Raw genomic sequence first — 144,179 nt, forward strand, 5'->3', positions numbered from 1 at the left:
CCCTACAAAAATAATCCAAAAAACCTTAATCGAAAAAATCATGTTCCTAAATCCTAGCCCTTTAATGTTTATCGTAAATATATCCTCCAGCATGTTTGCACTGTTCTGCTGGGAGTTCCTTCCAAATGCCCACCTATTGGTGCACATCCCTGGAAAGGTAATTTAATACTAAATCCGATGCATGTAAAATTTACGTAGCACGTATTGCGGATTATAATTCTATTCGAAGATGTTTGAAGTGGTGTCTATTATGCAAAAATCGTGTTATTTTGATGTTTATCGTAAATACTTCCTCCAGCCTTTTTGGAGCGTTTTGCTGGGAGTTCCTTCCAAATTCCCACCTATTGATGCATATCCCTGGAAAGGTAATTTAATACTGAATCCGATGCATGTAAAATTTACGTGGTACGTGTTGCGGATTATAGTTCTATTCGAAGATGTTTGAAGTGGTGTCTATTATGCAAAAATCGTATTTATTTAATGTTTATCGTAAATATATCCTCCATGTTTGAAGCGTTCTGCTGGGAGTTCCTTCCAAATGCCCACCTATTGGTGCACATCCCTGGAAATGTAATTTAATACTGAATCCGATGCATGTAAAATTGAAGTAGCACGTGTTGCGGATTATAGTTCTATTCGAAGATGTTTGAAGTGGTGTCTATTATGCAAAAGTCGTGTTATTTTAATGTTTATCGTAAATATTTCCTCCAGCCTCTTTGGAGCGTTCTGCTGGGAGTTCCTTCCAAATGCCCACCTATTGATGCACATCCCTGGAAAGGTAATTTAATACTGAATCCGATGCATGTAAAATTTACGTGGCACGTGTTGCGGATTATAGTTCTATTCGAAGATGTTTGAAGTGGTGTCTATTATGCAAAAATCGTATTGTTTTAATGTTTATCGTAAGTATATCCTCCATCTTTGAAGCGTTCTGCTGGGAGTTCCATCCAAATGCCCACCTATTGGTGCACATCCCTGGAAAGGTAATTTAATACTGAATCCGATGCATGTAAAATTTACGTAGCACGTGTTGCGGATTAAACTGTTATTCCAAGATGTTTGAAGTGGTGTCAATTATGCAAAAATCATATTATTTTAATGTTTATCGTAAATATATCCTCCAGCCTCTTTCGAGCGTTCTGCTGGGAGTTCCTTCCAAATGCCCACCTATTGGTGCACATCCCTGGAAAGGTAATTTAATACTGAATCCGATGCATGTAAAATTTACGTGGCAAGTATTGCGGATTATAGTTCTATTCGAAGATGTTTGAAGTGGTGTCTATTATGCAAAATCGTGTTAGTTGTTTATCTTAAATATATCCTCCATCTTTGAAGCGTTCTGCTGGGAGTTCCATCCAAATGCCCACCTATTGGTGCACATCCCTGGAAAGGTAATTTAATACTGAATCCAATGCATGTAAAATTTACGTAGCACGTGTTGCGGATTAAACTTTTATTCGAAGATGTTTGAAGTGGTGTCAATTATCCAAAAATCATATTATTTTAATGTTTATCGTAAATATATCCTCCAACATGTTTGCACTGTTCTACTGGGAGTTCCTTCCAAATGCCCACCTATTGGTGCACATCCCTGGAAAGGTGATTTAATACTGAATCCGATGCATGTAAAATTTACGTGGCACGTGTTGCGGATTATAGTTCTATTCGAAGATGTTTGAAGTGGTGTCTATTATGCAAAAGTCGTATTATTTTAATGTTTATCGTAAATATATCCTCCATGTTTGAAGCGTTCTGCTGGGAGTTCCTTCCAAATGCCCACCTATTGGTGCACATCTCGGGAAAGGTAATTTAATACTAAATCCGATGCATGTAAAATTTACATAGCACGTGTTGCGGGTTATTGTTTTATTTAAGATTTTTCGAAGGTACTTCAGGTCGCATTTTATGCCTCGCACTTATTCACGGATGACATTTTTAGGCGGAAAGCGGAAAAACTATTCTGCCAGAATGACGGTGGTTGTGAATCAGTGATTGTGACTGACGACTATCACTAACAGTAGGGTTGCCAGAGCTTAATATAAAAAGAGCCCAAGCTTATGCAAAAAATAGCCCAAAAGTAGCCCAATTTTTTTGTGAGTTCTAAAATGGAGCCCAAGCAAAAAGATAGGCTATTATACAAAATTCTACCAGAGCGCTTGATCATCAGTCCCAAAATATGTGTTTTTCCAGTTCTTCACATCTTTCAGACTGATTGGAAACCATGCATTCACTCAACTGTTTGTTGAAATAACTACAAACAAGTACCGGTACCTAAACACAAAAAAATGGTTTAATTGCTTTTAGTGATGAACTAACGCGTCGTGAGTGTTCCCTTCAAGACCATCAACAGCTTTGATAACCCACCAAGGTCGATCAATGTAGAAACTATCTTTATGTCTTGTTTTTTTACTCATATAAATTGTTTAAAAACAATTCACTAGCCTTATTTTTCTCATCTTTCTACATTAGTAAAACGTTTATTAAGGTGTTGCGACCATGCCATGGCATAACTGATTGTCCTGCTTAGGCATCATGCACGTTATAGGCCTAGCGTCCCTGTTTTGTCGCTTCTACTTTTTTCTAGACCCCTGCTATGTTTGACATATATTGTTTTTCGTTGTGATGATCAGAAATAAAAACAAACTAATGTTCACTACATTGTCATGAAAACCTGGATCACTTAAGTTGCCAGAATTGCCATATATTAAAGCCTAAACATGCACATTCTTGAAAATTGGCATCTATTCTTTAAACCAAATTGGTAACCGTGCCTGACCGAGGCCTACAAAAACGCTGCTCCTCAATGAATTAACTACGAATTAGGTAAAAATCTTAAACATGATACAATTTTTACATAAAAAGTTATACTACATTTAAAAAAAAAAGTAGCCCAATTGGGCGCCAGCCAAAAAAGCGCGCCCTAAGCGAATTTTTGGCGCCTGGAGAAATCAAAAGTAGCCCAATTGGGCGTAAAAGCGCCCAATCTGGCAACTCTACTAACGGAGTGAGCACAGCGTTGCCAGGTTCTCAAATGGGCTTGTCACCAGAAATGACATCTAATTTCATCAGATTCAACAAAATTACATCAGATTTTCACAATGTCGTTTCATTAATGATATTTTACGCATATCGTACTTCGTTCAAACGTGCTTGAAACCGTCATTGCTCGCGTCCGGAACAAATGACGGTTCACAAAACGTGTTCGCGTTTCGTCATTGACGCGTCCGGAACAAAACAAGAGATACTATTATTTTTATTATTATTTATTTGCGTCAGACAAAGTTGTCCATATCCACAACAAAAACAACAAAATAATACACAAATTGCAAATGCACAAAGGTCACAGAGAGCCACTTTGGATGCCGTCGGTTTAAAAGCTCACTAAATGGGCTATCTCCGTTACAAATTTACATACAATGAGCGTTGGAAGAATTGAAAGTATTCAGAACGATAAAAACAATCAGATGACATCAGGTTTGATATAAAGCGATTTGATGAGTGAATGCAACGGTTGATAAACGAAAACATGTTTTTCCTCAATAGCCTACCAATCACAATAGTCGAAATGCCAGCACGTCAATGAACGTGGAAAGGCGGTAAAACCTTGAAAAGTTTAAAATTGAGTAGTAGGCTAGTTGTGTATCTGTAGCTAGCCACAAAACCTTGATACTCCTAAATACAAGCTGCGCTGGTTCGACTCTCGGGGTGTGCGCTTGAGCAACGCACGTTAAGGACTGCTCTCCATTCAGAGGCACCTAATGGATATCATAGAATAACTCCCCGGCAACAAGATTTTAACAATCGGAAACTCCACTCCGTCAATCTCGGTGACCGGGCCTGCGTCAGTGATTCAAAGCCTCTACAAGTATGCGAAACTGCCAGGATTAAGCTCTTCCAGAAGCTTTCCCAGTCCGAGGATAAAGATTCAATCAATCAACTGCTCTAAATACCCATTGTCAGGTGTAGCGGACGTTGAATTGTCTGAACAGTGAACATCCGCCCATAGGCTACCTAGCTGAGGAATGATACCTTGATATTATGCAAAGTATGAGTTTATTACAAGGAAAAGAACGAGCTTCCAGATCAAAAACGTTGCACCCAAATAATACCTTTGTAACAGAAGTGGCTAAACTAATATTCTGTATACATAGACAAAGCACTACTGTTGCTTCTCAAAAGGGTTTCTTTATTGATTACCCAGCATACAAGTTGATGTCATCAGATAGCCGAGACAAGAACAGGTCACGCCATGTTGTGTCAATTTGAAAAGAACGAATATTGCCATGCTAGCGTGTTTTATCACCAAATATATTCATACGCGGGTTGCCAGGCGCAAAGCTAATTAAATAATAATTGAAACTTGAAAGGGCTAAACAGTAGAATTATGATAACTGCACTGCAGATATGGCTGATGACGAATACGAGACAGCAGTCGGTACATACGTTGGCCCCAGTCAAAACGACGTTGAAACGTAGATGAAACGTCGTGAATGACGAAAACAAATTAAGTTATGATTGAGGGTTAGAAACTGAACTTGAATACTGGGGCACAACTGTAAAATCAGCCATGAGAGAAAAATATTTACAAGCGTTTATAGAGAAAAAAATTAAGCATGTATGCAAACAGGTAAGCGTCCATGTCTGTCCATGTCCCGCCTCCGAAGAGATAGAACCGGACACCCATGGAAGCAAACCAGAATAGTAAAAAAATTGTATGTAGCCTAACGGTGTACGCGCGTGGTTGTGCGAGACAGAATGTTCTAAAGTCATACTATTAGTTCGAGTATTTTGATGAGGGAGGACGAGACAGCAGTTGATGTGTAGGTTCGATGATATATGACGAGCACGACAGCAGTTGATGAGCAGTTCAGTTAGTAGTCCATTGATGGATGACGAGCACGACAGCTGTTGAGTTGTAAGTCCGTTGATATAGGACGAATATGACAGGAAAGAGGCCAGCTTGTATGGTTGCGAGCTGTGTGACATGCAGCCATTGCATGTCGAAAGTGGCGCAAAATAGCGGCACTGGTTGGGTTGATGTCGCGGTGTGCTTCTGACGCAGAGAAGGCTTGAATGATGAACGATGCAGCAATTGCACGTCCAGGGTGTGTCGCAGGGAGTAGCGACAAATATGGGGTTGACCATATTGGTTGCGTCGGTGGCTGTGGATAGCAGGCCCGGATTTAGGGGGGGCAGAGGGGGCAGTTGCCCCGGGCCCCCCGACTTTTGAAGGGCCCCCCTATGTGGAAAAAAATGTGATTTTGTGTTATTTTATTCCTTTTGACCTTTAAAGTTTCTGCAAAATACTGTGCAGTACTGGACTGATGCTACTGGAGACGTAGAGATGGTTTTTACGCGCCGTAGGCGCGAAAAATTTTTTTGCACGGGGGCCCCCCGATCTAAAAGTGCCCCGGGCCCCCCATCAGCTAAATCCGGCCCTGGTGGATAGCCGTATTGAAATCATCTCCGTGGAGGCATCTCATGGTGAGGAATGTGATGAGGGACTGTTCAACTCAGTGCAAGTCGTGAAGAACATGGGGTGCTGTGGTGCCATGTTGAAGTGGTCTCATCAGTGAGCTTGCCGTGTCATCATCGTAGTGCTGTATTGAAGTTCCTTGAAGTCTCGCATCAACCTCTCGCAGCAACCGTGTTGATGGGCAGGTCTGAAACAAAATTGATACAAAGTAGCGACCGCTAGAAAGTTACACATAAGCAGTTCAGACACATTAAAAAAAGCGATGCATGCGGGGATACAAGTAGTTGCAATATGTTGCATGGCAGTGCCATGGCGGCAGACGCCGGCTGATGAGGGACACATAATGAAAAAAGAATAGCGATACATGCAGGCATACAAGTTATTAAATTGGCAAGGCAATGCAGGCTGATGATAGGTAGGAAACGAGACAAGAAACTATGAGAGTCGCAGTAAGGTAGCCTACTGAGTAGGCTCAGCACTCATCAAAAAAACAAACACGAGCATAAAAAGTTGTTGTAACGTCACATGACTGTAGAATGGAGAAATGGATGCAGTTTTGACGTCTTGTCCAGGACGTAAGCTACAGAATGGATGCAGTTTTGACGTCTTGCTCAGGACGGTAAATTGCTGTAGATTGGATGCAGTTTTGACGTCTTGCTCAGGACGGTAAATTGGTTGAGTGGAGGTTAGTCTGTAAACCTGGAAGGTTGTACGATGATGCGTCCACTACGAGTCGCTTTGGGCTGAAAGTGAATGAATGAAGGTTCGCGCACGATGGATACTGATTGGGGGAAAGGTAATTGACACAAGGTAGAACAGTTGTCTTTAATATTAGATACGGACGGTGGACGAGGTGTGTTTGTAGGTGAAAGGGTGACGTCAGGTGGTACAAGCAGGTAGAATGGTTTAAGTCTATCTATGGAAACGTTGGAAATGCGCGAACCGAGGTCTAAAGTGAAAAATTTGTCAGAACGTGATTGAACACGAAAAGGCCCTTGATACGGACGCTGAAGTGGAGATCTAACTGCGTCGTCGCGAATGAAGACATGGGAGCATGAGAATAAGGCATCGTCAATGTGAGTTTGGCGGTTGCGCGTTACGCGGGTAGGAGCATAACGCAACGCGGCCATAAACTTGATGAAGTCATTGACGAGTGGAGTGTGAGATGAAGGTGTGTCATCGGAAGGAGTAAAAAAATGGCCCGGCAGACGGAGTTGTGTGCCAAGGGTCAATTCTGCGGCAGAACAGTCGATTTGTTCCTTCAAAGCAGAGCGCAAACCTAATAAAACCCATGGAAGGTTGGAGACCCAGTCTGCAGAGGTAGTTTGTGCTTTTAAAGCCCATTTAATCACGCGGTTATATTCTTCAACAGCGCCCTGGCATTGAGGATGATAGCTAGTGGAATGTGAGAGCTTAGATCCAAGAAATTGGGCAATATCTTTCCATAGAGTGGAAGTGAATTGAGCGCCCCGGTCAGTGGTAATTCGGGCAGGCACGCCGAATCGGCTGACCCAGTGCATGAGAAAAGCGTCTGCGCATGATTTTGCAGTTATATCACGTAAAGGAATGGCCTCGACCCAACGAGTGAACCGATCCACAATGGTGAGAATGTAGGAGAAGCCCTGGGAAGATGGCAGTGGGCCAATGAGGTCCAGGTGAATGTGAGCAAAACGACCAGCTGGCGGTTGAAACTGCTGTAAGGGTGAGATATTGTGACGAAAGATTTTAGTTTGCTGACAGTGTAAGCAGGTGCGGCACCAGTCGCGAACATCTATTTTAAGCTTAGGCCAAAAAAAACGGTCAGATAGTAAACGCTGTGTTTGTTTGATGCCTGGATGAGCCAGAGAGTGGATAATGTCGAATACCTGTCTGCGCATGAGCGGAGGAACATAAGGGCGAAAACGGCCGGTAGATGTCTCGCCTAACAAGGAGAGGCCATTTGGGGCGGGTCGAGTGGTCAGTTTTAGCGATGAGTTGTCATGGAGAGGCGGAAGCGTAGTGTCTTGATTCTGCAGGATAGCCATACGATTATAATCCAGGGACGGAACGTCCTCAAAAATAGCGGCTATGGGAGGTCGGGAGAGACAATCAGCGGTTACGTTGTCTTCACCGGCGAGATGCTGAAGATTCTTAGTGAATTGAGCTATGTACGACATGTGGCGAATCTGTCGCGGCGAATGTGATGCGGTAGGACGGTGGAGAGCGCTAATTAGCGGCTTGTGGTCTGTGAGGACGGTGAAGGTACGACCTTCTAAAAAATAACGAAAATGTTGTATACCGAGGTAAACGGCTAAAAGTTCACGGTCGAACGTTGAGTAATTGCGTTGTGCAGTAGTTAGACATTTTGAGAAGAACGCTATGGGCCGGGATTGGCCGTGTGCGGTTTGTTGCAGTGCGCAACCTATGTGAATGGCGGATGCATCTACCGCAAGAAAGGTGGGAGCTTCGTGCGCTGGAAATGCGAGAAGACACTCCTTGGATAAGGACGATTTAGCTTGAACAAACGCTGCTTCCGCTTCAGGCGTCCACGTGAGACGTTTACGACTGGCTTTGTCATGTGTGAGCAAAGCATGTAGCGGTCGCAAAGTGTCAGCACAGTTGGGAATGAATTTGGAATAAAAAGCGATCATACCTACAAAACTGCGTAGTTGTTTCATCGTAATTGGTTGAGGAAACGATTGAATTGCGTCTACCTTTTCAGGATTGGGTTGAATACCTTGCGATGAGAGAAAGTGACCTAAAAAGGTGATTTGGGGTACTGCGAATGTGCATTTGTTCTTGTTAAGGGTTAGGCCAAAGTTGGCAAGTCGTGAAAAGACTTCTTGCAGGTGAAATAAATGCTCTTCCTGGGATTTTGAAAAAATGAGTATATCGTCAATGTAGCAAAAAATGAAGGGTAAGTCGCGTAAAACTTCATCCATGAGGCGCTGAAAGGTTTGATTAGAGTTCGATAGGCCCATGGGCATGAAACGGAATTGAATGGAGCCAAGCGGCGAGATGGCAGCAGTTTTGGGAATGTCTTCAGGTGCTACAGGAATTTGATGAAAGCTCTTGAGTAAGTCTAAACTAGAAAACACGTTGCAGCCATTAATGCGGTTAGCAAAATCGTGAAGGAAGGGAAGTGAGTAGCGGTCCGGTTGAGTTTGGAGGTTAAGTTTGCGATAATCAACCGTGATGCGATGGGACATTCCGTCCTTTTTTTTAACCATGTGTATGGGTGAAGCGTAAGGCGAATTAGAATACTCAATTACACCCAGATCAAAAAGAGTATTCAGTTCCTTGGACAATGTGTCGAGCATTTCTGGGGACATGCGCCGTTTGGGTGAGCGGACTGGTGGCCCTGAGGTGATAATGTGATGTTGTACGTGGTGAGAAATAGATTTAGTGAAGGACGATTGATCAAAAACGTCAGCGAATGAGTCGAGGAGAGAATCAATGGAAGATGGCGCAGGAAGTGTACTAGAGATGTTATGAGAGGCAGGTTTATGTAGTGACGCCGTAGAACTGTGATTAGTATCGCGACTTGCATGAATGGGCTTTGCTGAAGGCAATTTACTGGGACACATATTAACATTGGTGGAAGAGCGAGCGTCGTTTGAACATGTAGGATGCTTATCAGGTGGTAGAATTAATTTACGCTTGGGGATGTCAAGTGAAATTTTGAAATGTTCAAGAAAATCCATTCCTAGAATGGGATGAAGAACATCCGCGATGAGGAAACGCCATGAAAATGATTTGTCGAACCCTAGAGAGAGATGCAGTTTAGTGTAGCCAAAGGTGGGGACTTTGGTATTGTTGATAGCATATAGATGGGATGTACTACGTTGAGAAGGTGCATGTTGCACGGGAAAAATGGAATAAGGACTACCTGTGTCGATAAGCCATTTAAGCTGAGTAATAGAATCGTAAATGTAAAAAGGTTGAGGCGATGAAGGATATAACTGTGTGGATAGCCCCGCTGTAAGTCCTATTGACGAGGCAGCGGGGCGGCGCCGTTTTTTGGTGGACCGGAGAATGCGCAAGGAGGGGAGCAGTTGCGTGCCTGGTGTCCAAACTTGTGATGGTAGTAACAGATAGGTGGGGGGGTGAAGTGTGTGCTGTTATCGGTGCGACGATGAGGGTTGAAGGGCGGCATGGCCTGAGGATAAGAACGTGGGCGCGAGGGTGATTGTGGACCATGACTTCGCGTTGGAAGAGGTGCAGATTGCTGATTGGGCAGCGACATGAAGGTTTCGAGAGAGTGCGTAAGTGAAGTAATTTTTTGTTCTAAAAGCTGATTGATTATAGATTGAGAGGAATGATCGTTGGATGTGAGAAGGTCATGTTGGGAAGTGGAGGCGTCTAAAATGTTGTTAGCCTGAAGGGCCAGGGCGTCAAGATCTAGATGCGTGGAGGCAGCCAAGATGGGTCGTATTTGTGACGGCATGCGCTCCAGAAATAAATTTTTTAGAATGGCATTAGCCGTGGGATTGTGAGCATTGTCATGTCCCAGCAGCTTACGCATCTCATTTAGGAGGACAGTAGGTCTTTTATCCCCTAGAGTGCATTTGTGGAAAAGGGTGGATAGACGTGCGGAAAAGCTCTGCTGATTGGCTGAGATGAGAGCCTGTTTGAGTGTAGAATAAGGCTGATGGGTGTGTTGACCGGTGAGGATGGCGTGGTCAACATCACGCAATTGAGCATAGGATAAAGTATTTAGAACAAGATCGAACTGGATCTGTTCATTGTTGAGGTTGTGCGACCTAAATAGAGATTCGCACATGCTGAACCAGAGGGGCACATTCTCCGTCCAGAATTCAGGAAGTTTAATATTGACAGGGGAGTAGTAGGTAGGCGTAGAAGTGGAGCCTATTGTGGTGATATCGTGTGGCGCAGTTGCAGAGGAGCGCATGGGTGTGGTGAAGGTTGCGTCTGCGTGGGACGTCATAATGGGGGTGGTGAAGGCTGTACTATCTAAAGTGTAAAAGGAATTGTTGGAATGCATTGGTATTTGAGAGTTTGAAAAAAGATTGGTGGAATGTGTGGCCGCAGCGCAAGCGGGAGTGGAATGTTGAGTTACCGGTATGTCAGTAAGAACTGAAACGAATCGAGGCATAGTGGGGAGATTAGTAAAAAGTATGGCGGGCAACTGCCTGTAGGGTACAGTGGGTAATGGTTGATTACAAAAAGTGTTGAAAAAAAAAAAAATTGTTTATGTAGTGGTTTCTATAGCAACAGTAAAGATAAGGTACCGTACCGTAGAAAAAAATGGAAGTTATAAACGATGCATAAAGACTACCGTAGATAATTACATAAAGTTAAAAATTTTAGCATGCAGTGGTTTGTATGGCAACCACAAGGTTAAGGTACCGTAGAAATAGAAGTTAGAAGCTATGCATGTAGACTACAGGAGATAATTTCAGAAAATTAAAAAAATTTTTGCATGCAGTGGTTTTTATGGCAACCACAAGATTAAGGTACCGTAGAAATAGAAGTTAGAAACTACCCAGCTAGAAAGCTACGTATATTACACGTTGATTTTTGGTTGATTTTAGGTAGTATGGTATCTTAGGTAGAATTCAGGTGTTATTAAGGAGTTTGTGTACACCAACAAAAATTCACTTGTTTAAAAAACATTTTTTTAGAGACATATTTTAGCTATCATTTAGTATGACTAGTGTGTAAATATGATTCTAGAAGTTTTATCAGGGATTATTTTGTGAATGTAACTCTTGCAAAAATAACACGTGTTTTCCACGTATATTACACGTGTTCAAAATCCTATGATTATTTGACTAATTTTTAAGGTATATAAGGTAAAATCACACCAAGAAGAGGGCATACAAAAGAGAAAAAATGTTTACCCGAGCAGAAGGATGTTTTACCGGAATTTTTTGGTATGTTGATTATATGTTGTTTCCACGTGTATTGCACGTTTCCATCTGTTGAAAAGTAACACGTGTTTTCCACGTATATTAAACGTGTTGAAGCTCTTTCGTTCATTTGGGAAATTTTTAATCTATGTTAGGTAAAACTACCTCCCAAGGACGGTATAAACAAAAAGAATTCTCCACTCAAGTAGATTGGTATCAACCTTGCTCCTCCGCATTGTTTAGGATATAAGTTAGATTATGTGTTTTTGTAGGTGTCTTTACACGTTTTTATTACGTTATGTGAAAAAAGAAACTTCATGACATTTTATAGTCGCAAATTAATGTGATGTTTTAACGATAGTTCTTACTGTAAATTTAAGTGGTCTCGCTTACTGATATTAAACAATTACGATCAAACAGTAAAAATAGCATAAAATAAAGTTCCTGACAATATACAGTAACTTGTTGAGGATTACTTGTATTTGTAGAAGTTATAAATTAAGCCATAAAAATGCAAAAATCTAATCTGGGTCTGTGCAACTCATTGGGATATGGTACAACAGCACAGCATAGAAATCTTGAGAATTGTAACATGCCCCCTGACTCCCCTCCAAAATAATGTCTTTCACTACAGCCAGTTTACCAGATATAAGGTTTGAATAAAAATAAAGTTGAAAGGTTGCCATGTTGAAAATTTATCGCCAAAATCCAAAAATCTTGCGATTTTTGAAGACGTTTGGCTTCAAATTTATGGTTCGGCAATTTGGCTCTTTTTTGGCAAATTTTGAAAACTGATTGGGCTTTAAGTTCTTTTGGCGATTAGTCAATATGTTAAAATGTGCTTAAATGTCCGGGGAAAATTCACAGTAGAACTGCCTAGCCACCAGGCTAGATTAAAAGTATGACGTTGACTCATCTGCTGACCCTTTTTTTAGTCACCCTTGTCACCCAGTGATTGACTAGACCTGATTTTTCCGCAGAATTTCTGTAGTTTTGTATCAAAGTCGCGAATTTTTTTTTCATCTGATGACGGACTGAGTTAAACATTTAACCAAAAGACTTGAAATCCTTGTAATGTCTAAAGTTGGCGAGTTTTCACTGCGTTCGGCGATTTTGCGACAACAGTTTTGCTACAGAATTATTGTGGGTCTGGCAACCCAATTTGTTGATTTAACTAATCAACTTGCTTCAGTAATCAGTTCTCAGTTGCTTACTTGCTTGTACAGATTGCGTTGCTGCTCTGCGGGTTGCAGCACTGGTAGGCGGTACGGTACCGTGTTGAAAGGTAAGAATGTTTGGTATAAATCTTGATTGAAATAAGGATTATTATCGTAGATTCAAAAATCTTTCTGGTTTACAGCGCGTGGTTAGTAGCCTAATGTAATTCACCTTATCAGTATGGTACGTACTGTAAAGCTTCATCTTAACTAAAATGGCGAATCTACATCGCCAGTGATTTGGAGTTGTACTTTAGCCTACCGTAGATATTTCCGAGTAATAATATGTTTTATGTAAATTGACAGTTCAAAGTGGTGCTTGGCTAGTGTCTGCTCCGGTTGTACAGGTACTAAAATGTGTAGGCAGGGCATGACAGGACATACCGTAGGACATGTCATGGTAGGGCATAACAAGGAATGGTGTGCACTGCCTGCACATTTTAGTACAATTGGTCTGCTCATGATGTCGATAGAGTCGATAGTGAAAAAGTAAAGAATATTCCGATATTCAATAGTGCCAAAAAAAGTAAAGAATTAACCAGTCTTCGAAATTAGCCTCAGCAATCGGCAATTGCCGAGGTGATTGCCGAGGCAGATGCATGAATGGCACATTAGCCTCGGCAGTAAAAATGCCGAGGCCACACGAGCGCGTGTAAGGACCACAAGATTACAAAAATAACCCTAATTTTCTCAGACCAAACCAGACTAGGAGATTGATTCAATCTTACTATTGCTTAATGTTTTTATTTGGGTTACTTTCTACTTCGCCGGCGCTTATAGAAATATCACCCTATTTGCATTGATTCAACACCAGTAGACGTCAAATTATTGTAGCCTAAGCATTTACTCCTTATTGCGCTTCGCCTTCCGTTATCTCGTCCAGCTGTATCAGAAATGATCGCGCCGCTTTCACAACGAACCACACAACATCAACAGACGTAGAATACATGTAAGTAATAGGTTAACGCGTTAACCTTTAGAGTGAGCTTGGTTACTAATTGCGGTTTGTGATAGATGTCTGGTTGCGTAACATTTTTAACAACAACAGGTGCAATTTTATACGCTGACAATGCTCATGTGAACCATAAAAAAAGTTTGCAACCTTATAAATACTGGCTTAATTATTACCGGTACGCAATAAGTTATTCTTTCATCGAATGCTTGTTCTTGTCCAGTGTCATTGCCAATATAAATCATGATAAAGGAAGAGTAGATACAGTTAAAATATGGAATTTACCTGCTATAGGTTATGAAACAGGGATGCAACCTAGTTCGTACCCTGAACAGTTCGGACCCTCAGTTCGTACCCTAAAAAGATCGAAAGAAAAAATTAAAAAAAGCGGAAGTCGCTGATCGCAGTTTCCGCAAACATTTTAAAATTTTCCCCCTGAAAAGATCGAGAGAAAGATAGCACAAAGCCGAAGTCGCTGATCGCAGTTTCCGCTAACCTTAACCATAGGCTAATCTATGCTCTAACCCAAACCCTCGCTGATCGCAGTTTCCGCAAACATTTTCCGTAGATTCCGCTAACCGCAGTTTCCGCTAACCTTTACCCTAACTCTAACCATAGATTAATTTATGCTCTAACCCTAACCCTCGCTGATCGCAGTTTCCGAAAACATTTTTCCGCAGTTTCCGCTAACCTTTACCCTAACCCTAACTATAGAGCAATCTATGCTCTAACCCTAACCCTCGCTGATTGCAGTTTCCGCAAACATTTTTCCGCAGTTTCCGCTAACCTTTACCCTAACTATAGAGCAATCTATGCTCTAACCCAGGGACGGGCAACATACAGACGGTTTCCCGTCTTTACATAATGTGGCCCGCGGCCACACTCTGCCGCAATCCACCAGTACTTGCTTACTACGTCAAATAATATTGACTGTTGGTTATTTTTTAGTTTTTTGATTCTTTGTTTTCGGTTTTTAGTCAAGTGACAAACATGTTATGTTCTGTCATAAACGGGCCTTGCATCCTTTTTCTTTGTCTCTTGTAAGAATCTCCTTCAGCCTCAAGCCGGAAAAATAGATTAAAGTGAAATTTGGCTGATTAGTGTAGCCTAATAATTAAACCGGGAACGTATACAAATAATACTGATTGTTGGTTAAACTTTAGTTCTTTGTGTTTTTAGTTTCTTTGTTTTCAGTTAGAATTAGATTTTGAATTTACACTAAATATTTTCCTATGGATTTTGCCAAGTAACGTAAAGTTAAAAAGGAGTGTCGCGATTTTAACAAATATGCTCAAGCGCATTTTCACACAAGTCGGCAAGAAAGCAGTAGGCTACCGTATGCTTGCTTTGCAATGAAAGTGACAACTTTGATCGACCACAGATGTCTCATTGACTTCAGCAGCTATTGAAGTACATTACGTTAATAAATTCATTAAAGACTGTTTTTGGTCTTTATGCTTTAAACTTAAAGTTTACATTACATTAAATAGGATTCATTCTTTGTACAGGTAGATAAATACGCGCTTAATGTAGTGATTCATGAATCCAGCCCTCCAAGTACTTCATTTTCCCATATCAGGCCCGCCGACTGGAGAAGTTGCCCGCCTCTGCTCTAACCCTAACCCTCGCTGATCGCAGTTTCCGCAAACATTTTTCAGCAGTTTTGCTAACCGCAGTTTCGGCTAACCTTAACTCTAATCATCGAGTAATCTATGCTCTGCTCTAACCCTCGCTGATCGCAGTTTCCACAAATATTTTTCCGCAGTTCCGCGGTTTCCGCTAACCCTAGCCCTCGAGTTTGTTTGCGGAAACTCCGATCAGCGACTTCGGCTTTGTGCTATTAAACTGCGATCAGCGACTTTGGCTTTTTTAAATTTTTTCTCTCGATCTTTTCAGGGTACGAACTGAGGGTCCGAACTGTTCAGGGTACGAACTAGGTTGCACCCATGAAACAGAGGGGACAGAAGGAAAAGTTAGTGTAGTATTTTGCAAAATTTGTAAAGAATTTTATGACGGAAACAAATCGGAATTAGAAAAGCTACGGGGCCCAGATAAAAAAGTAGTATGGAATTGGATAAATGGTACTTCGGCAGTAAAGAAAAGTAATGCTTCCGATCATATGACATCGCGCGTTCATGAACGGGCAGTTTTGCGTCTTCAAGCTTAAGCTTCAAGCGTCTTAAGAAATGACGTCGTCGTCGTCATTTCTTATTGGGCGTTGTTGTTACGCAATACAACCGGTCGGGAAAATTAAATCGATTTGTGCTGACTCGAACGTTGAATCAACCCAAAATTAACATACTTCCCCCCCATGAGTTATTTAACATGAATTATCGTAACAGCGTGGGTATCGCGTTGCTCGTTTTATCGCTACTTTTGGTATTATTACATCACAACAAATCAAACAATGCGGTCTTGATAGACTACTCTATTAAATTTTTCGCTTCTCGTTTTACATGTTGTGGTAGCCTACAATTTTTTCGTGATAAACGTTCACAGCAATTGCCGAGGCAATTTCAACTTTTGCCGTTTGGCCTCGGCAACATTTTTGCCGAAGTAAAAATATGCTAATTTCGAAGACTGATTAACCGATTTCAATACTAGAAAAAAAGTAAAGAGTAAAGAATGTAGTAATCAATATTAAAAAAAAAATTATTCCACCACTCTTTCTGAATGCTCAAGGCAAATTGTAATAAATTGACAAAAATTCAAAGAAGTGAATCGGCATGCTTTAACAATTACGACCCTTTCTAACAAACTGCATGAGCGCCTGGACCTAGCCTAAAAAAAAGAATGCAGGGTTCGAGTTGAATGCGATCAACCAGGGTTTCCCCGCAAATCGCTCCTCTCAATAGAATTTCAAAGTCTGCCTAACAAAATTGTGGAATTCGGTTAATATTTTACATTGTTTATTTGTAAACTTTACAGAAAAGTACCGAATATCGGATTCAACGCACAAAAAAGTAAGGCAGTGGCTAGTCGACCGGCGCCGGTCTTTGAATCTGAAACACTATTTGACCGTCATTACGTCATTATACAGTCACTTTTTTCTTTTTCTCTTTCAAAGCAAAAGACGAGAATCGCGTAGCCTATATAAGTTCTAATCCAACCATTTTATCCAACTCGATTTGTGGCGCGTGGGATACGTCGTCGGCTCCTATTCTAGAGGAACTGAGTTCGATACTACCCGGAAGCGTTCTTTTTTTAACTAAATTTTGACTCGAAGTGCATTTTTGTAGTCAATTTTTAATTTGAGTTGCATTACATTTACATACCATTACCATTTTTTTAAAAGAAGCATTGTATATAACTAACTTGTTGTTAACTAACTTTGTTGAGAGCAAAAATGTAATGAATCGTTTGGCAAACACGGTCACAGCAATCATTTTTTTTTTCGTCATTAACGCGTCCGGAACGAAAAAGATACTAACTACAAAAATCGATATAGACCTACCAGCACGTTAATGAACGGGAAAAGGTGGCAAAACCTTGAAAGGTAACGTGCCTGAATGAAAAATTATGTAGTAGGCTAATAAAGTCTGCAGATTGTATCAGCTTGGCAAGTAGCGCAATGCTTTTCACATTAAATGTTATATTGAACAGAAAAATATGTTGTTTTGTTAATGTGTGTGCATTTATTTGTTGTTAGTCCAGGTTTGTGTCGGCGAATACTGTATCAATAAATTATTCAAGTTTCCGAACATGACTGAGTTCACTTTTAGCTAAGTCCTACACTACACATCAGTAAAAAATATATCGTAGCCTATATTCAAGCGGGTGGTAGGCTTGAGTGAAGAGTAATTTGGTTTTCCATCACAACCTCGAAAAAATAAAAAATAAAAAAATGCATCAAAAAAAAAATGTAAAAAAATGAAAAAATAAAAAAAATAAAAAAATGTAAAAAAATGAAGAAGTAAAAAATGTATCGTAGCCTATATTCAAGCGGGTGGTAGGCTTGAGTGAAGAGTAATTTGGTTTTCCATCACAACCTCGACTAGGTTTTGCCAAAGTTGAGCTGATACAATCTGCAGACTTTATTAGGAATAGCACCTAAATGAACAGGCGCCACAGTGCTCTGCACCTAAATATCTTGACGCAACAGTGTGCGTGCCTTAATTTGACCGGTGCCTAACTGCCTGCACCTAAAAGACGTGGACCCCAGTGTGAAGTATGACTCAAATTATCAGCTTAGTACTGTCTGTGTCATGCGTTTGCCTTGTATTATAAATATTATAAAAGAATTGACCAAAGTGCTTGCATAAAAATATGTTACTATGCTTCGTATATTTTTCGTATATATATAAGTTTAAGGCGGTTTTTTTTTGTAACGTAAAAACTCAAAATAGTGACTTTGAATTTGGGAAAAAGTAACCAAAATGTAACTTTACTCAACATAAACAAGAAAGCGAAAGAAATGGCAGCAATTCAACTTAAAAAAGCATGTAAATTTATTTCAATTTGTACTAAAATCATAATTATATATAATACAAATTCAAATTATACATATTATATGTAATGTTTTACTTTCTCTGGCAGAAAGTTTCTGTCAATCAAGTTAACACAATTTGTTTCACCCCAAAAAATTATTTCACATTTACGAGTTTTTGGGAATACAGTACTAGCAATACGAACATGCATGGGCTCGTGCAAACCTAAACTCCGTATCATAGTAGAAGATATATTAAAAGTCTTGGCATTACATAGAATGTATTATAAATTCATCTCTCCAGTAGCAATGCAAGATAAATAAAAAGGGGAATTAGGCAAAAAAGTATGCAAAATAAAGTGACTAAACAAATAAAAAGTAACCTACAAACACAAAAGTTAACTTTTGGTAACTTTATAACTTACCCCACAACCATGAAATTTTGGTTCTACATTTCTTTTGTTAATTGGTTCAACTAAAAAAAGTACCTTTAGTGACAAAAAATCGCCCTAAATGACACAAATGTCGTACCATGCCTGTAAAACTTGAGAGAAGGGTAAGCTCTTGCCTTCCTAATAATTGTCAATCTGTTTTGAATTTTCATTTCAGGAAAGTAATCACTTAGTGTCAAGAAATGGCAAAATATACAATTGTTGAGTTTACAGGGGAAAATGCTGTTCAGGTTGTACCAAGTCCATGGACAGTTATAAATGAGGTGAGCACCATTATTAAGTTGATGGACGACATTGGCTTAGTGGTTAATTTGGCTGCAAAGCAAACATTGGTAAATTGTTTGAAAATTTATTTTATCCAGTTTTGTGTCTTTGTTCAACAACATAGTAAAACCAATTCCACTTTTTGACAGGTGTTGATCTTGTGTATTTTTAAGCTAGTACAGTATACCAAATTCACTTAACTGGTTTATAAATGGCGTACTGACTGTTGGTATTAATTGCTATTTACTTTGCAGACTACCAATTTAGGTCATTGTTATTGGCCACCATTTAGAGCAAGCTACCACGTTAAAAAATGCTCAATTGTGGATAAGGAAAAATGGACATTGTATGCAATAAGAGTCCTGGGTGTAATGGTAAGAAATAATATATTTTTATATTGCTACAAATTTTGTGTTTATGGCAAGAAGAACGTTTTGTAGTCAATTTCTTTATGACAAGTATTGATAACTTTTGCATGAAGTAAATTATTGATAACCTGATAACTATATTTAGTTTAGTCTAGCTGTTTATTTTTCAGATGACTATAAAATTGCTTTGGCGATGTCAGAGCAAGCAGAATACACTTCGAACTTGGAAGAAGAAGATCTGACCATCAGAAAGCGTAGGAAGAGAAGAGTAGAAGTCCTAAGTTTTCCTGACTCTGAAGGTTGATGATAAACAATTGATAAAATAGTTAAGAAAAATTTATTGAATGTAGTTCTATATTTAATTTTAAATTTAATGTAGATATCAACACTCAACAGTCTGTTCCCCCTACGAGAGTTCGTCAGTAAGTACCTCCCGACGAACCCTCATAGAGGGAAACAGACTCTTGCGATCTTACTTTAGTGATTGTACATGTATAAATATGGCGCAAAGCTGTTTTGTGTTATTACCCGAAAACTTTAAGCTACACAGTTCCATATATACAGAGAGAGGTCAACGTACTTAGCACAGTAAGTTGATACTGGCTGAGGGAGAGACGCTGAAAACAATTCCGTGACAGTACATGTACAATCTTACAGTACACCCTTTGTTTGACCATATACCTGTGCAGTGCTTAAACAAGTAGATATTATTAATGAAAGAGGGTAATTGGTTTTAGCGACCCTCCCTCAGTCAGTCTTAACTGCGCTACCTAGTACCTACGTTGATTACTGAAATATCATAGACTGGCACAGTGGCACTGCTGTCTTATCTATATAGAACACTGCGTTGCAGTCAGTGTTGGATCTGTTTCTGCCCAGATTGCTTTTTTTCGCTGAGACTTATTTTATTAACCTCTGTTGTTAATCATGAAACGTCGTTTGACAACTGTTTTTTTTTGTTTCTGGCTGAGACTTTTTGGTAAATAACCTCTATTATAAACTAATTCCTTTCAATATACATATGCCGCTGTGGGATTTTAGAAATCTTCAAAAATGGCTGTCGATTTCACCGAGTCGAATTCTCCGAAATAGATTGTCCCAATAGTGGCAGACGGATTTTTTAATGCTAGGTACTACACAGAAAACATGTTCGTTGTAATTTGAAGTTTACGGTAAACTTCATTTTTTGTTTAGATAGCGATGATGATGAAGGACATCAGACAAAGAGGCTTACATTGAACTCTTCATTTTCTTTACCGATACCGCCACAATATGAAGACTGTACTCCATCAAGTACAGTAATTTTTCATAATTTCCTACCAATCTCTGCAAAGTTGAAACATGTCAATTAAATAAGTTTTTTTCTTATTTACACCAGGCAAGCCAGGATCGAGTACTGGAAAGAAACGTCACGCTCCATCTGAATTGCCATGTATGTATTTGCATGTATGTGTATTGTGGTTGAGATGACAATATTTTCTACATGGTTATAGCCAAGCCTATTCTAATCTGTATAGCAGTATGGTATTAACATGAGCTGACAACTTTGGTGTAGTGTTAACGTGCTGGCTTTGGAATCGAGAGGTGTCGAGTTCAAAACCTTCCAACACCAGATTGTTTCCTTGGGCAACGAACTTTACAACGATAACCTCTACCCAGTAATCCATCAGGAGTGATGGGTAGCATTAAATTCCAGTCACATTAGTTATAAATCCATTTGGAAACAGTTATACAGTCGACTCCGTGGTGGGTGCAGACTGCAGAAGTTGTTCTACGCAGTGTCCTCTATTATTAGTGTGCAAGACGCTTTCCCACTTAGAAGGATAAAATGCAATCAATCATATCTGGGAATGTTGCAAGAGATTTGTAACATAATTTTTATTCAAAATATTGAAGAATTAATTAGCAACTGTAGCCGGTTACACCACTGTATTCTACTAATAACTTTTTTAGTGCGAAGTCTTGTGTCGTCACATAATAGACGGAATTTGATCACCGACGAACCATCTCTTGCACTAACTGGTGAGTGGTATGCTATTCTTGAGCGTGATTAGAATACAGTGCTACTTGATACCTTTTTCTTGTACAATGTACCCAGCACAGTTGTAGGCTACTCAATACAAGTACTTGATTGTAATTGATTTCAAACTGTTAAAGTTTTGACCGCATAGCTCATCACAAAAATTTTACAGCATTTGAAGCCACAACGACGAGAAGGCTTGACAAAATTGAAATGGACCTAAAATTTTTAAGTGCAAAGCTGATCAACATATTGGAGAACCAGCAAACGCAGATGGTATATTTGCACAAGCTGAGTACTTCGGCTGTTGCAGACCCTGAACCTGTAGATGTAAACCTGGCGCCATTTCGTGATGTCCTAAACTTTGAAGAGTTTTGTGGCAAGTTGGACAATAGTCAAGATTTCAAAAAGAACTTGGTATGCAGACATTATATTTTGAAGTACTTTACTTCGGCTATGTTTTTTCTTCGACATCATCTGCTTTAATTATCACTAATTTTTATTTAAACCATGGAGAAATAAAACAGAGTAGCCTTAGCGGGTTTAACGTAATGTATTACACACAAAAATATAACATAATTAAAATAAACTCTAACGTTTTCGACACGTACGTGTGTCCTCACCAGACAGTAGACCATGTCGTCCATGACTGCCCAATCCATCAACCACCACATGGAACGCTTGGACTGAAGACCCTGGATGACGAGACTGTCGAATGGCTGATGACATCATGCCCAAACATATAGTCCGGAAGAGGACAGCTCATACGACGAAGAAGATCAGAACATTGCAGATTTTAGTAATTCCTGATGAGGACACACGTACGTGTCGAAAACGTTTGAGTTTATTTTAATTATGTTATATTTTTGTGTGTAATACATTATGTTAAACCCGCTAAGATTACTCTGTTTTATTTCTCTGGTTTAACAAAGCAAACTCTGTACCAAAGCTTTATAACTTTTATTTGTAGACTACTTTTCTCTGTGCGCTCGGAGGAAGAAATCCAGCAAGTTGTCTACGCTTGATGTTGAGGAAGATTGGGACAAGCGAACTTTGGTCCCAATATAGTTTGAAGGGGAAGAAAGGGAAAAAAGCCCTACAACCCCTTTCTATTTACTCCGTTATCACAAGTAAGCCATCACGTTAGCAACTTCGTTACCTTTTCCTGTTATGGGAGTGTTCACAATTGACATCAACCACATTATTTTCCCAACAATTTCAATTCTGTAGAGCAGGGTTACTCAACTAATGTTAACAATGTTCCAGGTTGACAAGTTGAACATTTTTAGCAGTCCGGTAAATAAGTTCTTTTCCACGCAACCACGAAAGTTAAATTATCTGTACCAAACCACTTTTTGAGGTAAAATGTAACTCGCATTGGATTTCTGAGAAAGTGTTGGGGAGTCTGGATGTCGCAGCCCCTCAGCAACTAGGATAATCTCAGTAAAAATTGCTTCCTCCCAGTAGAAATCTGTTTAAAAAAGCCCTGAAACTTGGCAATGAGGTTATTCTTCCAAAAGCTTAAGGTTCACCATCAACACCCAGAAGGTCCGAATTCGGACCGCGATCCGCCAGTAGAGTAGCCCTGCTGTAAAGTGTCAACCATTAGCTGTTGACAATAATTGTGAGCGCTCCTTAATTATTTTATATTATATTGTTTGATTGAAATACAACTTCTAAATAGCTAAAGAGATATACTGTGATATACTAAAGTATGTCAAATTCATTCATTTTTTTATTTTTACGGCGCGGTACGTCATAAACATACTTTACCTAATGGTTTTAAAGATGTTGGCTTACACTAAACAAAGATGGAAAACTACACCAACTTGATGGTGCAATCACGGATTTTTTAAAAAATGCTCCAAAGGGTCTACAGGTAAATATAAGAACGTTTATCAGCGATTAAGGAATTTTCATTTAAGCCTAAGTTTTTATTTATTTGCCTAACGCATTTTTATCCTCCCGAGTACGCTGCTAGTGTTTACACTGTTCTTGTTTTTCAGAAACACAAGGAAAATGAAAACAAGATCATGTTGGAACAGGACCAACTCTGCGAGCCGGACGGGGAAGCGAGCCAATTTGAATGCTGACCTGACATTCCAACCTCGTGTAGGCTGGCTCGTCTACACCAAACATTACCATCACGGCCTCACGTACAAACACTAATACAACCGTTGAGTTTTTCGCATTTTAAATACATGTTCTTTGATGTGTAGTTTTTGAAGTTGAATACATAGATAGCTGCAGTTAACAAGGACGATTTATACTGCAATTGATAAAAGTAATGGCACACAATACGCATAAGTTTTGTAGATTACAAATACAAATGTATTAAATTGTTGATTTCAGATACGCGGAAATTAAGTAGAATGTGGGTGTAAAACCACATAAAATCCACCACCAAATCTACGTGTAATACACGTGAAATAGTGTCGACACTTATACGTGTATTATACGTGAAAATTAACCTAAAATACACGATCCAAGGAACGTAGAATCTACGTGTCAGATACGAGGAAATTAGGTGTAATGCGAGTGTAAAACACGTAAGATCCACCACCAAATATACGTGGAAAACACGTGTATTAGTGTTGTCAGATACGCGGAAATTAAGTAGAATGCGGGTGTAAAACACGTAAAATCCACCACCAAATATACGTGGAAAACACGTGTATTAGTGTTGTCAGATACGAGGAAATTAGGTGGAATGCGGGTGTAAAACACGTGAAATCCACCACCAAATATACGAGTAATACACGTGAAATAGTGTCGACACATATGCGTGTATTATACGTGAAAATTAACGTATAATACACGACCCAAGGTACGTAGAATCTACGTGTAATACACGTGAAATTTCTAGCTGGGTATGCATGTAGACTACAGTTAGAGATAATTTCAGAAAGTTAAAAAAATTTTATGCGGTGGTTTGTATGGCAACCACAAGGATAAGGTATCTAGGAATAGAAGTTAGAAACTATGCATGTAGACTACAGGAGATAATTTCAGAAAGTTAAAAAAATTTTATGCGGTGGTTTGTATGGCAACCACAAGGTTAAGGTACCGTAGAAACAGAAGTTAGAAACTATGCATGTAGCCTACAGTTAGAGATAATTTCAGAAAGTTAAAAAAATTTTATGCGGTGGTTTGTATGGCAACCACAAGGATAAGGTATCTAGGAATAGAAGTTAGAAACTATGCATGTAGACTACAGTTAGAGAAAATTTCAGAAAGTTAAAAAAATATTTGAAAAAAAACGTGGTACATTACCAGGTGGCGTGGATGTTGTTGTTGCAGGTCGTGAGTTCTGAAGATGTACTCGGGGTCACCATTGTAACAGAAGTGGCTAAACTAATATTCTGTATACATAGACAAAGCACTACTGTTGCTTCTCAAAAGGGTTTCTTTATTGATTACCCAGCATACAAGTTGATGTCATCAGATAGCCGAGACAAGAACAGGTCACGCCAAGTTGTGTCAATTTGAAAAGAACGAATATTGCCATGCTAGCGTGTTTTATCACCAAATATATTCATACGCGGGTTGCCAGGCGCAAAGCTAATTAAATAATAATTGAAACTTGAAAGAGCTAAACAGTAGAATTATGATAACTGCACTGCAGATATGGCTGATGACGAATACGAGACAGCAGTCGGTACACCTTGATCACGAATAACACGAATTGAACTGATTCAGAACATGAAAACTAAACTATAACCACTAGTAGCGTACGCAGGGGGGGGGGGCATTGGGCAATGCCTCCCCCCTAAAAATGTTTTAGTAGTTAACGACGTAGATTAAGGCATTTAATATGCTTTGGATTGCACTGTCAAAGCAATTAACAATGCTGTTTTATAGATGATGTTGTTGACAATGTTGTTCTATAGATGATGTTACTCTGTAGCCTACCCTCCGTACCCTCCTCTCATAGGCCTTGGCTTGAGGGTGGTTTAGGGTAGGCCTTCTTTTTCGTTTTATAGTTCAGGGTGCGGTAATTTTTGATTAAAGTTAAAATTGCATTCGATATTTAAACTTTCACAGAGTAGTTCGATTTATGCTTTAATTAAGGTAATGACGTAGCCTATCATGATCGAAGTATTATGGTTTTTACTTCTTCGTTTAGGCCTACTATCATGCTTTTCATATTCAGAATCGGTATTTGTACAATGACATATGCAAAGACCGTAAGAGTCTATATTTCACCAACAGATAAGCTACCTTAAACCTTAGTCAGACTATGTAGCATAAGGCATAGGTGTACAAGCCGGGGGTGCAGGGGGTGCAATCGCACCCCCAATCTGTCGAGAATTTGGGCAATTTTTCATATTTGGGCAAGATTTTACACCTATCTTAAAAGGAGAATAGATAGATGTGAAATCTTGCCCAAATATGAAAAATTGCACAACTTGCCCAAATATTGGGCAAGTTGTGCAACTGTTCCTGTAAACCGCCTTTGTTAATTTACAAATGTTCTAGCCTATTAGCCATTTTTACATAGTTTCAAAGTCTTCCACGTGAATGAATGTAAAAAATGACTAGTGAATGAATGTAAAAATAGCTGATTTGTTAAATTGTCTGTACTTTTGCTGGCCGTAATATGTTGCTCAACTTGCCCCTAGTTAAAACGAACGATTGTTGTTGCTCAACTTACCCCATGTGCTGCACAGCTTACCCCATGGTGCTGCACAATTTGCCCCGGAAAAATAATCCGGGGCAAGTTGTGCAATCGTTATTTAAACTTGAATACAGTGCAAAATAATAAATAAAACCAACCAGTTTTTGTCTAAAATCTTGGCTTATTAGCATGTTTTTGAAATGCAATAGCCTACTGTACTTGAGTCTTCGAAAAAGTAAGTGAAATAAAAAATAAAAAAAGATTTAAAAAAAACCTGCTCAACTTGCCCCACCTTCCCCTACTTATCATACCAGTGGCTTTGTAGAAGGCTTGTCAGTTGATGCCTCATGCTGTTTTTTTTAAGGCTATATTATTGCTTTTTCTTACATGTGTAGTACTTTTGTTTAGGCCAGTTGCTTATATTTGGGCAAGAATTCTTTTGCACCCCCAAAAAATATGTTTCCCGTACACTTATGGCATAAGGCAACTCTTTATAAAAAAAAGTCCAATTATATCGAATGCCCCCCTCTCCACGGAACAAAATCCTGCGTACGCCATTGAACGTACCCTCAATACGCTTAGTTCTTGGGTTTAGTAAGCCAACTACGTCGTCTAAGTAAGGCATTAAATGCGACGTTAAGAATGTGATGTCGTATCATTTGTTTTCAATACAAGGCGGTGCGGTAATCGGTAAGGCGGTAGGCGGTAATCCAAATGAGTAACCTAGCCGTTGCAATTTAAAACATTATCATCAATGCAAGCTGAGCCTACCTATGCCAGTAACCTATCGGCCAGTGGCGTAGCCAAAGGGGGGGGGGGTTATAACTTCCCCTTTGGTACGCGTGTGACATCACGATATTAAGAATGATGCTTTCAGTCTCTATGTCTTTAAAACAAAGTTTGCCTAATTTAAAACGAAACTGCATTAAAAGAGCGAGTTTTGCCAATACCAAACATTCAAATAAAACTCAGCCAGGAATTAGCAACAAAAAAACAGAGACTTAGCTTTATTACCGAAAAATGCCCAAGAAAACATGATCTTATTCTTTTGCTATGCCACCGGACAGCATCATTTTACAGGAATATTTATACCCACATTTTTGTTGAAAATGCTCTCAGAATGCATCAAATTCAAAGTAATTTTTCAAAAATTTCTGAGGGAGGTTCCCCAGAACCCCCGCCGCTGGGTGTCGCCTATGGCAAAGAGGCCATCGGGCTTTGCCCGCCGGCCGTCAGAACCCCCCCCCCCCCCTTTCAAAATTCCTGGCTACGCTACTGCTATAGGCTATTATTAGCAAATGGATGATTTTTTGATTTTTTTCGTTTTAATTCAAAAGCATTTTCAATGGCATGCGCATGCGGCAGATGCACAACGCTACAACGACGCAAAGCTATTAGGCTATGTGTGTATCAAATTCTACTACAGTAAGTGGTACAAATTCTATGGCAACGCCCAACTTCTAGCATTTCAAATTCCTAACAAATAGGCTACAGATTTTACAATGGCACTGAGACGCAAGACGCAAGGAAATGTAGCGCTCTGCGTTTCTCTTTTCAGCATTTGTTACCGTCGTGAAATTGTTGTTCTTTTGCATATATGTAACGGCAAACCCAGGAATTCAAGTAATTGTGCAGTTAACAGTTGTGTGGTTGTGCTTCAGGATTCTGAGGCGTGATTAGGGATTTGCGTGCCTCTCAAAAATTTGCATGCTAATAAGCTAAACGCATTCCTGCAACCGGCAATTTCAATCACATAGGCTACAGGCTACGTAGTTTCTCGTCTCTTCAACGTTAGGCTTATAGCCTACAGATGCTGGATGCCTCAGCGACTATGTATATCGCGTTCTGGCCTTCAATTCAACACAGAGAGTATTATTTTTGGTGTATAGAGTATGTCAGAGTACGGTATGATTTTGGTGCCATCAGCACAAATGATTTTTGCCGCTATCAGAGCACAGTCTGATGGTCTGATCATGGTCTGATTTTGACGCATCAAGGATGGCTTAATTTTGGTGCAGGTCACTATATAATATGATTTTGGTACTGTAGTGATATTATTTCTGGCTCCGTCAGTCAACGTTCAGTGTGCAGTTTCCTGGGTTGAACTTATGATTTGAATTATGTTCTGTTGTGGAAAGACGATTGCACTCTTTTAAGTTATGTGGTGACAATAAAATCATAGGCTATACGGTATGTATAATAAAGAAGCCTAGACCTTGTTCTCGGACATTTCTGCCGCATTGTTGCGCTCGAAATGTCGCTGTAGATTTAGTATTACAGCTAGGTATGGGCGAATAAGGTATCTGCTATCCGCTATAGAAACATCGGAAAAGCCACAGGCGCTACACAGGTAGCAGGCATTGTCCCATATTGATGCAAGCCGCGCCGCGCCAGTTACGCGGTCGCTTTTGACTTTTTCGCCGCGTGCCGTGCCGCGTGGAAGGTTGAAATGACGAAGCCACGCCGCTTGCCGCGTAAACTTTCAAGAAATTAAACTTTCGTAAACGTAAACTTTCCACGCCGCTTGCCGCGTAAACTTTCAAGAAATTAAACTTTCGTAAACGTAAACTTTCAACTTTACGTTTACAAATAAAATACCTTGGCGTTTACATAGATAACAAATTAACATGGAAATATCACATAGATAAAATTTGCGGAAAAGTAGCAAAAGGTTCATGGGCGTTGCTTAAACTCAGAAATTATGTCAACACAGACACTTTAAAAGATGTGTATCACGCTTTGATTTACTGTCATTTGCAATATTGTATTTCAAGCTGGGGAAAGGCCTGTGACCAGTGGCGCCGCCAGACCTTCAACAATGGGGGGGGGCAAAAAATGGACAGTGCAAGACAGTAGCGTAGTCAAAAATTTTGAAAAGGGGGGTGTTGACAGCCGGCGGGTGAAGCCCGATGGCGTGCTCGGACACATAGCGGCGGGGGGTCTGGGGGGCCTCCCCCAGAAAATTTTGAAAAATTACTTTCAGTTTGGTGCATTCTGAGAGCATTTTCAACAAAATTGTGGGTATAAATATTTCTGTAAAATGGTGCTGTCCGGTGGCATAGCAAAAAGATAAGATCACGTTTTCTTCAGCACTTTTCGGAAATAAAGCTAAGTCTCCATGTTTTCTTGTTGCTAATTCCAGACTGAGATATTTGAATGTTTGGTATTGGCAAAACTCGCTCTTTTAATGCAGTTTCGTTTAAAACTAGGCAAACTTTGTTTTAGAGACATAGGTTGATTGCTTTTTTTTTGCGAGATTATTACAGTTTTATTATTTATCAATTTTCTCCTTGGTTGATTCAAAAAACGATCTTATTCCGGTAAGTCACTAACTTTTATGCTCTGAAGTCAACCCAAAGTTTAGAAAATGTAACGTCATAAAGGTCATACATCTTGATGAGTGTCAAACAAAAAGCTTTGAGACAATGAAGTTACTTTAGGCTATTTCTGATATATTCAAGTTTTGTATAACGAATAGCTGTTTAGATGTTAATCTAGATCGAACAAGCGATCTCAGCAGTTGCAGATGGCTTGCATCCTTGCACAGTTTGACGAGAAATTACATCATAGGCTAAAGCTTTTCTTGTAACAATGTGTTAACATCTGTAAATTCAATTTGAAAGGTTGAAACCCCCGATCCCCCTTTACTTGGCTACGCCACTGGTGCAAGACATGCAAGACAGTGGTATATTATTTAATTTCTCTTGTTTTCTACCAGGGCTGGAAAAAATGTTTACCTTCCCGGGAATCTGTTTTTTAGAGAAAAAATTTCCCGCGGCTTACAATCACGATAATAAGAACCTTATATTTTACTGATCTCCGGAGCTGACGTAAACGTTAAAAGTCATGTCGACATATTCTTGATGCTCCCCTTATCGAAAATTGTTCTTTGTAATACCGCTTTGAAGGAGGATTACGACTATGAACAAACGAATAAATTTTAAACTTCATTTTGAATTGAAAAGAAATGACGTAATGTCTTCCAACCTTAGTTATATATTTTTTCATTACGTAACGTCTTGTAGGAATAAATTGAAAATCAGTATGATCACTCAAAATGAAAGCAATGGGACTACGAATCCTCACTAAACCAATCAATCAATGGTCTTGTTGCACCGAAGATGACAACCTTATATTTTACTGATCTCCGGAGCTGACGTAAACTTTAAGGCATAGATCTGTTGACTCAATGCAAACCCTTTGAAGGTTGGGGGGGGGGGCCTGTCAATTCAACTTTTCTGTAACAACAGTTGTATCTCTAAAACCACTGAGGCTGCGCCTACGAGATTTCTTGACTTTTCCTAATTTTTATTCACCTCTATTGAGCTGAAATTTTGAGCGAATAAAGGTTATAAATTGAAAGATAAGGCATGTAAGAGCTTTTACCCCCCCCCCCCCCCCCCCTTGCAACTTGAGTTGAATTACTTGAGGTTGAGATCCAAATATTAAAAAAAAAAAATTAATATGTTTTAATAAAAAAAAAGAATTAAAAAGATGATGCCCAAAACATTGGGGGGGCAGCTGCCCCGCCTGCCTCCCCCCTGCCGGCGCCACTGCCTGTGACAGTGCTCTGGATCCATTAATAAAATTACAAAAAAAGGTTATAAGAATAATTACGAAACAAAATTACTACGCTCACACTAATTTTTTATTTTTCAAAATGAACATCTTGAAACTAAAAGACATACATAACATTGAAATAAAAAAACATATGTACAAAGTTCATATGAATGAGTATCCGTCTACGTATTGTGATTTATTTACAAATGCTTCATCTATTCATCAGCATAACACAAGATATCAAACAGGCAACAATTATTTTATAAACAGATCAAACACAGAATTTGGCAAGAAGTCCATGCAGGTATTGGGACCAATGCTCTGGTCAGAGGTTCCAAGTAGGCTAAAAAAAACTTATCATTTCATTGTTTCAAAAAAGAGATCAAAACGTTAATTTTACAAAGCTACAGTGCATCGTAATTCGTAAGTGATATGTTATGGAAACCAACTTGTCAGTTGCTTCGGAAACTTTATTATTCTCTGCTTGCTTCATGGAATTTTGTGTTTTGGCCTACGTTATCATCAATATGTTTTTTTTTATGCGTATGCTGTTGTTGAAGCGCGGGAACGTTTCAATTATTATTTTTCTCTTGTAAGCTTATTTTAAATGGCAAAATCGTAATTTCCGTAGGGTTGCAATTGACTAGTAGACCGTATGGTCGTTTCGTTGTCTCCCTGTCGGTATGGGAACTTGTGTAACTTTTGTACTGTGTATATTGCATATTTCAAACATGTACCTATGTTCCTGTTACTGACAAATAAAACATTGATTGATTGATTGATTGAACTTTTCAAAAAAATCAGTTATGAAACTTCAAATTTAAATTGGAAACACGGTTCAGTTTTTTTTCCTTCGGAAACCCTAAGCTGGAAAGCTATTCAAATTGCAAATGGCCAATGGCTTCAGGCTTGCAGTTGACAGGGTTTTGAGGCTGGCTTGGGAGGGAAGCCGTACGAATGTTTTTGGTTAATAGCCTAGCTGATAAGTTCAGCTCCCAGGCTATAGGCCTAGAATAGATTACTCTATTGTTAGGGTTATTGTTAGCGGAAACTGCGATCAGCGAGGGTTAGAGCATAGATTACTTTATGGTTAGAATTAGGGTAAGGGTTACTTGGATGCAACCTAGTTCGTACCATGAACAGTTCGGACCGTCAGTTCGTACTTTGAAAAGATCGAGAAAAAAAAATTAAAAAAAGCCAAAGTCGCTGATCGCAGTTTCCGCAATCATTTTAAAATTTTCCCCCTGAAAAGATCGAGAGAAAAAATAGCTCAAAACCGAAGTCCGCTGATCGCCGTTCCCGCAAACATTTTTCCGCAGTTTCCGCTAACCCTAATTTTAACCATAGAGTAATCTATGCTCTAACCCTCGCTGATCGCAGTTTCCACAAACATTTTCCGCAGTTTCCGCTAACCTTTACCCTAACTATAGAGTAATCTATGCTCTAACCCTAGCTGATCGCAGTTTCCGCAAACATTTTTCCGCAGTTTCCGCTAACCGCAGTTTTCACTTACTTTAACTCTAACCATACAGTGATCTATGCTCTAACCCTAACCTTCGCTGATCGCAGTTTTTGCAAACATTTTTCCGCAGTTTTCGCTAACCCTAATCCTCGAATTTGTTTCAAATTGTTTGGGGAAACTCCGATCAGCGACTTCGGTTTTGTGCTATTAAACTGCGATCAGCGACTTCGGCTTTTAATTTTTTCTCTCGATCTTTTCAGGGTACGAACTGACTGTACAAATGGTTCAAGGTACGAACTAGATTGCACCCGGGTTACTTTACCCTAATTCTAACCATAGAGTAATCTATGCTCTAACCCTAACACTCGCTGATCGCAGTTTCCAATCTTTTCCGCTGTTTCCGTTAACCGTTAACGGAAACTGCGATCAGCGAGGGTTAGGGTTGGAGCATAGATTACGGTACTCTATGGTTAGAGTTGGCCGTCTTTAAATGTAGCAAACCTCGCAAACGTAGCAAACCTCGCAAACCACAAAGTTGCCAGATGGTATTTTTTTAATTGTACTTTTTTATTTTTTTTATTTATTTTTTTTATTGTATTCTTTTAAATTTCTTGGCTCTTTATTTATCGGGTGCATGTTTTTTAAAACCCTTTTGAACATGTTACTTGTTTAGTGTTGATGTTGCAGATGTTCTATTCTCATCTATAAAAAGATATCATAATCTCTGCTTTGTTGGTTATGGTTAGTTTTGATATAAACCAGGCCTCGAAATTCACGGCGGACACGGCGGTCATGTCCGCCGTCACAGCATGTGATGTCCGCGGGAAGTACCATCTAGATCGGTCACATTTGTCCGCCGAGAAATAACATAGGAACTAGCGATACAAATCGTCATTGCATAGCACGAACGTCGAACAATTGTTGCGACTTGCGAGAATATAATTTCTCGCGCATTCTAGCGCGCATCTAGAAAATTAAAATACTGTACGATATCCTCAGCTTCCATTCAAGCAGGAAAACTTTCGATTTTTACGTTGCTTCAACGATTGATGACATTGAATCAGCGTAACAAAGGTTAATTCTTCGCTAAGAATCGATAGGAGTACGGTACGATTTTTCTACAGCAATCACGCGCAACTTAGTTCAAGTCTTCCGTCACAATGTCTGGCTTTGATCTCCGAGTAATATTGATAAGCCAAGGTTGGTTACAAAATTAGATTATACGAGTAGGCTATTACAGCAAGATGCAGCAAAATTTGTTAAGTTTTGGTATTACGTACAGTAAGTAAAAAAAAGGTCCAGGGAAAATTCACTTTCGCTCACATGACACGCAAAAATAAACTTAAAGAAAAAAATCCTAGTGAAACTTTGCACAGCAGAAAATAGTAGCGTTAGTGTAGTAGCGTTTTCCGACTCGTGTCCAGAGCATTGTGACGCAAGAAGCTACACAACCTCGTTCGGTAGAAGTTAATCAGATATGCGGCATATTAAGCAGCTACACGGCGCTTTGACTCTTCAAACGCACGTCGTTGGTCTTTTCAAATGGCGAAGAATTATCAAGATAAGCTGATTAAGCATGACGATCGACGCTAAAACTCGTGTGTCCGCCGTGAGACTTAATTTGTCCGCCGAGATAGCTGCTCAGACCGGACACGTTTGTCCGCCGTCAACAAAAACGAATTTCGAGGCCTGTTATTATATTTATCATGTATGCTCTTTCCCTACCAGGCAACAACTTCACCAAGTTTGATAAGTAACATTATATTTATTAGAAAGTTACAATGCATCAAAATATGCACCCCAAGCAAAAAAGCCAAAATAACGCCATTTTGTGGCATAAAAATACCCCCGTAAAAAGTGTTTACAAAATAATCTTTTTAACCATTTGAAGAACATTACCTAAGGAACTTGTGTACAAAGTTTTGACTTTGTCACTCAACCATTTAAGCGGTTGAAGTGAAAGAGCAAAAAATAACTGTAGAGACGAAACTATTGCTCTAAGCCATTTGAAACTGTTTTTATTGGCCGAGGCCAAACGAAAAAAGTTGAAATTGCCTCGGCAATTGCTGTGAACGTTTATTACGAAACAATTGTACCAAAACGAGAAGCGAAAAATATACTAGAGTAGTCTATCACGACCACACTGTTTGATTTGTTGTGATGTAATAAAACCAAAAGTAGCGATAAAGCGAGCAACAAGATACGCACGTCGCACGCTGTTACAGTAATTCACGTTAAATAACTCACAGGCAGAAAAGTAAGTTAATTTTGAGTTGATTCAACGTTCCAGTCAACACAGATCGATTTAATTTTTCGGCGCGTTAAACTGCGTAACAACAATGCCCAATAAGAAATTTACATTCGTTTTACATTAATTCGACATCTGGGTTGTTCCATTATATTTCAACAAATTTTTCAGCAATTTTATACCCTATGTCTGGAAAACTCAATTTTGTTGATTGATTTGGTAAGGGTTTGACATAATGATGCTAATAAAAATAAAATTTTTGAAATCGGGCCACCTGGTGGTGAGATATTGAAGTTTTAATGAAATTTCGTCTCTCGATGCCGACGCGAGCCCCCAAAATTAAATTCTTAATTTTAGGAGTCGTACTCCACCTAAAAATTTGATGTTGGTGTCAAATCCTATGTTTTAAAGGTCAAGGAATCTGAATTTGAGGTTAAATTAAGGATAAATCCACAAGAAAACATTGTTTCTTAATATTTTTTATTTTAAGGGGGACTAATGGGGACCCCAAAATGGGAATGAAGGATTGAGTGAAAAGAAAAGATTATTTTCAGCATGTCATCTACATACCTTAAACCATTCACCAATATGATGTTTTTTGATTACAATTGTGATCTTCACAAGAATTTTCAGTTTTTAAATAATGCAACCTAATTTTTTCAAAATTATCAATTTTTTGTTTGAAGAGAAATATGAGTCAAGATAAAGATTAAAAACCACAATATCTTGCATTTCTGCAAATAAAAGTTTTTCAGGTTTCAAACCAACTAATACAATTTCTTATTTGTGGGACTTTTCTTTCCAACAATTGATCTGGAATTTGGCCTACTATTTTTGAATTGAAGACATTCTGACTTTCCAACTGCGACCACAATGATGCATTCTGCCAGGATCCACAGGCACACACAATGTATGTGTTTGCAGCATTCACCAAAATGCTGTATTAATATCAACAGCTTGTGGTTTCAAATACAAAGAACTTATGGAAAAACTTGTTTGTGATCTCAATAACAAGTTATGCAAGGTTCATAGGTGTTACAAAATTTTGCCCTAGAAAATCCAATTTGGAAGAGCACCTACTCAACCATTTTGAGGGCCAAGATTTGGATTAAGAAATTAGCTTTCAAATTAGGGTTTCAACAGACAGAACGACTCTAATCACACGATGCTTGCCTGTAACTGAGTACATTGGTTTATTGAGCACTAAAATTGATGATTTAACTGGTCATTCTTACGGTCCACGACATTAAGGCGCGAACAAAACGGCGCGAGACAAAAAGGCGCAGAAAAAACGGCGCAGAGACAAAATGGCGCAGAGGCAAAACGGCGCAGACAAAACGGCGCCAAAGTCAACGTAACATTTTTTTTTCTTTTGAAAATACTTAACTCAAGCGCTATAGTTGATCAATAATAGTTTTGATTCAAACGCGTTGCTCATTTCAAGTTCATTTGGGAAGCACGAAATAACATTATTGTAAAGAGAAACTACCGTGCAATAGTATCTAATTTGTGATAATTAAATGAGTTCAATAACACTCAATGACATTCTTAATTCAAATGCGTTGCTCCTTATATTCGAAGTCAAGTTCAGTCGGGAAGTAAAGACCACATTTGGTCGGGGAGCAATTTGAAACAGCGTACATTTGTTTGCAATAAGTTCAAAGATTATGTCGCATCATTTTCAAGACAAAATACGGCGCGATTAATATTCCGCATCACACTTTGCGTTCTGTCTCTCACACTAACAACCGTGACGGCTTATCAACTGCCAAGAAACTATTTATTCTGTAATTATCCAGCTGGCAAAAGTGCGACCTCGGAAACAACTGAGTGCATCAATAATAGTTTTGATTCAAACGCGTTGGTCACTTCAAGTTCATTTGGGAAGCACAAAATAACATTATTGTAAAGAGAAACTACCGTGCAATAATATCTAATTTGTGATAATTAAATGAGTTCAATAACACTCAATGACATTCTTAATTCAAATGCGTTGCTCCTTAAAGAAGTTTAAATGCTTTTGATGTCATCCGTCTGCCACTGGCCTTCCAAGAAATGGACACGGACAAATTATTTCGGCTTGAGAGGGGAGTGTTGAAAAGCATGTCCAAAAGTTTAAACCAGAAAACTTTGGAGAATTTTTTTAAAATTGCTGAAAAAAAGTAGCCTACTGTTGTGAAATGCAGTGCGTAATTTCATTTGTGCAGTTTCGTTCAGTTGAGGAACATTGCAAATTAATTATTTTACCAGACAGCGCAAAAGATTTGAAACAAAACCTTGGCGATTTCAAAACAAACAATGAGGGGGAACCGTGTTTTTCTACCATACAACTATTTTCATTCTCAAATCTACACAGCTGGTAAGGAGCTAAAAATAGCACGCTTGAGTCAAAAACTTCAACAGTCAAAGTTCGCGTTGTGACATCACAGAGGTCGGTGAGATGAAAACAAGTCCGATTGCCCCAGTTTGCAGAAAAATGCTTTGATCGTACCTGCTCTCCCAGTCAGCAAAGATGGTCTTTTTTACATTGTTTCAATGTCTGCTAACCATAATTCAATGTAAAAAAGACCATCTTTGCTGACTGGGAGAGCAGGTACGATCAAAGCATTTTTCTGCAAACTGGGGCAATCGGACTTGTTTTCATCTCACCGACCTCTGTGATGTCACAACGCGAACTTTGACTGTTGAAGTTTTTGATTCAAGCGTGCTATTTTTAGCTCCTTACCAGCTGTGTAGTTTTGAGAATGAAAATAGTTGTATGGTAGAAAAACACGGTTCCCACTCATTGTTTGTTTTGAAATCGCCAAGGTTTTGTTTCAAATCTTTTGCGCTGTCTGGTAAAATAATTAATTTGCAATGTTCCTCAACTGAACGAAACTGCACAAATGAAATTACACACTGCATTTCACAACAGTAGGCTACTTTTTTTCAGCAATTTAAAAAAAATTCTCCAAAGTTTTCTGGTTTAAACTTTTGGACATGCTTTTCAACACTCCCCTCTCAAGCCGAAATAATTTGTCCGTGTCCATTTCTTGGAAGGCCAGTGGCAGACAGATGACATCAAAAGCATTTAAACTTCTTTAAGGAGCAACGCATTTGAATTAAGAATGTCATTGAGTGTTATTGAACTCATTTAATTATCACAAATTAGATATTATTGCACGATTTTCAAAAGAAAAAAAATTGTTACGTTGACTTGGCGCCTTTTTGTCTGCGCCGTTTTGCCTCTGCGCCATTTTGTCTCTGCGCCGTTTTTTCTGCGCCTTTTTGTCTCGCGCCGTTTTGTTCGCGCCTTAATGTCCTGCTTCGTCATTCTTATATAGCCAAGAGTCATTCAAGTTATTTGAAAGACCGAAAGAGCATGTTGCAACCGGATGAAGCACTTGTGCTAGGAGATTTTGCTGAAAATTTCCAGTTTGTTATTCAAGATGAAATACAGTCTTTTCATTGGTGTAAGGATTACTGCACTCTTCATCCTTTAGTTTTGTACTTTCGAAATGGCACAGAGGTACAGTCCCAATCCTTCTGTGCTATTTCAAATGATCTAATTCACGATACTTGCTTTGTGCACTATCTTCAAAAAATTTTGTGTAGTTATTTGGAATCCAATCTCCCCCAGGTACAACATGTGGAATATTTTTCAGATGGCTGTGCTGCACTATATAAGAATTTTAAGAACATGCTGAATCTTACATTTCACAAAGAAGATTTCAAAATCAGTGCTAGTTGGTCATTCTTTGATTCCAGCCATGGTAAATCTCCTTGCGATGGTGTTGGAGGCATTGTGAAGCGCCAATTACGAAGTGCAAGCTTGTCTCGTCCAACAACAAACCAGATTTTGACAGCAGAAGCAGTTTATCAATATTGCCAAGAAAGCATAAAAGGCGTTACATGAATTCTTATTATATTTCCAAAAATAAATTGACTGATCACCGGCAACAATTGGCAGATTGTTTTTTGTTGGGAAAAACCATCCCAGGAACAAGAAGTTTTCACTGCTTTATTCCATTAGAGACCGGAATGATTGCTTTCAATCGAACATCTGATGATTCAACATTTGCTGGCAAATACTGCTTTTTCAGAAAAGCACGCAAGTACACTGCATCTGATGTTGCACCAATGACATATATAGTATGCAAGTATGACCACTGTTGGTGGCTTGGTTTAGTGGAAGAAGCAAGTGAAGAACATGCAGATGTGCTTGTCAACTTTATGCATGCCAGAAGTGGATCTTTACAAAATTAAATAAATTAAAATTAATTTAATAATTTATTAAATTAAATAAAGAAATAAATTTTGAGGGCTCACGTCTGCCATCTAGTGATGAGTTTCACTATCTCACTAACCGGTTGTCCGATTTCAAAAATTTTTTTTTTGTTAGCATCAGTATGTCAAACCCTTACCAAATCAATCAACAAAAACAAGATTTTCAAACATAGGGTGTTTGGGGTTCGTTGAAATATAATGGAACAACCCATCTAGCAACGTTGAATTATTATAAAATAACGTTAATTGCTCAACCAGGTATCGGTAACAAATTAATAGCTCCCTGCAAGAAGATTGCCTCGATTTACGTATAGCCTACACAAACATACAGTAATTTCGGCACAATTGCGACACTGCGAACAACACAAAGTCTGTTTGATAAAGAACTATCTGTCAGAATCGGAATCATCAGATGCTGTATCGGAGCACGAGGTTGTCGCGTCATCACTGGAATCAGACACATCAAGAGGCTTGGCTGTAAATCTACACCGTCTTCGCCTTTCGCAACGAAGCGTCCACATTTTGCAGCTTTCGGGCTTTGATACCAATCCACACGCCTCTTTCTTTTTCATAGAGCTTCATCAGGGTGTTGACTAAGGAACAAATCTATGGCTGTGCCATAACGACTGGGAGGAATGTCTAACCCTAACCTTACAAGGGCTCGTGTGGCCTCGGCATTTTTATTGGCGACGCTAATTTCGAAGACTGAATATATCGCATCAAAAAAGTGTATTGTGATGTCACTTGCATTCTGCTTATCAGACATCAGCTGCTTGGTTAATCAATAATGTTAAGAATTCAAGCATAGACAGTGTGTATTGTGATTTATCGGGTGCTTTGACTGCTTTCTAATCCTTTGTGATTATAAGTGGCAAAGTACTTTATTCACAAGACCGCTTGCGTAAAATTTTCTCGGAACTTCATGGCGGACAAATGCGGCCGACGGAAGGGCGAGACCAGGCGGACAAAATGTCGGTTTTTGTAGGTTAATAGCGGCCATGGCTGCCTTCAGTTTCGAGGCTACAATTATTTCCGTTTTTGTTAAACACTGAATTATCCAACCAACTGTAGCGCAACTTCTTGTTTTACACTATGTCTCTCGCTAGGTAGCTTATTTGACAGAACAAAGCAATTCCGCAACAACGCTGCGTTGAAAAAATGCGGTACTCACTGCATTGTTGTTGCTACAGCAATTGCCGCACGCTGGCAATTCCTGGTGGAGAAAGCCACGTTCAATCTTTTCTCCGAATGGTCTCACTTTTGTTACGTCACAATCAAACTTCAGTTCCGGGTTAGCGTAAGGGAATATGAATATGACATCATAATAAACATGACAATAAAATAATCAATACAAACTAAAGACGTACTGAAACAATCGCTTTTTACAAATCTTTCCTCACAAACTTGTTGCTGGGTATAAATAGGAGCACCGCGCAATGTTGTCATTTCATCATTGAAAAGTTAAATATGAAGCAAAGTGAAAGGCGCAAGAAAGCAAACATCAAACCTATTAAAGCTTAATTGCTGCAGCGACGCTAAACATAGTCTTTGTGAGAAAGACTAACCATTGCGAATTTGCGAACATACACATTCAATGAAATCTGTTTGAAAACTCTCGACCACCCAGAATTCCTCTCTTCTAAGAAAAAATCGACACCTATGGATATAAATACATTTAAAGCAATGCCTTTGCGATCAACATTTGTGAGATAGCCTATTGCAAGTTAATATTAACGCAATATTTGGTAGTCAGACATTCGGGAATCAGTACTCCATCCCTTAGTTAGACCATGGTTGGGTGAGTTTACTAATCACTGGTTTTCTAAAAACCCGGCTGCAGACGATAAATAAAACTTAACTTTTGCAGACGACCGTAGTCCCAGCCCTGGACTACGCCGTGTGACACAAAACGAAGAAGTTCCTAATGACAAGTTTTTGTGTGTGTTTAGAAAGTAAGGGATATTTTGTGAACGAAACCGTTTTTTCAAGGTTTGGTCTTTTGAAGTGTGTTTAAAATACCTCTATGCTTTAGCTCTTTTTTGGGCTACTTGCAAAAAAATGGTTTGTTTTTGGGATTGGTTTGAAACGTGTTTTTGGTTAGGTAATTTTGTGGAATCTGGCAACTCTGCAAGGTTTGCTTCTTTAAATGTAGCAAACCTCACAAGGTTTGTAGAGGTTTGCGAACTCCGAATTCCTCGCAAAGTTTGCGAACTCCGAATTCCTCGCCTCGCAAATGTCGCGAACTCCGAATTCCTCGCAAAGCTTGAAGATTTCTGCATTTGAAAGCCTACCGCAATAGGTTTTCATAGTCTCCCTAAAGAAGATAGATTTAGACTAGCAGCAAGTAATGATAAGGTTGTCTGTAGTCTAGGCCTATCTATTTGATGCAAACTATGAACAGTTGAAAACCTCATCAGCCATCAATTGTAGAAACCTTTCTCAAGATTTGCGAGGTTTGCTAGGTTTGCTACGTTTAAAGAAGCAAACCTTGTAGAGTTGCCAGATTCCACAAAATTACCCAGCCAAAAACACGTTTTAAACCAATTTTTTTTGCAAGTAGCCCAAAAAGGAGCCAAAGCATATAGGCATTTTAAACACACTTCAAATGACCAAAACTTTTGGAAAAACCGGTTTTGTTTACAAAATATTCCTTACATTCTAAACACACACAAAAATTTGTCATTAGGAACTTCTTCCTTTTGTGTCACACGGCGTAGCCCAGGAACTACGGTCACCTGCAAAAGTTAAGTTTTATTTATCGTCTGCAGCCCGGTTTTTAGAGCACCAGTGATTAGTGAATTCACCCAACCATGGTCTAAGGGATTAAGTACTGATTCTCGAAATGTCTGGCTACCAAATATTGCGTTAATATTATCTTTCAAGTTTCAACATCTCACAAGTCTTGATCGCAAAGGCATTGCTTTAAATGTATTATATCAAAACTAACCACAACCAACAAAGCAGAGATTTTGATATCTTTTTACTGATAAAAATAAGACATCAACACTAAACAAATAACATATTCAAAAGGGTTTTAAAGAACATGCACCCGATAAATAAAACGCCAAGAAAAAAAAAAACCATCTGGCAACTTTGTGGTTTGCTAGGTTTGCGAGGTTTGCTAGGTTTGCTACATTTAAAGACAGCCTTAGAGTTAGCGGAAACTGCGGAAAAATGTTTGCAGAAACTGCGATCAGCGGACTTCGGTTTTTAGCTATTTTTTCTCGATCTTTTCAGGGGGAAAATTTTAAAATGATTGCCGAAACTGCGATCAGCGACTTCGGCTTTTTTTAATGTTTTTCTCGATCTTTTCAAGGTACAAACTGACGGTCCGAACTGTTTATGTTACGAACTAGGTTGCATCCGTTTAGCTGTAAATAACCAACTTTTAAATATCAAATATATATCTTTGTTTGTTTCTTATAAAGTGCACCGCTGCGCATTATCGCTGTTTCTCCTGCGCTGCGCATTACCCAGATTGACTATATGGAGTCACATGATCCGAACATCTACCACCCGCAACTATTTTTATTACTTTGTTTTGAAATGCTTGGAGTTTGTCGACATTGTGTCTTAAAATTGGAACCCCATATTGTTATTGCATATTGTATATGGGGATGCACAAGCGAGTGATATAACTGAAGTCTGGTTTTCGAAGGAATGAAAGATTTCAATTTAGACAAGATGCCGAAGGACCGAGCAAGTTTCAATTTTAGATCATCGATGTGGGGTTTAAATGAAAGTTGATTGTCAATAGTTATTCCAAGATATTTAGAGTGGTCAACATCAAGATTACTGTAGTTTTTTTTTTTTGGCGGAATTACTAATAAACTTGATTTGGAAGTATTGATAGTTAACTTGTTGGCATTTATCCAACTATTAATTTTAACTAGATCCGAATTGAGCTTGTTTTATAACAGACTTAAGTTTTCAGCTTTGACAATGAGACATGTGTCATCGGCGAACAAAATTAAACTCAATTTAATTATTGTTTCTAACACAACTTGTAAACTTGTGATAAATTTTCAATTCTGAAATGCTTTTTTGTATTCAATTCTTAAGTAGGCCTAACTAGCCTTCTTGGTTTTAGGTCAGTTTAAAATAAAATTTAAAAATTTAATAATAGCATGAAATGTCTACAGCTGCAAAATTGACTTTTGCTGGATCTGTTGTATTCACAACTTCAATGGTTGCTTTTGTTCATTGGGATCAACAGAGAAACAAACAGGTATTCATAAGTTTTCTTTTTGTTTGGTTTTTAAATCTTCATCCTCCGACTGACAAAGTCTTGATAGGTTATTCCTGGTAGTTTCACATCAGGCCTGGAAATTCGTTTTTGTTGACGACGGACAAACACGTCCGCCGTCCGGTCTAAGCAGCTATTTCGATGGACAAATTAAGTCTCACGGCGGACACACCAGTTTTAACGTCAATCATCATTCTTAATCACTTTATTTTGATAAGTCTTCGCCATTTGAGAACTATAGCTGCGGTTTAGGCTTTTTAAAATTTCAGCGAAGTCACTCTGAAAGGCTTTTATTAGACCATGGAGGTGCGCTCGAAGCGGAATGGCCTGATTCGGTGAGTCCGATTCGGTGAGTTTGATTCGGTGAGTCCGATTCCTATTCGGTGATTTTTTCAAATTTTCTTTCAAATTATTGGGTACCGTAGCCTAATTATCATTGCCGTGGTAGGGTTAGGGATTAGTGGTTAGAATCTCACCGAATTGGACTCACCGAATAGTAGCAGACCCCGCTTGAAGAGTCAAAGCGCCGTGTAGCTAATAAATATGATGATGATGATAATTATGATGATTTTAAAAAATTTGATATCTATGAACTTTGTGTCATGAAAAAAAATACGCCGCATAACTGATTAATTTGCATTGAACGAGGCCGTGTGGCGTCTTGCGTCAAAATGCTCTCGGCACGAGATCTACACTAACGCGTAACGCTACTATTTTCTGATGTGCAAAGCTTCACTAAGCTTTTTTCTTTAGGTTTATTATTGCGTGTCATGTGAGTGAAAGTGACGAAAAGAATAAACAAAACTAAATTTTATTTCCACACAATTATTTTTACATTACACACAATTAACAGGCCTGCACAATTATTTTTCCCCTCTCCGTGATGCGGTTGCCTCTCCAAAATAGTATCAGTATTCCACAAGATCACGGCAGGCTCGGGGTTATAATCAGCGCAATGGGTAATCGACCGCCGCTTTACCAGTCAGTTTAACTCTTATCTTTGTGGAAAGAAAAGATCCAACCGTGGGAGCTAGCAAGGAATGGCTAGCGTGGAAGCTACACCGTTATGGTTAGCGAATCGCAACCGCTGCTTGCTGTACTAGTGAGTGATCAGCCTTGTGCTGATGGCCGGGAAGAACGTCCCTTCTTCACATGTCCTACCCCTGGCACCTGCTGGTTTTGTTGACTGGTAAAGCGGCATTGCCTAAAATGATGATGAACTGTTTTATTTTGATCAACGACGCACGAGTACAAAATAATTGACAGGACGAGAAGAACATAATAAACATAGCCAGGTCAGAGATGATGAACTGTTTTATTTTGATCAACGACGCACGAGTACAAAATAATTGACACGGCGAGAAGAACACAATAAACATAGCCAGGTCAGAGACTTTAAAGAACCAGCTTGCCACGCCCCGTGGAGGCGGGGAGCGGCGTGATTATGGGGTGGCGATGCACCCAGAAGGGAAGTCCACCAGCTTAGGTCGCGGGGGCCAGGCTGGGGAGTCTAGGTACCTGTGGAAGGAAAGTGTGGATCGAGAATTTTGTGCGACTCGTCCGCAAAAGTTAGAATGGCGGAACCGGCCAGGGAGACAGGCTTAGCTTTCTGCAAACGCAAAAAGGTCAGCTCACGACGGGCCGGGCGACAGAAGTTTTATAAAGCCAGGCAGCGCCCACGTGACCGTAACACAGGTACGTTTGACTCCTATACCCGGTCTGCCCATAGGCAATAAGGCGATGTGAAAATCAAAAAATTTAAAAAAATCAAAAATCGAATTATCACACAGGGTGACTGTTGCTTTGTAGAGTATTTCTGTAAAATTTCACCCAAAAATATTCAGTACCGTAACCTTAAACATGTAGTCGATTTAGTCCTTGGCATTTGTTGCCAGCACAGAGTTGCCAAGTACAAATTTTTTGAAGAAAAAACTTTGTTTATCTTTTTTAAATTGTAAAAATTTCCAATTTTAACAACCACAACAACAATTATTACATATGATGCGACTGCTAGTTGCCCTTTTAGGTAAAGGCTGGCGGTGTACGGTAAGATATTAAACAATCACCTGGCAACCCTATTTTTGTTTGGTCAGCAAATACTGATGATATTCAAGCCTTTTTCACTTCTATGGCAAGAGTAGGAATGCACTGTGCATAAGATGACACTTTGGTTTTGTTGTAGTAATATGTATTACATAATCACACAACGCACTGCATAAATATTCGATTGTTTTCGCCGATTTACATTTGTTTTTTGACAGATATAGTAACTGCAACTCTCCAATGGTAGCTTACACATCAACCAACCAACTTTATATGTGCTTGTAAAACATGCACAAACGAATGAAGAATAAAGACAATGAACAAGAAACAATGGTGAATATCAAAACATTATACGGTACTGCAGCCAATGAAAGAAAGTCAGATTTCGTGTCTGCTTTTGGCAAGACCCTACGTGAAGCAATTCTCGCCTGAATGAAACCATCCCGTCGTTGATAGCCAGCAACACTTCCACAGGCGTTAGTGACTTCCCAAATGAGACGCTGCACAGCCTGAGTATGGGCAGGAAAATGAGGGCATTCAAACTTTGTGTTTATCAAACTCTAGTCCATCCATGTTCAATTGTTCAAGTGTGAAGTAAGGATAGACTCAGTAAGAGTGGCATGGTCCCAATCAAAGAGCACAGTGAGTTGGCATCCAAATTTAATTTATATGGGGTAAAAGTACGGACAGAAACATCACCAGAGTTACTGCCTTTGCGAATATTTTCGAACATGTTCACAGAAAAAGATCGCAGAGCAGGATCATCACTGGATACCGGGGCATTGTTGCATTCAGATGTACCAGGTGCAGCTGGTTCGAAAGGAGAGTCAACGTAAATTTGTGGACGGGTCATGTCACGTTTTCGATCCACACTCTCCCTCCACAGGTACCTCGACTCCCCAGCCTGGCCCCCGCGACCTAAGCTGGTGCACTTACCCCTTCGGGTGCATCGTCACCCCTAAATCACGTCGTTCCCCGCCACCGCGGGGTGTGGCAGGCCGGTTTCTCTCGCCGTGTCAATCATTTGTACTCGTGCGCTGTTGATACGAATAAAACAGTTGAACACAAATACGGTGCGATACTGATGAGCCCAGCCTCATGGGCGAAACACGTGGGTATCGCTGTCAATTCTTGCTACAAATCGGCTGCCCAGAAACTTATCGTTTATTGGAGGTCTGATTGGCTAGTGTGGAAGCTACACCGTTATGGCTAGCGAATCGCAACTGCTGCTCGCTGTACTAGTGAGTAGTGAGTGATCAGCCTTGTGCTGATGGCCAGGAAGAACGTCCCTTCTTCACTACTGTGTATTATGAAATCTTTGGATCTTGCATAGAAAAACTTTTGTTTTGTGATGTGTTTATACAGCTATAGCATCATACATTGCTTATCAAATTTTTGGCTGCAAAATTTAAAGCTGATAGTTTTTATTTTTTAAGGAACTACGACAAGTTCTTGTTGAAGATATAAAAAAACAAGAAGAAAAGCAACGTAAAAGAGAAGAAAATTTAAAAAGATTAAAGGAAGAGCAAGAACTGAACAATCTATTACTGGCGCAACGAAAGAAAAATGGTCAAACCCAGATGTTGGAATGAAATTTTTCAGACATTCCAGTACAATGCTCTTTCCAGAAATTTTTGCATGTTACAGAATTATCCATTAAAGCCATACAATGTTTTATTTTTGGGAAGTGATAGTTTTGCTGTGACTTGCTTAAATCGTTTAAAGGAAAATATTGATTGCAAACACAGTGAAGAAAGGGTTGTTGAACACTTGGAGGTGATTTTTTTTTGAATTTATGGTTTTCCTATTGATTGACATGCGCTTAGAGAAGAAGTTGTTCTAAAAATAAGCTTGCATGTGAAATTCTAAGAGCAATTTTAATATTAGTTTCTCAATGCATAGGCTAGTTGTTTTATATCGTATACCTATCACCTAAAGGCTATCCTGACAATAAGAGAAAAGAAACAAACATTTATATAGAAGTATAACACTTTAAGGTTTTCACAAGAAAATTGTGGAGCGACAATTATTTCCCAACCAACCATCATGTTAAACAAACTACCAGCACCACTTATGACAATTTCACCACCATTCCATACAAAGAGTCTTTGGGCACTGAACCTAGCCAGAGTTGAAATCGCTATGAATCCGTTTCGAATAATTGATAGTATTTTGTCACTACCCAAAGATTTTGTGCTTGCGACATACGTTAGTGTGTGTTGGCCAGACTGAATGCAGCATAAGTTCCCTGTTTAAACAACATTTGTCAACACCCTGTCAAAAACATGGAATACAAAAAGTCAGCTCTGTACTCGCACATGCTCATTAAAGTTCACAAAATAAACTGGTCAGAAACTAAAATAAGTCTTATGTTGATGGGCAGACTTCATTGCAACGTCATGCTACCGTTTTGACTCCAATGTTTGGTTTGTCTCCGTTGCTAGGGCTTGTACTAAATTGTTTGAAAATGTTACGTTATTCGTAAAAAAAAAGAGGAAAATTCTCACATTACTTGTTCACTATTCTAAATCATGGGTTTTCATTAACTTTTTTTTCTCGCTTTCACCCCCACCGCAAGACGGAATGGCCCGTTTCGGTGAGTTCCCTATTCGGTGAGAGCCCTGTTCGATGATTTTTTTTTAAATTGTCGGGTACCGTAGCCTAATTATCATTGCCGTTTTAAGGGTAGGGGTTAGGGTCTTATTTCAACGTTTAGCGACGTCCGCTAAAACGATGTAAAAGCGGCAATGATAATTAGGTTACGGTACCCAATCATTTTCAAAAAAAAATTCAAAAAATCACCGAATAGGGAACTCTCCGAAAAAGACTCTCACCGAATCAGACTCACCGAATAGTAGCAGACCACACTGCAGAATATGAATTCTGAAATTTATTCTGTACGTTTTTTGCTCTGAAGATGCACACCGCCGAGGTGCTCGAAACTTCTTATAAAGTTTTCTTGTTATAAAGAAAGTATTTGATTTGCTATTTTACTCCAGGCAGATTAAAAAAAACGTGAATTTAAAAATTGATTTTGCGTTACGGAGAAGGAAGCATTTTCATGTATTTTCATCCTTGTTTGCTAAATTCCGTAACATTTTACAGGTTGTATGCCCAGCACGCAGTGACACTGCTGTTCGCAAATATGCAAAGAAACATTCTTTACCGATACATACATGGCCAGTTGCACTTGCACCAAACAAGTTTGATGTAGGTGTTGTGGTTTCATTTGGAAAACTAATGCCTTCATCGCTCATTGAAAGGTTTCCGTATGGAATGATCAATGTTCACGGGAGTCATTTACCAGCTTTTCGTGGTGCGGCTCCCATTGCTAGAGCAATTGAATGCGGTTGCAAAACCACTGGAGTTACTGTTATGCAGGTACAAATGCAATAAAATAGTAAACAAGGCAGAATTCTAGCAGTTATTAAACCTTGTTTTGCTAGTTTAATTTACAGTGACTTCAAAACAATTGTTCTTGCTGTATTTTTGTCTGTTTAGTTATGAATGATCAGATGTAATGCTACCCACAATCAAAAATATCAGGCATTTTGCGTATATGTAGCCTATAAATGAACCAAATAGTGATGGAACAAACTCCTTCCATTCAACTCCGACCCAGAGGTGCATATATGGTCGTTCATGACCTACGAAAAATCTAATCATTTGCATCATTGTGATAGCTTATTATAGAATGCAAGAATACACAGCTTGTTACATGCGTCTTAAACGTGTATGTAAGATTGAAAATTTGATCAAGGAAGTCAATCAAAGATATTCAAGATCTTAAAAACGATACTACATCGGATGGGTAGAAAAAATTGCTAAACTTGAAATCTACCTAAAAGTTTACTAAATGCACCTTCTAATCTAAAGGACCTTAACATTGCCATAAAGAACTTTCTTAAGAGCTCTGGTTACCACTTCGCTGTTTGGTGAGAGTGGTGTATTAACGACCGCTCGGTTGGAACATTAATTATATGAAGTATATATAGTATATATTACCAAGGCTCCTATTGCTGAAATTGAACGTGAAATGAGTTTTAACTAGGAGTTACGACTACTTTGTGATTCGATCGAGCTTTGGATGGAAGACGTTACTTTGAAGTTGATTTCAACTTATTCGTTTATTTCAGATCGCTCCTAAAAAATTTGATCATGGCTTGATACTTGACAGAAGTTTTGAGATTCCGATCGGCGAAGAGGAGACTGCTCAGCTGGTTACCGATGAACTTGCCAATGTTGGAGCTGATCTCTGCGTGAAAACGTTGCAGAATCTTCGTTTCAAATTGTCAAATGCTCTTGTTCAAGATCTGGCTGATGTAACTTATGCTCCAAAAATCACTATTCAAGATACATATATTAACTGGGAAGAGTTTGATGCCAAAACTATAATTAATAAATTCAGGGCCTATGGATATCTTAAACAGTTCCACTTACGTTGCCTGTACAAAGAAAATGTGATCAAATTAGCAGATTTTGCGCTTTTTTCCCAGAACAATTTGCCACCAAATTCCAATGCAACTAAACCAGGACAGATTTTTTTTGTTAAATCTTCAAAATCACTTGTTATTGCTTGCGAAGTTGGCTTTGTGAAATGCGCAAGACTGATTGTAAGCAATCGTGCTCCCATGACTGGGATTGATTTTTACAACGGTTTCATGCAGGCTGCGATTAAAAGTGGAAAAGAAATTCGTTTTGAAAGTATGAAAGTGGGCTAGTGCGATGCAATCATTGTTTTTCTTTTTCGATGTGAAAATAAAGACAACATTTTAATAAGGCACTTCGTTTTTTTTATCCAAATGGAATAGTTTTACGATAGCTAGCCCAAGGCCCACGATAACTTTAAGGGCTCGAAAACATGAAAAGAACTAGGTTATATACTTATAGCGTATTCTTTGAATACAGTATTTGTTTCTTGTAAATGTCTTGATTTGGGGCACAAAGATCTTCTCATCGGCCTTGATTGATAGGCCTATTTTGCTGGGAACAAAACCAGATTGACCTATAAATATTTTAGCAATAATATGAATCGTGGAAATCGACCGATGTTTGGGGACTCTTCAATTTTGACAAGACTTTAAACACCACTTTTTGTAAGCCTATGCACAGGCATGGATGAACCATTTTAAAAGTAGGTGGGCCCAGAGGCGCAGCAGTCAAAATTAATCCAAGACCCCCCATAACATTGTTGCATTCCGAATACTTGAAGTCGTTTATACATTGTTTTTCATGATTGCCTTTCTTGCCAGCAAACGAAAATTTACCATTTTTGAGCCCGATTTGGCCAAAAAATTACAAATTTGTTAAATTGCTCTTAGCGCTGTAGCCTACAATATATGGCGATGTAAACACAAATAAAAAGGCAGCAATACACACACAGTTATAATACCACTTGGGAGTAATAATCGGCAGCATAGGCTTATATAGTAGCTTACGTGCATATGTAATGATATCATTGTTTTAACCATAGAGACCTCAGAGAATAATTAGATTGATTTTTATCTTTATATTTTAAAGAGTCAGCAAATAGTGAAAAAAAGACCTAACTTTTAGACAGTTTCAGTCAAACAGCAATGATCGCAAAAATCTGCAAAATGTGACAAGTCAGGCACGACCTCCAGGTAGCCAAGCCTTAACTTTTTTCAACAAGGAATGGTCAGCCTTAACAAAATTGTTGAATTATTTGCAAGAAATATGATTAAAACAGTAGGCTGCACATAACCATTAAGATGCTAAAAACGGCGTGAACTAAAAAGCTGTTCTTTTCCTTGCAAAGCTGTGTGTACGCCTAGGCCTATCCATGCCACGATTTCTTTTGCTGTAGGTTAGGTGTTATACACATTGCACTTTTAGACATTTGTTTCAAGTAACAAACGAACCAAACTGAGTTGGTAATCAACAACGTCCACAAGCGTTGTATCAATATAAAACGTATGAAGGAAAAAGAATAATTTTTTGTAAAAGTGTGAGAATGGCCTTTAAAATGTCGTTTAATATCTTAGTGAACCAAGCAATGAACGTTCAACAACACTTCCATAAAATGCGCCAATTTTTTGTACAATTTATAAATCAGCGTGTTACATTCGTATACAAGATGTTTAGAAAACAAATAGCCTACAAGCCGTTGCTGAAACGTCATCAAGCAATATAATCCCGTTGAAAATATAAGCATGAAAACCCAAACTGTCAAAAAAGAGGACATTTAAGCATTTTTTAGTGTCCTCGGAGGACAATTCATTTTTCTTGAAAAAAGAGGACAAATCCTCTTAAAAGAGGACGTATGGTAGCCCTAAGGTAAGGGTCGTTTAAAGTTATTCCAATGCGATGTCCAGCCACACTGTCCCAGTGGTTGATTAAAACGTCTGTTTTCGAATTTCGAAAATGTCTGTGAGCTTATAGGGTTGCTTATTTTAAGTTTGTAAATGTCCTGTAAACACTAGTGTGCGTTCACCGTTATTGGATTTCACGACCAGTGTTTCTTTATGCAAGTTTTTGTTGGCAAAATAATTCGGTGTGCCAACTCAATTTATAATAAATAGGAAAAATATTATATATAAATTTAAAGACTTTTTTCTGATATGAAAATATTTAGCTTAGTGCTGCAAAATGTTGTTAATCAACCATTCTTGCCATGCTGATAAGCACCGCAAATGATATTTGTCTAATAATCAAGGAAAGACGGTTTTATAGACTCTCATAAAAAGGATAAAAAACCAACTCATTGCTTTTTTATAGGGAACACTGTTCATGAGTTACGATAAAAACGTTTTTCGGTGATTTCCACAAGCGTTTGTTTCATGGTGCCTGATTTCTTTCTCCCTCTTATTGGCAGGGAATGGGATGGGATGGAATGGAAGACAGATTTTGGGATGGAAAATGTCAAGGATGGAAAAGAATAGAAGATCTTGATGATGGGATGGAAGACAATCTTCCATCATTCCATCCCAATTCCATCATTAACTTTCTAATGCTTTATCAAGACATGCAAAATATTACGTTGCTTGCTGAAATAATTCGATTTTCGGTTCGTATTAAACCAACGAGACTGTTGCCTGACGCGTATTTGTCAAACCTGCTGTCGTTAGGCAGAATTGACGAATCAGAAAGCTATGGTTTTTAGGTTTATTTGTGGCATATTCAACGCGGAGATCACAAAATGTGAAGATGGAAGAGATTTCTGAGATGAAATGGAATGGAAGAAAATCTCAGAATGGAAGATGGAAAAAACGTCTTCCATTCCATCCCACACCCTGGTTATTGGAGCCTATTTTTCGCTGATATGTTTGGAGGTCACTATTGTTGCCTGTATTGCGATGTGTCAAACATTTCCATGTTTACTGAAACTGTTAATGGCAAGATATCTTTTATAAAGCGATGTGACACCACTCTTTGCTTGGCGATGAATATTCTGATGAAACCGCTCGCCTAGCTATAAGTGCGCAAAACAAGTGGCCTCGTTTATTTGTTGCTGAGGTATTCTAAGATTTAAGAACACGTAACGCTGGATACTGGGTACGAAATGCGTTCTTTTCTAGCACAAAAGTCAACCTACCCAACATTTTATTAGTGCGGCCCGCCACAGCTCGCCTATGTGCCAAAGTGGCCCGCATGCAAAAAAGGTTGGTGACCCCTGTTTTAGCGTTTGAAATGCAAAATTTGAAGGACTTGAGCCAAGGACGAATACAGAGAGGAATTTTTGCGTACGTCCCCTCTTCCAGTCAAAATTGTCTCAAAACCTCAAAAAATGTGGCAAATGTTAAAGAGCTTTTGCTCGTGATTTTAGATTTGTTGAAATAAATTTTTGATTTTAAATTGTGCTGAAAGGCAAAAATTTTGCGCCTTCGGCGGATAACATGCTGCCTAAGATAGCTAGCCCAAGGCCCACGATAACATTGTTGCATTCCGAATACTTGAAGTCGTTTATACATTGTTTTTCATGATTGCCTTTCTTGCCAGCAAACGAAAATTTACCATTTTTGAGCCCGATTTGGCCAAAAAATTACAAATTTGTTAAATTGCTCTTAGCGCTGTAGCCTACAATATATGGCGATGTAAACACAAATAAAAAGGCAGCAATACACACACAGTTATAATACCACTTGGGAGTAATAATCGGCAGCATAGGCTTATATAGTAGCTTACGTGCATATGTAATGATATCATTGTTTTAACCATAGAGACCTCAGAGAATAATTAGATTGATTTTTATCTTTATATTTTAAAGAGTCAGCAAATAGTGAAAAAAAGACCTAACTTTTAGACAGTTTCAGTCAAACAGCAATGATCGCAAAAATCTGCAAAATGTGACAAGTCAGGCACGACCTCCAGGTAGCCAAGCCTTAACTTTTTTCAACAAGGAATGGTCAGCCTTAACAAAATTGTTGAATTATTTGCAAGAAATATGATTAAAACAGTAGGCTGCACATAACCATTAAGATGCTAAAAACGGCGTGAACTAAAAAGCTGTTCTTTTCCTTGCAAAGCTGTGTGTACGCCTAGGCCTATCCATGCCACGATTTCTTTTGCTGTAGGTTAGGTGTTATACACATTGCACTTTTAGACATTTGTTTCAAGTAACAAACGAACCAAACTGAGTTGGTAATCAACAACGTCCACAAGCGTTGTATCAATATAAAACGTATGAAGGAAAAAGAATAATTTTTTGTAAAAGTGTGAGAATGGCCTTTAAAATGTCGTTTAATATCTTAGTGAACCAAGCAATGAACGTTCAACAACACTTCCATAAAATGCGCCAATTTTTTGTACAATTTATAAATCAGCGTGTTACATTCGTATACAAGATGTTTAGAAAACAAATAGCCTACAAGCCGTTGCTGAAACGTCATCAAGCAATATAATCCCGTTGAAAATATAAGCATGAAAACCCAAACTGTCAAAAAAGAGGACATTTAAGCATTTTTTAGTGTCCTCGGAGGACAATTCATTTTTCTTGAAAAAAGAGGACAAATCCTCTTAAAAGAGGACGTATGGTAGCCCTAAGGTAAGGGTCGTTTAAAGTTATTCCAATGCGATGTCCAGCCACACTGTCCCAGTGGTTGATTAAAACGTCTGTTTTCGAATTTCGAAAATGTCTGTGAGCTTATAGGGTTGCTTATTTTAAGTTTGTAAATGTCCTGTAAACACTAGTGTGCGTTCACCGTTATTGGATTTCACGACCAGTGTTTCTTTATGCAAGTTTTTGTTGGCAAAATAATTCGGTGTGCCAACTCAATTTATAATAAATAGGAAAAATATTATATATAAATTTAAAGACTTTTTTCTGATATGAAAATATTTAGCTTAGTGCTGCAAAATGTTGTTAATCAACCATTCTTGCCATGCTGATAAGCACCGCAAATGATATTTGTCTAATAATCAAGGAAAGACGGTTTTATAGACTCTCATAAAAAGGATAAAAAACCAACTCATTGCTTTTTTATAGGGAACACTGTTCATGAGTTACGATAAAAACGTTTTTCGGTGATTTCCACAAGCGTTTGTTTCATGGTGCCTGATTTCTTTCTCCCTCTTATTGGCAGGGAATGGGATGGGATGGAATGGAAGACAGATTTTGGGATGGAAAATGTCAAGGATGGAAAAGAATAGAAGATCTTGATGATGGGATGGAAGACAATCTTCCATCATTCCATCCCAATTCCATCATTAACTTTCTAATGCTTTATCAAGACATGCAAAATATTACGTTGCTTGCTGAAATAATTCGATTTTCGGTTCGTATTAAACCAACGAGACTGTTGCCTGACGCGTATTTGTCAAACCTGCTGTCGTTAGGCAGAATTGACGAATCAGAAAGCTATGGTTTTTAGGTTTATTTGTGGCATATTCAACGCGGAGATCACAAAATGTGAAGATGGAAGAGATTTCTGAGATGAAATGGAATGGAAGAAAATCTCAGAATGGAAGATGGAAAAAACGTCTTCCATTCCATCCCACACCCTGGTTATTGGAGCCTATTTTTCGCTGATATGTTTGGAGGTCACTATTGTTGCCTGTATTGCGATGTGTCAAACATTTCCATGTTTACTGAAACTGTTAATGGCAAGATATCTTTTATAAAGCGATGTGACACCACTCTTTGCTTGGCGATGAATATTCTGATGAAACCGCTCGCCTAGCTATAAGTGCGCAAAACAAGTGGCCTCGTTTATTTGTTGCTGAGGTATTCTAAGATTTAAGAACACGTAACGCTGGATACTGGGTACGAAATGCGTTCTTTTCTAGCACAAAAGTCAACCTACCCAACATTTTATTAGTGCGGCCCGCCACAGCTCGCCTATGTGCCAAAGTGGCCCGCATGCAAAAAAGGTTGGTGACCCCTGTTTTAGCGTTTGAAATGCAAAATTTGAAGGACTTGAGCCAAGGACGAATACAGAGAGGAATTTTTGCGTACGTCCCCTCTTCCAGTCAAAATTGTCTCAAAACCTCAAAAAATGTGGCAAATGTTAAAGAGCTTTTGCTCGTGATTTTAGATTTGTTGAAATAAATTTTTGATTTTAAATTGTGCTGAAAGGCAAAAATTTTGCGCCTTCGGCGGATAACATGCTGCCTAAGACGCTGCACAAAAAATTGAAGCTTTCAGTATTGCAAAGGGGAAACTGGGGGGGATCTCCCAGAAGTATATGTGATTCGATAATCCAATAAACCCCTGTCGATGCCAAAACATTGTTCCCGCCCCTGCTTAAATTACTCCCCCCCCCCACTTTCAGGAAGTGTCCAGAGCCCCTGGGTGCTGCATATTTTTAACTATTAAGTTTTGCATAGGATATTACATAGGCCTAATTTTGCTTTTTTTACCATAGCGTTGTTAGGCTACTGGTTAACTTTAGTCTGCACAAAACAACGTACAAGAACTGGGTGAAAAATATCGAATGCTTTCCTATAGTTAAAGCCTTTGCAACGTCTGAACTGAAAACTTAAACGATATAATCACCTCAAGTAGAGAAATGGGCGATTGCGAAAAAAACATAGTTTTTAATCTTTTCTGGCAAAAATGAACTGAAAACAATACACTGGAATTTCAAGCGCCTCGCAAACCTTCAAAAAACGGCTCGCGACCGCCAGGTTGAAAAGCCCTGCTATAAACTCAATTTCGGTAAAAGTGGCGCCTATACGTGGTTTTGAAAATGGGCTCTTCATATGTATTGACTCAACTCAGTCATTCGTTTTTTAGCAAAAGCTGTACTGTAGGGGAGACTCGGGTAAGTTGGCCCAGCAAAATGAAAAATTGAATTTTTGAGCTGATAACAAAACATATGTTAAAGCGAATGCTATTGAAGAGTAGAGAATTCATCACTCTAAAAGTGGACATATTCTTGCATCAAACAAACATTCTTAGGTATATAATTTTTCAAGTTTTCCGAAAAAAATAAAATGGACCATCTTGCCTTCATGTGCGGGTAATTTGGCCCACCATGGAAGGTAAGTTGGCCACGTGGAAAACATGTCCATCTACGGTATATTAAACAGTGGAAAAGTTCTCTTTCTCCCCAATTTTATTTTCTTTCTAATTATTTCTTGGTTTTATAGAGGCATAGCCTACATACCGTACATAATTTATTCTATGTATGCATTCATGTATGGTTTATAATATAATCTACTATTAGGCTATAATCAGTTCAGTTGTTTTTTTATTTCTGACCATCATATTAAAACAATACAGGTCAACATAGCAAAGGTCAAGAAAAAGGTAGAAGCGACAATGCTGTATTTTACCTCAGTAAACTTTTTTTACATGAGTAGCCTACACCAAATAAGCTTTCGAAAATAACAAAGGTTGTATCAAACATCATGTAGTTGGAACGGCATGCCTTTATTCCTAACGATCTGGTCACCTTAACGGTACTGATAGGTAGGACCTTGTTTGCAATAGGCTACAAACCCCATTTTTGCATGTGTACCAATATCGGAACATTTTTTAATGTATCTCCGAAACGAGGTACGTTTTAGACCGTCGCTTGAGAAGTGGTTGATACACATTTCCGCGATTGGTTTTCTTGATTAGGCTACTTAGCCTACTATTATTACCATATGGGTTAGGAATAATTTGTGGCATAAAAACGATGTTAGGAAGTGTATTATTGTTATTGATCGCTTAATGCTGATGTAAAGCCGCGATTTACTTACTTTGGATACTTGATGATAGGCTACTTCAATCTTGCAAAAATAAGTCATCGTATTAATTAGTCAATTATTATCATTCTATGTAATACCTCATGAAGGCAAGTTGGCCATGGTGGCCAACGTACCCACCCACGAAATGGGCCAACTTCCCTGCATGGCAACCACATTGCAAAAACTAAAATTTATGTCAAACTATCGAGCTTCTAACAACGGTTTCACAGTCAAAGTGAGCCTTAATAACCACTCTAGCGCTGCACTCACTAAATAATAACCTTTCTTATATAGTAAGAAAAAAATCACTCGACATCTAAAAAATTCTAAAATCCAAAAATTTCAAAAATCATAATTTTTCATACAAAAATCGTGCTCACATGTTTATACTGCTTGCTAGAGCCTCCCAACCTGGTGATAAGATAGTTTCAACAGCACTTTCTCAGTATGCGTACGATACGTAACAATGACTATTTTAGTTAAAAAATTATTTAGAGTGGGCCAACTTGCCTACTGGGCCAACTTACCTGAGTCTCCCCTACTGGTACTGGATTTGTATCACTATCAGCCTTACAAAAATTGAGGGCCGAATTTTTCCAGGACCTAGGCTAATAATAAGCTATAGCCTTATTAGCCTAATGGTTAATCCGGCCCTGGTCATCATATGGGCATCTCACCGGCCCGGTACCGCTCTTCTATGACCTTAATGTCCCAGTGGAACCTTTCTCCGTGCTCTTCACTTAGGCTAGGTCACCAAGGTTTGCAGGAAAACAATTTAAGTAGCTGATTAGATAGTGAACCTTGATACTCATCTTCACACCTAAATCTTTGAACTTGGAAAGTATATCTACCACCAATTCTTGGTAATTTTCAGCTTTTTTGTTTCCAAGGAATTTCTGTGTGACTAAAACAAACGATTGCCATGCAGCAGACTCCTTGTCTGTTAATAGACTGCACAAAGCGTGCATCTTTTATGAGTTTGCTGATCTGAGGGCCATCAAAAATGCCTGCTTTCAGCTTTTCGATGAGCAAAGCAGGAAATGCTCTGCAAATATTACGCGCCCGGCTCGGACCATGCGGCGCTAGTTCAACACTCAGAGTGTGCGCTTAAGCAACACATTTTAAGGACTGCTCTCCATTCCACTTTACCTAATGGATGGAATAATTCTCCGGCAACAAGACTTCTACAATCGGAAAACTTCACTTTGTCAATCTCGGTGACCGGCCCTGCGTCAAGAGCCTCTATATCAGTGGTTCCCAACCTGGGGTCTGCGGACCCCTTGGGGTCCGTGAGAAAGCATTTGGGGGTCCGTGATTACCTTGATGATTTTTGGAGAAAAAAAAAACGAAAAACGATCTTTTTACTTTCATTTCTCTCATTAAATTTGCTTACATTGAAAAAGTTTCGGCATGCCACTTTGGGTCACCTTAATATTCAAATAATACTGCTAACATTTCTTGAACAATTCATTCATTTTCTTATTTGAGCAACTGTTTAACCTGCTATTTGCCGCAGAAGCATAATTATTACAATAGTCAATAGTAGCCTATGTTAATTGAGTTTCAGGCAAAATTTAGGTAGGGGTCCGCAGAATTAATAATTTGTCTAAAGGGGTCCGTGACAACAAAAAAGGTTGGGAACCACTGCTCTATATTATACAAGTATACGAAACTACCAGAAATAACCTATCAAAGCTCTGTCAGTCCGAGGACAAAGATTCAAAACCAACCAAACCAAATATAATTGAAGCAGTCGCCAGTCGCATGCAAGGCTTTCACAAACTGCTTCATCAAACCAAGTTTGATGTGTAAGGGTGGAATGATAATTTTCTCTCTGGCAACTAAATGTTCATTGATGATGTTAGCTTCACCAACTCTCATGTAATCTGTAGGTTGCCACCCTTTTTTCACCAAGTGATTATTACGAGCTCGGCTATCCCACAAGCAGGTGAAACATAGATATTTTGTGTAGCCGCTTACTGTCAGTAGGCCTACTGAGCAAGCCAGGTTCAGCGCAGGGTGGATAGGGAAACGCTCTTCTCAGGGCGCGGCAGCTCCTCTGTCGAAAAGTACCGACGACCTACCGTACTGCAGCTGAACACCGAGGGCATTACGGCCAGCAAGCTCAGCATCATCTCCAGGAAATATGCTTACGCAGACGACCTGGCACTCCTGCACTCAGCAGGTAACTGGCAGTCAGTGGAGAGGAACCTCAGCCAAGACATGCAAACGCTATCAGCATACCTCCAGAAATAGAAGCTACAGCTCAGCAAGTCAAAGACAGTGTCGGCGGCCTTCCACCTTAACAACCGGGAGGCAAAACGTGAGATCAACATTGATGGGGAACACCTGCCCTACTGTGACGAACCTACATACCTCGGCATAACCCTGAACAGGTCACTCATCACGTACCGCCGGCACTTGAAGTCACTGCGCAAAAAAATATCTACACGCGTCGCACTTTTGAGGCGATTGGCGGGTTCCGGCTGGGGAGCTGGTGCTAAAACTCTTCGTACAGCTACCCTAGCCCTTGTTTATTCTGTAGCGATCCATTATTTCAACATATAAGTTTTCCTGCCTTTTACTAAAGTTTCTGTAATTTTCCATGCAACTGCTCCCAAAGAAAATAGAAGAAAGGGCGCACACAATAAAATGGTTTGTTCGTCCTTTGACGAGAGCTCTTTCAAATCGGACCAGCTCAAGCAGAGCTCACATACAACCAGCTCAGTTAGACCAGTTCAGCTCTCAGAAAAACATTAAATTGATTGTTTAATTAAAATGTAATAACTCGTAATAATGTTTCAGTAGTTTCACTATCCTGTAATTTCATTATTCTGTACTGTTTAAATTCAAATTGTATTATAGACCTACAACATTATACGAACACCGTCTGATAACTTAAAATTATAATTCGAATAATAATTGTGTGAAAATTAGTTCATGGAGTCAGATAGCCAAATTAGATAGATAGAAATTTCACCAAGCAGTTAGACAGCCTTCATCTTAATTCAACTTATAAACAAACCATTCTCATACTTAAATAACCTAAATAATAATTACCACAATTCCACCGCTGAGTATTGCGCGCCGGTCTGGCGTCGTAGTTTTCACACCCACCAGATTGATACCGCCATCAACGACGCACTGCGAACTGTGACTGGATGCCTGCGTCCCACTCCAACGGACTGCCTACCCATCCTAGCAAGCATCCAACCCGCTAAGCTACGCCGTAAAGGAGCCACGATTTCTCTCGGTTGCCGCGCTCTGGACTCCGACCATCTCCTCCATGCAACATGCAAGCGACCACCATCTATAAAGCAGCAGCTGAAATCAAGACGCCCCTTTGTGCCTGCCGCACAACAACTACTTAAGAACGCAGAAGAACTTGGTTTAAGTGCGGCATCTGGACAAACCACATGTGGAACACGGAGTGGCAAAATCACACCTCCACGCTCCGTGACTTCATACCCGACTCCGATCCCCGTCCACCAGGGATGTCCCTCGCAAGGCTTGCGTGGGTCAGGCTTAACCGCCTGCGAACTGACGTTGACTCGACCTGGAATCGATCTCAGATCTACCAGCACCAGAGGCGAAGGAGAAACCACTCGGCCACTGAGCTGGTCTTTAAGTAAAAGTAAATCTAGAGTTCTAGACCAACGGTGGGCAAACTGCGGCTGGCGAGCCGCATGCGGCACGTCAACATAAATTTTGTGGCTCTTGTATTGAATCGTAATATTACAAAAAATTAAGATTATAGAGCAAAGTGGGGCGGGTTGTCACAGGGGCGTGTTGTCACAGCACGATTTCCATGTGATAACCCAAGCGTATAACTACGAGTTTTCAATGGAAGGCATAGTTTTCAGTTCTCTTTCGTACAAGCAGTGAAGGTTAATAAATTTGTCACCACAGCAGAAATTATGAGGAGTGCCAATGAATTTTGGGCAAAATCAGGTTTTATAACTACACTAAAAAATGGTCTTGCAAACTAGATACCATTCGTTTGCTTTAAGCCTGCTCTTTTCATCATACCAAACAGATAAGACATGCAAGTAGAGATGTACACATGGTTGTTGAAACCACGTGATTTCATACCACGGGGCGTGTTGTCACAGCTGTGACTACACGCCCCATGGTGTGCATTTTTGATGTTAAGAAACATAAAAAAATATTTTTGCTTATACAACGAGGTAGGCTAGTATGCGTATTTGTTAAAATACAACGCATTTTTAGAAAAAAAAAATTAATATTAGATAAATGATACACACATATAATCGATAGTGACACATAATTCTCAAGATGACATTTTTATTGCTTTTGACAATGGGCATAAACTTTTTACCAATGTGTTGTAAATCAATTTCTTTGCATTTTGCATATTTGTTTATTCGTTTAGCCTGTATTAAAACCATTTTTTATTAGTTTCTGTCATATTTTAATCATAAAGCATGTGCAGAAATTTTGTGACAACACGCCCCGTGCTCTGTGACAACACGCCCCGGGGTGGAGCGTGTTGTCACAGCCCATTTACTTGCATTAAACATGCATTTATGTAAAAACGAAATAATCTAGAAAACCTTTAGCTGTAGCTAAAAGAAGTCGAATGATACCTCTTTCAATTGCACTATAGAGCATCTCGATACCATTGGCACAGAACGAGATATATGCTGATTTGTAAAAATTGTGACAATACGCCCCACTTTGCCCTACTTCATAAATATGTTGTCACGCGAATTCAACCAAGCAGTGGCGTAGCCTACCTAAGGTACAGGCCCGGATTTAGGGGGGGGCAGAGGGGGCAGGTGCCCCGGGCCCCCCGACTTTTGAAGGGCCCCCCTACGTGGAAAAATGTGATTTTGTGTTATTTTTTTCCTTTCAGCCTTTAAAGTTTCTGCAAATTGCTGTGCAGTGCTGGATTAATGCTATTGTAGACGTAGAGGTGGATTTTCGCGCCGTAGGCGCGAAAATTTTTTTGCAGGGGGGCCCCCCGATCTAAAAGTGCCCCGGGCCCCCCATCAGCTAAATCCGGCCCTGCTAAGGTATGGCAGGCATGGCTCGAGCCATTGGTGCCACATTGATAGAGGCGCGAAAATCGGTTGGTAAAAATTAAAATTTGTTACTTACACTTTCTCCAAAATCTAATTTGCACCCAATACATACTAAGATCAAAAAGGAGTCTCTCTTTTATTGCAGCCATTGTTAAACAATGGAATTGTGACGTTGCAAAGCAACATTGTGCCTCTCCCTGGCTCATTTTGCGTTCAGTCAGCAACAATTGGAAGTTTCATAAAGTCGCTAAGCAGCGATTAGTTGAAGCTTAGAAGTAGCACCAGCATTTACTTATTCATTTTTATAACAATTTATAACTTTGTAAAATCAAAACATCGTGCAACCTTGACAAATGAACGCTTGGAAGAATTAATTCGCACAGCATTAACAACTTATCGTCCAAATTTTCAGAGATTAGCGAGTCAAGTACAAAACTGATATGATCAATAATACAATATGGCATTTTATGTTGGGGTTCAAGCACACAAAAACTGCTCAAGAAAATTTCGACAATGCAAAATCCAATCATTCGCACAATAACCTTTAGCAACAGAAGAGCAAAACTTTCACTACTGTACCAAGGTCTCGACATACTTCCCATCACTAACTTGTATCAATTAGAAATTTCTAAATTTGTCTTTAAATTTAAAAATATGCTATTGCCAAGCTACTTTGAACCTTACTTTAAGGCAATTACTGAAGTACAATGCTATGGCACAAAAACTTTTCAAAAAAAATAACTTTTACTTACGTAGTGTCAGCTCAAGAAAAGGCCAAGGCAGTTTGAAATTCTTAGGCCCAAAAATATGGAATGATTTACCTTCAGAAGTAGTAGGGGCTACGAGTATAAAAACTTTTACAAAAAAACTTAAAATTTATTATATGAAAAAACTTTGTCTGTGACTGTTTTTATTGCCACAACCTTGATGAGTGTTATCGCAAATTTTTCGGATTGAACATTGTTGATACTACGTAGACCTAGGCCTACTACTCACGAACTGGTGCTAAGTAGCCTACTATTTATTAACGGCTGTCATCTCATTAACTGTAGCCTATTCAAGTCGGCCTATAAACTGACTGATTTTGTTAAGGTTTAAAGTTATATACTATGATTAGGCCTACTTTTAGTGTTCCTGCTTCGTCTTTTATGCTAGCAGTTAGAAGTTGTTGTTTATGCATAGTTTTTTTGTTTTGTTTTTTTTCTCATAACTTACTACTTTTGTAGGGCATGATTTTTTTTTTTATACTGTATTTGAATAAAACCACAGGAATTCACTTGACTGTCGCAGCAGTAAACAACTTTTCGTTTTCATTTTTTACGGAACTTGAGCTTATCCTGTTTTAACGCATATCTTGGTTTCAACGTAATGCCGATGTTTGACATTTGTCACATTAAAAACATGGGAAGCAGCTGACTCGATGACTAATCTAGTCTTTCGCTGCTTCCTGTCTATTGTAGATTCTAGTTATGGTGCTATTTTATTTGCATTGTCTATATTTTGTACCGTATACTTTTCTCGCAACAGACAAATGAAAGGTTTCTTTCTCTCTTATGTTATTTTGTGTCAACTGATTTTGCGGCTCGCCGGTGTTTATGTTTTATCCGCAAGCGGCTTTCTTTGAACAACTTTGCCCACCTCTGTTCTAGCTAGACTATACATGAACTGTCGTGATTCAATCAATCAATCAATCAATCAATGTTTTATTTGTCAGTAACAGGAACATAGGTACATGTTTGAAATATGCAATATACACAGTACAAAAGTTACACAAGTTCCCATACCGACAGGGAGACAACGAGACGACCATACAGTCTACTGGTCAATTGCCACCCTACGGAAATTAGGATTTTGCCATTTAATATGCTCGAAGTATTTTCTACGAATAAGGAGTTGCTGGAACAGATTGTTTCTGACAAAAAGTACTTGATACGTCATGGCTCGTATAAATGCAAAAATTTGTTTAAAGACTCTTGTTTCGTTTCGTATGAAAATTTAATTTTTCGGTTGTCCTTATTTTGGGGTCAATAACGATGGCAACTCTGCTCATAAGCTATTTTTAGTTTTTTACCTTTACCATATGTGGTCAACGTAGGCCAGCCTCTGCCTAAATAAAATTGTACCCTACTTTTGCAATGAAAAAAAGATGTCGAAATAAATTATCATGCACTAAGCCAGAAGTTGAAAGCAGTTACTTCCTCAACCATTTAGGCTTTAATGTCAAATTCAATACCGGTAACGTGTACGGGTACCTGGCAAGTGTTGATTGTAATTGTAGCCTATTTTTGTACTGTAGTATTTTCACATAAATTTTTTTATCTTTTTCATCTCTTTTCTAGGTTTGGTGGCTGTGCAAATTAAAAACATTGACATCCGCACACTGTTTTTGCATATTTTAAGCCTTTTGGTTTTGCCATCTTTCCCTTTTGTTGGTTCCAAATTCGTGTGTTTACTCTACCGTTCTCTACATGTTTGCGCCAGCAATGAAAAATAAATTGAATTGAAATTGAATTGAACGTATGTGGTTGTGGATAATTGCATTTAAGAAGTACCGTACAGTATTGAAAAATGGTGATTATAATATGCCTACCATAAGTTATGAAAACAGGTTTGGATCTCCTAAAACTTTCATATAATGTCAAAAAAATGCAATAAACTTTGTTTTGTTGTGTACGGTACTTATTACTCGTCAAACAAGTTATAGTTTGTTTCTTTTCAGCAAATTTACATATGGCTGATTTATAATAATAATTTGTTGTTGCAAGCACAGTAGTCCTATTAATCCCAATTTGATAAACACTACCGTAGCTTTTGGTTAAACATTAGTAGCTATATTTCATCAATATGAGTTGATGTGTTTAGATTGATGCCCCAAGTGTTGGGTTTAGCTATACTTTAGGGTAAAACAACTAAGAAAAAATGCTTCGTTGGCTTCGTGGTGATGAGAAAGAAAGGGAGCCAGAAATATTTGAGAATGTTGCATTAGGTTTGAAAAAACTGTATAAGAGCCGGTTAAGGCCACTTGAGGAAGCCTATAAGTTTTCTGACTATCATTCACCTCCTCTGGATGATGCAGACTTTGATTCTAAACCCATGATTCTCTTAGTCGGTCAATACTCAACAGGAAAAACAACTTTCATCAGATACTTGTTGGAAAAAGATTTTCCAGGAATGAGAATTGGTCCTGAGCCTACCACAGACTGCTTCATTGCTATAATGGCTGGAGACAAAGATAAAGCAACCGGTAATATTAATGAAGGTGTCATTCCAGGAAATGCACTTGTCATTGATAAGACGAAACCTTTTCGTGCATTGTCATCGTTTGGAAATGCCTTTCTTTCAAGATTGCAGTGTTCAATGATGGAAAATGAAGTTCTTCAAAGCATTAGTATCATTGACACACCTGGTATATTATCTGGGGAAAAACAGAGAGTAAATCGTGGATATGATTTTTCAAAGGTAAATCTAGTCGTTATAATAATAGTCTTATGTTGTCATTGATTTGCATACAGCTTCATTGACTTTGTAGTTTGTTAAAGTGACATACTTTCTGTTGGTGTTAAAGCTGGTTGTGCACAATGCCCATCAATTGGGAGAATAGTTTTCTTACATTGTTATTCACAACAAAGTTTGACTACTTGCACAGTTATTAGGCTACACAACTTTGTTGGCTGCATAGTGCATATGTATACAGTTCTTTATTGATGCTGTATTACTCTGCCATAAACAATTATGCTATGATACTGCTCTACCATGAGCAATTACTACTTAACAGTAGCTGTTAACAATTTTGCTAATAAATTTTTAATTGTAATTGAATATACATAACTAATTGTTTTAAGGTTTTAACATGGCTTGCTGAACGTGTGGATCGCATCATATTGCTGTTTGATGCTCACAAGCTTGACATATCTGATGAGTTCCATGAAGCACTGAACGCTGTCAAAATGTATGACTCTAAAATTCGCGTTGTTTTAAACAAAGCCGATCAAGTCAACACCCAGCAACTTATGCGAGTTTATGGTGCTCTTATGTGGTCATTAGGAAAGGTGATTTGATTAGAGGAGATGAATATGGCTATTGTGTCATTTTTTTCTATTTTATAGATATATATTTTGGTTAAATCAGTATATATATACAATGCAATCTTTAATTGATTGAAACCAAAGGCTTTTACAACTTTCTTTTTTCATCTTGTACAACTTACATTTTTGCCATAATTAATGCTCATAATCAGGGCTGCGATTTTTTTCTTTCTTGTCGAACGACCAAAAATTCTACGCTTGTTTGTCGAATAGTAATATGACGTCACAAGAGTCAGATTATAAGCGTTTGGCCGCGAGTTACCGCACAAGTTGTGTGGTATCAGAATCATTTACTTTAAGTTTTTAATCGCACGCTGGTTGAGTGATTCCATCTATGACGGCAAAAACATTGCCGTCGCCAAATCAACACACCTTGGATTGCTGCGACAATTGCCGTATGCTTTAATGTTTAATCAAACAAAATTTTATGCGCTTCTTCATCGCGTGTCACACGGCGGTAGCCCAGAGCATCACGCAAGCTATTTTATGTGCTGACAATGCTCTTGTGAACTGTAAAAAGTTTGCAACCTAATAAATACCGGCTTATTGTTACGCAAAAGTTATTCTTTCATGGAATACTTATTGTTTACCGGAGTCGTTGCGAATATAAATCATCGTGAAAGAAGATACAGTTAAAAAGTGGAATTTACCTGTTATAATATAGATTATATCAAACAGGAGGAAGTTAGTGTGGTATTTTGCAAAATTTGTAAAGAATTTTATGACAGAAACAAATCAAAGAATTGTTTATCCAAAAAGTAGTACAAAATTGGATAAACAATTCTTCGGCAGAAAAGAAAAATAATGCTTCTGATCATAATTTATGGCATTGCGCGTGCATGAACGGGCAGTTTTGCGTCTTCAAGTATTTCAGTGACGATGCGACAGCTTCATCCTCCCGTACAGCGTCTTATGATGCCGATTCTGACAGCTAGTTCTTTATCAAACAGACTCGTGTTTGCTCGCAGTACTCGTGTTTGCTCGCAGTACTCGTGTTTGCTCGCAATTGTGACGAAATTATGTTAGTGTAAACGTAAATTGAGGCAATCATCCCGCAGTGAGATATTAATTTGTTACCGGTACCTGGTTGAACAACTAACGTTATTTTATGATAATTCAAAGTCGCTAGATGTCGAATTAATGTAAAACAAACGTAAATTTCTTCTTGGGCATCGTTACGCAGGCAGCAAAATTCGTTATTTTTGCATTGACTTCACATTTGTAGACGTTGAATCAATGTAAAAATGATGATTTTTGCTGTCTGGGTACGCAATGTAACTCGCCAGGAAATTTAAATAGATTTGTGCTGACTCGAACGTTGAATCAACCCAAAATTAACTTACTTTTCCCTCTGAGTTATTTGACGTGATTTAACGTAACAGCGTGCGTGTCGCTACTTTTGGTACTATTACAACACTACAAATCAAACAGTGCGGTCGTGACTCGTGATAGACTACTCTAGCCAGCTGGGTTGTGTGCTTTTGTGAATGCAAATGCATAATCGCCCATTACGTAATCACAGAAACCCTTTTAGTGGATGGAAGTCAAGTTGCAACCGTGGTTATCTGTCTACTATTCTTTATTCACATTGCAAAACGTTTCTGCAATCTTGGAACAACAATTGCATAAGTCAGACATAAATCCAAACTTGCAAACACGTTGACATTTAAAGTAGCCTACTTCGGTTATTTTATCTATAAAAGAAACCCGTTGTGTCGAATAGCACAAAACGTGTGTGGCGAAATGTTTGATGCCAGGCGTTGGAACTTCGATCAAAGCATTCTCCCGTAGTGTTCAAAATGGCGGCGCTGATGCCTTGAGAGTTTCTCATGTGAAGAGTCGCTTTTAGACCTTGCTTTAAAGTAGCCTACCTGGCGCAAGAAAGTTTACGTAAGCCAGCACTCTTATGATTGCATCACGTGATGTCCCCCCCTGATTGTTCCTCGACCTGACGATGTTTAGTCCTCTCTCAGTTTTTTTTCCTTTTTATTTTCCTCTTTTTTTTTGTTTTTTTGTTTTGTAAGGCACGGCGTTTGTCGAATAGTGATGGCGCGTGTCGAGTGACCTCGTCACCGAAAAAAGCAAAAATCACAGCCCTGCTCATAATGTCATGTATTTTGACACCTCGTTTTTCAATGTCATCACTTTATCAGCTAACTTTCATTTTGATCCAAGTGAGCTATCAGTGAACGTTTTAAATCCAGCATTGAATTTAGATAAATCGCATTTAGCATTGAGCTTAATCAAATAAATTTGTGAATTGCGTAGAAATCTATTCATTTATTTTATATATTATATATATTCAAAGTAAGAATGTGGAGCAACAAACTGGTACATAAAAACACACGATTGACTGGATTGGCAACAAAAGGGAGATGCCTTTGCTCTGCAGTGGGCTACCACAGGCTGAAAATGATGATGATTCTATTTATTCGTAAAATTTTGTCATGCGGTTGCTTAGAAATGAGTTGTAAAACACACTACGCAAACTATTTACCAAGTTAATAGTTTGAAAAACACAAAATGGCCTGTTTCGGTGAGTCCGATCCCTATTTGGTGATTTTTTCAATTTTTTTTTTAAATTATTGGCCACTGTAGCCTAATTATCATTGCCGTTTTAGGGTTAGGGATTAAGGGTTAGAGGTTAGGAACTCACCGAATCGGACTCACTGAATAGTAGCAAACCCTGAAAAACAATATGGAATTCAGTAACCCAAGCTGCAAAAGAAGAACATTGTTCACTAACAATATACTCTGTTTCTGTGGCACATTATCACACTGCTAATTCATAGTTTGTCACTTGAAATAATATGAAGCTGCAGAAAACAGTGTGGTTTGTTTCAATTGTTTGTCAATGTCACCTAGTGTGCTGTATTGTTAATTAGAGCTGGGCAATATTGGTAAAATAATTTCCGATACGATATTACCATTTGAAAATAAAACGATATTATCTAAGTTTCGATAATTTACGGCAAATCGCAAAGCCTGGCTTTCTATAACTGCATGAAAAACATACTGAGCACTGGTACTGAAATGAACAACATTTATTGCAAACAATGCTGCGATTTAACTGTCGCAAACTAAAGATTTTTGGACAAAAATGTCAGCATGTTGACATTGCAGGGTTTTAGGCACGATCTCTTCTTGGAAACAATTGAGCCACTAAGTGAAAACACCCTTTCACTACTAACACTGGTGGTTTGAATGCACAGAAGTTTTCTTGCAACTTTTGCTAGTGAAGGAAAAGTCAGTGCATTAGCTCGCCACCATGTACAGATGCAGCTATCCTTGTTAATAGTTTTTGATGCAAAATAGAGATGCAGCTGTGAGTAGCAAAACAAAATAAAGTATCTACCCTACGGCCGCTACACTCTGCTACGATATGCTACGTAAATTAAGTCAGCTTGCAAGTTTCCTATCGTATTTACCGGACTTCATCCTTCGCAACAACGCAACACCTGGGAATCAATAAGTAGGATTGCGTAATCACAAAGACTGCTTGTAATGCGTAAACATTGCACACACACTTGAGGGTTGTGTGCGCAATGCCATATCGATGCGCAATGCAATGTCAGACTGCTCGCAATGCGTAAACAATGCACACACACACTGGGTTGTCTGCGCATGCGATGTCTGTGTCACTGTGCATCGATGTCTGTGTCACTGCGCATGCGAAAATGTTGCTATAATTTCATTACATTTATAAACGATAAAATTGGAGCTTGCAAAGTATTATATGGGAAATGGTTGTTAGTTTGCAAAACACTTTAAACTTTAAAATGTTTAGACCAGTAGTTCTTACCCAGGGAGCACACCCCCCTCGGGGACATCAACCACTTCTCATCGGAGGCCGAGCTCTAAATGATATATAGTCTTTATACAGTGTGCAGTGGTTTCAATGTTCTAAAGGCTTACTATTTTGTGCAGTTTTTAGGGTTTTTTTAATACTGAGAATTATTGACAGGGTTATATTCAGACAGAGCTTTTGTTGCAATTGTTCTGCAATCTAGCTTCGTTATATCTGAAAAAGAATAAAATCCATTTAGTGCTAGTAGTCATTGTATTATTTATCGCCAAGCGTTAGCATCTAAAACTTTGCCTTCAGTAAACCAATAAAGGGTGTTTTAAACTTAGTAAACAAAGTAATCAACTTTACCAAAGCTGGATGTTTATAAAACTGGAGCTCTTTACAGTCATCTTTTCTGTAAGTGTAAGGACATACAGTCTGATTGTAATATTGCTTTTTCTCACACAAAACCTGGCTTTTTCACACGAATGTTTGATAGTTCTCCAAAGAAACGTGCCATTGAAATTTTGTTATTCAAGCTCTGGAAGAGTCAAGTTGAACAAGGAAATCCAGTGAGCTTCAGTAACTTGGATGCTGGCCATAAATGATAAGTTTGAGTGGATAAATCAAGCAACAACTAATCTAAATGTCTTGAAAGTTAAAGTCATAAAATAGTTTTCAGATATAGAAGAAAACCTGGAAATCTATCAAAAATATTTTGAAGAACCACAAAAAGAGTTTTTATCTTCAAGTTTAAACTCGCTGCCAAGTAGGCTGCCTAAGACCTTGAAGAACTGGAACTCGAGACTTTCTTTCTATTTACTCACATGTCTCAACTCAGGAAGTTCTAATTCTTCAAATACAATGCTGAGATTTAAATATTTTTGTGAAGCTTAATTTCCTACTGTAGTGTCAGTTAAGACCAAGGACAGCATGAGAGTTGAAGACTTAAGCTAGGTTGCACAATTTTTGGAGTTTAAACCTCGAATTAAAAATCTAGTTGCTGAAGAAGCAATATCAAGTACGACGTCTATCTAACTTGTGCGTGATCAATAAATATATATATACACAAAAAAAAACATAATTGCATTTAGTGATACTGTCCCTTATTGTTCATAATGGGGCGCAAACATAGGCGTCATTTCAGGGGTGCGAAGGGTGCTTGAGCACCCCAAAATGAAAATCTAAGGTAACAACATAAATGTGAGAGCACCCCTGGGCCCTGGTTTGCATACAAAATACACCGATTCAAATGGAAATTTGCATTGCTAAATAACGTTTTTTTTTCTTTCTTGAAAGTCGTTTCACCAAAGCGCAATATTTTCAGTGTTTTACATTTGTGGGTGGCACGCAGCGCCACACATATCAAAGGCAGACATGATTGTACTATTGCGTAACAATTAAGCACAAACACGCGCACTGCGTCAAGAAGTGCTGTTTTCTACTCAAACCTCTACAAAAACATTCTGCAAACGGCGTCAGATGCAATCGTTAGCCGTTTCCCTTCTTCATCATACCGAATGGCAGACTTGCTACTAGAGCTGCTAGAGAATCCCACAATGAAAGAAGCCGATGTTACGAAAGTAAGCAAATTTAATGATGGTGACTGGGAACGCAAGGATTTGCTGCGTGAACGCAAACAGTGGTTCGCTTGTTGCAAACGTGACGGTGATGTTGTGACAGTGAATACGCTACGTCAGAAATTCATTGCACAGCCCTCAATGGTCGATATAATGCCAAATATATATGCAGCTTTGGTAACTTACATTGTTATGCCGACTTCTTCCTGTGAAGTCGAACGTTCCTTTTCGTTATTACGACGCTTGAAGACCTACCTTCGCAGCACTCAAACGCAACAACGACTGAACAATTTGGCCGTTACAGGTAGTCATCACAAATTGGCGGAGAAATTAAACATGGAAGAACTTGTCACGGAGTTTGTTTCCAAGACAACGACCCGCAGAAACAAATTTGGATGTGATTAATTTATAGCAAGCCGCATTATAAGGCAGACGTGAACAAATTAAAGTCGAATATATTTCAATATTCAATGTAAGATCACTTTCGCCTCGCATGTAATACTTGTTTTCATTTCTATCTGATCGTTTGACATACCGCTGCAGTCTATATTGACAGCCTATATTGACAATTTTCATAAGATAACTTAGAGCAGTGCTCCGCAACCGGTGTGCCGCGGCACACCACTGTGCCGCGAGGCGATGCTAGGTGTGCCGCGAGATAACTATCATCAGAAAATACTTTTTGAAAAGAAAGGAGTTTTTATGTTTTAAAAATTCGCGCTTTACCACTGCAAGACAACTCAAACTCTAGTTAGACTTCCCACAGTGCATTTATGATGTTTTGCCTCACATTTGAAGTTTTTGCACTGGGTGGGCTGCCCCAGTTTAAAAAAAGGCAGGTTAACGTGGTTAGTGTATTTTTAGAAGTCAGGCTAGGTCATTTGGAATTGTCAGTCAGCAGTGTTTAATAAAAATTTTCGTAATATTAAAAGCATAGCTGTTAAGTGTAGTACGTTTTATCAATGGCGACTCCATAACAAACGAGTATTTATTTTGAAAAAGAACTTCCAGAACGAACGACTGGCCAGGAAATTTTTAGAGAGACCAACGAGTTTTTCATAACCCATGGTATCCATTGGAATAACTGGATTATCGTTTCCACAAATGGTGCTTCAGCAATTGTGGGCGAAGGAAAAAATTTTGCTGCATGGGTAAAACGTCAAAATCCAGCAATTCAACTTACGCATTGCTGCTTACACAGGGAAGCCTTGATGATCAAAAATTTGCCAACGGAGCTGACAGGAACAATGAACGAATGTATCCAAATTGTTAACTTCATAAAAGCAAGAGCTTTGAATTCAAGCATTTTTTCATTGCTATGCGAAGAAATTGGATCAGAACATCAATCACAGCTATTTTACACTTCTGTGCGTTGGCTTTCTTGGGGAAAAGACCTCGCAAGACTTTTCGAGCTACGGCATGAAATAAGTCAATTCTTATTAAATCAGAACAACCATGATTTGTATAAACATCTTGCAGATAATCATTGAATTGCCAAACTTGCATGTATGACCGACATATATGAACTCTCGAATGAACTCAATATCAAAATGAAAGGCAAAGGTGAAACATACTGACATGTTCTGACAATATAAGATTTAAAGAGAAAATAGTTCTCTGGAAAAACGAGTTAAGAAGAGGATCACTGAAAATGTTTCCCAAAAGCAACCTAAATAGTATTGATAAAAAATTAATGTTTGATTTGGTCAAAGAGCACTTAACTTTGTTACATGAGAAATATGACCATTACTTTTTCACAATTAACACGGAACAATACGATTGGATCCGAAATCCTTTTGCGGCTAATGTTGAAATATCAACGCAAGACTTGACTTTGCCTGTTAGAGAAAACTTTCTTGAAGTACGAAATGACAGAACTTTGATATCAAAATTCAGCGATGTTCCACTTGATGAGTTTTGGATTTCTATTGAAGAAGAATACAAGCAAATTTCGCAGCCTGCTATTAAAATTCTGCTCCAGTTTTGCACCACTTATTTGTGTGAACAAAGTTTTTCTACTTTGGTATTGATCAAAAACGATAAAAGATCCTGCAAGAAATTTATGGTGAACTTCGAGTTATTCTTTCAAATATTGCGCCGAACATACAGCGACTGTGCTCATTGAAACATTTTTTTTACATTTTGAAAATGTGTCGGCCGAATTGTGCCGCAGAGTTTTAAAGAGTTTTTAAGTGTGCCGTGAGTGAATAAAGGTTGCGGAGCACTGACTTAGAGCACCCCTAATTTCGTCAAATTTTTTAAAAAAATTACGCCAATGGGCGCAAAGCATGTGATGATTGCTAAAAGGAGGTGTGGAGTTGTGTCTAAGCAAAAGTTAAGAACCACTGGTTTAAACAAAACTAATAAACAAAGCAGAAAATAAAATTATTTGATTTCTCATTGTTTAGGCTACTGACTGCTGAGTTTTAATTGCCACAACTTGAATTGTAAAACGAATCTTCAGGTTCCTTATTTGTATTGTAAGAAGATATTTCACTCACACATATTTTCACTTTCATATCATCACAGCTAGTTAAGTGGTCTGGTGATGTTATGCTTTTAGTCTTACAACGGTTATGTTCAACCCACACCAGTACACCAGTGGTTTTCAACCAGGGTTCTGCGGAACCCTAAGGTTCCGCCAGTAAGTCTAGGGGTTCCGCAAGTTTACTTTGAATCCGAGAGTCTATTATATTATTATATGCATGTTATTTAAATATAATCAAATATTGATTAGGTTTGCCACTATTAATAAATTTGCTACACTTTTGTTTAACACGTTTGCTGCGATCCCGAATTTTCGTTGTTTTCTTGTGGTGCGATTACCTTTAACTTTCTGCTTTCCCGCCAAATTTCGTCGATATGTTTTCTTCGCTTCAAGGAGTTCTTGCAAACAGTTTAATCGTTTGTACCCTGTGGGTCAAATCGCCGAGACCGTGTTAGAGATCGTTTTGTTTCACCAGTATTTTACAGTTTGTATTTTTATTGTACATAAATAAATCTGACTGTAGAGATGTACCGATACCAATATTGTGGCCGATACCGATCCCGATACCGATATCACTTTTTTAGGCCGATACCGATACTGATACCGATATTTTGGCCGATACTTTGGTGTTACAAAAAGATGCAATTTTGGTATTTGCAAGGTATTATATCAAATGCTAAGTTTTACCTTATTTGCATAAAACTATTAAAAAAAGCTTTCAATTGGTATAATTTATTAAAGATTCAAGAATCCAATCTCAACGCATTTTTGTGTCATAATAGTAGGTTTTAGTAATGAAAGGCCACCATAATTGAGGACTAGGGTATAAGGGAAGAAACATTACATCATAATTGGGGTTTCTGAAAAATTAAATAAAGTGTTTGCGCAAACTCTCCACGGAATGGCCCGTTTCGGTGAGTCCGATTCGGTGAGTCCGATCTCTTAACGGGGGATTTTTTCAATTTTTTTTTTAAATTATCTGGTACAATAGCCTAATTATCATTGCCGTTTTAGGGTTAGGGGTTAGGAGTTAAGGTTAGGGGTTAGAAATTAGGAACTCACCGAATCAGACTCACCGAATCGGACTCACCGAATAGTAGCAGACCCAACTCTCCAAATAGGCCAGGGCTTCCCGATTCGTTTATCACCCCACACCCCATGGGATTGATGAAGCCAATCTCGCACCCCCTGTTTTGAAGCGGAGTGTTTCTGAGAAAAAATTCAAAATATGTACAAAGATCACGCAGAAAAGCAGCTCACCATCCTTTATATGGCTAATAAATAGGAAAAAGGGCAGCCTTCAACAACACGATCACACAAAATCAGCAGCGTGGCCAGGAATTTTGAGAGGGGGCTTTTTGAAGACTGGGGGCGAAGCCCGACGGCGTGTTCGTGTAAGACGGCACCCAGCAGCGGGAGGGCTGGGGGGATTCCCCCAGAAAATTTTGAAAACGTACTTTGAATTTGGTGCATTCTGAGAGCATTTTAAACAAAAACGTGGGTATGAATATTCCTGTAAAATGGTGCTATCAGGTGGCATAGCAAAAGGATAAGATCATGTTTTCTTCGGCATTTTTCGGAAATAAAGCTAAGTCTCTATGTTTTCATGTTGCTAATTCCTGGCTGAGATGTTTGAATGTTTGGTATTGCCAAAACTCGCTCATTTTAATGCAGTTTGGTTTAAAATTAGGCAATTTTTTTTTAGACTCAAAGCATCATTCTTAAGCATAAAGAGACTGAAATCATCATTTTCAATATCGTGACGTCACGCGCGTGCCAAAAGGGGAGGTTGTAACCCCCAACCCCCCTTGGCTACGCCACAGCACAAAATGCAAAATCAAATAAATAATGAAATAACACAAACTGAGAACACAATGACGTTAATCGAGATCTATGACCTTTCTCCTGCCTTTACGAAATTATCTGTTCAACCAGTAGCTGACACTTTCCTTTTCGTAAGTCAATCCACAGTCTATAACGTGAAAAACTTCGTTCTCGTTTAAAATGCGTTCTTTCCTAATGCGTATGATAAGAAATTGCCAACAATGAGCAAATTGCTGACACAATATAATCGCATTATCCCTCACCAATCGAGCGACGTTCGGACCACAGCCTTTTTGTTACTTGTCGGGTGGTATTTTCTTGTTGTTGTGCATTGTGCTGTATAGGCCAACATAGAATGCTCTAAGAGATAAGCACCACCTCCATCGTTAAAAAAAATTCATCTCCATATACGGTATAGCTCTTTTTCCTCGGTGGATTCTCGCACCCCTAGAAACAGCTACTCGCACCCCCTGGGGGTGCGAGCACCCCCAATCGGGAAACCCTGAAATAGGCTATCATAATTGATAATAAGATGTAAAATGTAAACCAAGTGATTTGTGTAGTCGTACAAAAACTATTCGACAAGTAATATGCTGCGAAAGTAATAAGGCGTTTGCTGCAAATTTTCTGCAGAAGCAAAGATATAGATTTTTTAAAGTAATAACTAACGTCACATTGATGAAGAAAAATAAAAACCTGTTCAAATTTTTGATACCTCACACTCCCATGACTTCATGCGCACACCTTTTGGCATTGTTTGCTTACAGTGATTCTTTCACTCAAACAAAACGTTTTGTTTCAGAAGTTTTGCGTTGTTCGATTCTTAAGTTGTGAAGGAGACTCAATTTCTCCAATATTTATCATTTGTGTTTCTTTTTTACTCTCAACAGAGGATAAAACCAGGCCAAGACCACCCAGGCAGCAAAAATGCACAATCCCCCATCGCCCCCACCCTGCTAAACGTCCAAAAAAACTATGCAACCCGGCTGCCCCAGCAAGCCGGCTCCACCAGTCCGCAACCCAACTTCCACCCCTCGCTGCAACATACCCACCAAGCCCAAACAATTCCACGGCATAACTAGCAGGCCCAACACGAAAGCAATGGGACTACGAATCCTCACCAAACCAATCAAAACGGTCCTGCCGCGCCCAAGACGACAACCCCACCGCGAAGAAAAGAGCGCCCCTCCCGGCCACCAGCACAAGGCCGAGCACCCACCAGCACAGCGAGCAGCTGGGACCCGCCAACCACAACGGTGCAGCTTCCACACTAGCCATTTCAATTCTTGTCGATGTCAATTCTTGCTGCGAAACGGCTGCCGAGAAACATATAGTTGATTGGATGGTCTAAATGGCTAGCATGGAAGCCACACCGCTATGGCCAGCGAATTGCAACAGCCCGCCAAACCAGTGAGTGCCCAGCACCGCGCCGACAGCCGAGATGAACGCTCCCCCCACAACGAGGCCGCCATCCCAGGTGCAACAAGACCACTTATTGATTAGTTCAGTGAGGACTCGCAGTCTCACCGCTCCCACCCACTCCGCCACGACATTGCCCAAGCTTGGCGAGTCCACCATAACTAAATGCGGAAACCAAATCACAAACCGACAGAACCAGCCCACCAAAAAGAACCAAGTTACACGGGTCCCCCAAACGTCCAGCAACGCAAAAACGATGCAAAATTATACACATTTCCGCCACCTGGGCAGTCCTGGCCTGGTTTTATCGTCTGTTGAGAGTAAAAAAGAAACACAAATGATAAATATTGGAGAAATTGAGTCTCCTTCACAACTTAAGAATCGAACAACGCAAAACTTCTGAAACAAAACGTTTTGTTTGAGTGAAAGAATCACTGTAAGCAAACAATGCCAAAAGGTGTGCGCATGAAGTCATGGGAGTGTGAGGTATCAAAAATTTGAACAGGTTTTTATTTTTCTTCATCAATGTGACGTTAGTTATTACTTTAAAAAATCTATATCTTTGCTTCTGCAGAAAATTCGCAGCAAACGCCTTTTGATTACATGTTTAGTATCGGCCACAGTATCGGCCAAATTTTGCCGATACCGATGCCGATACCGATACTCAAAAAATGGCCGATATCACCGATACCGATGCCGATACCGATATATCGGTACATCTCTAAATCTGAGCATGAGTATTTTAATTTAATTTTATTAAACAAGTGATGTTTTTTGCATAAAGGCAATTAAATTATTGAACAGGGGTTCCTCGAGCTTTTGGAATGTTTCATTGGGTTCTGTTCCACAAAAAAGGTTGAAAACCACTGCAGTACACTCTTGGGCCAAAATTGATGTTTGTATTGCAGTGCAGTGTTAGAATTGAATTGCAGTGTTAAAATTTCAACTAAAACACTGGTATGCAAGTGAATTAATTGCAAATTTGCTTTTTGTTTCAATGAACAACGTTTGCCATCTTTTAAGTGTCAAAATTGTTAACACTAAATGATGGGATGCATAGTAGCATTGGACGAAGCCTTCCTGACTTTGTTATGCACTACCTGCTCTAAACTTTGTAAAATACAAAAGAAGATCTTAATGTTGCACTAGGTAGTAAATTAATCAGTTTGTTTGACGTCATCAAGCAGGTTTGGTGCTGTGCAAGATAAAACCTGAAGCGTTTGTAATATTTTTATCAATCTGTTTCCAAAGAAGCCACTATGCCTCTCTGTTTTTGAGCACGGGAGTCAATAGCCAAATCATCTTGTCTATTCCAAGGTCTACGCTTGTTCGAATGAGCATTGAGCACTCAAGTCGACTGGAATTAAGACACCCATTTCTTTTAACTGCCAACTCACCTTCTCTTTAATAAAGTGACCAAATAGCTGGGCTACAAATAGAAATCATAATGGAGACTACCTAAACATCTCCAGGACCAATTCTTTTATTCTTTAACGCCGACCATTCTTCGATGCTGGCACCTGCCCCACCACATGGGTGATATTTTCACTGTTATATTACTTTTTTTTTTTCGCTCAATCATGTGTCAGCAGGAAATGCATCTTTTACCTTCACCAATAGTGATGCAGAGTTACATTTTGCAGACCATATCATGACTGATCTTCATCCAACAAATGGACCGTCTGTGTGTTTTGAATGATGAGACGAAGATCAGTTGCTCTCTTGTCTGTAGAAACCTCCCACTGTTGTCTGGGAAATATTGCAAATTTTATCATGTAATAAAGATATAGACTCTCAAACATGTTAAAAGTTTGCCAAATTTTATTGATAAAATTCAAATATGATTTACTTTGACATGATACCAAATAGAAGATGTAATCACAGGGCCACACTAATCTTTCAACTTGGCGCATACAGGTGACAGGTTGTAGGCCTACAATGTACAATAATTAAATAGCTGCCATATATATAATAAGGATTGATATTTGAACTCATATTTTTTCTACTTGCAGGTTATTACAACACCAGAAGTAGTTCGGGTTTACATAGGTTCATTCTGGGACCAGCCTCTGCTTTATGATGAAAACCGAATTTTGTTTGAAGCTGAACGCAATGATCTTTTTGAAGACATTCAAAGTTTACCTAGAAATGCTGCTCTACGAAAGCTTAACGATCTCATTAAACGAGCACGGTTAGCTAAAGTATGTACCGCACGCTATTAAAACTTTCTCAAATTGAATAGTGTATATATGTATAGTTTTACATAGAGAAAATTTGCAAGAGCTGCATTTGGAAAATGAAAAATGTTTTAATCAATCAAAGTTTACATTTAGAAGTTCGTCAAAGGATAGTAAAATGCTATATTTGGGCAACTCTTTTATACAATACTGAAATTTAGACAGCCTCTCAAAAAATGGAGATACGGATCGATGCCTTCTAGCTCTGGCCATACAGGCAAATGTTAAAAAAATTATGGAAACAAACGATCACTAACGATGAAGTATTATCCAAATTCATGTCAAGCAAAATTCTCTTACAAATAGTCAAATAAAAAAAAAAAAAGGAAAAATTTCGGACACACAACAAGGCAAAACTCGTCACCAAGATCATTAATAGAAGAGAAGATAAATGGTAAAACAAAGGCAGATCAAAAATGATTTGGACAACAAATACCTCTAAATGGACATAATTAGATGATGAAAGTGCAGTACGACCAGCTCATGATTGAAGACAATGGCGCATTGTATCCAATCTTCAATTCGTAGAAGGATGATGATAGTTTTACATTAGTTTTCATGCAAACGTTTGTGCAGATTTTTTATCAACAACGCCTGGAATTTTGCAAACCTCCAATGTTGTGTAACCTTCAGAAATTCTGTTAGTACTGCACTATGGTGTTGGAAAATTATTACAATTATCAATTTAAAAGCTAATTAAGCTTTCTGTCTTCCAAGCTTCCAAAAACGAACAAAGCATTTCTGTTTAGGTTCATGCTTACATCATCGCTCATTTGCATGACAGCATGCCCTCTGTGTTTGGCAAAGAGAAAGCAAAGAACAAGTTGATCAATGATCTTGACAAAATCTATGTTGAATTGGCTCACAAATACAACACGTCGTTAGGTACACAGTTTCTTTGATTTTCTCGTCTTGTATTATAACTTACGTTGCGTTTTTGATTTTAATGACCAAGGTGTAAATGTGCTGAATGGATCCTTTCAAAGGACCCATAAAGCACTTTTTAGAACGCTTGGTAAGAGTGGTATACAACCGTCAACCGCTCTGTGGGAACATTGATTATATGAAGTAGATGTTTCCAAAGGCTGGGAGCTCCGGCCTGAGTTTCCAGCCTTTGGAAATATTCTATTCTCTTTGGCTTATTGGCAATTCGCTAGCCGGAACATCCTGTTTCCGCCATCTGGTCAAAATGTTGTTTCCGACGTGGACGTCGCTATAATAGCATCTGGACTGGAAGCCAAACGCTAGGGCTCATCTTGCACGGCAAACAGGGTTGCCATATTGGTGGTTTTAATGCCAAATTTTAGAAATTTGGGCGTTTTTTAATCTGTTTGGCAGGCTACTTTGAATTTGGTATTTTGATATTTTTTTTGGAGTTTTATAAAAAAAACTTCAGCATTGCAAATAGTTTAAAAAAATCTGTTTTATTAATGCGCTGAAGCCTATTCACAAAACATCAGGTTTGAAAAGGCAACTTTTCCCGAATCTTGATGATGCTTTTTCATGTATGCAAAGTGTACTAAAAAACGTGTTTTTTCTAAAATTTGGCGTTAAAACCACCAATATGGCAATCCTGTTTGCCGTGCAAGATGAGCCCTAGCGTTTGGCTTTCAGTCCAAATGCTATTATAGCGACGTCCGGACCTACGGACTACGGTGCATCACTATGCAAGTGTAATATGAACCAAACTTTTTTGAAATTGCAATGACACAATCACACAACAACAAAAACTTTCAATTATAACTGTAATTACATGAGTGTGTCGGAATGGCCCGTTGCGGTGAGTCTGATCCCTGTTTGGTGATTTTTTCAATTTTCTTTTTTAAATTATCGGGTACCGTAGCCTAATTATCATTGCCGTTTTAGGGTTAGGGGTTAGGGTTAGAGGTTAGGAACTCACCGAATCGGACTCACCGAATAGTAGCAGACCCTGAGTGTGTACCGCTGAACAATTACATTCAATTGTAATTGTTCCTACTCTGGTGTGTAATCTGGTAATGAAGAGCTTTTTGTTAATACCTTGTAGCTGAAATGTTGTCTGTTTGTCTCAGGTGATTTTCCCAAAGTTGAAGACATGAGAAAAAGGTTAAAACTTGCGGACTTTTCGAAGTTTCGAGGCATCAGTGAATCAATGGTCAGGAAGGTGGGAAATGTGGAATTTGCTTTGACTTTCACCTACTTTATTAGCAATTCAGTTTGATTAGTACTGGTATTAAAAAATACTTATTCATACATTGCGCTGATCTTAAAATTGTTAATTTAAAAAATGTTTTGTTTTTGCATAGCACTTAATATATGCGTTTTACCTTGTCATTGTTGCTATGTGAATATTTTACATGGAATAGATCTACTCTACGTTTTTACAGACTGATTAAAAACGGGCTGTTTATCGAAGTAGCCTGCTGAATGCTGATGCTTGAGTGATTCTCAAGGGTACTACGTCATCATTAGCAATTAGTGTAGCACCACATGCTCTGAGTGCATTATGACAGTTAAGATCGTATGGAACTTGTAGAGTGCTTGAGATTACGAGCAAAATGTTCGAAATGCATGGTCAGTCTGAATAAAAAATAAAGAGCCTGAACTGCACTAACTAATATCACATGAAGCAAACATTTCGAGGACGATACTGTTTCTATCTTACCTGCCAAAATTAAAAACTTTTCAATTTGGCACGCAGAATGGAAACAATATTATATATGATAGTTTTCGAAATGTTTCCTACATACGAGTGTACTTTCTCCAATTGGGCTCTTTACTTTTTCTCGAGTTGAAACCTCTTTAACTTTTTTATGACTATTCTCTTTGAAAAAATGTGCTTTTTTATTTTTGATACCACCTTGCAGTGATGATTTTCGTATATTTGTGTTTCAATAAACATCACAATGATGTCAAGTAAAAGAACCAATTTCATTGTGCGTATTCTGTATGATAAAAAAATGCGCAAAAATATATTGCAGTTTCCAGAAGTAGAAACATATGCTATGAATCCAACTCTTCAATACGATTAACCTTAGACATCTTGGAGTCGGAAAGTTATAAGTTTCAAAATAGATTCTTTTCAATTGAAGCCAATGTTGTACAAAAAAATGTTCTCCAACGATTGTACTAGCTACGCCAAATCCGAAATCCTTACCATGAGCAGTTGTTGACACTGCACGTTTTCCAATCCTTTTGTACCAATACATTGGATAATGCTTTCATAAAAATTAGGATTGTACATTCAAAAGTTGCTGTCGTAGCTTGTCAAATTGACAGAATTCCTCTTTCTTAGTTGACAAAATGCACAAAACTGTGAGGTTTATTTTGCGCACGGAAAAGTATTCAAAGTCTGGAAATGTAGTTGCAGCTTTGATGCCCCAACTTTGGTAATGATCTAATGTGTTTTTCTTTTCTAGGTTGACGAGATGCTCTCAAAGGACATTGCTGAGCTGATGAAATTGATCCAAAGAGAGGAAGCCAGGACCACAGAGAAGATCAAAGCTGAAGGCCCAGCGGTTAAAGGTGCTTATGCCTGGAACTTTATAATTTTTAAAAAGTTTTTTATATCTGGCAATTTTATGACCACAGATATATTTAAGTATATTTTGTTTTCATTGCAAGATGCTTTTAGAGCAGTGATTTCAAATGGTTTATGACATGACGAATTTTAATTTAATAGTTCAAACATTTTATTTTTATTCCTTTCTGCACGATTTCAAGATTTAGCGACGTTAAAACGATGTAAAAACGGCAATTATAATTAGGCTACGGTGCCAGATAATTTTATTTAAAAAATTAAAAAAAATCGCCGAATAGAGCACTCGCCGAAAAAGGCTCTCGCCGAAACGGGCCATTCCGCCTAGTCAAGCCAAAACTGTAAGGATTTCAAATGGACAAGAAATAGTATTAAATTATGTTTAATGTCCAAAAAAAAACTGACGGAGTTTCTTCGACGTTAAAAAATCCGAGGCGTAAATTAGCCTACTTCTATTTTGAAAAATAAATATTGTGATCTAATTATAGTTAGATGCACGTTCTTGTGTATGTATGCGAAAAAAATATAAACGCAACAATTTTCGCACATTTACTTGGCTACCCTGGCAAAACCTTGCGACGCACTGTTTGGCAACCTCTATTTTATTTAGATTTTACTTTTTAAAAGTGGATACTGGATAACCATTAGAAAGAAAACCACATTTTAAACCAAATATCGTTTCATTTCATCAAATTATTCATTACTTGTTTTTTCAATTTTTTATGATAACACTTATCTATTATGCAGCTTCATAAAAACTTTGCAATAAATTTAATGAACTCTATCGATGACGTAACAACGGAAGGTTGTTGTCAATCCGTTCAACAAACCTTGTTATTTACACGGTTATATTCGTTGTTGTGGATGGTTTGCTTGGCTGCAGCTTTGGTTAACTTATCATGATGACGTACGCTATTGACATAATTGTGCAAACCTTGCTATTAAGTTGTGCCAAGTGAGACGGTAGCTTGGTTATTCTTAAGGGGATTATTTTTGAAGTCACTTTCGAAGTGTAGCAGAATTGCTTATTAGTTTCTGGAGTTGACTTGTTGATGATTTTCACATATTGTTGATGAAATCATATTTTTAAAATCTGAATCAGTTTCATTTTTTTTACTTTACATTTCCGGTACATAGGGCTGTACATAGACTAAGACTCATAGATTATTAAGTTTTAAAATACATCTTCTCTCGATATTATAGGTGGCATGTTCACTACCGTGACAAACATGAAAGGTGATATCATTGTGCATTTGCAGATGAACAGAAACATTTTTATGAGCAATCAGTCGGTCATAAATCTTTAGTTGCTATAGCTGGCAGGTCAGCGATAAGATCACTCACAAGACTTGATCCGCTTTTAATGATTTGAAATTGTCAGTTGGCTTCAACAACTGAAACCTGGATACACATAGTCCAAGCCAGCTGACTTCCAAGCAATCAAGTTCTAGTTTGAATCCGCATGGCCGAGTTAATTTTACGTCAATTTTTGCACATAGATTTTTTAGTGTTCGCATGTATCACCATGTTATTTGACATACAAAAGGTATTTTTCCTCACTGAATGATATAACTTACATTAATTGTAGAGCAACGTAACTTATATACAACATTTTATTCTGCATCAGATTGAATAGCTGCCACATGTAAATGGCCCATGAAGTGATTCGTTTTTTTGCGATCTGAAATCTGAAAGTTTCTATCACTAGCTGACAAATGATTTGCAGGTGGGGCGTTTACTTCAGGGAATGACAATCCTTTCAACAACAAATGGGGTGAGGGGGCTAACGCTGGTAGCGATTATGCTGGGGAGTGGATCGTTTCGGAGAAGAAGCCTGAGTACGACGAGATATTTATGAAGTTAAATCCTACGAATGGTAAAGTCAAAGGAAGCGAAGCCAAGAAGGTGAGTGAAGGTTATGATGCAGAAATCAGTTAAGCATCATCGATCGATTTGATGCAATTTAAAATCTGAACTATGAGTTGGAATAGTTGGAAACAGTAAAGTGCAGTTACTCACTTGACATGCGTAGAGACTAAATTTGTGAAAATATCTTTGTTTTTCACTGGGTAATAAGCCAAAAGTTATGGAGTAAAAAAGATTTATTTTTTAAGTTTTCATCAAATTGTTTTTTTTTTTTTTAGTTTAATTCCCTTTTCCCTTCCTCCCTTTTCAGTTTATTCCTTCATCCCTTTTCAGTTTAATTCCATACTTCAGGTTAAATGAACCATTTTTAACTTAACATTCTTGTTTGTGTGTTGGCAATAAAAGGTCCTCAGACGGATAGAATTGCAATGATTGTGTTGCCTTTCAGCCCAACATCACGTTTTTGCTGCCATCCACTGCCACCGGCTGCTGCTTGATACTTGGTTTCTAATTCAAATTGGAAGACAACTATCTAGATTAATTTTACTAGTGTTTCTGGACCATTTGTCATGCCTTTAGGCCGTCGTTTCTTCTAAATTGTACAAATGTACAGCTTCCTTTATACTATAAATATCTACTTGTAATGCTTTTCCTGGTAATACTAACTGGTAATATAGTTTCGGGAGAGAGTTTGCTTTTTTATACCAAAGACAGGCAAGACACAACAATACCACAGGGTTGAGCATTACAACAGTATATATTTTACATATTTACAAAATAGTTTAACATTCAAACGTTTTCGGCTTAACCTAAGCCCTCATCAGGAATCTGAAAATATTAATAAAATGCAATAAATTTCAACTTCTTGAAGGTAACTAGCTAACTAATTGTAAGCATCAAGAAATACGCAGCGGTTAAAAGCAATAGTGTGGAAAACAAACAGACGGACGGAAAACAAAATTACATTAGAAAAAGGCAACTACATGACTACAAACGAATTAGCACCACAGGGAACGTGATCCATCTAACTTAGTAAATGTTCAGTAGAAAGGACGCGCCACCAGCAAATAATTGTTTGTTTAAATTTGGGTTGTAGCGTTTGATTAATAGCGCTTCCTGAATTTTTGTGTCAAATTGAGTCAAATCCCAATTTGACACAAAAATTGGGTCAAATCCCAATTTGACACAAAAATTCAGGAAGCGCTATTAATCAAACGCTACAACCCAAATTTAAACAAACAATTATTTGCTGGTGGCGCGTCCTTTCTACTAAACATTTACTAAGTTAGATGGATCACGTTCCCTGTGGTGCTAATTCGTTTGTAGTCATGTAGTTGCCTTTTTCTAATGTAATTTTGTTTTCCGTCCGTCTGTTTGTTTTCCACACTATTGCTTTTAACCGCTGCGTATTTCTTGATGCTTACAATTAGTTAGCTAGTTACCTTCAAGAAGTTGAAATTTATTGCATTTTATTAATATTTTCAGATTCCTGATGAGGGCTTAGGTTAAGCCGAAAACGTTTGAATGTTAAACTATTTTGTAAATATGTAAAATATATACTGTTGTAATGCTCAACCCTGTGGTATTGTTGTGTCTTGCCTGTCTTTGGTATAACTGGTAATACTTTTACTTTTAATAGGAAATGATCAAATCAAAACTGCCAAACACTGCTCTAGCGAAAGTTTGGCGATTGGCCGATTACGACCATGACGGAGCTCTGACTGAAGAGGAATTCGCCCTTGCCATGCACCTCATCAGTGTGAGGCTGCAAGGACATCCGATCCCTGACGACCTCCCTTCTCATCTTATCCCACCATCACAGAGAAGTAAACATGGGTTTTGTATAGAGATAGAGTGAAATAGTATTTAGCCACATTGTAATGATGCCAGTTTTTGTTGTTTAGTTGTCTGACTTTAAATTTTGTTTTGCCAAAATACGTCGCGCCAAAAAAAGTTTGAAAATCGCGCAATCAATCAATTCTGACGTTATGATCAACTCCTCGTCTCATTCGTATTCATTATTACTTTTGTATTCGGGTCATTTCATGCCAAGCGTCCTAGACCTATCAGTTTGACCCTCTTCGATTTTACTCAAACTTGGTCAAAATGTTATTTGGCATGATTTAGCCATGCATTGCAAATTTTAGCTCAGTATTTATTATAGTTTTGGAAATATGATGCTTTAAAGTTTTAGGTACCCCCTAAATTTTTCTGCATTTGTTTTTTTTTGACCATTTTCAATTAACCATATCTTTTTCTCCGAAGGTTATATAAAGTTTATTTTTGGTAAAATGATTCACTTTTAGCTATATTACATGATTGCATTGTCAAAATGCAATTAATTTGCAGCATAATGGAGTAATCAAGCCTCAAAGTAGCTCTTTTCACCAAAAACAAATTTTGTGCCATATTTGGAAGTCTGTAACTTTTTTTATAAAAAGTAGGATGGTTATTACAGGCCTCGAAATTCACGGCGGTCATGTCCGCCGTCACAGCATGTGATGTCCGCGGGAAGTACCATCTAGATCGGTCATATTTGTCCGCCGAGAAATAACATAGGAACTAGCGATACAAATCGTCATTGCATAGCACGAACGTCGAACAATTGTTGCGACTTGCGAGAATATATTTTCTCGCGCATTCTAGCGCGCATCTAGAAAATTAAAATACTGTACGATATCCTCAGCTTCCATTCAAGCAGGAAAACTTTCGATTTTTACGTTGCTTCAACGATTGATGACATTGAATCAGCGTAACAAAGGTTAATTCTTCGCTAAGAATCGATAGGAGTACGGTACGATTTTTCTACAGCAATCACGCGCAACTTAGTTCAAGTCTTCCGTCACAATGTCTGGCTTTGATCTCCGAGTAATATTGATAAGCCAAGGTTGGTTACAAAATTAGATTATACGAGTAGGCTATTACAGCAAGATGCAGCAAAATTTGTTAAGTTTTGGTATTACGTACAGTAAGTAAAAAAAAGGTCCAGGGAAAATTCACTTTCGCTCACATGACACGCAAAAATAAACTTAAAGAAAAAAATCCTAGTGAAACTTTGCACAGCAGAAAATAGTAGCGTTAGTGTAGTAGCGTTTTCCGACTCGTGTCCAGAGCATAGTAGCGTTTTCCGACTCGTGTCCAGAGCATTGTGACGCAAGAAGCTACACAACCTCGTTCGGTAGAAGTTAATCAGATATGCGGCATATTAAGCAGCTACACGGCGCTTTGACTCTTCAAACGCACGTCGTTGGTCTTTTCAAATGGCGAAGAATTATCAAGATAAGCTGATTAAGCATGACGATCGACGCTAAAACTCGTGTGTCCGCCGTGAGACTTAATTTGTCCGCCGAGATAGCTGCTCAGACCGGACACGTTTGTCCGCCGTCAACAAAAACGAATTTCGAGGCCTGTTATTATATTTATCATGTATGCTCTTTCCCTACCAGGCAACAACTTCACCAAGTTTGATAAGTAACATTATATTTATTAGAAAGTTACAATGCATCAAAATATGCACCCCAAGCAAAAAAGCCAAAATAACGCCATTTTGTGGCATAAAAATACCCCCGTAAAAAGTGTTTACAAAATAATCTTTTTAACCATTTGAAGAACATTACCTAAGGAACTTGTGTACAAAGTTTTGACTTTGTCACTCAACCATTTAAGCGGTTGAAGTGAAAGAGCAAAAAATAACTGTAGAGACGAAACTATTGCTCTAAGCCATTTGAAACTGTTTTTATTGAATTCAGTGCCCCTAAAAACCCCCAAATAGCAATTTTCCCCACTCCTCTACCATCTATATAAGAAATTACTTAAAAATCACTCATGCGTAACCAGGATTTGCTCCTCGTGTGGCCAAATTGCAATCCTCAATATCTCGAGAACTGAAGGCCATAGAATGCTAATTTTTTTTTTTTTAATTAGTTGTCTCAATGAGCTCTATCTGAACACAATATATCATTAAATTCTGGAACCATGGGTGTACTAATATTTTTTTCCCTAAATTAAGCATGGAATGACTCCTCTGCAAATAAGCCAATTAGTTATTATGGGGAGTTAAAAATTGGCCCCCAACTTACCTCTTAATAGTTGAGTGACAAAGTCAAAACTTTGTACAGAAGTTCCTTAGGTAATGTTCTTCATCAGGTTACAAAGATTATTTTGTAAACACTTTGTTACGGGGGTATTTTTATACCACAAGATGGCGTTATTTTGACTTTTTTGCTTGGGGTGCATATTTTGATGCATTGTAACTTTCTAACAAATATAATGTTACTTATCAAACTTGGTGAAGTTGTTGCCTGGTAGGGAAAGAGCATACATTATAAATATAATAACCATCCTACTTTTCATAAAAAAGTTACAGACTTCCAAATAAGGCAGAAAATTTGTTTTTGGTCAAGAAAAGAGCTACTTTGAGGCTTGATTACTCGACTATGCTGCACATTAATTGCATTTTGACAATGCAATCATGTAATGTAGCTAAAAGTGAATCATTTTACCAAAAATAAACTTTATATAACCTTCGGAGCAAATAATATGGTTAATTGAAAATGGTCCAAAAAACCGAATGCAGAAAAGTTTAGGGGGTACCTAAAACTTTAAAGCATCATATTTCCAAAACTACAATAGATATTGAGCTAAAATTTGTAATGTATGGCTAAATCATGCCAAATAACATTTTGACCAAGTTTGAGAAAAATCGAAGAGGGTCAAACTGGGATCTTTATGATTTTCAGGACGTTTGGCATGGAATGACTCATTCACAAGACAAATTTGTACTTTTCCTATTTATTATTTTCTCGCCCTCCATCATTGCCATAAGAAGTTTTTTTGTTGCTCTTCAACTTTTCATAAAGTCTTGTGGTTATTTAAAAAGTTTTACAAGATAACTTTTCTGCTATGTCACTCTAATAATTATTTTTATAAAGTGAAAAGTTGCTCTTCCCTTTGACAAAGTGTCTCGATTTCTTATTGTAAAGGCTTGCTTTTTGTTTTGCTGATTTTGCTTGCTAGTTTACATGCTCACAATCTTTTGTTTTTCTGTATGTCATTACAGAGAAGGATGATTTTAATGAAGAAAGCTACTGATTTTCATATTAACAAACTGAAAGGTTAGTTTTGGTTACAACTAACGAGATCGTGTTACATTTGATTTATTTGACTCTTCCACTACAGCCCGTAGTTAAATTATTTATTCATGCTACTACGTATAATCGAAAATCGTATATATTGTTCGTTGTGCTACGGACACGCATCTCCGAACAAAAATACGTTTAATGTTATTAGCGTTTGCATGTGCTAGATACTATAAGTTTAAACGTTTTTTGTTTTTTTTATTCTACAAGTAACCCTTGTCAATTTTAGAGCGCTGTAGTGGGCTACTAATCTTGGATTAGGGGAGAGCTGGTATGGTAGTAACACTTTTTGCAAAAAATGGAATATCTCAAAGGATTTTCATTACAGACTTTTGAAAGTTTGACACTTGATTCGTATTTTCTTACGTTACGACATGTAGTCCTTGTTTTCTCTATGTCGCCTATGTGTCACCCACGGGAAGGTGCTACATCAGAGGCACCCATTTGTTACAACCATACCCAACAGTGGGTATGGTTGTAACGAATGGGCGGTATGGTTGTAACAGCATGCTGAATGTGTTAAAATTTAAGTACAAAACAAACAAACAGTTAGTAATTTTATTGAGCTAGCCAAATACTAACAAACACAAAGAAAAAGAACGAATTTGACAACATTAGTCACACTTGAATTGGTATTTTTAAAGGCGAAGCAGCAGTGTTGCAAAGCATGTAAACTAGTTGGTAATCTGAATCGCAGTTCGGGCAAACAAACAATGAAGTACCTTCTCTACACTCCTCATGAGCCCAGTAATGACAGTAAGAACATTTGCGCCACTTTTCACCAAGCTTCGAATTTTCATGTTTAGGCTATATGGTAACAAACTATTCAAAAATATTTGCGGTATGGTTGTAACACCGTGTTACAACCATACCCAAGTGTGTCATCCATGTTTCCTCGAGCTTAGCTACTAAACGACTTGTAGTTTGAAGTCCACAAACACACCTACTGATAGCTAAAACTACAAGCAATACCTTAAACAGCTTGAACTAACATATTCAAAACACTTCTGAAGCAAAACAAAATCTAGTAAAATTTGAAAAAGTTCGTTTCTTACCTGAAAAACAGATTTTTGTTGATAAAACTTTCTTGCTGAAGCGAAGGTCTTCACCAAACTGCATGCACATGTACAGACACAAACTATACCTAATGGCGTTATCACGTGACGAAAAGGTTCACCGGGTTGGGAGAAAATCACAGTGTTACAACCATACCACTGTTACAACCATACAAGCTCTAGGTAACAATTCATAAAAATTTTCTCCAAACTTTTTTTTGAACTAACAGATGTAAATCGTTTGAAGTAGTATTTCTTTCATTTATGCTTGATATTCACAAACCACCGCATTCATTATTAGCACATAATTACATTAATCAAACAACTGTTAGCTTGGTGAAATAGGTTCGAACCTTCCATGTTTGAAACTTTATTTTATTTTCAGACTAGAAAATCTGAAAGAAAAGGAACCGACGAAGTCTTGATTAATGTGTCGTTGTGTTTTGCAGTTTTGGCTCTGGTGCATAACGCAGATGTTCTGCCACATTTATCTTTCGTAATTATTTGTTTTAATGAAGAAAGTAATAGAACTTGCATTTGTTTAACCTTTGGTAACTAAGTTAATTTCCGACCTTGCAAAACAAACGCAAAACGACTGTTTTTATCAATTGTAATATATTATTTTAAGCGTGTTTTTTCTCTGTTTTATTTGAATAGGTGCCAGGCATGGCTAAGTCTATGTTTTATTATGACTTTCCACAGCAAGTTCACGAACAATATTTGTACTCAGAGGTACCGTGGTGGATGTACTACAAGTTTCCCCAAACTATAGTTTATAAAGTTACCCAGGTGGCAATCATGTACCCAACAGGTACAATGTTTCTTCCATGCCTACGCTATAGCAGAATTATTTTATTTGCCACTGTGGAGCAGCGGTTAGTGTAGATATTCACTTTAGAAGCACAAGACCATGTAGCTCAAGTAGTTTTGATAATGTTTGGAGCGCATGTCAAGTTGTTGTTGAATGTTTGGTTGGCATGGAATGATAGGATTGTTGCTCTCAGTTCGTGTATTGTTTCTTTATTCTCACACATTACACTCTCATCAAAGCTCAACATTGTATGCATAGAAGAGCGTTTAAGCTAATTGCTCAACCAACGGCTTTTTGTAAACGTCAATGATTTTGCATTTCTGACTGATCTTTAATTGTAATCTTTATGATTTGACCTTAATTGAAACATTTGATGACGTGGAAATGTTGGTAGAGGTTGTATTCACGCAATCCAAAGTTTAATTATAAAATGTTGCAATGTAGCTTCAAAAATTACTGCAGCTTCATTGAAACAGAATATTTAAATAATTTTTCTGCAGTAAGAAATGCAGTAATTTTTTATTCAAGATTGGCCAACTAATGGGTACATTGGTACAACTTGTATCATATTGAAGCTTAAATGTTGAAGTTGGTCGTAATAGCTTGCTACTTACTGTGTAAATGATATCAGTTTTGCATTTTTAACGAATAAAGCGAAGCTAGCTTATCTGCTATTCGCACTAATACTGATTGAACGAGATGTTGAACTGTCACATATACAAAGTAATTGTCCTTAATTTATCCTGTAGTTTTAAAACGTCCTTACAGCTCAACTTCGCCATGCACTCTCGCATGATTTAAATATATACTCCATTATCATTCGGCAAAGGTCCACTTCAAAAGGTGCTGCTATATTGTTATCATCTAAAAAATTGTATTCTCTCTCCCATGTGTCACGTCACAGTTTTGCATTTCAAACATCGACTGCAACCATTTCTTTCCAGCACCTTCGAATAAACTCAAAGTGTGACATCAAGAGATTTGTTCAGTTGAAATCATTCTGAATGAAATATACGGAATTACTATTAATTAGATTGTTCAAGCAAGTTTTCTTTTACTAAATCATCATAATATTTTCTTTCAACTGTTAGTCATTGCACTGCAGTGACTAAAACATGCATCCTAGCTGATGATAGTGTTTAGGTTTTGTTCCCATATGCAGTGTTACGGGTTGTGCTAAAACATTGAATTCATTTATAGAAATGATCACAACTGTTTGGCACATGGCGCGGTTAATTTTATTGTTTACCTGTTATATTCGCATGTCTATCGTTTCTTCAATTTTCGAGACTGTTCTTGTGTAAAAAGTAAATTTTTTGAAAATTCTGATAGAAATATTTTTGAGGTTAAACCGATTTAAATTAGATCTACTTCGGCAATTCTCTCTTAAAACTGTGATAATAATTACTTTTTGATTTATTGTAACTGCGATAAGTATAATTTGCCGTATGATTTATTGGCTAACTTGCAAGGTACTTGATCTAGCCATGGCAATTGAACACAACATTTTTCGACACAGCCCACCAGCTTATTTGTAGCCATAAAATCAGTTATTTTTGCATTCACGTAGACGTTAAAACAATATTAAAAGTGATTGTTTTTCTGATTGGGATGATTGGAAAATTGAGTTTTTGAAAAACTCACCTGACTATGCTTACTTATTGCATGCCTCGCACCTGAAGATTTGTCGACAGCTGTTTACAAACTTTGTGTTTATTATTGAAATTAGTGCTGATTTATTTTTTATATGATTACTTTGTAAATTTGCCAAGAACTCTTCAACAGAAGTTTTATAATTTTGCACCCTAAATGTTGGGGTATCTGCTCATCTCATTCGAAACTTCTCTAAATACTCACTTTTCTCAAAGGTACTCGTTTTATTATATGTGTGATTGTGTATGTTTGAACAAGTGTATTGCAATCAAAACGGTTCTCATTGAACCGGTTGGCAAACATGGCAGAAAGCATATTTAACTGCACAGCTGCACTGCATGTTTTTGCACAGTAAAACTTGAAAGTGTGCAACCAACTTGGCACAAACGAAGTACTGTATTGTTATGTAGCAAAGATTTTAAGTCATTAAAATGAGTTTAATCAATATTTTTCACACGAATCAGATGTCTATAGTGCAGCGATTTGGTAACGGAATGTTTTGCTTGATTTAATTTTGTTCGTACAATTTGATTAAAGGATGCTTAATTGACCTTATGGCTGAAGTAAACTTTTTGCATTGATTCACAATCATTTATGGTCTATTGGATCTATATATTTTGGAAACTTTGTTGGAATTAGTCAGGGATATCTAAAGAAATGGATACAAAGGCTTACTGCGGTTGCCTTATTTTTACGACACTAGAAGGACGGTAGTTGGTGCCACGTTGAACATGAGGTTCTTGTAAAATTGCGGAGAGTTACATAGCGCATCGCGCTGCTGGTACAGTCAGCTACAGAAGACAGTTAGCAAAGTAATGTAGACTATATTTAAATAATACTTTTTTGGAGTGACAGTTGAAATGTTACCAGTAAGCTGTTTTTGTTAACAGAGCCTTTGCAGTAGGCTAGACGTAAAGCAAGTATACGGGTAGTTGAATTAACATTGGCAGACATAACTTAATTTAAGCCTTCACAGCCCCTTTTTTAGATATCCCTGGAATTAGTGTTGACTCTAAAACAAACGAGCCCATGTAAAAGCGATGAAAACGTTGTTTTTGATATCGTTTTGACGTTAAAGGTCGTCCAGAAACAACAAAAATGTGTTCAGTTGTGTCTTAGCATTGTATCGCAGCGGAATTAATTTTGGTGACGTTGATCCACCGTATAGACTGTTTCTTGTCTGCATCGAATTTTAAATCAATCTTTTTGTCTTTTAGACAAGCGCCTTTAATTCAAGGTTTAATTTGGCATGGTTCGTTTGAATATTCATTCGAAAGTGTTAAACCCTTTCATGATTGCACAATTACACTTAAATTGCAATACTGCACCGTAAGTTGTTGAAGATTGTCAAGTGTTGTATTTCACATACAAAAGGTATGGATAATATTTTAGACGATTTTATTGAAATGGTCTAAAGTTGCATGGATTTCTTTTTTCTAATTATGTGCAGTAAAATGACACAGCATTGCACGCTTGGATAGACCAACTTTGGCTTCAGGTGATGGTTATCAGGGCTTTGCGCATTGAGCTGGTCGATTGTGGAGTGTAGGGAATAGTATCTTTTGGTCCGAAATGCGGTAAATAAAACTAATTTCAGTACGAGCATCGAAGCAAAACAGGAATAAAAATAAAGGCAGAATAAAAATATGAGAGTTGCCATTCTAAAATGATGAAATTGCTATTTTCATTTCCCCTACCTACAGTCAAAGTTTAGGACTGGCTTTTTAAGCACCAATGCATCATCGTTTAGGAAATTGCGCTTTCAAGGCTAGACCAAAAAGCTGCTGCCAAAGTAAAAAACGCAATTGACAATCAAAGGAGCTACATTTGGCTAGAGCAAATCAATCGCACAAAATTTACTGACGTGTTTGTATGGTGTCACAGCGCAAAATTCGGCAGGATGGAAACTGTTTTGAAAAAAGATTTTATGTTTCACCCCCCGCCCTCATGAGCTCTCACGTTGTGACTAAACATACGGCAAAATCAAGTAAGGTACCTGCAGCTAATAAGGCCCGCTAATTTTCAAACCTCAATATTTTTCTAAATACTGCATAATTTTGAACGAAACTTGGAATACGGATACTTTGGGTCTATCGAAACAACATATCTGTAAAACAAGTTTCTAAGTAAAAGGAGTTGTAAAATATTAAAAAAACACAAAAATCTCAAGCGGGCCTTTATAGATGCATGTGTTGTGAATGAGGCCCTGTTTGAATTTGCACCAAACGTGATAGAAAAGGTGTATTTTCACAATAACAACACCACAAAACAACTTCTAATCAGCAACAAAGGCACAGAACTAATAAGTAAATACACAGAGACAACTATTCCCATGCTCCATTTTTTCAAAGCGACATGGTGTAGATGTGGTAGGGATGCTAAAGTATTTTAATACTAAAATTATGATATTTCCATTGCAATATCAAATTGGATTGATGGTGTAACAAGAATTTTTTGGGTTACTCAAGTCTTTAACCCTCACTTTCTTAACCAGGGGTGCACAACGGTAAATTTTTTCTACCCCATGGGCCTTATTACCAACATTAGCCTAGTCGTGATCATCACTATCAGTCTTGCTTTAATTAGAAAAAAAAGTTCAAATTTATTGGTTTTACTGCATCAGCATGCACATATCTTTCACATACAATGCAAAAAACGGAAGTCAAAGCGGTTTGTTAACTGCAGAGCAGTCTAAAGTATGTGAAAATTAATAAAACCACTCAATTTCAGTCCCCCCAAACTTCAACTTTTCGTAACTCAAAAAGTTCTGAACTTCAGGCTGTGAAACTTTACCAGTCAGTCTCAATTCACCACAGCAGCAATCAGAGCTTCCACTTTTGTTAAAAAGATTTGTAGCAACGGAGATCCCGGGGGGTGAGGCCTTATTAGCTGCAGGTACTTTAATGTTGCTCCAACTCACAGGATGTGCGCTTGAGCAACACATCTTAAGCAAAGCTCTTCATTCAGCGACACCTAGTGGTTGAACGAATTTACAGAAAACAACACTTACAAGGCAAGCGGAAGCTTTACTGTTGATCTCGGGGACTGGATAATGGATATGCATCAGTGGTAGAAGTTTTGCAAGTATGCTGAAGTGCCAGGATTAAGCTTTCAAAGAAGCCTCTCAACCCGAGATAAGGATTCTCACTAAAGAGAAGAGAGATTCTCAAAAAGTTGTTCACTCTTTGATAAAATGATGATTATAAAAATTTTCCCCTTTTCCCGCTAGGTGCCGCTGAATGGAGAGCAGTCCTGAAATGCGTTGCTCAAGCGCACACCCCGAGAGTCGAACCAACGCCGCGTGATCTTGAGCCGAGCGCGTAATCACTGAGCTGGGCGGACGAGGTAGAGGGAATGCTACTGCAAGAAATGTAGCGCCTCTCCGCTACATTAAAAAAAATAGCGCCGCTACTGCAACAAAGAAGTAGCGCGCCATTGCCCACCTTTGTTACATGTTTAACTTAATGCTATACGGTACAGTGTAATATCAACTGAGTGAGCACAACACATTAAAATGTAGCATGGTTACTTTTAGTCTGAAATGCGTTGAAAATCTTTTGAACCTCTTCGCTACCTAGCCTAAAAAGCATTAATTTATATGGTGAAGCGTTATAGGCTGCATTCCAGACGACAGGTATATGCAAAAAGAATGAGAATTGAGCAGGTTTCCCAGAAAGCAGTAGGATGTCCGGATCACTAATGTGGAGATGAAGCCAATAAAAGTAGCAAAAAATGCAGTCGGACTGTTTTTAGAGAAGATCATTAGCTTCAGCAAACTAACATCGGCTACGTTTCTATTTTTCAGTAACTTAACAGCGGCAAATCTTAGGTTGTTTTTTCAGTAATGTATTAACATTTTATATAAAAACAAAACGGAAAAATTGATCATTTTTAAATGACGAGAATCAACACCATGCACTTGATTCGTGAAGTAGAATCACGAGGCAAATCTAACATTCACCTCAGTCTGAAAACATGACAACGTCACATCCGGTTTGTAAGGAGGCAGTGATCAGACACAAACACAAAGTTGCGCAGGGTAATCTCTACCCTGAATATTTCGGCATCCCAAGATAGTCATGAATAGATAGTTTATTTACAGGATAGAAACAGGCCTCCTTGTTTTTTTTTAAGTACACAAACGAACTTTATTATAATCAAGTTCTTTCGACTCAGATGACTAATCGGTTATACCCTCAAGAACTTTTCAGACTAATCATTCGAGTTATCACGTTCGGTGCTCACAAGCAGCCTACTGTCCATTGAAGTCTTCGCTAATGTTGTGTCCATTCTATCTTGGATAAGTCAATTCCTTCCTCTTCCATCTCCCACAACGGACTGAGCTCTCTCAGTTTATTGACTTGACAAATGACGCTTTCAGCAGCGTAGTCTATTTCCTCGACGGTAGTGAAGCGGCCGATTCCAAATCTAAAGACAATTTATAAACTCTTTTGCACCAAAAGTAAGAAAAAACAAAACAAAAAACAATTAAACGTGATTCAACAGTTACAACATAAAGAAGTGTCAAAGTGTTTCTCCATGTAAATGCAAATAGATTAACCCAAGAACTACCGCACCGTCAATTGACCGATAGATAAGGATTAAGGATATTAGGTGTGTAGGCTGAGTGGAAAATTATCTCGCAGGTGTTTTATAACCAAGCCAATATCACAGGTGTGATCACTTGAGTTCGATTATTCGCTACAGTCGCATAAAGACGCATCAGAAAAAGTGCAACATTGGCAGTATTTTTCAATTTGTTGGATATAATTTGCTTGAGTTCATTTGTAATTGCCAAAGACATCAGTATGGCTCAGGACTGCAGGCGTGACTTTCTCTCGCGGTTAGGAGAGTTCTTGTGCACAGCAGAAGAACAAAAATCAACCCTATCCTACAACTCGCTCAGCAGTCTGTAACTGCTAGAGTTAGCTGCTGCATTGTCTGGGAAAAGGAACTACTTGGAAACTGCATAATAAAAAAAACTCTGAATTTCTTTCATACTTTTCTGCGTTTTTAATCAAATTTGCAAGAAAAATTCAGCTGTTTCACCATTTACAGATCAATTGACCGGTATGGTAGTTCTAGGTATATTTATTTTTTTTACAAAAGTTTTTGGTGTTAAGCGATTATCTTCACAGAGTACGTAGTTCATACGTAACTGAACGATTAGACGAAATATCAGCTAAATAGATGGTCACTAGCAGAAAATTTCGCAAAAACAAAATGCCCTACTGGTCAATCAACGGTAAGGTAGTTCTGGGGTTAAATTTAAAACAAGGTGTCTGAGATGCAAAAAAATATAAGGTACCGTAAGTAATTTAACGCATTAGAGAAAAAACTACACGCCCAGTCAAGGCTGTGCAAAAAAGAAGCTCCATTACGGATCCAATGCCTGGGAATTCACTGTTCAAGGTAAATGTAAGACAAAGTTCAAGTAACAAATTATCGTGTTATATATCACGATTCCCTCTTCAGTGCAACTTTGTAGTGACTTGTTACAAGTTTAGCCTTTTTTCTGAAATAAACCACTGTGTTAAACTAAACTGCTGCAAATTTTACCGCACCATGCTAATTATGAAGTTGCACTGAAGAGGGTCCAACACCCAAAATCACGATATGTAATACAATGGACTTCGTCATACATTTACCTTGAACATAGTTGACAAAAAGTCTGATTTTGGAGAATATCGCAGACTATTTTTGAAACTATGCAGCATATAAACTAGGGTGTTTCATTTTTTCACCATTTTTGAAATTCAAAATGCCTGGGGTCCCATCTGGTGGTATTTGGGGAAAAAAGTTTACACCCCAAATTTTTTTCAATTATGACGTCATATTGAGGTGGTCCACGAGGTTTGAAATTTTTGGGCCTCAAAATCTCGAAATTTGGGCGTATCTCCGGAACCACACATCATAGATCGACAAAATTAGTATCAAAATGCGCAGAAGGGTCGGTTTCCTATACCTGATGTAGAGAATATTAAGGTCTATCTGCTTGAGAAAAAAAGTTATTTCAAAAAATTTGATTTTCGGTCTATTTTCTCCTGATGAACAGAGATCAGGTGATCAAGATAATAAGTTTTTCTGTATTTTTCCACTCTTGGAAGCTGCTATTGCGTAATAATAGTCCTTGTTCGTTTTGCAAGAGACGAAAGGGTAATAATTGAAGGTAATGCTATTATAATGATGATGATGGCTATTCCTCGTCGAGGATATTATAATGTAACCGTTGAGGAAGAGGTATGTATGCTCACCTGCTTTAGATTTTGATTAAGTGTCATTATGGCATTAAGGCCAAGTATTAGTAAGTCGATGCAAAACTTCAAGGAATCGGAGAAAAATGTGCTTCCCCTTAATTCAGATATAATCATCACTATTTTTACTTGAGGAAGAGAGTACGGTAGCCGAAACTAATCCCAAGTTTTTGAAGAAAATACGGTACTCTATTTCAAAGATTTGAAAGATGAACTGCTGAAAGATGTAGTTGGCATATGGAACAAAACTGGTCTTCCAGTGCTTAGCAAACAGAGAATTGAAGCCAAGTTAAAAGACGTGATAGAGAAGTACAATGCAGCAAGAAAAAAAGAAATGAAACGCAGAGGTAATGAGGTTAATCAAGAATGGTTACAGAACTTGTTCGATGTATGTGCATGTAAGTGAAGTGTTCGATCTCCGAAAATCTGGTTGTTTTTCAAAAGAAACTCTCTTGCACCTGTGAACTCGAAAACCGAGTCCAGGAGAAAGAAATCGCTTTCTTGAAAGATCAGCAAAAAGATTGAAAAATGCTTATCAGTGGCGTAGATGTCAACCATGTAGAAAAGGCTTTAGAACGGGAAAATCATAAAAGGAGGTGGGAAACGAGCAGTGAAGTTGAACAACCGAGCACTTCTGGCATACAATCTGCCAAAGCATCGGCATTACTATGTTCGAAACAAAGAAAAAGAAATGAAGCAGTTAGATGTCTACACAGTAGCGAAAGCGACTCTGATGGGGATATGAATTAGGAAGATGATAGGGAATACGAGCCTCTGAAACCAGCTATTGGGGGAAAAGTGTACAAGAAAGTACATTCTTTTTCAATAAATGATAGAAGTTGTTTACTTGCTGATCGTAGGATGACTTCGGTACGCCAACAGTCAGATCTTATGAGGTCGGTTCTTGGAAAAGATCAAATAGCTGCAGCACCTTCGACAGTATACCGCCAACGACAAAAAACAAGAGAAAAATCTCTGATGGAAAGTGAGAACCTTCTCAACTCAGCTTCTGCCATGCAGTTATGTTATGATGGGCGCGTTGTCGATAAAATAGATCGATACGTTTTCTTGGGTCAACTTGTTGATGATAATGGCATGAAGCACGAAAGTGTGCTTGCTGTTAAATATTTTCCCAAAATTGTGTCGGTCACTGCAGCACTGATTTTTGACACCATCATCCAGGAGGCTTGCAGAGTTCACCTATCCCAAGTATATTCAGTCATGGCTGATACGACTGCTCTCAATACAGGAAAAAAGTCCGGAGTCAATACTCGACTGGTCAATTATTATAATGATGAAGTTGGTCATGATATTCATACCCTTAAATGTATGTCCCACATAAACGAAATATATCTTTCCCACGTCATTTCTTTTGTGGACGGCGCCAAGAAGGGACCCGGAGCAATGCAAGATGGGGCTTTGCTTAACCAGATAGCAAGACTAGACAAGCCCAGTACTGAAACCTTAACACCAACTATTACTACGCAATAACAGCTTCCAAGAGTGGAAAAATACAGAAAAACTTATTATCTTGATCACCTGATCTCTGTTCATCAGGAGAAAATAGACCGAAAATCAGATTTTTTGAAATAACTTTTTTTCTCAAGCAGATAGACCTTAATATTCTCTACATCAGGTATAGGAAACCGACCCTTCTGCGCATTTTGATACTAATTTTGTCGATCTATGATGTGTGGTTCCGGAGATACGCCCAAATTTCGAGATTTTGAGGCCCAAAAATTTCAAACCTCGTGGACCACCTCAATATGACGTCATAATTGAAAAAAAATTGGGGTGTAAACTTTTTTCCCCAAATACCACCAGATGGGACCCCAGGCATTTTGAATTTCAAAAGTGGTGAAAAAATGAAACACCCTAATATAAACACTTTAATAGCGACACTAAGCGTTCTTTACAAGCCGAACAAATCCAATTAAACGAGATATAAGACTAAGCTGGTAAAAACAGACTGGTATCGTGGTCCTCAGCCTGTGCCGAGAAGTTGATGTCCCCAGCATTGTTGCTGGTAGCAGTGCCGGTCTTTGGGGTGTGCAAACCGTGCGATCGAACAGGCCCGCAAATTAGGGGGCCCGCAATTTACTCAGAAAATGCAGTAATTTTGTCATTACCAATGGAAAAATTCAACAAGTGAATTCAACGAAGGAATTAGCAACAAGAAAACATAGAAAAACAACATATTTCATCCCCTGAACATTTCGTACCCTGAAAAGAAAGAGAAAAAAACAACTTTTAGCCGAAATCGCTGATCGGAGTTGCCGCAAACTTTTCAAAATTTCTCTCGATCTTTTCAGGGGATGAAATAGGTCGAAATTCGATTTTGTTAACAGCGGACAAACGTGTCCAGTCTGAGCAGCTATCTCGGCGGACACACGAGATTTAACTTCGATCGTCATGCTTAATCACTTTATGTTGATAATTCTTCACTCTGAAAGGCCTTCATCAGATCGATCAGACCAGACCATTGAAGAGTCAAAGCGCCATGTAGCTGCCCAATACACAACACAGGCTAACTGATTAACCTCCATCAAACGAGGTCGTGTGGCTTATCTTGCGTCACAATGCTCTGGGCAGGAGTCGGAAAACTTCTGCACAAACGTTATTGTTTTCTGCTGTGCAAAGTTTCACTAGGCTTTTATCCTTAGGTTTATTTTTGCGTGTCATGTAAGCGAAAGTGATGGAGAGCAAGTACTGTAGGTTCATCGTATTCATTCTCACTTATAAAATTTTTCCTGAGCCTTTTCTTTCTCACTGTAATACCAAAACTTAGCCTACTCGTATAATTTAATTTTGTAACCAACCTTGCCTTATCAATATGACTCGGAGATGAAAGCCAGACATTGTGATGTAACACTTGAACTAAATTGCGCTGATTAGTGTAGAAGTAGGTAGGCTACTCCCATCCATTCTTAGCGAAGAATTCACCGTTATTATGCTGATTCAATGTCATCAAACGTTGAAACAACCTAAAAATCCAAAGCTTTTCTGCTTAAATGGAAGCTAAGGGATACAGTATTAACATTTTCTAGATGCGCCCTAGAATGTGCTGGAAATTATATTCTCTCAACAATTGTTCGTGCTATGCAATCACGTCAGCGTTAGAAATGTTTAAGGATTCAACCTATTTCGTACCAGGGTTAGGGTACGAAATCGGGGTGCGAATTGTTCAGGGGACGAAATAGGTTGCATCCAGACTCAACATAGACACATAGCTTTATTTCCGAAAAATGCCAAAGAAAACATGATCTTATCCTTTTGCAATGCCCCCGGACAGCACTATTTTACATAATAATCATACCCAAATTTTTGTTGAACATGCTCTCAGAATGCCCCAAATTCAAAGTATTTTTTCAAAATTGTCTGGGGGAGGCCCTCCAGACCCTCCGCCGCTAGGTGTCGCTATCGTCAAACACACCGTCAGGCTTCGCCTGCCGACCGTCAAACCACCCCTTTTCCCCTTTCAAAATACCTAGCTACGTTACTGAATTGGATCATTGTCATTGGGGCCCGCAAAGTATATTCTGCACAGGGGCCAAAATACCCTAAGACCGGCACTGCTGGTAGGACTTGGTTTAATTCCCAGTCGTTTCAACCAAACACATTGAAAATAGTACCGATGGTATTTCTTGGGAGAAACAGTGAGAATGAAGCGTCACAGGCAATCGGGACGATGAAAGCGAAACAAATGCTAAAAACAATGAAAACGAATTTTCAACCGCAAAGCTTTGCTTTAGGATTGATACCTTATGGAGGAGTGGGCTAGGACGTCATCTGAACCAGTGGCCCGCAAGACATAAGAGGGTTCAAGAGAGGCGGAAGTACATGCGCTCCCGGAAGACAAGGAAAGCTCTTTCAATGCCATGAGCAAACTTTCTCCTTCCACGTGGGAAAACGACAAATTGACGCAACCTGTGGGAATGCAATGAAATGTGAAAAATTAACACTCCTGAGAGAACATTCCATCAAAATATCGCACCCAAGACCAATTGACAACATCTAGTATCTATTACGATGCTTTGTAATCCGTTTGTGGAAATAAATTACACGCAGCCACATCCAAAACAAAAACTCTTAACGTTCTCACATAAGTAACCGAACAGCAAGTGCAGTGTAACATGCAAGTGTGCATGTTACACTGGGTAACATGCACACTTGCACAGTATTACATATATATATTCATCGAATATCACCAAGTTGGTACCAATAAATAGACAAAACGTCTTTGTAATTGCATCTGACCGATGTGATTTTACGTCATGAACACAAATACAAGAAAAAAGCTACCTGCATAGTTGGACACTGGATCGCCATTTCTAATAACCCCTTTCAGAGAAGTAGTGATCTTTCCTATCAACCTTTCAGACAACATGGTAACATGCTGAGAGTCGAATGCCATATCGTTCTCGCATATCTCACACGCTTCTCCAATTCCGATCACTAGGGGTGCAGGTACGGTCCCGCTTCGAATACCCCTCTGCAAATTGAAAGTCATGTAGCAACAAACAAAGCACAGTCAGATCTAACAAATTGCGTTTCGTAAATTGTCGTCTCAACAAGGTATATAAGAAATAGTGGGAAATGACTAATAATCGAGCAAATAATCGCAGTAGCAATTGACAAGGTCTGACATTAATAAAGCAAAACCTTTTGGTAACCTATACTGGATATGTACAAGTATCTCTTTGAGTAACCTGTGATATTTTTGATCGGCATTTTTCACTATTCCTCATATATATCCCAGGCCTCGAAACATCCGACGGTCATGACCTCGAATGTCTGCCGAAGCCGACTCATTGGTCGGTCATAAATGACTGCCGCAAAATTCTTGACAAAAATAGAGCTAATGCAGCAAAAATATATTTTAAATTTGAATTGAATTAACGCAAACAAATACGGAGCTGAAACAATAATAGTACAGGCAATTGCTTTAAACATCACAATAGAGTGGTGTGGTTAACGAGCTGATGGCAAAAGCAGCCATTTTTACATCATTTCAACACCTTGCAATGTTGCCTTGAAATAAAGTTGTCTGAACTTTCCGTAGGATATGTATTCTAATTTTAACAATGAGGATTATTGCGTTACATTGATCGTTTGTTAAAAAGAAACGTCACAGAGAAGCAAGTCTCAGCTGGATTCCGCACGCGGTTACGCGAATGTGGCCACGGAATAAGACAGGGATCCGCAAATAGTGGGTCGCGACCGAAATTTGGGTCACGAGACCATCCACAGTGGGTCGCAAAACGGTTTAAACTTACTATAAATATAACTTGTATGGAAAAAATAAATACAATCATATAATCTTTGATGTGCTGAGTTTCGTACAATTTTGTACAAGAAAATTTATACTTTCGATTGTAGTGGGCCTACAGTAGTCCCTGCTTATTAAGCCCACGGTTATAAAACCTAGAAGACACCTTGATCCAGGACATGAATATTCTCTCAGCTTATCTCCAGAACTGGCAGCTTCTTCTTCGTCGTATGAGCTTTCTTCCGGACTACCGTATATGTTTGGGCATGAGGTCATCAGCTACTCGACAGCTGAAACCCAGCGCAGCTGAAACTGGCAGCTGAAACCAAAACTGTGGCAGCAGCTTTCCACCTACACAATCGGGAAGCTGATCGTGAACTACATGTTCAGAACAATGGAAAACCTCTGTCCTTCGGCCCCGAACCAAAATATCTTGTGTTGTCACTAGACAGATCACTTACATACCACCACCACCATTTGGTGTCACTGCGCAAGAAACTGACATTCCGAGCTGGGCTACTCAAGCGCTTGGCAGGCTCCAGCTGGGGGAAGGGCTGACACTTTGTGGATAACAGCCTTAGCTCTTGTCTACTCTTCACTAGAGTACTGTGCACCTGTTTGGTGCCGCAGTGCTCACTACCATAACATCGACACTGCCATAAACAGCGCCCTGCACACACTGACCGGATGCCTGCGTCCCACACCATTGGACAATTTTCTCATTCTTGCTGGCATCCAACCCGCTGAGTTTCGTCGCAAAGAAGCCACTTTGTGTCTCGGCCGACGGGAACTGGAGCCTAACCATCTTCTCCACCACAGGATCTCTGCTCCCTCAAACAAGCACCCCGTCGGCTGAAATCAAGACACCCATTCGTGCCAGCCGCTCAACTTCTTATCAACGAAACTGATGAACAAGACATCTCAGCGGCTCCTTGGGCGGACCATAAATGGAATTCTGAATGGAAGTCAAGTACCACCAGACTCCATTCGTTCATCTCCGACGCCGACACACGCCCCATCGGCCTGACACTACAAAGACAAGCATGGGTGCGCCTCAACTGTCTTCGTACGGGCGTCAGGCTTTTCCGCTCAACCATGCACCAATCGGGAATGGCCTCTTCCTCCTCCTGTGAATGTGGTGCCAAGGAACAGACCGCAGACCACATCATCAATGACTGTACCATCTTCAAGCCACCTAACGGAGTAAAAGGTCTACGCGTCATGAATGATGAAACCAAAGACTGGTTGCTCTCTAGTAGCCTTCTAGTGTAGTCCGGGAACATCTTGAGTCTGGGGTGGTAAAAGAATAGACACTCGGCTCCAGAGGCTTACACGACGACGACGCGCACGGTTAATAGGTCCACCCACTTATTAAGCCAAATTTGGTCCAATCCGGAATTACTGAAGGTATAGGAGTGGTAGAAAATAGTCCCCCGCTTGATAAGCCCAAAATCGTCCGGTTCCGATGTGGGCGTGTAGCGATGTTGGTCCGAAGCCGGAACGACCGTATTGAAATTGATATATTAAATTGAAAAGGATTTTGCGCAAAATTATATGCTTCTGAAACGTTTGGGTCGCGAAGATTTCTAACAATTGTTTTTTGGGTCGCGCTGTCAAGACGCAAAGCAGCGCCAACAAGTATTTGCGGACCCCTGGAATAAGTGATCGTAGTTGCTTTTGTAATAAGGAAATTTGGATTGTTGTTTTCAATTGTGTTTATTGCGTCATTACACGACTGTCATTAACGCACTGATTTATTTGCAAGCAATCTGCTCCAGTATACTTCAGGGTCCGTTAATTAAGCCATCAACCATTGCAGAGTTATTCTGTTGTAGAAAATCTTCTTCTACAAACACGACTACACAATACTGTAGTGTGATTTTGTGCAAAATCTACAATCTACATGCAAAAAATATGTCCGGTTGAGATATTAAATGTCTGCTGAAAGGGCCAGTCCGGTAGGACATTCTTGACCGCCGGAAAAAAAGCACAAATTTCGAGGCTTGTATCCTCAGTTGACAAGACCTGACTGTATTAAACAAAACTTTTTTTCAAACATGAATCATAATATTTTTCACCACACTCACATTAAACACCACTAGCAGATTACTACAACATATTGTGAAGTTTATGCAACAATTACAATATAAAAAATGTTTTAGTTAGAAAAAAAAGATATAAGTCAAGGCCCTCAGGAGTCCTGCTGACAGTATGTTAAGGTTAGATCTTTTCCACTAAAAAAATTAGTGTAATTATTGAATTAATATTTTTAAAAGTTACATTGAACAGCATACCTCTTGTCCACCCCCGCTCTGCAATGGTTCAACCCGGACTCTCGGACGCCTTCGCACGTAGATGCAGCCGATTCCCTTTGGACCATAGATTTTATGGCCGCTGATTGACATGAGATCAATTTTCATGGCATCGACATCAACAGGAACTTTGCCGACCGCCTGATAAAGGAATGCTCCAGTTATTTCAAATATCCTGTTTAACTCAAGTGATTTGATATCAGTATCCCGTGAAGAGAAAAGGCAAAGTTTAGGGAATGTGGGATGTCGCATGACAGTTTTTTTTTTTTAAAAAGATTCATTGAAAGTCATTAAAAAGTCCATTGAAGTTGTCAGCTGCCTTCAATATTGCGCGGTAGCCAAATTTAGATGATAATAATTTCGTGAAAGACAGTCAATGTTGATTCTCGTGCAATGCACTATTGTGATTGCAGTGAGACTCTATTAAGCAATAATACCATCAAAGAAATCTCCCATGGAGACCTAAATACACAGGCAATGCCGGCGAGCGAGCTTCAGATTTGACTGGAGGTCGATCTGCTACGCTTATGATAGCAATCAGAATCGCCGATGAAAGTTAATAGTCTGAACTAAATAGCAATGGATAGTCTACTCTTTGTGTACAGTTTGAATGTTGTTGGGCTAATTTTGTGCTATTGTTACCATACAAATAATGGACTACATTTAAGCTCTTGTGCTGGAAATCCAAAGTCCTTCTGACAGCACTGGTGGCTAGGAAAGTTTTGTACTTTTTTAAAATAAAACTAAACATTTCACAAAGATTTGAGATTCAGTAATGACACTTTGACAATGGATTCTTAAAACCATTATTTCAAACTTCAAAGGGACATCAAGCATATTCAACCTAAAGGTCAAAATCAAAATTACATCGGCCTCCAGTTACGACTATAGGTTCACAAGTTGGCAAAGCCTGTGCAATGTGCATATCAACGTTGTAGAGAGGTAGCTGGGCTTTTTATAAAAAACACGTTTTTATTAAGTGGATAAACTTCAAAATTTTAATCCAATACACCGGTAATCGTGGTGTCTGTAGTTGAATCAGTATTCCCTAAATACAATTTTCTTACTGTTCATAACCACAAAAGTGGTTGTCCTTGCATAGCCTAATTGTATACCACCTTGTACCACGTAAAGATAGTCTTCATTGATGAAGTGTAACGCCCAATTAAAATCCTTTAGTTCTTGTGTCATGTGAAATTATATGGTTACGTCGGTTAAATATGAAAATAATAGATAATATATATTAAAAAAAAACTCAAAATGAAAAAAAACACATTTTTAAACGACGCTTTTTTTCAGCTAACCTTTCATTTGCGATGTTTTTATTATATACGTAAAATAATCGGAATGGCCCGTTTCGGTGAGTCTGATCCCTATTCGGTGATTTTTTCAATTTTTTTTTTAATTATCGGGTACCGTAGCCTAATTAACTATGCCGTTTTAGGGTTAGAGGTTAGGAACTCGCCGAATAGTAGCAGACCCTTAAATAATAGTGGAAAACTAATTTAAAAAGTAGATCTTAAACTTAACATTTACTTTTTCGACTGTACCTACTTACACACTCACAGGTGCAGTGTATGCTTTGTGAGGTAGCTTGCTTAAACATAATATCATTAGCCATGTATTATATTGTATTATACTGTTGTATGTATGACAGCCGATGCGTCCTTTGTTATATTAGATGTTGGGCTCGTAAATATTGCCAGTATTCTCGTGTCGTGCAGTATCTCAAAGTGTTCTTGGTTGGCTGACTGATTTATTTTGCAGAAATTTTGATAAAAATGTTGTGAGTTAGAGCACGGTTTTATGTCTTTTGTTCCCCCGTATTGCGAGGACGTAAATATTATGTGACAATGTCTGCAGCTTTGCTCGGTGTAATGAAGTGCGCAATTAAATTAACAAAGAGCTTCGGTAGAGAGTTTGTTTTGTTGAACCATCAGCATACGAAGCCGAGCAATGTAATTAGATTTAACATATTCACGTTTATTTTAACATTTGCAGAAAACAAAAACTACCTTGAAACAAATTACACATCAAATGTTTTTGACATCTCATGATGGCCTCTTTAGGAATAACATACAGTAATTTTATCTACGTCTGCACAAAATATAATGGCTAAATATTAAATTTACCAACAGGTAAGAACAAAAAACTCCACAATGCTTTTGACTAGCTCAACACTCAAAAAATCCTTGAATCTTTCAGTTAACAAAATCAACACAATCCTCTCAAAAGTTCTATTTTCAACAACTCATCAAATGAATACTGAAAAGTTTGGGGGTTCATCAGAATTGTTATCCTTTTTAGGAATAGTTGCAACGTTCATCAGAAGAACGTTGCCAGTATTGCTAGAAAAGGATAAAAACTAATCATACCATGCTATTGCATCAAATTCTTGCTGCATAGCAACCAGAAACTCACTGCTCAGCAGAACGGTTTTTTATGTGAATGCACAATTTTATGAATAATATTCAACATATCCATAAAAGAATAAAAACGGCGTATAGGAGACTTTAGCTTGTTTGTGAAAAATGTTGTGATCTGGCGAGTGGAGAGAAAAACATTTCACGTATAAACGCGAGTGCAGGAAAAAAATCAACTGTGAACAAAGTGGAGAAATGTTGGCTCGTGGAAGTCGGCAACTAAACATGGCCTCCCGGAGCGGTAGTTTGGGAGGCCATTTAACGACTTCTCGACAGCTATGGCCACCGGGAGCTTTGAGGTCTGCTAAATGACAGGAGCAGCAATGAGGCCAATCATCATCCTTCTTGGTCAAAAATTAGAATCGACCAAATATAAGGTGAAGTGTATGAGTATATACCATTTAAATAGAGTGCCAAGCTAGAAACTCGTGCTCTCAATGAGCCTCACACCAACAGCCCTTTATGCGTCGATGACATCCACAAATGATAATTTTAATTAATAAAAAAAGGAAGATTACTGTGACGGGTTATTAATTGTTATTCATAAGTCTATTATATACATGTTTTTGTTTACTCAATGTTTTTACTGTCAAAGACAAAATACAATGTGAACTACGAATCAATACAAAAAAGCGTACCTGGGCAGCATCAGTGTGAAGAAACACTTTACGTTCACGGCACATTTTCCCTATCTCCTCCATGGGTTGTTTGACGCCTATCTCGTTATTGACAAACATTATCGACACTAAGGAGGTGTCAGGACGGAAGGCCTTTTCCAGCTCTTGCAAATCTACTAACCCGTTGCTCTAAGCACAATGCAAAATTTGTTTAAATACACGGATGTGTTGAAATAAAATGAGAAAATTACTGGATACAAAGTGAATGATGTTGAAGCCATGCGGAGCACAACAAAGTGTTGCAGACCATGAGAAAAAAATAGGCTTAAGTTGTCAAATTTTTGTTGCCAATTTAAGCGCACAACATCAAAACTTTAAGCTGAAAATAATCACCAAACTATTATTCGAACATATAATACAGTCCTCGAAATTAGCGGCGGCACACGGCAATTGCCGCGGTAATTGCTGCCGCAAACGTCATAATGGCCATTCTGCTACGGCAATAAAATTGCCGTCGCAAAATGAGCATTTAATTCGGACAAAAATTGTTCAAAATTTCTCCTGTTTGATTTACTCGCAGCGGGAGTTTAATCAGCAGAAACATCGCACCAAGACCTCACCTCGGACTGTTTTACTTGCTGTGAACACTCACGCAGTCTTCAAAATTAGTATATTTTTACTTCGCAAAAACGTTGACGAGGCCAAACGGCAAAAGTTGAAATAGCCTCGGCAATTGCTGTGAACGTTTGTTACGAAAAAATTGTACCAAAACATGTGAAACGAGAAGAGAAAAAAATAATCGAATAGTCTATCACGACCGCACTGTTTGATTTGTTGTGATGTAATAATACCAAAAGTAGCGATAAAGCGATCAACGCGATATGCACGCTGTTACGGTGATTCACATTATAACCCATTGGGGGGGGGGGGGGGGAAGTAAGTTAATTTTGGGTTGATTCAACGTTTGAGTCAGCACAAATCGATTTAATTTTCCCGGCGGGTTATATCGCGTAACAACAATGCCCAATAAGAAATTTACATTTGTTTTACATTAATTCGACATCTAGCGACGTTGAATTATCATGAAATAACGATAATTGCTCAATCAGGTACCGGTAACAAATCAATAGCTCCCTGCGAGCAGATTGCCTCGATTTACGTATACAGCAGACTAACATAATTTCAGCACAATTAGGATACTGCGAGCAACACAAAGTCTGTTGGATAAAGAACTAGTCAGAAACTGAATCATCAGATGCTGTATCGGAGGATGAGGTTGTCGCGTCGTCACTCGAATACTTGATACTGCGAGCAACACAAAGTCTGTTGGATAAAGAACTAGTCAGAATCTGAATCATCAGATGCTGTATCGGAGGATGAGGTTGTCTCGTCGTCACTGGAATACTTGAAAACGCAAAACTGCCCGTTCATGAACGCGCGATGCGATATGATTGGAAGCATTACTTTTCTTTACTGTCGAAGAACCATTTATCCAATTTTGCACCAATTTTTGTATTTGCAACGACACCAGTAAACAATAAGCATTCGATGAAAGAATAACTTTTGCGTAACAATTAAGCCAGTATTTATAAGGTTGCAAACTTTTTACAGTTCACAAGAGCATTGTCAGCACATAAAATAGCTTGCGCAATGCTCTGGGCTACCGCCGTGTGACACGATGAAGAAGCGCATAAAATTTCGTTTGATTAAAGCATACGGCAATTGCCGCCGCAATCCAAGGTTTGTTGATTTGGCGACGGCAATGTTTTTGCCGTCGTAGATGGAAGCTAATTTCGAGGGCTGTAATATATATGTATTATTTGTTGTGGTACAAATAACATGGCAGCTAAAATGTATATAATCAAAAAATGAAAGCTGTATTTATGAACGAGTAGGTCCTTTAATATATTATACACACTTGTAATCAACGAGTAGCGTAAATGTACTTTTGGAAACTTGTATGAGCGAACTAAACGGTTAATACCGTGGAGTGTTTACACAGATGATGCACTAAAGAGTAAAGATACGGTAGGATAGAACAATCGCATGGGGAAAAAGAACGTGCATGAATATCTGTGGCAAGTTACGTCCAACAAAGCTAAAAGCAAACCCAAACACAAGAAGGAAACCATCTATACCAGGAGTTCCCAACCTTTTTTACACCGTGGCCCTCTTTGAAAATTTTGAAAAATCCATGGCTCACCTACTTTTTTCAACCTTTTGAAAAAATTAAGAAACGTAATTTTAATTAAAAAACTTGTTTATACAGTAACCAGTAAAGACCATTTATTCTGTAAAGACACATTATTTCTTTTGTTAGTGTTGGAGTGGACTTAGAGATAATAAATTTTAAAAAATATGATTTTTTTAAATTTTTTCATGGCCCCCTTAAAAGAGGCTCACGGCCCACTAGGGGGCCAGTTGGGAACCCCTGATCTATACGCTGCAATGCATAGACGAACTAGAACTAACATGTCACAGAATAAATGTTGAAGCTAGATCGCACCTGGACAGGTAAATAAGTGACGTCAAATCCTTCATTTTCAAGAGCTCTACATGAGTCCAACACACATTTATGTTCAATTTGTGACGTAATAACGTGACGCTTCTTGGCCCTGAATGAAAGATGTTACACTTTTTACATTTCTAAACACTAAATAATAAATGGTACGGAACTACGGATTTTTTTTTTGCACAAAGAACAATAGAGTCGGGATACAAGAACATTGCGGATGCGGCTACAATGAAAACGCTAAATAATCCATAACAGCTGCAAAGCAACAAAAATACACGCGCAACAGTTGGATAAGACACGAACCGAAATCCACGTATTTACTTCCAGAGAATACAGCACTAACGTCCAAATAAAAATGGCTACAAATTTTATGTTTTGAGATTAACAAATTGTACTTTTCGTGAGAAAGAAAAAACTTAAATGCAAAATTACAGTTGAATTAAAAAGCCATGCAATAATAAGTTAATAACCAATTAACCATACACAAATCAGCCCACCCATAAAATCGAGACACTCCCTTGATAGCAAGATTATTAGATTCAGTTGCTCCACTTGTGAAGATAACTTCTCTGGGATCAGCCTGCGAACAGTAAAAAACATTTTAGTCAGATGTAGACATAAAAATCCTTTTTGTATTACCCTTTTTAAATTAAAGCAATTACAAGTCATCGAATTCATACAAATCTTGGTAATGCAATATGCATTCTCATTGCACGCGTAGTTGCATACCCTAAAGGTCTCAAACTTTGGCAAAAAGCATTGGTTGTTGCAGCACAGCCTGGTTGCAGTCTTTAACTCATACACTTACGTGGGTGACCCAAAGAGGTATCGCTCCATCTCCCTAAATTGTGAGTATCATTCAAGCTACTTGAGTATCTCCTACGCCTGCAAACCCTAACTCTTACAAGGGGTCTGCTACTATTCGGTGAGTCCGATTCGGTGAGAGCCCTATTCGGTGATTTTTTTTAAAAATTATTGGGTACCGGTACCGTAGCCTAATTATCATTGCCGCTTTTACATTGTTTTAACGTTGCTAAACGTTGAAATAACACCCTAAACCCTAACCCGTAACCCCTACCCTTAACCCTTACCTTGTAACCCCTAATCCTTACCCTCTAACCCTTAACCTCTAACTCTTATCCCTAACCCCTACCCCTATAACGGCAATTATAATTAGGCTACGGTACCCAATAATTTTAAAAAAAAATCACCGAATAGGGCTCTCACCGAATAGGGAACTCACCAAATCGGACTCACCGAATCAGACTCACCGAATCGGACCATTCCGCTTACAAGAACAAGCAGGTTTCAGGAAAGAAAGATCAACAATCGACCTGCAGCATACGATGGTCTTACTTACAAACTGCTGCAGATGATCCGACGGACATATGATTAAGTTTATTGTTAAACTCATCTTCAAATGTAGTAATATCCTTAAGACCAGCAACGGCAGGAAAAACTGACAAAGGCATCCAAGAAAAGTATTCCACAGGGATCGGCCTTGATGGGAATTTTGGACGTCCTTGGATCATCTCTAGACTCAAGGATGTCCACAATTCCCGTTCGATTCCAGCTCAAGACACATGGATATGCACCGCTGATGATCCCAAACAAGGATGAAATTTGAGAATGGCGTCTTCCATTTGCGTTCGATCGGGACATTAATGACTACATATAATGAATCAGTTAATGTCATGAAATTGGACAGTTATAAAAATATTTCATCATTTAAGTTGCAGCAGCTATATTGCAGGTCGAGGGTCATCATTTTGTCAACTCACAGCAAAACCATTAGCCAAGATCATACAGAGGGTTGGAGTGCAACTTTTGTCAACTAAGACACACAAAAACCTTGTACATTACCAGACGTTATAGGCACTCCACATTAAAATGAATGAATTTTAGTTTTTACTGACAAAAGCAATTACTAACTTTTATAAGACTAGCGACTTGTTTTCTCGCATGCTCCACAGCTTCTTCAGCTTGCCACCCATATGCATGTGTGCGACTGTGTGGATTCCCGTAGTAACTTACAAGATACGGCAACATTTTGTCAAGCACTCGAGGATCCAGTGGTGTTGTGGCCTAAAAAATATATGAATATTTTTCCATCAAAAACTAATAAAAAGCATTGGCAGAATGTATCTCCAACAAAAAGCAATGTTATTCAACTTTACGAACACTATCCATTAAATTTAAAAAAGTTTTGTAGCACGTCTTTTAGATGCGGCGCCCGGTCTACCAGGTGCTATTCTCAGTAAAGTCCATTTCATTAGGTGCTTAGTGGTAATACTGTAGACAGAGCCATACACAGAATTTTCAAGTCTTACATCACAACGTCTGGTTTTGATCTCCGAGTAATATTTGATAAGGCAAAGTTAGTTACAAAATTAGATTATACGAATAGGCTAAGTTTTGGTATTACAGTAAGAAAAGCCCCAGGAAAAATTCTATAGGCCTAAGTGAGAATGAGGACGATGAACCTATTTGCTCTTCATCACTTTTGCTCATATGACTTGCAAAAACAAATCTAAGGAAAAAAGCCTAGTGAAACGTTGCACAGCAGAAAACAGTAATATTAGTGCAGAAATTTTCTGACTAATGCCCAGAGCAATAGAGCATGCGACACAAGAAGCCACACGACTTCGTTCGGTGTAAGTTAATCAGTTATGTGGCGTATCGGGAACCTATCAGGTGCTTTGAATCTTCAAGCGCACGTCATTGGTCTGATGAAAGCCTTTCAGAGGGACATAGCCAAAATTTTAAAAAGCCTTCTAAACAGTAGCTTATTCTCAAATGGCGAAATTCTTTCGTTTCATTCTTCTTCTGATTCTAATCAAGATAAAGTAATTAAGCATGACGATCGACGTTAAGACTGGTGTGTACGCCATGAGACTTAATTTGTCCGCAGAGATAGCTGCTTAGACCGGACACGTTTGTCCGCCATCAACAAAATCAAATTGCAAGGCCTGCAACTTATTTTGTCCAGGGTTGAGAAAAACCCGGGTTTTTTTAAAAAAGCCCAACCCGCCAGGGTTTTTTTTAAAAAACCCGGGTTTTTTTGGGTTTTATTGGTTTTTTAAAAAAAAGATGCAAAAAAAGGTAGATTCATGCTTATTTCACCTCAAAACTACTTTTTACGAATGAAGTGCCTTTCACTCACAGTACATACTTGCATACCTCAATAAAAATAATGCACTAGGGCTGTTGTTGCTTGAATGTTGCATCATCCATTGATTTCAAGATCAAGTTGGATGTTGCATCATCCACTGATTTCTATACCAAGATCAAAAGTGAGAAAAACTAACTGGTAAAGGTGATCAGGTACTATGACACTTCCTCAAATGGGCGATCAACCTAACACAGAAAATTAAGATCAACCTAACACTATTGATGTATTTTCTATACCAAGTTAATGCTACCGTGGTAGAAACCACATTATTGCATCATTTGCTTTAGATTTGAAGGCAAGGAGCATTTATGCCATCATGTTTAAATATTTTTTATCATTTATATATAATTTTATATAATATTATATATAGTAATGGATGAGCAATTGAGCGATTGCATGGCCAATGGCTATTTAGGCAAATGATCTGAAACAGCCATGCGTTAGAATCCAGAATCTGTAATTGGTAAATAGCCTCCAAAATTGCATTTCACGTCATATATACAGACTACAGTATAGTAGTACTTTCACCAGTTTAACTATAAGGCCTTCTTGCATAAATGAATTTTAATGTAGTACCGTATACGTATATATACACAAAGTGGCATTACTTGATTTTTGTGTACTGTACAATATTTTATATCCACTGCGTTTTCAGTTTATTCTTGGAAATTTACTTCACAATCACATCCTTAAGTCCTAATTTAAAGTTGGTTTTAAGTGCCTTGTAGTGTTTTTGTTCATTTTTTTAATTTTCTAATAAAAACTGGACAAATATGATGCTCTGGGTTTTTTTTATGGTTTTTTTTGGGTTTTTTCAAAAAAACCCACCCGGGTATTTTTGGGTCGGGTAAAATACCGACAACCCTGATTTTGTCCCCTGAAAAGATCGAGAGAAGTTTTGCAATGTTTGTGGCAACTCTAATCAGCGACTTCGGCTTTGTTGTATTTTTTTCTTGATTGTTTCAGGGGACGAAATCGGAGGATAAAGTGTTCAGGGGACGAAATAGGTAACACCCGCACTACAGCGCAATGTATTTAAATATCCTGATGCCACAGTGCACGCATTTATTAGGCAGGGATCTAACAGTCTCCACCTAAAAGATGTAGCCTAGACCCTGTAATTATGGCATACCGGTAGGCTACAATATAACTTTTAAGGATATTAACCACAGAAAACAGTCAAAGCATTATAACAAAGATAACATCAGCAAGATTAAATTACTTTTATAGCTTCAAAATACATGCTATATTGAAGTGATATACAGTACCGTACTTCATAATATTTGTAAAGCTGCTAAATGATATAATTTGACATGAACAACAATTTGTAAACTTAACCTGTGAATCAAGATATATTGGTCTTGACAATTCATCCCAGCTCATATGGCCTTTGTCAATGGTTGCTTGAGCAACAGACTTCTGATATGCATTTCTAACAGAGGTATTTAATATACAAGGTGTTGCTTTTAAAAGATTAACACACTTAAACATGATAGTTTTCATCATCAAACCTTGTTTTAAACTTAAATACCTAATAATATAATAAATTTCTTACAACAGTTCAAGCCTATTGTTACCAAATAACCATAGTTACCATACATAGCTTCAAAGGCTAGGGTTCTTGCATGTCACTAAAACAAGATATCAAATAGTGTATACTTTTTTCTGAGACGCAAGTTTGTACAGCTACTGCAAAATGACTTTAAATCTTTCTAAATTTTTAAGAAAAACAAACATTTTGTATACAATACAATGAAACCTTTTATTAAAAACAATCAACTTTTCTTAATATTTTGTCATACGGTACTTCTTTGCAAACGTTTCTGCTTTATTCACTCAGTTATAAGAGTTTTTTGGCAGATTTGCGACAAGACAATCCCTAGTCCTTCTGGAGGCGGTGCTGGATTGTTCAGATCATCATGGTTTCCAGCAGATCTGAATGTATATTTTTTAACCCTGGTGCTGTCAGTTGAAGTCTTTTTTCAAGCTCTCTATTAATAATAGAATCTGTATCTGTAGTAATCTAGAATCTGTAATCTAGAATCTGTATGCCTTGATGTTTTTCTTTTTCTTTCACCATCTAATTTATGCTTCAGAACTGCATTGCATGGGAGGTTTTGTTCCTTGGCATCAGACTTCAGCCAAGATTTTCATAATGGTGGACCCTGATCTTCCACTGCACTGACATATCAACCTTATTTTTACTTGAGTCCACGCTAGCATATGAGCCTTTTTCTCATCACTAGTGTACTTTCCACGCATAGTAAATTCACAACACTTGCAAAGTTCTTCTCTCGTCTAAAATCTTCTACGGTTCCTCTCTGAATACTTTTTTAACACTTTTGACTGCAAAAAAACTTTCCAATTTAGCATAAAAAAACGACGCATCATTGCACCTGACTCAAAGAATTACATAAGTCTAGTGGTCATTCTGATTATATCAGTCAGCAGCAATGGCCGAGTGGTTAGCGCGTTGCGCTCGCAATCGAGAGCCTGCATGTTCGACTCCAGCCACCCGCACTTGCTGTTGTTTCTCTGGGCAAGAAACTTTACGATAATTGCCTCTACCCAGTGATCGATTTCGAGTAATGGGTAGTACCAAATTTAAGTCATAAGTAAAGTAGACAACCGGAAAAGACATTGCCGTCGGCTGCAGCGTGGGTCAGGTGTACGTCGGAAGGCGTACACCGATGCATAGCGCTCAAGTCCGCTTTCCCGCAATGCAGGATAAAGATAAACAAACAAACAAACAAAACAAGTCATGATAAAAATCCAAAATAAACAAAAATCAGTGTTGCCAGATTCTCAAGCTGGATAATCACAAGAAATTGCAACAGGAACAGGTTGATAAGTTGGTTTTGAATCTTTATCCTCGAACTGGTTTACGAAAACGAGAGAATAAAAAGAGAGACTAAGATTTAAAAAAGTGGTCTTTTTATTCGCTGGTAAATCATAATATTTTTTCTTTACAGCTAAAGCTTTCATTGTTAAATCAATCAATCAATCAATCGATTTCGAGTAATGCGTAGTACTAAATTTAAGTCATAAGTAGAGTAGACAACAGGAAACAGACATTGCCGTTGGCTGCAGCGTGGGTCAGGTGTACATCGGAAGGCGTACACCGATGCATAGCGCTCAAGTCCGCTTTCCTGCAATGCAGGATAAAAATATGAAAAACAAACAAACAATCGTGTATGTTGCAGAAACAGGAACAGTAGGCTACACAGTCGAAATACCCAAGTTGTATAGCTTATACACTGCAAAAGAGGCACAAGTTTCATACTGACAGGGAGACAATGAAACGACCATACGGTCTACCAGTCAATTGCCACTCAAATTTGTGACCATGTTTGATTTTTTACCATTCCTGGCAGTTTTGCATGTTCTTAGAGAAGTGGTTCCAAACCTTTATTTGGTCTGGTTTTTGAACCTTTATCCTTGGGCCGACAAAGCCTTGATAGGTCATTCGTGGGAATTTCGCATATTGTAGAGGCTGTACTTGTAGAGGCTGTAACCAGTGCTGTATTCGTAAAAAAGTCACAGGGTATAGGCTACAGTAAGATTTGCCAAAATTATAAATAACAAAAATAATGAAAAAGGCAATATAACGCAAGAGAACAACTGCACGCCCAGCAAGCTGATGCAAGAGAGAGGCCCAATTACGGATCCATAGGATGCACTGCCAAATAATTATAAATTCAAGACAAATGTACGACTAGTCCAATTGATGTCAAGTTATCTTGTTGTAACAAACAAGATAACTTGACATCAATTGGACTAGTCGTACATTTGTCTTGAATTTATAAATAACAACTTGCAAAATACTAGGCTAAGCTTTATTCTAGCCTACCATAACATAAATTGTCAACAAAAAAATTGGACGAGAGGTACAAAATTGTTTATTTTTCTATGAATACATTCCAAACAGCCTGCCTAGAGGAATCTAGGCTACGTGCTCATCCTCTTTACAAATTTTGAATCTAGTATCCATAGTTGAGTTGAGTTGAGGTGACAAAATACAAAAGACACATTTTCAAAGTAGGCTATTGCTTCATATGTAGGTAGACTCTTTATGGACAGACGTAAAACGAAATACATTGTTGTCAGTTCTAAAATCTTGCAATTTCGAGCAATTGCAATTTGTCTGGCAATAAAGAGCCTACATGAAGCAATAGGCTACTTCGAAAACGTGTCTTTGGTATTTGTCACCTCAACTCCAGACATAATTAACAACGGCAATGGCTTTTTAGTAACCTGCTCTGATGATGTCGCCAAACTTCCAAGCTTTTCTTTCACGCCTTTGAAATGAATCCTTGAAGGATCTATTAAACAGTAACGTCCAAGACCTAGTCTACGTTTATACAATGAGTTAATGCACTTGAAGAATTAACTTTTGTAGCCTACGTTTTAAAAATAAAGGTTAGCCTACTTTTCTAGCAACATTATATTGCATGTATAGCCTACGCTCCAAAAGTCATTTCAACAAAAATAATGAATTTTGGCCGTGGCGGAAAAGAGTTGTTTAACACCCCCGTTATGAAGACGCCTCCTGCACAGTTAAGAGCTATTGATGTAACGCTAATTAATCTTACTTTGGCAAAATGTTTATAGTAGGGGGGTGTGTTATTTGACGAATTTCACGATGGCAACGTGGTACGGTGCTTAAAATATGTGGAGTAGTATCCAAATCAGGAATATGAAAACAATTATTATATTGGACCACCCTAACCCCCATGTACATGCCCCCTGAAAAGGGGGTATCCATAAATTCACCAAAATATGAGTTTTTAAGCCTTTTCACCAAACGACGTGTAGTTTGGCGGTATTTATGGTGCTCCTATAGGGGTTTTCGGGGTCTGTTAGTTCAAATATGGCTACCAGGAATAACCTATCAAGGCTTTGTCAGTCCGAGGATAAAGATTCAAAACCAAACCAAACCAAACCATTAGAAATTACCTCCAAAAGTCCAATATAATGGTAATCCAACATGGCGGCCAAAATGGCGCTTAGAATGGGTACTTTCGAAAAGTTTAACCAAACATAGTCATGTAATATGTCGAATTATAGGTTTTCGGGGGCGTAGAATACGAATTCATGATTATTTCAAACGAAAAATAAGCTGATAACAACATATTTTCAAACTTATGACGTATATGTAATTTAGTATAAAACACAGTATTCAGGTCTTTGTTAGATTCATGCCGTCAAGAACAGAATTTAAATCAGTCATCGTAACATCCGATTTGCAACTCAAATTACTCAGGTAAGCTTTCAGATTGGCTCCATAAACAGAAGATGGCAACTTTTTATGGTCTTTCAATAAACGAAAAGTGTCACTTTGTTTTGGAACTGAGAGTGCAGTGTCACGGGCGTATTTGATCTCGAGGTATAACCGCTTCTGTTTCTCAATCTCTGTTATATTACTATTTAGAATCCCATCCACATCAGAGTCCTTCGTAAAAGGGCCGCCTTGTTTTTTCAGTTCGTTTAAATCATTATTTTGTCTTTTATCAAGTGCTACATTAGCTATTTCTTTGTCGGCGAGACCCTGTTGTTGCAAATGCTTCTGTTGCTCATCCCAGGCTTTCATTACGGCCGGAATCGTAAACTTTGCAATGTTGCCATATTCTCGGAATGAACCAGAAGATTTGGATTCTATCAAGTCCTGTGATTTGGCCTGTACTTGAACAGTCGACGCACACTTTAAGTTCTTGGCGCCTCGTTGTTTGAGTTCATAATTTATGAATCCTACCGCCCGTTCTGAATCCAGATTGTGTATAGGGGCACTTTCTAGTTTTTCCGAATCCATTCTTGACAGAGCAATCTCCGATACCTCATCTGAAATCCAAATCCATATATGTCCCCTTTCTGGCGTTGGAAACCATCCGCTAGTTTTGGTAATAACATAGTAAGAACCTTAATCACTTCAGGACGTGTGTCTTCAATTGCTTTACTAAGTGACTTACGGATATCTTGGCTGTATGTTGTCTGGTTGAAGCGTTCCATGGAAATGAAGTTGCATGCAAGCTGTTCGAGATTGAGCAAAGCCTGAGCATCGGTGTCACGAAGGTTTTTATTCAGTGTTTGGAAAGGTTCTGTTAGCTTTGAATACTTAGTAGTTTTTGCCGTAGTAAAGGATAGAAAAGGTTCTACCAGATGCAATCCAATCAGTGCTCCTACAACGTACGTCGTACATTACTCATGAAATCTAGTTCTAGAAAACATCTTACAATACAAGCGAGCTGGTTTGTTACTTGCTCAAATTTTTGTAGAAATCTATTCACGTCTTGAAGATGGTGAACAACTACAGCGCAAGTGAGCGTCAACCGATTAAATCTTTCATCTTTTAAATATACGGAAAGATTCTTTTTCGGCGCTATAAAGATATCAAAATCTACTGCTCTGTTCCAAGGTGTGTAGTCGAAGTCGTCGTTTACGAGCCTTGTTATGCAATCGAGTGCTTGCTCGGTCACACTTGAATGTGTATTACTTGCTTCAACGAGAAATTTTGAATAGATTTTGTCCTTTCCAAGAGCGTTCTCTATCTCTGCCCATAACCTCGTGAATATTCTATTGAAGATCAAAGTTGGATGCACAATGCACATTACAGAAGAAGTGATCAGGGATATGCCCAGTCTCAAGTCTTTCGGCTACAAGTTTCTCTACCTCTAGATTGTGCGAAGTCTGATCAGTAAGAATGAAGTCAAGTTTTTCAAACAGAAGTTTGGTGCTGACTCCACTAGCAGCTGATAACACATTTAACACGGCAATCTTCAGTTCTGCTAGGTTTTCACGAGTCTTGGATGCAATTGGCAATGTTGGTAGTGGTCGAAACATGCCATTTACCGTTACACCCTGAACTGAGAAGGACCCAGCTCCTTGCTTTTTTGATCCGTCCTCTGCGCCTAACTGTAGATTTTTCATCGCTGTCCCTCATCTGTTTTACGATTTCATCTAACGCCAAAGCTTCTAAACTTCGCCCCACCTGTTTCACGTTGCGCTTATCAGGCAACGTATCTCTGTCTATTTTATCGGGAGACTCATTATGAAGTTTCCATTTTCGACTAAAAACCTTATTGCCGATGGTCACAACGCCGCCTGTGTTTCTGACATGTGGTTGACGCTTTTTAATTTGTCCATTGCCTCGTAAATCTCTGGACGCACTTTTGGTTCACCTAAACGGATGTGACGATACTGCGCTGGCATGTCATCATGTTCATCAGATATACTGAGACCAAAATTGAGCTTTCGTTTCTTTCTGTGTCCTCTTGAAACTTCCTCGAAATCACTTACTTCATACTCGCCTCGGTTTTCTTCAGCTGATTGTTCGGAGGAGCCACTTATCTCTGCTTTCTCTTCCAAGTATGATTTTTCTAAGACAGCCGTCTGGCGCGATTTGGCGATACTCTGCATATCCTGAAGATATTGCAAAACACAATGCAAAATAACAAGCATAATTCATCAGTATGAACATATATAAATGCTCAGGTATATTCATTGCGCATGCCAGGAAAGAATAAGCCTACTTTTGGGATCAAATTCGTATTCTACGCCCTCGAAAACTTATAATTCGACATATCACACAACTATGTTTAATCAAAATTTACAAAAGTACCCATTCCAAGCCCCATTTTGGCCGCCATATTGAAATACCGCCATATTGAAAATTCTTAGGAATTTTCTAATGTCATATTTGAACACACAGACCCCGAAAAGCCACATATGAGTAAGATAAATACCACCAAAACGCAAGTACAGTGGGTGAAAAGGCCAACAATCTCATATTTTTCTGAAAATAGGGGTACCTTATAGTCAGGTGGCATGTACATGGGGGTTAGGGGGATTGTATGTCGATTTTTTATAAATATTCTAGATTTTGATACTGCTCCACAAATTTTTAGCAGCGTACGGTATGAATCGACAATTAACACACCCCCCTATTTATAGACACCGAGTTTTATTATTTCACATTTTTATGTGCTTGTTTTTGCAATGAAAGTGAAAAAACATGTTTTGTTTTTCATTGTTTGCTTGTGTAGCCTACACTAAAATAGTGGTGAAATCAGTTAATTGTTTGTTTTAGCTGTCAGAGCAAATTTGAATGGTTGACTGTTGTTAATCGTTTCTACACTACTTCTTTCGTATGAGAGGTTGGTTTTTGGACTACGTTTTATTGGAGTTAAATGCCCGGGCAATCTTCGAGCAGCCACTTGATTGTAGAGTCCTCCAGCGTTGACAGGTCAACTGCCCTTGGAGGAGTAAACGTCGGGCAGTGGTAGAGGATGTGGTCTGCTGTCTATTCCTCTGCACCACAGTCATGCCCAGGCAGGCAGGCAGGTCGTTGAGCTCATTTCCTGGTGGCATGGGTCCAGCGTAGGAGACAAAGGTGTGGAGTGTGGGGTGTTGTGTGTCCATTCCTCTTGCCAGGCATTGGTAATCCAGAATGAGGCACTGGTGCTGTGCTCTAGCAAGGATTGTGCTTGAGCAACAAAAGGGTTTCTCGATTTGAGGAGTATCTTTATTACCGATCTGGTGATGTAGCTGTAGAGCGCGTGGTGTGGCTCCAGACACCATACAGGGGCGCAGTACTACGCGGTGGAATAAACAAGAACCAGGGTTGTGGTGCGCAGAGTTGTTGCTGTCGCACCCCAGCTCGTACCTGCCAGACGACAAATAAGGGCAACTTGGAGTGATTCCAAGTGATGTCGGTACGGTACGTAAGAAAGTGTCCTGTCCAAACTAATACAGATAGACCGATGTGGGTTTCTACACTAAAGCAGGGTTATAACAACTGGGGCCTGGCAATAAAGTTTGAGTCATATATTAGATTTTAAATTACCTATAGCAACAGAAAACTACATATCCAACTGTGACAGATTTTCAGGCAAGTTGAAGACAAAATGGTGGTTGGCTGAGCAATGGGACAATACAATCGATTACCTTTGGGACATGTCCCATCCGATACTCGACGAGTCAGTTTACACTATTTCCCCAAGTTCTCAAACATCTCTTTCTTTTTGAACCATAGGCATACGAAGCCGAGCAACGTTAGTTTAACATATTAAAAATTATTATATTTACAAAAAACACAAAACTATTCAACAATTAAATATCGAACGTTTTCGACATCACATCACATAATATAATAATCTTTAATATGTTAAACTTGATAACGTTGCTCGGCTTCGTAGGCTATGCCTATGGTTCAACAAGACAAACTCTCTACCGAAGCTGTATCTCTTTCTTTCAACCATACCTTCAATGATCAGTTGACGTAGACTAAGCCGGGAAGTATATTTTTCAGAATTTTTCCTAGAAATTTCATCTTTTGTTTTGCAAAATATTTGTGCATTTGAATGTATAATAAACATGTGATGTGACTTCCTTTATATAGTGCTGTGAAGTACTGTTCTGTACGCACTAAGGTTAACAACATTGTTTCTCATTTGCGATACGTCAAACACCGTGTTGCTATATCTAACTATAAGTGTCCCAAAGGACGTACCCTCGTGTCCCATTGGTCAGTTACGCAACCAACCTATGGGACACTTGAGTGACATTTTCTAATAAGATAAAAAGCAATAAACTAATATTGAATTTGTTACTGTTTTGACTTCATGTTATGAAACAATGACTAAACTTCACAACACAATTCCTTTAGCCTATTTCATAATTTGAACTAAAAAAGCATTTTATCTTCTTCTTCTTTCGTTTGAGACTAGATCAAATCAAATTTCAGGGCAGGTAGTGGAGAGCCAGGTGAGTGTAGCTTCGTCAAGCGTTGCTATAGCCTACCATGCGTTCCATTTGGTGCCTTGTAGATGGGGCATTCGAGAACGACATGGTCAGCAGTTTGTTCCTCAGCGCCGCATTCGCAGGCCGATGAGGGAGCCAGACCACACTTGTGCATGTTGGAATGGAAGCGACCGACTCCAGTTCGGAAAGCATTTTATCAGTAGGCCTAATAATGTCATTTTTGTCCCATAGGTGGCACATCTCCCCTATACTGCATAATATTCAACTACTTAGGCTATGGCGTTAGACCTACAAACCACATAAAATAACAAGTTGCCTACCCAGGAAAGACCTTATTCTTTAACTGAAAAAATTCCTGATTTTTACTGTGCCGTACTTTTTGAAACATGTTAAAAAAGTATACTTCTTTATCAAACTGAACATCGAGCATAGCAATGACCAAACATAGGCCTACATGCTAGCATGACAAGGTAGTAATCAGTGTAGGTAAAGTAAAATCTCGGTCTCGGCTCATTTGGTTTCGTCTCAACCGTAATTTTGTAAAATTTTATGCCCCGGCTTTGCCTTGAAGAAAAAAAGTTGGCCTCAGTCTCGACAAGTCATGTCTTGCTTCAACACTGGCAAGTCTCGCTATTTATCTGCCTGATGAATATTGTAGTTAATTTGGCGATCTGACTCCATTAAACTTTTTCCACATAATTATTGTTCAATTTACTCTTTACTGTAGCCTATAATTTTGAAATCATCAGAAGGTGTTCGCATAATCTTGTAGGTTTAATGAAAATGAATTTAAACATTATGGATTAATGAAATAATATTAGGCAACGAATAATTATTACATTTCAGCTATTATCCAAATTGTTACGTACAAGGTACGTTCTATTTGTTATTCTATCTTCTTGTCTCTTTTTCTCAAGGGCGAATGCAAATCGTTTTATTCTTTGCTCCCTATTTCATATTTATCTCGGGAGTAGCGATTAGCCTACATGAAATTTACAGAATTTGAAGCAAATACAAGGAGAACTTGTTTGACATAATGATGGATCGCTACAAAGTCAGAGGGATTTTGGTGTTGGAGTTACGCAGTTATAAACCGAGGAGTCAGAGTAGCTAGGTCGGAGGGATTTTGACGTGTCCAAAGTCAGAGTCGTATATTTTTCGCCGCCCGGCTCCACAGTCCTGTAGCCTACATGACAGCTGCTGGAAATGCTTATGAAACGACGCGTCATAAACGAAACATGTAAGACTTGAACGTTCAAGAAAATGGACTGTAGCCTAGCATATGCAAACAATCGAAATACGAAAAATAAGACACAACAAAAACGATGATGATAGCTATATTGGCCTAGTCTGCCAATTATGATGGTAGCCTGTTGTGACTCATTTTTTTAAACTATTCTTTTCTTTTGTTGCGCAAACAATCTAGATTTAAAATTCCCTACATGCAGTCAATACCACCCCGCGGACCCTTATGCTCTATCTCACGTAGGCTACCCCCAAGGAGTCTGCGTACCCCAAGTTAGAACCCTGTGCTATAGAGGATTTGAACCATTGACACAGGACCAGTTACCGAAATTGAGAGAGTAAAATTTCCTTTTGTTATTACAGTGTTATTGTTTGTGAAGTAGCCTAACCCAGGGCTTCCCAAACTTTTTTGCTCGCGACCCCTTTCAATCTTCAAAAAAATTTCGCGACCATTCACGGTAAAAATGATAAGCACTGCGAAATATATGTTTGTGATATTTATGGAAAGGTTTAATTCGAATGAAAACTAAAAACAACCTAATCATACTCCAAGCCTACCACTTTACATTTTACTATTTACATGTAGCCTACTAGAAAAAAAAAAAAAAACTAAAAACCAAACACGTTTATTCAGTTTGATAGATGCGACAAAGGTTTTATTTTGCTACAAAGCAAGTCCAGCCCTGGGTCAATGTTTGTTAATGCTAGTCTCAAGGCTGTTTCAATGATGCTTATACGCTATTTGGTTTTGATTGTGTTTGTTTTATTTTGATTGCCTCAACGTTGGAAACGCTGACTCGTACAAATTGTTGTCAGATCCAGCTCGTGTCCGTACATTAGTTTTGTCATTAATCGAGTTTCGCTTTGATCGGACGTAGCTTTGGAGCCCATAGTCTATGGTGGAAAAGACGTGGACATAAGTCACATTGTATGGAGGGTGGAGAACGTCGTCTTTTTAGCTTTTTTTTCTAATGTTTTGTTGTTCCTGAGCCCAGTGGTGCCGAAGTTAGTTGAGGATTGGGGGGGATAAATCAAAATTTTATCAAGTTTTAGACAATTTTGAACATTGGGGGGGATGCATACTTTTATACACAATTTTAGTGGTTGTGGTATTAGGTTTATTAAACAATCACCGGACCTCGGTAAATTATAGCTGCTAACAGCATAATATACAGACAAGAAATAGTGGAGATAAAAGCGCTACCTGTGCTCTTGTGAATGACTGCTGCAATATTAAGAAACAAGCAAAGAAAAATTGGTACCTCCAGCTGGATTCGAACCTATGACCTTCCAATGAATACTTAGTTTTTCCAAAAAAAACAACAGAAGTTATAGGCTACGGTACTTTTCTTTTTGCCCTCTCCTTCACTAGAATCACTACACTTCGTGCGCTATAGGACAAAGTCACTAGTCAGGAGACTGAAAACAATCGAAGCTACAGAAGAACATTTGCAAATTTATGACAAAAATGCTAACTTTCAAACACATCACAAGAACTTGTTACAACCGAATTGCGTTTTACGGTAGTGCGCATTGAAAATACATTAGCACTGTCATTTATGCTGATGTCATTAAGAATATTTTGGTCAATGTTGCAAACAATGCTAGCATTTAACCTTTCCTGTCCCAAAGTATTTCTCAGTCAGGTTTTTAATCTACGAAGATTGGAAAACGACCTCTCACAAGCAGCAGAGCTTACCGGGCAAAAAGAGGTTCTTAATCAGCTGGAGTATTTGAGAATCGAGAGGTTTTTCCAACTCCGACAATGCCTGGTAAGCTCTTTTAGCATCGTACAGAGATTTTGGTCCTGTTGCCTTGCTGAATGAATCAATTTGATAACTCATCGATTGTCTATTCAGCTCTGGATAATTTTTGACCATTTCAAGAACTAAGCCGGTCTTGAAAATTCGTGCAAGTTCTTTATACTTTGCCAAATCAGAATTCAGGCTACTTTCAAACCTCTCGGTCAGTTCAGACATAACTCTGTCCATGAACTGATTGTAAAGTATTTTATAACTTAATGCAGTTAAGTGTCTGCAGTAGCTGCCATCGAGCCTCCACCCAATCTTTCAGGGACTCTTCTTTGCCGTGGTGCTTGCAAATAAAATTAGCAGTAAATTTTTCCGGAAGTGAAACTGCATTTTTGTAATTATTGTTCTCAAACTCCAAATCACGATATTTCTCTCGAGTGATTTTCACGATCTGAAACAGCTCTTCACAAGAGTCAATGTCAAGCTTTTCTCCTTGCAACGTGATACTAAATTGCTCTATAAGTGCCAAAGGCTTCAAAATCAGCACAAGTCCCAAATATGTTTCTGCAGTTTCTTCATTACTGTAGTGCCGTGCCCAGTGGCCTGGTCCAACTCGTGCTTAATACCTTCAATGAAGGTCCTTCATTGTCTAGCGTCAAATCCAAGACAATTTAGAACTGTGATTAAACATCAATAAAAGAAAAACAACAGCAATTCGAGATGCTTACAAACAACTAAATCGAAGTACAACTTCATAGCAACTAATTTTTTCTGAATTATTGGGGGGGATGCTGCCAAAATATTGGGGGGGATATATCCCCCCCATCCCCCCCTACTTCGGCACCACTGCGCTGAGCCTTTTGTATGCTGTTTTTTTTTTCAAAAAAATCCGTGCCTTCAGAAGTTTTTTCCTCCAGTTTGACATGTCTCTGGCAAGTTGTTTCCACGATTCTAGATCAATGTTTGTTTGGTTGAGCAAGCCATTCTGATCATTGTAATTGAATCGTTGGTGAGACGATCCTCCCAACTAGTGCTGAGCATTTGCTGCAGTTTTCGCGGCTGAAAATTTTTAACACAAATAGCCTACGTTGATACAAACTGCAAGTGTGCGGTTAGCCCTATTGGTGAGACGATCCTCCCAACTAGTGCTTAGCATTTGCTGCAGTTTTCGCGGCTGAAAATTTTTAACACAAATAGCCTACGTTGATACAAACTGCAAGTGTGCGGTTAGCCCTATTGCTGAGTCAGAGAATGGTAAAGCCAAAAAGTGTGAAGCTTTTTTGCACAAAATTCATAAAATTAAACTTTAAATCATTAAAATTAAACTTCAAATCAGAAGATAGATCAGTAAGTTCTTTCTAAGAGATGAGCTCGGTACTTTGTTTTTGCTGTGTAAATAGATTCGATTTTGGATCCAATGTAATTTTTAGTTCATGTTCAAGCAGATGTTTAAATTTTTTGTCCTTATTTTTGATGAATGCTTCAAATGTAGAATTCAATGTAAAAACATTGATGTTTTCTGCTTGGAAGAGACAAGTTATAAGTTCGTTCAGTTTTTCAAGCAAATTAGATAAATAGCATAATTTATAAACCAGATGTCATTACGAAAATAGTGGACTCTCTCTGACTTTTTTTACTCTACAAAATCACGACCTCAAGTAACTTGTCAAGACTAATAGCCTTTTAAAGCTTTAACTTTTGAAAGCTATCTTACTTCACATTGTAACAAAAAAGCTTTAAATTCTGATTTCATTTCATCATATCAATTTCTAAAAATAGAAGTAGGCTATTGAGTGTGCGACTCTCAAAGTTAACAACTTGCACAGAAGTGTTAATATAGAGTAGCCTACTTTGTGAAAAATCGGTACACTTTCTGCGACCTCTAAAGTTCGTTACGCGACCCCTTACGGGGTCGCGACCCCCAGTTTGAGAAGCCCTGGCCTAAACCACCCACTAAGTGCCGCTACATGGCGAGCAGTCCTTAAATGCATTGCTGAAGCGCACACCCCCGAAAATTGAATTTCATTAGTGACAACAAAGTTATAGCATATTTGTAAATCCTGTAAATGGAGGTTATAAACCTAAAATAACACGTGACTGTTTCATCAATAACTCAAAAATACAAAGAATGTGTTTCCTAACACAGGGTAAATCATTAGGCCTACACGTGAAATTAACAAGGAAGAAAGAGAAGCATGATCTGTAAAAAAATAAAGTGGGGGTTTCGAAAAGGTAAACCATTACAAACACAATTGACAAGCATAAAGAGAAGCATGATTTTCTTTTTGTTCACGCATGATATTGATGAGCTGTAAGGAAAAAATGTGGTTTTCGAACCAAGTTTTAAAAACCAGAAGTTAAAATTTTTTTCTTGTTAATTTTGTGGTCATATGTAATGGTTTACCCAGAGACACATAATTTTGAAGTCATAGCGTTTTGGTCACTTTTGATTGCCCATGGTTTGATTTTGTTTGGAACAACATAGAATCATAGATCATCGTCATCTTCATGTTCCTTTCTCGTATTGAAGGCAATGCGTCACTATTTACCATCATGAGCTTTTCGTACAGCACTTTAAGTGGATTTGGATTTTAAATTCAAACATTCGTAGGCCTACATCTCTGCAGTAACCTATACCTATGGCCCCTACAATAAAGGCTATCATAGTGTATTGTGCTAGGTAAAGGCAAAAAAAAGTAAAAAATCTGTGAGGAAAAAATTGCAGAAAGCCGACCTTTAACCAGATTATTTTTTGATGTATAGTTTGTGATCTACCTCATGGATTCCTGAAATGGTGATCTAGAGTGAGATTGTGCAGTCCTTTATTTATCATCATGGGCCACCTTGTGTAAAAATGAGTTGTAGGCCTACAGCTGCAAAAAAGCTTTAGCTAATGCAGATCTGTTTCGGATTTTTTTTTTTTAGTCACGGACCTAGACTACAGTGTTTAAAAAAGTTAAGCCTCCAGACTAGGACTAGATTCAAGTAAAGACCTTTTTTTAATTAAGTAGGCTAAAAAGTGAAGATTAAACTGAAGCGTTTTCAACCTCATGCAGCTAAGATGGTGAGAGAGAGACAATGCAAGATTTTGGATTGCCAAGAGCGTTGGAACACTCTTCGGCGGCTTCTTAAAAAAACATCCTATTTTTTATGTGTGCCAAGACGTTTTCTTGAACTAGATGCAAAAAAAAATTGTAGCCTGTTATACAGCCAATGTCACTTTCACATGTTCCAAGAGTAGCACACTTTGAGGAGCTTTACCTGAAAGCAAGAATAATAAACAAGTGACAAGACATAAAATAAGTGCAAGGGACAGCTTATAAATCTTCTGTTTTATTTTCTAGCGTATTTAAATTACTGTACTTAAAAATTTCAAATAATTTAGAATTACTTAAAGAAGTAACAAGGAAAGGTTTTTAAGTATTAAAGTAATTACTTACTTGAATCTAGATTGGTGTTAGGAGTGTCACTATATTTTATGTCGTGCTGATATGTTATGACGCAGAAAGAACCTGTTAAAACTATTGTTTGAATCCCTAATTGTCTGAAGTTAAAATGAAAACGAAGTTTAGAAGTGTAGCCTATACGCTAATGGCTATCACTCTGTGCTCACATAGTCATTACATGTTATGATAACCAATGTTTTAATGTTTGAAAAAATTGTAAAAGACAGTGGACATATCAAATTAAAAAGTATAACGTTACTTTCAAAGTTAGAAGTGGAATACCCAATAGCGACATGTAGGCTAATTTATTTTTCGATATATAGTCGGCTACATAGCGTCATACAAAGCAACAACTACAAAAGTACATTATTGAATAAATTTTGGTATGGTTCACTTTTTGAAAAATCATAAAACCATATGTTATGAGACATTTCATTACTGAGGGTGCTTTACACTATCGCCGACATTTCCTGTTGTTATTAACTCAGATAAAAAGTTCCACCATATGCACAAACACAAACAGTAACTCAACCATAATCTTTAGTTTCCTGTTTGTAAAGCTATAGAAAAAATACTAATAAACTTTTGTCAAGACGAAATAATGAAATAAATACATTACGCACCACCCAACTACGAGAAAAATAATAAGAATGAGGTTATGATGGCAGCTAGAGTTGGGAAATATTGACTAATGTTTAATAGGCTTTTCACTTGAAATAAAATTTTGTCACCGCTTGAAAAGTGCTTTGTATTGTTAAAATAATTGCATAGCAGCCTCTCCATAGTATTTCAGCAAAAGTATGTTGTCTGTAGACCACAAGACGTTAACTTTCAGTAAATCCTCGACCTCTACTAGAACAAAAAAAAGTGTTTCTGTTTCAATGCTTTGTAATACTTACATTTATGAAAAAATAGATCATGATAGAGCACAGTGATAGTTTAACTTTAACTCATATGATCGCATCTTATCGTAGGTACGGTAGGTTCCAAGTTAATCGCGAGACCCTATATGAGACAAAATCGCGCCTGCGATGATAAGGTGTGAGGTATACGGCGTCATGCTGTGCTTTACATATTATCTAAATCAAAAGTTAACCTTTTAATCGTGTATATACTGAGGCCAAGAAAGGAAGGATAAACCTAAGCAAAGTAATTCAGATACCAGTTGGGAATTCAACATGTTTCATGAATAATATGCACAAGAAAATAGCACAAAAATAGAAAGCCTATAGCCAGGGCCGGATTTAGGTAAAAAGAGGCCCTAGGCCTGTCACCTTTTCAAGACCTCCAGCCTCCACCCTAACAGCCATATAGACGAGTAACCTATTTTACTCAACCACTGAAGTCACAGTGAATTCATAGTGATGGCCAAATATGTACGCAAGTGTTGAAATTAACTATTTGAAGACAACTAAAGCTTTTAATTCAACTGTAAACATTTTGTGAAATATTACTGTAAAATAGAGAATGCTGGTCGAACAAAATAACTGTAGGCCTACTATATTGTTAATGTCATGTTCTTTAAAGAAGTACCGTATTGAACTTACAAATTTTTTATTGATTGTATGAGAAAAGCTTAACAACAAAATAATTACCACTACAGTATAGCATAGATGTAGCCTACTTAACAACAATAGTAATCACTTAATACATAGATTCTGCCATATCCTATATCCGAGGTCGTGTTAACCGTGTGCCGTGCCCCCGGGCCAGGGAGAATCACAGCTGTTTTGGGACCCACTCATTTTGGTCTGTGTAATGATTTTAACTAAAATAAAAAAGCTGCTACAAATGCTCGATAATCAAAAGCTTAAATAATGCAAAGTCGTAATTACTGCATTCCAAACCCCTGGCTGAAAGCCCCCTCCGTCTAGAGGCCCACGCTTAATTAGTTCGTGCAGCGTTTTTCGACTTGTAATTTCACATGCAACACCATTCAATATGTAATAATTATTTTCCATTTTTGCAAATCTTCTCGCTCGCTTTGCTCGCCCATCCACATATTGTTCACCTAACTAGCGATGTTGGGCATGTATATTTTGTAGTTTTAGAACATAGGCTATAAAATGAAAAGTGCCATCAAATTAGACTACTATACGTAAAGGTGGGGTCACCTCAGATACATTTGGGAAATTTTATCCTGCTGAAACTATCAGGCTATAAAATTTTCAACAAAAGATCATTGAAATCTTTCGGTTGTGGTGAATAAGTTTTTTCAAATGGTAAGCTAATTTAAATTTTAAACCAAGCTTTTTTGTTGTTTAAAGGGAAAGCGGTCGACACCATTTTAGACTTACTGAGCTTGAGTCTCCACTTGTGGAGGTAGTCTGACATGTTAGCTATATCTTGAGTTAGGGTCCTTTTCAGTTGAGACCATTCCGAAGCGTTGTGCACCATAGCCAGGTCGTCGGCATAAGCACACAGCTTAGATGTTGTTGGTGGAAGACTGGAAGGTCATGGATGTAAACATTGAAAAGGAATGGAGCCAGGACGGATCCTTGAGGAACACCGTTCTTCAGGCGTCTTGACCTGCTTCTTTGTCTGCCTCCGGTGGTGAGAGTGAAACTGCGGTTGTAGACAAGCTCCATAATCATTATGATCATGTGCCGGTCGGGAAGAAGGTGGAAAAGTTTTCACGCGAGACCGTAGTGCCACACTGTGTCATATGCTGCAGTGAGATCAATGAACACGGCACCAGCCTTTTTCTTTTCTTCGAAACAATCCTCTACCGCAGTGGTTCTCAAATTGAGGTCCGCGGTCCTTTTGGGGTCCGCGAGACAATTTTCTGGGACCGCGAAGCACGTCCTAAAAAAATTAACACGATCCCGAAGAAAAACAAAATTTGAAAAGGAAAAATTTTCAGGCAACTTATTTTCCAAACCAAAGTTAAAAGATATATTTTGGTAAGCTGGCTTGGCACTCCTCCACACAGTTTGTTAAGCCTGGCCTTTCGTTTCATTGTGATAGCCTTTGCTTCATTTCTTTGTGACATCAAGGAGTGCGTAGTGGACATACTACTACAACACTCTTGTTTACCAGATCAAAAACAGAATTACGAAATATACTTGACTAAAAAGGAGTTAGGCAAAGTTGATTAAGGCCAGGGCCGGATTTAGCTGATGGCGGGCCCGGGGCACTTTTAGATCGGGGAGCCCCCGTGCAAAAACCAGCTTTACGTCTACAGTAGCATTAATCCAGCACTGTACAGCATTTTGCAGAAACGTCAAAGGCTGAAAGAAAAAAAATTAACACAAAATCACATTTTTTCCACATAGAGGGGCCCGGGGCACCTGCCCCCTCTGCTCCCCCCCTAAATCCGGGCCTGATTAAGGGTAGTTACTTTTACTGATTTAAGTTTTGAATTGAATGCCTTTCCGAACTTTTATCTTTTTAAGCTTTAGTCAAATTAGCCAAACATTAATAACTTTTTAACTTTACTAATTGAATTTTTAACTTAAATTTGAGTACAAAAAGTGAAAATGGCTCAGCCTTGAAAAAAGTTAAGATTTAATGATTCCTATGGTCAATTTGGTTTCACTGTGATACATTCAGGAGGAGGAGAAAAGCTGCAGTGCGTGCTATGCCGTAAAGTGTTAGCAAGTTCTGCTCTTAAACCTAGCAAGCTGAAGACATTTGGTAACACATCATCCAGATTTTCAAAACAAAGATGCAGATTTTAACTGCAAGCTGATAATTTAGTTAGGTCAAGATTTGAAAGCAGTAGTGATCAATGGAAGGGAAATATTGCAGAGTTAAGGGCCTCCTACAAAGTTGCAAGAAAAATAGCTATCACTAAAAAGCCTCACACCATCGGAGAACAACTAATCTTGCCTTGTTGCCAAGTTATTGTATCAAACATTTTGGGAGAATCTGAAGCTCAAAAGCTGAAGCAAGTGTCTCTGTCAAACGACACTGTGAGTAGGAGAATATTTGAGCTATCGGAAAACATTTTGTCGCAGGTGGTGTCAAAGATACAGATGTCAATATCACATTGATACCTAGCTCAAAACATGTTAGATGTACGGTAATGCATAATATCAAGATCATATTGAACCAAACGGAACCTAACATAGAACTGATAACACCCAAGCAGGTGTACCCATTTTATTGACGGGCATAGCCGTACGAGCCAGGGGGGCAGCCGCCCCCCCTGTTGTTTCAAAACGTCGCGAATCCGGGCAAAATCTTAAAATTATTAGGGCAAAAATTGCTATATAAAAAGCTACAAAATGGCATGAATTAAGAAAAACTATAAATTAATATCTTTTACCTATCAAACTAAGTACAGCCTCTTATTTGCACAAGAAATGTGCCGCAAAATTTTCATTTGGCACACCCGTACTGATGTAGGCTATTGTATTGCATGGTGATCAAACTATAGTATGAAATGCATTTAACCAACTGCATCATGCCAATTTGGGCAGCCACCAAAATATGTCTCTAATACTTTTGTGAAACTGCCCAAATCAAAACACAAAATTTGCTATATAGCTAATTTTATTAATTTTCACAAATGCATCGTGTTGATTTGGGCAGCTAAAAACATGAAATTATTTGATGAAACTGATTAGTCTGTCTGTTTATGCAACTGCCCAAATTAGCGTGAGGCAGTTTACCCAAAATGAACAAATTCATTAATTTTTCCCATTTACATAACTGTAACAGATTGAATGATTAGGCCTATAGCGCCATCTACCACTTGTATATATGTGCGGTTACCATTACTATGACGAAATATATATTCTCACGAGTTACTGATGTATGCGCAAGACGCTAGTTTGATGAAGCTATAATTCAGTATAAGAATCAACATATCTTGAGAGATCAAGACATTACATGGTGTCAGAACTTACTTGAACCTACGTATTGCAAGAAGAATTATCAATAGTCGTTTTTTTAGTCTTAAAACATGGCAGATTTTAAGCAGCCTGCCCCGATGAACTTCAACAGTTCAAGCATAGCAGAAGCATGGAAAAAATGGGAGATGTCTTTCCGAACCTATTATGTAGCCGCTGAGATCAGTAAGAAGTCAGCAGAGACGCAAGTCGCAATCTTGCTACACTGTGCTGGGACTGCAGCACAAGAAATCTTTAGCAATTTTGTCTTTCCAGACAATGATGATAATGATAGCAAAGACAATTACGACCACGTACTGAGAAAATTTCGGTTATATTGTGAACCAAAGAAGAATGAAATTTTTTCCACGTACAAGTTTTGGCACAGAAATCAACTTGATGGTGAGTCTTTTGATTGTTGGATTAATGATCTCAGAACACTTGCAAATGACTGTGCATTTCATAATCAAGCTGTTAAAGAGAGAAATCTTCGTGATCAAATTGTCTGTGGTATTTCAAACCAGAGTATTAGAGAAAAGCTGATGCAAACCTCAGACTTAACGCTGGCAAAAGCCATTGATTTATGCCACGCTTATGACGCAACAAGAAGCCATTTGTTGGTCATGAATAACACACAACCACAACATATCGACAGCATTAGTAGTAAACGCCAGTCAACCATGACGAACCGCGCAGCCTCTGCGATGCAACCCGTACCAAAGCTAAGAGACAGTTGCAGATACTGTGGTAAAGTCCACGCACCCAGAAAATGCCCTGCTTATGGTAAAACATGTCTCAACTGTGGTGTGCGTAATCATTTTAAATCGGTGTGTCGAAAGCCACCTACGAAGCCGATGCACGACATCAAAGCCGAAGAATCAGAACCAACATTTCTACAAGTTTCTACCATTGATGAACAAGAAAGCAGCACGAAAATGAAAACTCGCTTGCTTATTGGTGATCCTGATGGTCACAAATATTCTGTATTGTGTAAGCTTGACACTGGTGCAGCTGCAAATGTTATTCCTTACAATTTTTTTGCACAAATGTCCGGTCTTGAATTGCAGCAGACGAGCACCAAGCTTTGTGGTTTTGGTAATAGCGTTGTTAAGCCGCATGGCACCACCGTAATCAAATGCTATGATAAAAGCGACAATTGTTTTGACTTGTTATTTTACGTAACTGATGTCATTGATATTGCTATTCTTGGTGAACATGCATGTGCTATTTTAAACCTTGTTAAACGTATCGACGCATACACACAAAATGGCACTGGTACTATTGCAAATATTACCCATGAATATGCTGATATTTTTTCTGGCATTGGAGCTTATGATAAAGAATACCACATAATGCTCAAGCCTGATGCCAAAGCTGTAATCCAGCACCCCAGAAAAATCCCTTATGCTATAAGATCACACTTGCAAGAGCATCTTGAAAAACTTAAAACACAAAAAATCATTGCTGATGTTGATACGCCTACTGATTGGGTAAATAACCTTGTTGTAGTTGAAAAGAAAGACAAATCGTTGCGCATTTGTTTAGACCCAAAACCATTGAATACTTTTATTAAGCGTGAACGTCATAATATTCCCACACCAGCGGATGTCCAATCCCAACTGTCCGGAAAGAATTTATTTACTGTAATTGACATGAAAGACGCTTACTGGCATGTAAAGTTGACAGAAGAATCTTCGTACCTCACTACGTTTCACACCCCTTGGGGTAGAAAACGATTTCTTCGAATGCCTTTTGGACTGTCGTCCGCATCTGAAATAATGCAGAAACGAAATGAAGAGACATTTGGTGACATTGCCAATGTGCATGTCATAGCTGATGACATCATCATAGCAGCATCTTCTGAGAAAGAACATGATGAAATTCTCAAAGCTGTGCTAGACAGAGCTCGTCAAAAAGGAGTGAAGTTTAACAAAAAGAAAATCCAACTCAAAGTGAAAACTGTTGAATATATGGGTAACATTGTTTCACAAGATGGTCTGAAGCCGGATGAAAAGAAAATTGACGCTATTGTGAACATGCCCAAGCCCACAGATGTCCATTCTTTGCAACGATTGCTAGGAATGACGAAGTTCTTATCTCAATATATACCTAATGAATCCTCCATTACAGCGCCTTTACGTGATCTGTTAAAGAAAGGAGTTGAATGGAAGTGGACTGATGCTCATGACGAAGCATTAACTCATCTTAAATTACTGTTGACAAGTAAGCCAGTTTTATCGTTCTACGATGTCATGAAGCCTGTAACAATCCAGTCCGACGCTTCTCAAAAGGGACTCGGAGCGTGCTTACTTCAAAATGGAAAACCGATTGCCTATGCTTCTAGGTCCATGACTTCCGCCGAACAAAACTATGCACAAATAGAAAAAGAGATGCTCTCTATCGTTTTTGCAGCAAAAAAGTTCCATCAGTACATTTATGGAAAAGACTCTATTGTTGTTGAGTCTGATCACAAACCAATTGAATCAATTATGAAGAAGCCATTGTGCAAAGCTCCGCCCAGACTTCAACGTTTAATGCTTTGTTTGCAGCCATACGATTTAAAAATCAAATTTGTTCCAGGAAAAGAAATGTACCTAGCTGATACTTTATCACGTGCTTATCTCAATGTTGTGCCAGACAATGAATTGAATGATGACCTTGTTCGTGTAATCCACACTCTTATAACTAGCCTTCCAGTTACGCCATCTCGCATGGACGAGCTTATTGAGGCTACAGAGCGAGATGCAGGTCTAAAAAAGGTCAAAAGCTATTGCAAAAATGGATGGCCTCGTGCACAAAGAGACGTTCCGGTCGAAGCTAGAAGTTACTGGAATATGCGTGACATATTGCATGAAGCCGAACATTTAATAATGGCCAACGATCGAATCGTTGTTCCAGTCGAGTTACGATCGTTTATGTTGAATTTAATCCATGAAAGCCACTTTGGAATGGAAAAATGCAAATCCAGAGCGCAAGACTTGCTTTATTGGCCTAGGATGTTATCAGACATCGAAAACATTGTTGCAAAATGCAATGTTTGTTGTGCTCATCAACGAAACAACCAACGTGAACCGCTAGTTTCTCACGAAATTCCAGATGGACGCTTTTTAAAAATTGCTATGGACATAATGACTGTTAAAAATCGCGATTATCTTGTTGTTGTTGACTATTATTCCAAGTACCCAGAACTGCTTTCCTTAGCTGACAAGACAGCAAAGACTGTTGTAGAACAAGTTAAAAGTGTCTGTGCGAGACACGGTAGGCCTATTCCTGAAGAAATTGTCAGCGACAATATGCCGTTTCGAAGCAAAGAGTTTGTTGAGTTTTGTAAAGAGTATGGTGTTAAGAGTATTACCTCCAGCCCCGAATATCCTCAGAGTAATGGCCAGGCTGAACGCACTGTTCAGACGTTAAAGAAAATGCTCAAAAAAGCTTTTGATGCAGGCACTGACCCCTATTTAGCTTTGTTAGAGTACCGTAATACACCCATTGCTGGTCTTGGTTACTCACCTGCTCAAATTTTGATGAGTCGTCGTCTTCGCAGTAAATTGCCTATTGCTAACACTTTACTTGTGCCTAAAGTTGTTGATGTGTATGCTGATTTACGCAAACGTCAAAATCGCCAGAAGTCTTATTTTGATCGTCATACAAAACCCTTACCTACTTTGCAGAAAGGAGATAAAGTACGTTATAAAACACGTAATTATTGGAACAATGCTGTTGTTTCGAATGTATGCAATGAACCTCGATCTTACATTGTTCGCAATGAACGTGGACCTCTTCGACGTAATCGTAGACATCTATTGCAAATGCCCGCTGATCCGTACTGTCATGGTGATTTCAATTTTGATCCTGATGAAAACTGTATCGCAAATAATCATGATTTGAATCAAAATGTGCCTGATGTTCGAAATGAATCAAGTACTTCTCGACTTGAAAATAGGACAACGCGATCTGGCAGACAAGTTGTCACCCCACAAAGATATCGTGATTGATTTATTCACCGACTTGTGACTTACAAGCATTTGTGTTACTGTTCATATTTCACGATTGTATTTTTATGCTGTGTAAATAATGTTGGCCTATTTGAAGAAGGAAAATGTAACAGATTGAATGATTAGGCCTATAGCGCCATCTACCACTTGTATATATGTGCGGTTACCATTACTATGACGAAATATATATTCTCACGAGTTACTGATGTATGCGCAAGACGCTAGTTTGATGAAGCTATAATTCAGTATAAGAATCAACATATCTTGAGAGATCAAGACGTTACAATAACTGTATCGTTTAGATTAAGGCAACAAAAAATATGAAATTATCTGATCATAGTCTATTTATAAAACTGCCCAAATTGGCATGATGCAGTTGCCTCGCATCAAAATGTACAAAGTCTTTAATTTTTTTCATAATATCCATAAATGCATCATCTTGATTTGGGCAACTACAAAATATGAATTTATATAAATCTGGTGAATAGCCTACCGGTACTTTTACAAAACAATTCGGGTGGGGAGGTCACAGTACTTTTTCAACCATTAATGGACATAGCTAAGCAACACCACCACAACATTTAACAAAAACATGTTATACCTGTTAAAAGTAATGTTAAGGTGTTGCTTAGCTTTGTTTGGTTACTTTTATAAAAAGGTTCTGCTACTATTCGGCGAGTTCCCTATTCGGCCAGAGCCTTTTTCGGCGAGTTTCCTATTCGGCGATTTTTTGAAAATCCAACGACGCCTTCTGCAAATCCGATGATTGAGTATTATTCAATATTCAGACATTGAATCAATGTAAATACGAACTGTTAGGCTAATTGGGTTCTTTGAATCCTACGTCACCGTCTGTATGCAAACTTAGAATATATTAAACTTAGTTATTTTTGAAATCAAATTACCTAGCCTAACTACTATATTTTAAGAAGTAGTGCTGCCAGACCTTTTTATTTTTGTACTAAAATTCGTATCATCAAAACTACTTTAATTGATTGAACAAAGTTTATTTGAACAGAAGTAGTATGTCTGTGTTTTATTACATATAATTATAATTTCTCTATTGTTATGTACTTTTTCTGAATCCGCATGGTCACCCTGAGCCGGTTTCCTGCAATGTTTATTTTTTTGAGTCTTTTATGACATCACAACTGAATATTTAAGTGGCCTTGTTTATTATTTGTGGTGTGTAAAACAATATTTGTTACTCCTACTTACCATGCTCTTCAAAGATGAATTCATTTGTTTTATCTTGAATACTTTGGTAAGAAGTTCTAGCTAGCTGGTGATCAGTGGCGTAGCCAAGGGGGGGGGTATTGCAAAGAGCGAGTTTTGCCATTACCAAGCATTCAAATATCTCAGCCAGGAATTAACAACAAGAAAACATAGAGAATTGTAGCTTTATTTCTGAAAAATACCGAAGAAAACATGATCTTATCCTTTTGCTATGCCACCGGACAGCATCATTTTACAGGAATATTCATAACCACATTTTTGTTGAAAATGCTCTCAGAATGCACCAAATTTAAAGTAATTTTTCAAAATTTTCTGGGGGAGGCCCCCCAGACCCTCCCACTGCTGGGTGTCGTCATAAGCGAAACACGCCCTCAACCCCCGCCCTTTCAAAATTACTGGCTACGCCACTGCTGGTGATCTTGTTATGTTACTTTTTCACTGTTATCATCAGGGATGGTTATCATGCACCGCATACATTATATTTGGGCAATTATTTTTCTATAAAAGCGTGCACATTTGGGCAAATTTACTTTCTGCCCCCCCAAAATGCTTTGGTCTCGTACGGCTATGTTGACCGGTGCATTTTTAATTGCATGTAACAAATAAATTATTATTTACCGTTTTTGCGCTAATTTGCCTTAAGTTTTTGGTGGAGCGTGGGTCGTTGAAAAAATCGCAAGGGGACCGTTCAACAAAATTTTTGAAAAAGTTTGAGAACCACTGCTCTACCGTATGTCTTGGCTCATGCGAGTAACCTGTTCTACAGTTGATCGGCCACGAGAGAAATATTCATAGAAATATTTTCCTGAACAGCTGGTAGCAGGTAGCTGGAGCAGCTAACAAATATCCGAATGATTGCTTCTACATTAGGAAGGCCATCTGAATTGTTTTGCTTCAATGTAATTCAATAAAGGTCCGTAAATCTGTATTCTATTAGACAAAACGTGCTCCTTTGTTTATAGTTTTGTCTCATGACGGCTACAGCGTGCAAATTTATCCACAACCATTTAAAGGATTATTAGAGGTGTGCAAAAACACTTTCTTAAAAATTAGCGGATGATTTATTTAATGACTATTAACAGTTAAAATGTAACTTTTAAATTATATTATATTTCCTTTCCGTATACACAAACATAACTGAAATTTAATTTTTATTATGACTTGGTTATGAATAGTCTACCCAGACAACCACTTTATCTGATACATATCTTGATCAGATCTGGTACGGATCTGACCAGATTTGGTAAAGATGTGTATCAGGTAAAGTGGTTGTCTGGGTACCTAGTTCATTCGTCATGAATTATTACGCTGGATGCGCAATAATTCATTCTTTGTGCTTCTTAAAGAATGAATTAAGAAGCATCAGTTAGATCCACTAGTGGTGAAAATGCATTTTGCTTATTTCAGGCAAGCTATAACCTACATGTTTTGAACTTTCTCCATGGGTCTAGTCTGAGAGAAAGAGACCGCAAATTTGTTTTTGACGATGACGTCAAGGTGGCGTCATAAAATTCATAATGACCGCGCATTAAACTACTTCTCTTTTTGTGGTCGATATTGAGATTTAAGATTCGTCAAGGCTTACACCACCATCCACCAGCCTTTGATTTGGCATTGGAAGATGATCAGCTGTGGTGCAAATGTTTTCATTTCAATCTCTGAGTTTTCCTTCTTCATATTTTAGTGTCTCAGACACTGATACTGCTAAAGTTTCTGAAGTCGGCTTGCAGGCTAATTTCAACAGTTTTTCAAAACTGGTTTTCCGAATTCAGGAAAATTGAGAATTCCTGGCCGAATTGCACATATGTCTTCATTTTCTTCTGTTAACTCAGTGACGCCATATTTTCTTTTTAATTTTATAGATGAAGGCTGTGATTTGTAACAGCTATACAAGCCTCTGTGTGTCGCCAATCGATATGGCGTCACTGAGTAATATTTCAAATCCCCTTCTATTTTGGCAATAAGTGAGCACTTGGTTGTAGATACGGAAAAGGCAAGAGCGTCGCTAGCAATACTAAAGCGTTTTTATGTTATGTATATTGCAGTTCATCCAAATAATCTATATTGTTTTTACTATAGTGCTTTAGTTGAAAGCCAAAGTTTAATTCATCTAAGCTTTATTTTAAAACTAAACTTGCAATCAATCTTGGGGCAACAACGATGAAACTGTTCTCAAAACAAAGAAATCTTGAAGAAAAACATCTTCTTCAGAAAACAAAAAACTTGCAAACTGATCTTGATGA

General features: G+C 38.4%; 5 protein-coding genes across 9 annotated transcripts; 4 read left to right on the forward strand and 1 right to left on the reverse strand.

Annotated features, from left to right (window-relative positions):
- The first annotated feature begins 11,271 nt into the window (after positions 1 to 11,271).
- On the forward strand, positions 11,272 to 23,427 carry LOC145776976 (uncharacterized). Of its 4 annotated transcripts, none has more exons than XM_082588234.1 (11): positions 11,272 to 11,352; positions 12,555 to 12,613; positions 18,533 to 18,638; positions 18,894 to 19,013; positions 19,178 to 19,306; positions 20,202 to 20,300; positions 20,386 to 20,439; positions 20,961 to 21,029; positions 21,200 to 21,444; positions 21,998 to 22,157; positions 23,034 to 23,427. In XM_082588234.1, exons 4-11 carry the CDS (start codon positions 18,977 to 18,979, stop codon positions 23,048 to 23,050), a joined length of 810 nt encoding a protein of 269 aa, XP_082444360.1. In that variant the 5' UTR covers positions 11,272 to 11,352; positions 12,555 to 12,613; positions 18,533 to 18,638; positions 18,894 to 18,976; the 3' UTR covers positions 23,051 to 23,427. The 4 variants fall into 4 exon arrangements, with proteins under 4 accessions (XP_082444360.1, XP_082444385.1, XP_082444367.1 ...); XM_082588259.1 differs by having other exon boundaries at positions 21,341 to 21,444; XM_082588241.1 differs by lacking the exon at positions 11,272 to 11,352 and having other exon boundaries at positions 12,394 to 12,613.
- An 18,842-nt stretch (positions 23,428 to 42,269) lies between these two features.
- On the forward strand, positions 42,270 to 49,250 carry LOC145774191 (methionyl-tRNA formyltransferase, mitochondrial-like). 2 transcript variants are annotated; one of them, XM_082585366.1, is made up of 4 exons: positions 42,270 to 42,409; positions 45,907 to 46,246; positions 47,576 to 47,851; positions 48,607 to 49,250. In XM_082585366.1, the coding sequence occupies exons 2-4, from the start codon at positions 46,037 to 46,039 to the stop codon at positions 49,189 to 49,191; spliced, it is 1,071 nt and encodes a 356-aa protein (XP_082441492.1). In that variant the 5' UTR covers positions 42,270 to 42,409; positions 45,907 to 46,036; the 3' UTR covers positions 49,192 to 49,250. The 2 variants fall into 2 exon arrangements, with proteins under 2 accessions (XP_082441492.1, XP_082441501.1); XM_082585375.1 differs by lacking the exon at positions 45,907 to 46,246 and having other exon boundaries at positions 42,276 to 42,409.
- A 15,267-nt stretch (positions 49,251 to 64,517) lies between these two features.
- Positions 64,518 to 94,580, forward strand: LOC145772151 (EH domain-containing protein 3-like). The gene is made up of 10 exons (XM_082583996.1): positions 64,518 to 65,109; positions 65,493 to 65,699; positions 78,846 to 79,034; positions 79,820 to 79,955; positions 81,122 to 81,213; positions 82,469 to 82,574; positions 84,314 to 84,492; positions 86,093 to 86,279; positions 89,513 to 89,567; positions 91,032 to 94,580. The coding sequence occupies exons 1-9, from the start codon at positions 64,570 to 64,572 to the stop codon at positions 89,542 to 89,544; spliced, it is 1,668 nt and encodes a 555-aa protein (XP_082440122.1). The 5' UTR covers positions 64,518 to 64,569; the 3' UTR covers positions 89,545 to 89,567; positions 91,032 to 94,580.
- A 1,584-nt stretch (positions 94,581 to 96,164) lies between these two features.
- On the reverse strand, positions 96,165 to 117,199 carry LOC145769021 (cysteine desulfurase-like). The gene is made up of 9 exons (XM_082580622.1): positions 117,011 to 117,199; positions 114,433 to 114,585; positions 112,998 to 113,080; positions 112,492 to 112,600; positions 110,007 to 110,174; positions 106,928 to 107,086; positions 103,667 to 103,856; positions 103,126 to 103,291; positions 96,165 to 97,538 (listed from the first exon to the last, which is right to left on the reverse strand). The coding sequence occupies exons 1-9, from the start codon at positions 117,176 to 117,178 to the stop codon at positions 97,385 to 97,387; spliced, it is 1,350 nt and encodes a 449-aa protein (XP_082436748.1). The 5' UTR covers positions 117,179 to 117,199; the 3' UTR covers positions 96,165 to 97,384.
- Positions 98,940 to 101,195, forward strand: LOC145773451 (uncharacterized). Its single transcript, XM_082584803.1, has 2 exons — positions 98,940 to 99,095; positions 100,261 to 101,195. The coding sequence occupies exon 2, from the start codon at positions 100,343 to 100,345 to the stop codon at positions 100,853 to 100,855; it is 513 nt and encodes a 170-aa protein (XP_082440929.1). The 5' UTR covers positions 98,940 to 99,095; positions 100,261 to 100,342; the 3' UTR covers positions 100,856 to 101,195.
- Positions 117,200 to 144,179: the final 26,980 nt, after the last annotated feature.

The sequence above is a fragment of the Aplidium turbinatum genome, chromosome 1, assembly GCF_918807975.1.
Source record: "Aplidium turbinatum chromosome 1, kaAplTurb1.1, whole genome shotgun sequence".
Classification (NCBI taxonomy): Eukaryota; Metazoa; Chordata; class Ascidiacea; order Aplousobranchia; family Polyclinidae; genus Aplidium; species Aplidium turbinatum.

What these genes read in the sequence shown, in the direction of transcription:
- LOC145776976 (XM_082588234.1), top strand. Translation starts at nt 18,977, where the DNA reads ATGGACATTGTATGCAATAAGAGTCCTGGGTGTAATG. An exon ending in AAGTTTTCCTGACTCTGAAG is followed by an intron (nt 19,307 to 20,201) that starts GTTGATGATAAA and finishes TTTTTTGTTTAG; the next exon opens with ATAGCGATGATGATGAAGGA. An exon ending in ACCATCTCTTGCACTAACTG is followed by an intron (nt 21,030 to 21,199) that starts GTGAGTGGTATG and finishes AAAATTTTACAG; the next exon opens with CATTTGAAGCCACAACGACG.
- LOC145774191 (XM_082585366.1), top strand. Translation starts at nt 46,037, where the DNA reads ATGGTCAAACCCAGATGTTGGAATGAAATTTTTCAGACATTCCAGTAC. An exon ending in GGGTTGTTGAACACTTGGAG is followed by an intron (nt 46,247 to 47,575) that starts GTGATTTTTTTT and finishes AACATTTTACAG; the next exon opens with GTTGTATGCCCAGCACGCAG. An exon ending in CTGGAGTTACTGTTATGCAG is followed by an intron (nt 47,852 to 48,606) that starts GTACAAATGCAA and finishes CGTTTATTTCAG; the next exon opens with ATCGCTCCTAAAAAATTTGA.
- LOC145772151 (XM_082583996.1), top strand. Translation starts at nt 64,570, where the DNA reads ATGCTTCGTTGGCTTCGTGGTGATGAGAAAGAAAGGGAGCCAGAAATA. An exon ending in TGAAGGCCCAGCGGTTAAAG is followed by an intron (nt 82,575 to 84,313) that starts GTGCTTATGCCT and finishes AATGATTTGCAG; the next exon opens with GTGGGGCGTTTACTTCAGGG. An exon ending in TATCCCACCATCACAGAGAA is followed by an intron (nt 86,280 to 89,512) that starts GTAAACATGGGT and finishes ATGTCATTACAG; the next exon opens with AGAAGGATGATTTTAATGAA.
- LOC145773451 (XM_082584803.1), top strand. Translation starts at nt 100,343, where the DNA reads ATGGAAAGTGAGAACCTTCTCAACTCAGCTTCTGCCATGCAGTTATGT.
- LOC145769021 (XM_082580622.1), bottom strand. Translation starts at nt 117,178, where the DNA reads ATGATGAAAACTATCATGTTTAAGTGTGTTAATCTTTTAAAAGCAACA. An exon ending in TCACTTATTTACCTGTCCAG is followed by an intron (nt 110,175 to 112,491) that starts GTGCGATCTAGC and finishes CATTGTGCTTAG; the next exon opens with AGCAACGGGTTAGTAGATTT. An exon ending in CTAGCCCACTCCTCCATAAG is followed by an intron (nt 97,539 to 103,125) that starts GTATCAATCCTA and finishes AATTGTCTTTAG; the next exon opens with ATTTGGAATCGGCCGCTTCA.